General features: G+C 38.7%; 1 protein-coding gene across 2 annotated transcripts; it reads left to right on the top strand.

Moving 5' to 3' along the window:
* Positions 1-39,097: 39,097 nt before the first annotated feature.
* Positions 39,098-141,106, top strand: antxr2 (ANTXR cell adhesion molecule 2). 2 transcript variants are annotated; one of them, XM_031895921.1, is made up of 17 exons: positions 39,098-39,496; positions 45,139-45,210; positions 54,766-54,837; positions 58,568-58,649; positions 61,174-61,281; positions 61,818-61,886; positions 62,543-62,623; positions 73,402-73,462; positions 74,878-74,973; positions 77,268-77,337; positions 86,479-86,557; positions 87,095-87,190; positions 91,483-91,533; positions 93,134-93,226; positions 96,319-96,489; positions 99,545-99,625; positions 138,465-141,106. In XM_031895921.1, exons 1-17 carry the CDS (start codon positions 39,477-39,479, stop codon positions 138,501-138,503), a joined length of 1,341 nt encoding a protein of 446 aa, XP_031751781.1. In that variant the 5' UTR covers positions 39,098-39,476; the 3' UTR covers positions 138,504-141,106.
* Positions 141,107-144,179: the final 3,073 nt, after the last annotated feature.

Genomic DNA, 144,179 nt, shown 5'->3' with positions numbered 1-144,179 from the left:
CCTAGAGACAGTTACATGTCTCAGCCTGGACAAAGGCTGGAAGATACCATTGCAGCCTAGAGACAGTTACATGTCTCAGCCTGGGCAGAGGCTGGAAGATACCATTGCAGCCTAGAGAAATCCTGGGCAGAGGCTGGAAGATACCATTGCAGCCTAGAGACAGTTACATGTCTCAGCCTGGACAAAGGCTGGAAGATACCATTGCAGCCTAGAGACAGTTACATGTCTCAGCCTGGACAAAGGCTGGAAGATACCATTGCAGCCTAGAGACAGTTACATGTCTCAGCCTGGACAAGGGCTGGAAGATACCATTGCAGCCTAGAGACAGTTACATGTCTCAGCCTGGACAAAGGCTGGAAGATACCATTGCAGCCTAGAGACAGTTACATGTCTCAGCCTGGACAAAGGCTGGAAGATACCATTGCAGCCTAGAGACAGTTACATGTCTCAGCCTGGACAAGGCTGGAAGATACCATTGCAGCCTAGAGACAGTTACATGTCTCAGCCTGGACAAAGGCTGGAAGATACCATTGCAGCCTAGAGACAGTTACATGTCTCAGCCTGGGCAGAGGCTGGAAGATACCATTGCAGCCTAGAGACAGTTACATGTCTCAGCTGGGCAGAGGCTGGAAGATACCATTGCAGCCTAGAGACAGTTACATGTCTCAGCCTGGACAAAGGCTGGAAGATACCATTGCAGCCTAGAGACAGTTACATGTCTCAGCCTGGACAAAGGCTGGAAGATACCATTGCAGCCTAGAGACAGTTACATGTCTCAGCCTGGGCAAAGGCTGGAAGATACCATTGCAGCCTAGAGACAGTTACATGTCTCAGCCTGGCAGAGGCTGGAAGATACCATTGCAGCCTAGAGACAGTTACATCTCAGCTGGCAAAGGCTGGAAGATACCATTGCAGCCTAGAGACAGTTACATGTCTCAGCCTGGACAAAGGCTGGAAGATACCATTGCAGCCTAGAGACAGTTACATGTCTCAGCCTGGACAAAGGCTGGAAGATACCATTGCAGCCTAGAGACAGTTACATGTCTCAGCCTGGGCAGAGGCTGGAAGATACCATTGCAGCCTAGAGACAGTTACATGTCTCAGCCTGGCAAGAGGCTGGAAGATACCATTGCAGCCTAGAGACAGTTACATGTCTCAGCCTGGGCAGAGGCTGGAAGATACCATTGCAGCCTAGAGACAGTTACATGTCTCAGCCTGGGCAGAGGCTGGAAGATACCATTGCAGCCTAGAGACAGTTACATGTCTCAGCCTGGACAAAGGCTGGAAGATACCATTGCAGCCTAGAGACAGTTACATGTCTCAGCCTGGGCAGAGGCTGGAAGATACCATTGCAGCCTAGAGACAGTTACATGTCTGAGCCTGGACAAGGGCTGGAAGATACCATTGCAGCCTAGAGACAGTTACATGTCTCAGCCTGGACAAGGGCTGGAAGATACCATTGCAGCCTAGAGACAGTTACATGTCTCAGCCTGGACAAAGGCTGGAAGATACCATTGCAGCCTAGAGACAGTTACATGTCTCAGCCTGGACAAGGGCTGGAAGATACCATTGCAGCCTAGAGACAGTTACATGTCTCAGCCTGGACAAAGGCTGGAAGATACCATTGCAGCCTAGAGACAGTTACATGTTTCAGCCTGGACAAGGGCTGGAAGATACCATTGCAGCCTAGAGACAGTTACATGTCTCAGCCTGGACAAAGGCTGGAAGATACCATTGCAGCCTAGAGACAGTTACATGTCTCAGCCTGGACAAAGGCTGGAAGAAACCATTGCAGCCTAGAGACAGTTACATGTCTCAGCTGGGCAGAGGCTGGAAGATACCATTGCAGCCTAGAGAAGTACAGCCTGGGCAGAGGCTGGAAGATACCATTGCAGCCTAGAGACAGTTACATGTCTCAGCCTGGACAAGGGCTGGAAGATACCATTGCAGCCTAGAGACAGTTACATGTCTCAGCCTGGACAAAGGCTGGAAGATACCATTGCAGCCTAGAGACAGTTACATGTCTCAGCCTGGACAAGGGCTGGAAGATACCATTGCAGCATAGAGACAGTTACATGTCTCAGCCTGGACAAAGGCTGGAAGATACCATTGCAGCCTAGAGACAGTTACATGTCTCAGCCTGGACAAAGGATGGAAGATACCATTGCAGCCTAGAGACAGTTACATGTCTCAGCCTTGGACAGAGGCTGGAAGATACCATTGCAGCCTAGAGACAGCCTGGGCAGAGGCTGGAAGATACCATTGCAGCCTAGAGACAGTTACATGTCTCAGCCTGGACAAAGGCTGGAAGATACCATTGCAGCCTAGAGACAGTTACATGTCTCAGCCTGGACAAAGGCTGGAAGATACCATTGCAGCCTAGAGACAGTTACATGTCTCAGCCTGGACAAGGGCTGGAAGATACCATTGCAGCCTAGAGACAGTTACATGTCTCAGCCTGGACAAAGGCTGGAAGATACCATTGCAGCCTAGAGACAGTTACATGTCTCAGCCTGGACAAAGGCTGGAAGATACCATTGCAGCCTAGAGACAGTTACATGTCTAAGCCTGGACAAGGGCTGGAAGATACCATTGCAGCCTAGAGACAGTTACATGTCTCAGCCTGGACAAAGGCTGGAAGATACCATTGCAGCCTAGAGACAGTTACATGTCTCAGCCTGGGCAGAGGCTGGAAGATACCATTGCAGCCTAGAGACAGTTACATGTCTCAGCCTGGACAAAGGCTGGAAGATACCATTGCAGCCTAGAGACAATTACATGTCTGAGCCTGGACAAGGGCTGGAAGATACCATTGCAGCCTAGAGACAGTTACATGTCTCAGCCTGGACAAGGCTGGAAGATACCATTGCAGCCTAGAGACAGTTACATGTCTCAGCCTTGACAAGGGCTGGAAGATACCATTGCAGCCTAGAGACAGTTACATGTCTCAGCCTGGACAAAGGCTGGAAGATACCATTGCAGCCTAGAGACAGTTACATGTCTCAGCCTGGGAAAAGGCTGGAAGATACCATTGCAGCCTAGAGACAGTTACATGTCTCAGCCTGGGCAGAGTCTGGAAGATACCATTGCAGCCTAGAGACAGTTACATGTCTCAGCCTGGGCAGAGGCTGGAAGATACCATTGCAACCTAGAGACAGTTACATGTCTCAGCCTGGGCAGAGGCTGGAAGATACCATTGCAGCCTAGAGACAGTTACATGTCTCAGCCTGGACAAAGGCTGGAAGATACCATTGCAGCCTAGAGACAGTTACATGTCTCAGCCTGGACAAGGGCTGGAAGATACCATTGCAGCCTAGAGACAGTTACATGTCTCAGCCTGGACAAAGGCTGGAAGATACCATTGCAGCCTAGAGACAGTTAAATGTCTCAGCCTGGACAACGGCTGGAAGATACCATTGCAGCCTAGAGACAGTTACATGTCTCAGCCTGGACAAAGGATGGAAGATACCATTGCAGCCTAGAGACAGTTACATGTCTCAGCCTGGACAAAGGATGGAAGATACCATTGCAGCCTAGAGACAGTTACATGTCTCAGCCTGGGCAGAGGCTGGAAGATACCATTGCAGCCTAGAGACAGCCTGGGCAGAGGCTGGAAGATACCATTGCAGCCTAGAGACAGTTACATGTCTCAGCCTGGGCAGAGGCTGGAAGATACCATTGCAGCCTAGAGACAGCCTGGGCAGAGGCTGGAAGATACCATTGCAGCCTAGAGACAGTTACATGTCTCAGCCTGGACAAGGGCTGGAAGATACCATTGCAGCCTAGAGACAGTTACATGTCTCAGCCTAGACAAAGGCTGGAAGATACCATTGCAGCCTAGAGACAGTTACATGTCTCAGCCTGGACAAAGGCTGGAAGATACCATTGCAGCCTAGAGACAGTTACATGTCTCAGCCTGGACAAAGGCTGGAAGATACCATTGCAGCCTAGAGACAGTTACATGTCTCAGCCTGGGCAGAGGCTGGAAGATACCATTGCAGCCTAGAGACAGTTACATGTCTCAGCCTGGGCAGAGGCTGGAAGATACCATTGCAGCCTAGAGACAGTTACATGTCTCAGCCTGGACAAAGGCTGGAAGATACCATTGCAGCCTAGAGACAGTTACATGTCTCAGCCTGGACAAAGGCTGGAAGATACCATTGCAGCCTAGAGACAGTTACATGTCTCAGCCTGGACAAAGGCTGGAAGATACCATTGCAACCTAGAGACAGTTACAAGTCTCAGCCTGGGCAGAGGCTGGAAGATACCATTGCAGCCTAGAGACAGTTATATGTCTCAGCCTGGACAAAGGCTGAAAGATACCATTGCAGCCTAGAGACAGTTACATGTCTCAGCCTGGACAAAGGCTGGAAGATACCATTGCAACCTAGAGACAGTTACAAGTCTCAGCCTGGGCAGAGGCTGGAAGATACCATTGCAGCCTAGAGACAGTTACATGTCTCAGCCTGGGCAAAGGCTGGAAGATACCATTGCAGCCTAGAGACAGTTACATGTCTCAGCCTGGGCAAAGATGGGAAGATACCATTGCAGCCTAGAGACAGTTACATGTCTCAGCCTGGGCAGAGGCTGGAAGATACCATTGCAGCCTAGAGACAGTTACATGTCTCAGCCTGGGCAAAGGCTGGAAGATACCATTGCAGCCTAGAGACAGTTACATGTCTCAGCCTGGGCAGAGGCTGGAAGATACCATTGCAGCCTAGAGACAGTTACATGTCTCAGCCTGGGCAGAGGCTGGAAGATACCATTGCAGCCTAGAGACAGTTACATGTCTCAGCTTGGGCTGAGGCTGGAAGATACCATTGCAGCCTAGAGACAGTTACATGTCTCAGCTTGGGCTGAGGCTGGAAGATACCATTGCAGCCTAGAGACAGTTACATGTCTCATCTTGGGCTGAGGCTGGAAGATACAATTGCAGCCTAGAGACAGTTACATGTCTCAGCCTGGACAAAGGCCGGAAGATACCATTGCAGCCTAGAGACAGTTACATGTCTCAGCCTGGACAAAGGCCGGAAGATACCATTGCAGCCTAGAGACAGTTACATGTCTCAGCCTGGACAAAGACTGGAAGATATCATTGCAGCCTAGAGACAGTTACATGTCTCAGCCTGGACAAAGACTGGAAGATACCATTGCAGCCTAGAGACAGTTACATGTCTCAGCCTGGACAAAGGCTGGAAGATACCATTGCAGCCTAGAGACAGTTACATGTCTCAGCCTGGACAAAGGCTGGAAGATACCATTGCAGCCTAGAGACAGTTACATGTCTCAGCCTGGGCAGAGGCTGGAAGATACCATTGCAGCCTAGAGACAGTTACATGTCTGAGCCTGGGAAGAGGCTGGAAGATACCATTGCAGCCTAGAGACAGTTACATCTCTCAGCCTGGGCAGAGGCTGGAAGATACCATTGCAGCCTAGAGACAGTTACATGTCTCAGCCTGGAAAAAGGCTGGAAGATACCATTGCAGCCTAGAGACAGTTACATGTCTCAGCCTGGGCAGAGGCTGGAAGATACCATTGCAGCCTAGAGACAGTTACATGTCTGAGCCTGGACAAGGGCTGGAAGATACCATTGCAGCCTAGAGACAGTTACATGTCTCAGCCTGGACAAGGGCTGGAAGATACCATTGCAGCCTAGAGACAGTTACATGTCTCAGCCTGGACAAAGGCTGGAAGATACCATTGCAGCCTAGAGACAGTTACATGTCTCAGTCTGGACAAGGGCTGGAAGATACCATTGCAGCCTAGAGACAGTTACATGTCTCAGCCTGGAAAAAGGCTGGAAGATACCATTGCAGCCTAGAGACAGTTACATGTCTCAGCCTGGACAAAGGCTGGAAGATTCCATTGCAGCCTAGAGACAGTTACATGTCTGAGCCTTGACAAGGGCTGGAAGATACCATTGCAGCCTAGAGACAGTTACATGTCTCAGCCTTGACAAGGGCTGGAAGATACCATTGCAGCCTAGAGACAGTTACATGTCTCAGCCTGGACAAAGGCTGGAAGATACCATTGCAGCCTAGAGACAGTTACATGTCTCAGCCTGGGAAAAGGCTGGAAGATACCATTGCAGCCTAGAGACAGTTACATGTCTCAGCCTGGGAAAAGGCTGGAAGATACCATTGCAGCCTAGAGACAGTTACATGTCTCAGCCTGGGCAGAGTCTGGAAGATACCATTGCAACCTACAGACAGTTACATGTCTCAGCCTGGGCAGAGTCTGGAAGATACCATTGCAACCTACAGACAGTTACATGTCTCAGCCTGGGCAGAGGCTGGAAGATACCATTGCAGCCTAGAGACAGTTACATGTCTCAGCCTGGACAAAGGCTGGAAGATACCATTGCAGCCTAGAGACAGTTACATGTCTCAGCCTGGACAAAGGCTGGAAGATACCATTGCAGCCTAGAGACAGTTACATGTCTCAGCCTGGACAAGGGCTGGAAGATACCATTGCAGCCTAGAGACAGTTACATGTCTCAGCCTGGACAAAGGCTGGAAGATACCATTGCAGCCTAGAGACAGTTACATGTCTCAGCCTGGACAAGGGCTGGAAGATACCATTGCAGCCTAGAGACAGTTACATGTCTCAGCCTTGACAAAGCTGGAAGATACCATTGCAGCCTAGAGACAGTTACATGTCTCAGCCTGGACAAAGGCTGGAAGATACCATTGCAGCCTAGAGACAGTTACATGTCTCAGCCTGGGCAGAGGCTGGAAGATACCATTGCAGCCTAGAGAAATCCTGGGCAGAGGCTGGAAGATACCATTGCAGCCTAGAGACAGTTACATGTCTCAGCCTGGACAAAGGCTGGAAGATACCATTGCAGCCTAGAGACAGTTACATGTCTCAGCCTGGACAAAGGCTGGAAGATACCATTGCAGCCTAGAGACAGTTACATGTCTCAGCCTGGACAAGGGCTGGAAGATACCATTGCAGCCTAGAGACAGTTACATGTCTCAGCCTGGACAAAGGCTGGAAGATACCATTGCAGCCTAGAGACAGTTACATGTCTCAGCCTGCACAAAGGCTGGAAGATACCATTGCAGCCTAGAGACAGTTACATGTCTCAGCCTGGGCAGAGGCTGGAAGATACCATTGCAGCCTAGAGACAGTTACATGTCTCAGCCTGGGCAGAGGCTGGAAGATACATTTGCAGCCTAGAGACAGTTACATGTCTCAGCCTGGACAAGGGCTGGAAGATACCATTGCAGCCTAGAGACAGTTACATGTCTCAGCTTGGGCTGAGGCTGGAAGATACCATTGCAGCCTAGAGACAGTTACATGTCTCATCTTGGGCTGAGGCTGGAAGATACAATTGCAGCCTAGAGACAGTTACATGTCTCAGCCTGGACAAAGGCCGGAAGATACCATTGCAGCCTAGAGACAGTTACATGTCTCAGCCTGGACAAAGGCCGGAAGATACCATTGCAGCCTAGAGACAGTTACATGTCTCAGCCTGGACAAAGGCCGGAAGATACCATTGCAGCCTAGAGACAGTTACATGTCTCAGCCTGGACAAAGACTGGAAGATACCATTGCAGCCTAGAGACAGTTACATGTCTCAGCCTGGACAAAGACTGGAAGATACCATTGCAGCCTAGAGACAGTTACATGTCTCAGCCTGGACAAAGGCTGGAAGATACCATTGCAGCCTAGAGACAGTTACATGTCTCAGCCTGGACAAAGGCTGGAAGATACCATTGCAGCCTAGAGACAGTTACATCTCTCAGCCTGGGCAGAGGCTGGAAGATACCATTGCAGCCTAGAGACAGTTACATGTCTGAGCCTGGGAAGAGGCTGGAAGATACCATTGCAGCCTAGAGACAGTTACATCTCTCAGCCTGGGCAGAGGCTGGAAGATACCATTGCAGCCTAGAGACAGTTACATCTCTCAGCCTGGGCAGAGGCTGGAAGATACCATTGCAGTCTAGAGACAGTTACATGTCTCAGCCTGGAAAAAGGCTGGAAGATACCATTGCAGCCTAGAGACAGTTACATGTCTCAGCCTGGGCAGAGGCTGGAAGATACCATTGCAGCCTAGAGACAGTTACATGTCTGAGCCTGGACAAGGGCTGGAAGATACCATTGCAGCCTAGAGACAGTTACATGTCTCAGCCTGGACAAGGGCTGGAAGATACCATTGCAGCCTAGAGACAGTTACATGTCTCAGCCTGGAAAAAGGCTGGAAGATACCATTGCAGCCTAGAGACAGTTACATGTCTCAGCCTGGACAAAGGCTGGAAGATTCCATTGCAGCCTAGAGACAGTTACATGTCTGAGCCTTGACAAGGGCTGGAAGATACCATTGCAGCCTAGAGACAGTTACATGTCTCAGCCTTGACAAGGGCTGGAAGATACCATTGCAGCCTAGAGACAGTTACATGTCTCAGCCTGGACAAAGGCTGGAAGATACCATTGCAGCCTAGAGACAGTTACATGTCTCAGCCTGGGAAAAGGCTGGAAGATACCATTGCAGCCTAGAGACAGTTACATGTCTCAGCCTGGGAAAAGGCTGGAAGATACCATTGCAGCCTAGAGACAGTTACATGTCTCAGCCTGGGCAGAGTCTGGAAGATACCATTGCAACCTACAGACAGTTACATGTCTCAGCCTGGGCAGAGTCTGGAAGATACCATTGCAACCTACAGACAGTTACATGTCTCAGCCTGGGCAGAGGCTGGAAGATACCATTGCAGCCTAGAGACAGTTACATGTCTCAGCCTGGACAAAGGCTGGAAGATACCATTGCAGCCTAGAGACAGTTACATGTCTCAGCCTGGACAAAGGCTGGAAGATACCATTGCAGCCTAGAGACAGTTACATGTCTCAGCCTGGACAAGGGCTGGAAGATACCATTGCAGCCTAGAGACAGTTACATGTCTCAGCCTGGACAAAGGCTGGAAGATACCATTGCAGCCTAGAGACAGTTACATGTCTCAGCCTGGACAAGGGCTGGAAGATACCATTGCAGCCTAGAGACAGTTACATGTCTCAGCCTTGACAAAGCTGGAAGATACCATTGCAGCCTAGAGACAGTTACATGTCTCAGCCTGGACAAAGGCTGGAAGATACCATTGCAGCCTAGAGACAGTTACATGTCTCAGCCTGGGCAGAGGCTGGAAGATACCATTGCAGCCTAGAGAAATCCTGGGCAGAGGCTGGAAGATACCATTGCAGCCTAGAGACAGTTACATGTCTCAGCCTGGACAAAGGCTGGAAGATACCATTGCAGCCTAGAGACAGTTACATGTCTCAGCCTGGACAAAGGCTGGAAGATACCATTGCAGCCTAGAGACAGTTACATGTCTCAGCCTGGACAAGGGCTGGAAAGATACCATTGCAGCCTAGAGACAGTTACATGTCTCAGCCTGGACAAAGGCTGGAAGATACCATTGCAGCCTAGAGACAGTTACATGTCTCAGCCTGCACAAAGGCTGGAAGATACCATTGCAGCCTAGAGACAGTTACATGTCTCAGCCTGGGCAGAGGCTGGAAGATACCATTGCAGCCTAGAGACAGTTACATGTCTCAGCCTGGGCAGAGGCTGGAAGATACATTTGCAGCCTAGAGACAGTTACATGTCTCAGCCTGGACAAGGGCTGGAAGATACCATTGCAGCCTAGAGACAGTTACATGTCTCAGCTTGGGCTGAGGCTGGAAGATACCATTGCAGCCTAGAGACAGTTACATGTCTCATCTTGGGCTGAGGCTGGAAGATACAATTGCAGCCTAGAGACAGTTACATGTCTCAGCCTGGACAAAGGCCGGAAGATACCATTGCAGCCTAGAGACAGTTACATGTCTCAGCCTGGACAAAGGCCGGAAGATACCATTGCAGCCTAGAGACAGTTACATGTCTCAGCCTGGACAAAGACTGGAAGATACCATTGCAGCCTAGAGACAGTTACATGTCTCAGCCTGGACAAAGACTGGAAGATACCATTGCAGCCTAGAGACAGTTACATGTCTCAGCCTGGACAAAGGCTGGAAGATACCATTGCAGCCTAGAGACAGTTACATGTCTCAGCCTGGACAAAGGCTGGAAGATACCATTGCAGCCTAGAGACAGTTACATCTCTCAGCCTGGGCAGAGGCTGGAAGATACCATTGCAGCCTAGAGACAGTTACATGTCTGAGCCTGGGAAGAGGCTGGAAGATACCATTGCAGCCTAGAGACAGTTACATCTCTCAGCCTGGGCAGAGGCTGGAAGATACCATTGCAGCCTAGAGACAGTTACATCTCTCAGCCTGGGCAGAGGCTGGAAGATACCATTGCAGTCTAGAGACAGTTACATGTCTCAGCCTGGAAAAAGGCTGGAAGATACCATTGCAGCCTAGAGACAGTTACATGTCTCAGCCTGGGCAGAGGCTGGAAGATACCATTGCAGCCTAGAGACAGTTACATGTCTGAGCCTGGACAAGGGCTGGAAGATACCATTGCAGCCTAGAGACAGTTACATGTCTCAGCCTGGACAAGGGCTGGAAGATACCATTGCAGCCTAGAGACAGTTACATGTCTCAGCCTGGAAAAAGGCTGGAAGATACCATTGCAGCCTAGAGACAGTTACATGTCTCAGCCTGGACAAAGGCTGGAAGATTCCATTGCAGCCTAGAGACAGTTACATGTCTGAGCCTTGACAAGGGCTGGAAGATACCATTGCAGCCTAGAGACAGTTACATGTCTCAGCCTTGACAAGGGCTGGAAGATACCATTGCAGCCTAGAGACAGTTACATGTCTCAGCCTGGACAAAGGCTGGAAGATACCATTGCAGCCTAGAGACAGTTACATGTCTCAGCCTGGGAAAAGGCTGGAAGATACCATTGCAGCCTAGAGACAGTTACATGTCTCAGCCTGGGAAAAGGCTGGAAGATACCATTGCAGCCTAGAGACAGTTACATGTCTCAGCCTGGGCAGAGTCTGGAAGATACCATTGCAACCTACAGACAGTTACATGTCTCAGCCTGGGCAGAGTCTGGAAGATACCATTGCAACCTACAGACAGTTACATGTCTCAGCCTGGGCAGAGGCTGGAAGATACCATTGCAGCCTAGAGACAGTTACATGTCTCAGCCTGGACAAAGGCTGGAAGATACCATTGCAGCCTAGAGACAGTTACATGTCTCAGCCTGGACAAAGGCTGGAAGATACCATTGCAGCCTAGAGACAGTTACATGTCTCAGCCTGGACAAGGGCTGGAAGATACCATTGCAGCCTAGAGACAGTTACATGTCTCAGCCTGGACAAAGGCTGGAAGATACCATTGCAGCCTAGAGACAGTTACATGTCTCAGCCTGGACAAGGGCTGGAAGATACCATTGCAGCCTAGAGACAGTTACATGTCTCAGCCTGACAAAGCTGGAAGATACCATTGCAGCCTAGAGACAGTTACATGTCTCAGCCTGGACAAAGGCTGGAAGATACCATTGCAGCCTAGAGACAGTTACATGTCTCAGCCTGGGCAGAGGCTGGAAGATACCATTGCAGCCTAGAGAAATCCTGGGCAGAGGCTGGAAGATACCATTGCAGCCTAGAGACAGTTACATGTCTCAGCCTGGACAAAGGCTGGAAGATACCATTGCAGCCTAGAGACAGTTACATGTCTCAGCCTGGACAAAGGCTGGAAGATACCATTGCAGCCTAGAGACAGTTACATGTCTCAGCCTGGACAAGGGCTGGAAGATACCATTGCAGCCTAGAGACAGTTACATGTCTCAGCCTGGACAAAGGCTGGAAGATACCATTGCAGCCTAGAGACAGTTACATGTCTCAGCCTGCACAAAGGCTGGAAGATACCATTGCAGCCTAGAGACAGTTACATGTCTCAGCCTGGGCAGAGGCTGGAAGATACCATTGCAGCCTAGAGACAGTTACATGTCTCAGCCTGGGCAGAGGCTGGAAGATACATTTGCAGCCTAGAGACAGTTACATGTCTCAGCCTGGACAAGGGCTGGAAGATACCATTGCAGCCTAGAGACAGTTACATGTCTCAGCTTGGGCTGAGGCTGGAAGATACCATTGCAGCCTAGAGACAGTTACATGTCTCAGCCTTGACAAGGGCTGGAAGATACCATTGCAGCCTAGAGACAGTTACATGTCTCAGCCTGGACAAAGGCTGGAAGATACCATTGCAGCCTAGAGACAGTTACATGTCTCAGCCTGGACAAGGGCTGGAAGATACCATTGCAGCCTAGAGACAGTTACATGTCTCAGCCTGGGAAAAGGCTGGAAGATACCATTGCAGCCTAGAGACAGTTACATGTCTCAGCCTGGGCAGAGTCTGGAAGATACCATTGCAACCTACAGACAGTTACATGTCTCAGCCTGGGCAGAGTCTGGAAGATACCATTGCAACCTACAGACAGTTACATGTCTCAGCCTGGGCAGAGGCTGGAAGATACCATTGCAGCCTAGAGACAGTTACATGTCTCAGCCTGGACAAAGGCTGGAAGATACCATTGCAGCCTAGAGACAGTTACATGTCTCAGCCTGGACAAAGGCTGGAAGATACCATTGCAGCCTAGAGACAGTTACATGTCTCAGCCTGGACAAGGGCTGGAAGATACCATTGCAGCCTAGAGACAGTTACATGTCTCAGCCTGGACAAAGGCTGGAAGATACCATTGCAGCCTAGAGACAGTTACATGTCTCAGCCTGGACAAGGGCTGGAAGATACCATTGCAGCCTAGAGACAGTTACATGTCTCAGCCTTGACAAAGCTGGAAGATACCATTGCAGCCTAGAGACAGTTACATGTCTCAGCCTGGACAAAGGCTGGAAGATACCATTGCAGCCTAGAGACAGTTACATGTCTCAGCCTGGGCAGAGGCTGGAAGATACCATTGCAGCCTAGAGAAATCCTGGGCAGAGGCTGGAAGATACCATTGCAGCCTAGAGACAGTTACATGTCTCAGCCTGGACAAAGGCTGGAAGATACCATTGCAGCCTAGAGACAGTTACATGTCTCAGCCTGGACAAAGGCTGGAAGATACCATTGCAGCCTAGAGACAGTTACATGTCTCAGCCTGGACAAGGGCTGGAAGATACCATTGCAGCCTAGAGACAGTTACATGTCTCAGCCTGGACAAAGGCTGGAAGATACCATTGCAGCCTAGAGACAGTTACATGTCTCAGCCTGCACAAAGGCTGGAAGATACCATTGCAGCCTAGAGACAGTTACATGTCTCAGCCTGGGCAGAGGCTGGAAGATACCATTGCAGCCTAGAGACAGTTACATGTCTCAGCCTGGGCAGAGGCTGGAAGATACATTTGCAGCCTAGAGACAGTTACATGTCTCAGCCTGGACAAGGGCTGGAAGATACCATTGCAGCCTAGAGACAGTTACATGTCTCAGCTTGGGCTGAGGCTGGAAGATACCATTGCAGCCTAGAGACAGTTACATGTCTCATCTTGGGCTGAGGCTGGAAGATACAATTGCAGCCTAGAGACAGTTACATGTCTCAGCCTGGACAAAGGCCGGAAGATACCATTGCAGCCTAGAGACAGTTACATGTCTCAGCCTGGACAAAGGCCGGAAGATACCATTGCAGCCTAGAGACAGTTACATGTCTCAGCCTGGACAAAGACTGGAAGATACCATTGCAGCCTAGAGACAATTACATGTCTCAGCCTGGACAAAGACTGGAAGATACCATTGCAGCCTAGAGACAGTTACATGTCTCAGCCTGGACAAAGGCTGGAAGATACCATTGCAGCCTAGAGACAGTTACATGTCTCAGCCTGGACAAAGGCTGGAAGATACCATTGCAGCCTAGAGACAGTTACATCTCTCAGCCTGGGCAGAGGCTGGAAGATACCATTGCAGCTTAGAGACAGTTACATGTCTGAGCCTGGGAAGAGGCTGGAAGATACCATTGCAGCCTAGAGACAGTTACATCTCTCAGCCTGGGCAGAGGCTGGAAGATACCATTGCAGCCTAGAGACAGTTACATCTCTCAGCCTGGGCAGAGGCTGGAAGATACCATTGCAGTCTAGAGACAGTTACATGTCTCAGCCTGGAAAAAGGCTGGAAGATACCATTGCAGCCTAGAGACAGTTACATGTCTCAGCCTGGGCAGAGGCTGGAAGATACCATTGCAGCCTAGAGACAGTTACATGTCTGAGCCTGGACAAGGGCTGGAAGATACCATTGCAGCCTAGAGACAGTTACATGTCTCAGCCTGGACAAGGGCTGGAAGATACCATTGCAGCCTAGAGACAGTTACATGTCTCAGCCTGGACAAAGGCTGGAAGATACCATTGCAGCCTAGAGACAGTTACATGTCTCAGCCTGGACAAGGGCTGGAAGATACCATTGCAGCCTAGAGACAGTTACATGTCTCAGCCTGGACAAAGGCTGGAAGATACCATTGCAGCCTAGAGACAGTTACATGTTTCAGCCTGGACAAGGGCTGGAAGATACCATTGCAGCCTAGAGACAGTTACATGTCTCAGCCTGGACAAAGGCTGGAAGATACCATTGCAGCCTAGAGACAGTTACATGTCTCAGCCTGGACAAAGGCTGGAAGAAACCATTGCAGCCTAGAGACAGTTACATGTCTCAGCTTGGGCAGAGGCTGGAAGATACCATTGCAGCCTAGAGACAGCCTGGGCAGAGGCTGGAAGATACCATTGCAGCCTAGAGACAGTTACATGTCTCAGCCTGGACAAGGGCTGGAAGATACCATTGCAGCCTAGAGACAGTTACATGTCTCAGCCTGGACAAAGGCTGGAAGATACCATTGCAGCCTAGAGACAGTTACATGTCTCAGCCTGGACAAGGGCTGGAAGATACCATTGCAGCATAGAGACAGTTACATGTCTCAGCCTGGACAAAGGCTGGAAGATACCATTGCAGCCTAGAGACAGTTACATGTCTCAGCCTGGACAAAGGATGGAAGATACCATTGCAGCCTAGAGACAGTTACATGTCTCAGCCTTGGACAGAGGCTGGAAGATACCATTGCAGCCTAGAGACAGCCTGGGCAGAGGCTGGAAGATACCATTGCAGCCTAGAGACAGTTACATGTCTCAGCCTGGACAAAGGCTGGAAGATACCATTGCAGCCTAGAGACAGTTACATGTCTAAGCCTGGACAAGGGCTGGAAGATACCATTGCAGCCTAGAGACAGTTACATGTCTCAGCCTGGACAAAGGCTGGAAGATACCATTGCAGCCTAGAGACAGTTACATGTTTCAGCCTGGGCAGAGGCTGGAAGATACCATTGCAGCCTAGAGACAGTTACATGTCTCAGCCTGGACAAAGGCCGGAAGATACCATTGCAGCCTAGAGACAGTTACATGTCTGAGCCTGGACAAGGGCTGGAAGATACCATTGCAGCCTAGAGACAGTTACATGTCTCAGCCTGGACAAGGGCTGGAAGATACCATTGCAGCCTAGAGACAGTTACATGTCTCAGCCTTGACAAGGGCTGGAAGATACCATTGCAGCCTAGAGACAGTTACATGTCTCAGCCTGGACAAAGGCTGGAAGATACCATTGCAGCCTAGAGACAGTTACATGTCTCAGCCTGGGAAAAGGCTGGAAGATACCATTGCAGCCTAGAGACAGTTACATGTCTCAGCCTGGGCAGAGTCTGGAAGATACCATTGCAGCCTAGAGACAGTTACATGTCTCAGCCTGGGCAGAGGCTGGAAGATACCATTGCAACCTAGAGACAGTTACATGTCTCAGCCTGGGCAGAGGCTGGAAGATACCATTGCAGCCTAGAGACAGTTACATGTCTCAGCCTGGACAAAGGCTGGAAGATACCATTGCAGCCTAGAGACAGTTACATGTCTCAGCCTGGACAAGGGCTGGAAGATACCATTGCAGCCTAGAGACAGTTACATGTCTCAGCCTGGACAAAGGCTGGAAGATACCATTGCAGCCTAGAGACAGTTACATGTCTCAGCCTGGACAACGGCTGGAAGATACCATTGCAGCCTAGAGACAGTTACATGTCTCAGCCTGGACAAAGGATGGAAGATACCATTGCAGCCTAGAGACAGTTACATGTCTCAGCCTGGACAAAGGATGGAAGATACCATTGCAGCCTAGAGACAGTTACATGTCTCAGCCTGGGCAGAGGCTGGAAGATACCATTGCAGCCTAGAGACAGCCTGGGCAGAGGCTGGAAGATACCATTGCAGCCTAGAGACAGTTACATGTCTCAGCCTGGGCAGAGGCTGGAAGATACCATTGCAGCCTAGAGACAGCCTGGGCAGAGGCTGGAAGATACCATTGCAGCCTAGAGACAGTTACATGTCTCAGCCTGGACAAGGGCTGGAAGATACCATTGCAGCCTAGAGACAGTTACATGTCTCAGCCTGGACAAAGGCTGGAAGATACCATTGCAGCCTAGAGACAGTTACATGTCTCAGCCTGGACAAAGGCTGGAAGATTCCATTGCAGCCTAGAGACAGTTACATGTCTGAGCCTTGACAAGGGCTGGAAGATACCATTGCAGCCTAGAGACAGTTACATGTCTCAGCCTTGACAAGGGCTGGAAGATACCATTGCAGCCTAGAGACAGTTACATGTCTCAGCCTGGACAAAGGCTGGAAGATACCATTGCAGCCTAGAGACAGTTACATGTCTCAGCCTGGGAAAAGGCTGGAAGATACCATTGCAGCCTAGAGACAGTTACATGTCTCAGCCTGGGAAAAGGCTGGAAGATACCATTGCAGCCTAGAGACAGTTACATGTCTCAGCCTGGGCAGAGTCTGGAAGATACCATTGCAACCTACAGACAGTTACATGTCTCAGCCTGGGCAGAGTCTGGAAGATACCATTGCAACCTACAGACAGTTACATGTCTCAGCCTGGGCAGAGGCTGGAAGATACCATTGCAGCCTAGAGACAGTTACATGTCTCAGCCTGGACAAAGGCTGGAAGATACCATTGCAGCCTAGAGACAGTTACATGTTTCAGCCTGGACAAAGGCTGGAAGATACCATTGCAGCCTAGAGACAGTTACATGTCTCAGCCTGGACAAGGGCTGGAAGATACCATTGCAGCCTAGAGACAGTTACATGTCTCAGCCTGGACAAAGGCTGGAAGATACCATTGCAGCCTAGAGACAGTTACATGTCTCAGCCTGGACAAGGGCTGGAAGATACCATTGCAGCCTAGAGACAGTTACATGTCTCAGCCTTGACAAAGCTGGAAGATACCATTGCAGCCTAGAGACAGTTACATGTCTCAGCCTGGACAAAGGCTGGAAGATACCATTGCAGCCTAGAGACAGTTACATGTCTCAGCCTGGGCAGAGGCTGGAAGATACCATTGCAGCCTAGAGAAATCCTGGGCAGAGGCTGGAAGATACCATTGCAGCCTAGAGACAGTTACATGTCTCAGCCTGGACAAAGGCTGGAAGATACCATTGCAGCCTAGAGACAGTTACATGTCTCAGCCTGGACAAAGGCTGGAAGATACCATTGCAGCCTAGAGACAGTTACATGTCTCAGCCTGGACAAGGGCTGGAAGATACCATTGCAGCCTAGAGACAGTTACATGTCTCAGCCTGGACAAAGGCTGGAAGATACCATTGCAGCCTAGAGACAGTTACATGTCTCAGCCTGCACAAAGGCTGGAAGATACCATTGCAGCCTAGAGACAGTTACATGTCTCAGCCTGGGCAGAGGCTGGAAGATACCATTGCAGCCTAGAGACAGTTACATGTCTCAGCCTGGGCAGAGGCTGGAAGATACATTTGCAGCCTAGAGACAGTTACATGTCTCAGCCTGGACAAGGGCTGGAAGATACCATTGCAGCCTAGAGACAGTTACATGTCTCAGCTTGGGCTGAGGCTGGAAGATACCATTGCAGCCTAGAGACAGTTACATGTCTCATCTTGGGCTGAGGCTGGAAGATACAATTGCAGCCTAGAGACAGTTACATGTCTCAGCCTGGACAAAGGCCGGAAGATACCATTGCAGCCTAGAGACAGTTACATGTCTCAGCCTGGACAAAGGCCGGAAGATACCATTGCAGCCTAGAGACAGTTACATGTCTCAGCCTGGACAAAGACTGGAAGATACCATTGCAGCCTAGAGACAGTTACATGTCTCAGCCTGGACAAAGACTGGAAGATACCATTGCAGCCTAGAGACAGTTACATGTCTCAGCCTGGACAAAGGCTGGAAGATACCATTGCAGCCTAGAGACAGTTACATGTCTCAGCCTGGACAAAGGCTGGAAGATACCATTGCAGCCTAGAGACAGTTACATCTCTCAGCCTGGGCAGAGGCTGGAAGATACCATTGCAGCCTAGAGACAGTTACATGTCTGAGCCTGGGAAGAGGCTGGAAGATACCATTGCAGCCTAGAGACAGTTACATCTCTCAGCCTGGGCAGAGGCTGGAAGATACCATTGCAGCCTAGAGACAGTTACATCTCTCAGCCTGGGCAGAGGCTGGAAGATACCATTGCAGTCTAGAGACAGTTACATGTCTCAGCCTGGAAAAAGGCTGGAAGATACCATTGCAGCCTAGAGACAGTTACATGTCTCAGCCTGGGCAGAGGCTGGAAGATACCATTGCAGCCTAGAGACAGTTACATGTCTGAGCCTGGACAAGGGCTGGAAGATACCATTGCAGCCTAGAGACAGTTACATGTCTCAGCCTAGACAAGGGCTGGAAGATACCATTGCAGCCTAGAGACAGTTACATGTCTCAGCCTGGACAAAGGCTGGAAGATACCATTGCAGCCTAGAGACAGTTACATGTCTCAGCCTGGACAAGGGCTGGAAGATACCATTGCAGCCTAGAGACAGTTACATGTCTCAGCCTGGACAAAGGCTGGAAGATACCATTGCAGCCTAGAGACAGTTATATGTTTCAGCCTGGACAAGGGCTGGAAGATACCATTGCAGCCTAGAGACAGTTACATGTCTCAGCCTGGACAAAGGCTGGAAGATACCATTGCAGCCTAGAGACAGTTACATGTCTCAGCCTGGACAAAGGCTGGAAGAAACCATTGCAGCCTAGAGACAGTTACATGTCTCAGCTTGGGCAGAGGCTGGAAGATACCATTGCAGCCTAGAGACAGCCTGGGCAGAGGCTGGAAGATACCATTGCAGCCTAGAGACAGTTACATGTCTCAGCCTGGACAAGGGCTGGAAGATACCATTGCAGCCTAGAGACAGTTACATGTCTCAGCCTGGACAAAGGCTGGAAGATACCATTGCAGCCTAGAGACAGTTACATGTCTCAGCCTGGACAAGGGCTGGAAGATACCATTGCAGCATAGAGACAGTTACATGTCTCAGCCTGGACAAAGGCTGGAAGATACCATTGCAGCCTAGAGACAGTTACATGTCTCAGCCTGGACAAAGGATGGAAGATACCATTGCAGCCTAGAGACAGTTACATGTCTCAGCCTTGGACAGAGGCTGGAAGATACCATTGCAGCCTAGAGACAGCCTGGGCAGAGGCTGGAAGATACCATTGCAGCCTAGAGACAGTTACATGTCTCAGCCTGGACAAAGGCTGGAAGATACCATTGCAGCCTAGAGACAGTTACATGTCTAAGCCTGGACAAGGGCTGGAAGATACCATTGCAGCCTAGAGACAGTTACATGTCTCAGCCTGGACAAAGGCTGGAAGATACCATTGCAGCCTAGAGACAGTTACATGTCTCAGCCTGGGCAGAGGCTGGAAGATACCATTGCAGCCTAGAGACAGTTACATGTCTCAGCCTGGACAAAGGCTGGAAGATACCATTGCAGCCTAGAGACAGTTACATGTCTGAGCCTGGACAAGGGCTGGAAGATACCATTGCAGCCTAGAGACAGTTACATGTCTCAGCCTGGACAAGGGCTGGAAGATACCATTGCAGCCTAGAGACAGTTACATGTCTCAGCCTTGACAAGGGCTGGAAGATACCATTGCAGCCTAGAGACAGTTACATGTCTCAGCCTGGACAAAGGCTGGAAGATACCATTGCAGCCTAGAGACAGTTACATGTCTCAGCCTGGGAAAAGGCTGGAAGATACCATTGCAGCCTAGAGACAGTTACATGTCTCAGCCTGGGCAGAGTCTGGAAGATACCATTGCAGCCTAGATACAGTTACATGTCTCAGCCTGGGCAGAGGCTGGAAGATACCATTGCAACCTAGAGACAGTTACATGTCTCAGCCTGGGCAGAGGCTGGAAGATACCATTGCAGCCTAGAGACAGTTACATGTCTCAGCCTGGACAAAGGCTGGAAGATACCATTGCAGCCTAGAGACAGTTACATGTCTCAGCCTGGACAAGGGCTGGAAGATACCATTGCAGCCTAGAGACAGTTACATGTCTCAGCCTGGACAAAGGCTGGAAGATACCATTGCAGCCTAGAGACAGTTACATGTCTCAGCCTGGACAACGGCTGGAAGATACCATTGCAGCCTAGAGACAGTTACATGTCTCAGCCTGGACAAAGGATGGAAGATACCATTGCAGCCTAGAGACAGTTACATGTCTCAGCCTGGACAAAGGATGGAAGATACCATTGCAGCCTAGAGACAGTTACATGTCTCAGCCTGGGCAGAGGCTGGAAGATACCATTGCAGCCTAGAGACAGCCTGGGCAGAGGCTGGAAGATACCATTGCAGCCTAGAGACAGTTACATGTCTCAGCCTGGGCAGAGGCTGGAAGATACCATTGCAGCCTAGAGACAGCCTGGGCAGAGGCTGGAAGATACCATTGCAGCCTAGAGACAGTTACATGTCTCAGCCTGGACAAGGGCTGGAAGATACCATTGCAGCCTAGAGACAGTTACATGTCTCAGCCTAGACAAAGGCTGGAAGATACCATTGCAGCCTAGAGACAGTTACATGTCTCAGCCTGGACAAAGGCTGGAAGATACCATTGCAGCCTAGAGACAGTTACATGTCTCAGCCTGGACAAAGGCTGGAAGATACCATTGCAGCCTAGAGACAGTTACATGTCTCAGCCTGGGCAGAGGCTGGAAGATACCATTGCAGCCTAGAGACAGTTACATGTCTCAGCCTGGGCAGAGGCTGGAAGATACCATTGCAGCCTAGAGACAGTTACATGTCTCAGCCTGGACAAAGGCTGGAAGATACCATTGCAGCCTAGAGACAGTTACATGTCTCAGCCTGGACAAAGGCTGGAAGATACCATTGCAACCTAGAGACAGTTACAAGTCTCAGCCTGGGCAGAGGCTGGAAGATACCATTGCAGCCTAGAGACAGTTATATGTCTCAGCCTGGACAAAGGCTGGAAGATACCATTGCAGCCTAGAGACAGTTACATGTCTCAGCCTGGACAAAGGCTGGAAGATACCATTGCAACCTAGAGACAGTTACAAGTCTCAGCCTGGGCAGAGGCTGGAAGATACCATTGCAGCCTAGAGACAGTTACATGTCTCAGCCTGGACAAAGGCTGGAAGATACCATTGCAGCCTAGAGACAGTTACATGTCTCAGCCTGGGCAGAGGCTGGAAGATACCATTGCAGCCTAGAGACAGTTACATGTCTCAGCCTGGGCAGAGGCTGGAAGATACCATTGCAGCCTAGAGACAGTTACATGTCTCAGCCTGGACAAAGGCTGGAAGATACCATTGCAGCCTAGAGACAGTTACATGTCTCAGCCTGGACAAAGGCTGGAAGATACCATTGCAACCTAGAGACAGTTACAAGTCTCAGCCTGGGCAGAGGCTGGAAGATACCATTGCAGCCTAGAGACAGTTATATGTCTCAGCCTGGACAAAGGCTGGAAGATACCATTGCAGCCTAGAGACAGTTACATGTCTCAGCCTGGACAAAGGCTGGAAGATACCATTGCAACCTAGAGACAGTTACAAGTCTCAGCCTGGGCAGAGGCTGGAAGATACCATTGCAGCCTAGAGACAGTTACATGTCTCAGCCTGGGCAAAGGCTGGAAGATACCATTGCAGCCTAGAGACAGTTACATGTCTCAGCCTGGGCAAAGATGGGAAGATACCATTGCAGCCTAGAGACAGTTACATGTCTCAGCCTGGGCAGAGGCTGGAAGATACCATTGCAGCCTAGAGACAGTTACATGTCTCAGCCTGGGAAAAGGCTGGAAGATACCATTGCAGCCTAGAGACAGTTACATGTCTCAGCCTGGGGAAAGGCTGGAAGATACCATTGCAGCCTAGAGACAGTTACATGTCTCAGCCTGGGCAAAGGCTGGAAGATACCATTGCAGCCTAGAGACAGTTACATGTCTCAGCCTGGGCAAAGATGGGAAGATACCATTGCAGCCTAGAGACAGTTACATGTCTCAGCCTGGGCAAAGGCTGGAAGATACCATTGCAGCCTAGAGACAGTTACATGTCTCAGCCTGGGCAGAGGCTGGAAGATACCATTGCAGCCTAGAGACAGTTACTGTATATAAAAAGTTTTTACCTCAGATATGCATTGCTATGCTGGTTTTAGCCTAATCAGTGAGGCAATAATAACATTTTGTGTGAATATATTGTAACCCTTTCTTGGCACATTCACTTAATATGGGCTGTATTTTCACAGGAGATGTGTGTTTTCAAAGAATATTGATACTGGGAACTGGGAACAGCGCAGTGCCTCCACCTAGTGGACACTGAGGAACACACATCTAGGGGATTTCCACTAGGAATAATCACACATGGTTTGCAGCAATATTAAACTTTATATAACTTTTGGACATAAACAGTAGAACAGCTTTTGGGTGACTGATAATCCTTTCCTGAGGAAACTTGGGAGGGCTATCCACACTGGCACAGTCTCTGTACTTGCCCAGCTCACTTTAGATCCGGATAGACTCCCAACCCTTAAATCAGTTCAGTCCCTTCCCCAAGAGCTCTTTAGTCCCCCCAGGTAGCGCTACCTGCCCCAGAGTACCTTCCCTGTTGAAAAGGGTGGCTGCTCCCACGTAGCAGGTAATTGCAATACCTGTTCCTCAGGGGACACACACACACAGAGTACCACAGAGGACTTTATATTCCCTGGCAGTCCAGCAGACTTTTATCCTTTCCAGTCTGAACACACACTGTTTGTGCTAACTGCTCACTCTGGGTCTTCCTCTGAACTGGCAAACAACAGCAGGGGCTCCCTTTATAAACTGCTGGGCCCGCCCCTAGATTTTTGGCTCCAAAGCTTAGGCACACCTCTCCCAGACTTGCACTGGGGCAGCCAGCCAACCGGATCCCTCCCCAGGCTGTAGCTAGGCTGGATGAGATCACAGACTGAGAAACAGGGGACAGGGTTCTCTGATCCCCTACAATATTGTAAACATTTTTGTTAAAAGGAAAAGTAAAGCCTCCCAGGCAAATTTTTAGTTTTAGCAGCAGTGCCCCCTCTTTAATCACTTCACTGACATTTGCCCCAAATTATCTGTGCCCCCATAGCATGACCAGAACTACAGAGCTGCTTCACAGCATTGGCCCCCACCTGTTCCCAGCAGCCATCTTGGTGGCACATACACACTGGCACCCAAACTGGGATATTGGGGTACAGGGTTGGACTGGCCCATCAGGGCACTGGATAAAAACCCGGTGGGCCCTAGTCCTGTTGAACCTCTATTCACCGGGCATGTTGGTGTGGGGGCCGGATTGCTGCTGCCCAGTAATGAGTAGGGGCTAGAGAAGACTAAATACCTTTAGACCCTTAAATCTTGTTACAGAAGTGGAATTACACAGATATATAGAAAACATTATAAAGCCCAGATTGTCCTGAAAAAATGATGTATAGTTTCCCTGGGCAAACTAAAATTACCCCTCAGGAAATGCCCCAAACTGAAATGACAAATGGCATATGAAATGCAAAATCCTGCTGGTAAAATCCTTATCCCAAGGCTCCTGTATATTGTGGGACTGAGTTTGATGGCACCGACAGATTTACTAACAGCTAAAGGCAGATTCATAAAAAAAATGTTGGGAAAATGGCAAAATCTTAAAACTGTCTGTTTAAAAGACAAATTCACAAAAGTGGAGATAGATGTTTGTGAATTAGGTGGAAAATCCAACAAATCTATCTCCACTTTTATTTTGTCAGAATATCACCACTTTTGTGAATTCCCCCCTAAGTCTTTGGAAAAGGTTTAAAAACTGTCAAGCTACCTTATAGAAGTGTACAATAGAGTGTGACTATTTTGGTAATACTAGTTGCGGTCATGCAACTTTTTCTGCAGTAGGTACTTGCATCTAAATCTTCTGCTTGCACTTGTGTGTTTTGGTGCAGAACGCCAGTGTGCCCTGCCAGTCTGTTTGGATAAAAATGTATGCACTGCACCTATTAATGCAGGAGAACACTGAAGCTACTGCTACCTCAGTAGCTTAAATCGATATATGCACTTGCGTCCAAAGAATCATGTGCAACATCATTTTGACACAACTTTGCACACTGCACTTGCAATGTAATATGAGCCTTTTAATGTTCTACTCTATTCGTTTGTAATTTTGCTTTCCTAATTTTGTTTTTAAATGCTTGATTGTCCTCTTAGTAATTAATAAAGGTTTGAAATGCCCACTAAAACTGTCCTTAGATGAATAAATAAACTTGTTTGCTAGTGATGAGCAAATTTTTTCCCCAGGCATGGATTCGCAGTGAATTTCCGCATTTCACCATTGTCGAATTGTTTCATGAAACTTCTGCGAAAATTTGCAGCGGAAAAATTAGTTGAGCGTCCAAAACGGTTGCATCAAAATAGGCCAAAAAAAAGAAGCAGGTGACAAAAATGCTAGCGACAAAAAGACGCGGACAACAAAAAAGTTGCGCTACAAACAAGTTTCAAAGATTTTTCACTGTTTGGGAGAATTTTATGGTTGTTAAGCGAATTTTATGGCGAAGTGATATGGGACAGATTTACTCATCACTATTGTTTGCCATTTTGGCAGATTCTGACTTTTCCAATTATTTGGCCTCTGGGTCATATTATAGTTGGGATTTTTAAACCTGATCAAAAATAACTGGTCAGTTCCCAGACTGTTAATTATGAGATAAAGTAATAGTGCACATCGACTCAAAACAGACAGTTATCACACACAGAGATTAGCCTATTATTTTGGAGGTCCGAATCTGCATTAAAATTTCCTTGTGCACGCCCAGCTTTACTAGAATTTCAGTCTTAATCTTTCTACAACACCATAGAGGTTTTGCTTTGCTTTGCCTTCCTTTGCTTGTCAGGGGAATATACAGGCATTTAAGTTGCATTTTAGTGCCTTCTGTGTTCAACCCTGCTACACTGTTCAATTAATATGCATCAGGGTTTGCCTTATCCTAGGTCTTTGCCACTCATGGATACAGTTGTCTCTGCAATATATCTCAAAGGAAACAACAGAATGATTACCATGTTTGCCCACAGAAGATGAGTTCAGTAGGATATATGATTACAAGGTCCAAAAAGATGTACAGATATAGGATCTATTTTCCAGAATGCTTGGGACCTGGAGTTCTCCAGATAAGAGATTTTTCCAAAATATAGATCTCCATATCTTAAGTCTACTAAAACTCATTTAAACATTAAATAAACCCCAACGGGATTACTTTACCACCAATGAGTCATGCAGCTTAGTTTGGAGAAATTACAAGCTACTGTTTTATTTTTATTCTATGGGAGATGGCCATCCTGTAATTCTGAGCTTTCTGGATAACAAGTTGTTGAAAAATGGATCTTATACCTGTAATTCTTATTTGGTCCCTAAACTAGTTCAGAAAAAGAACTATGATTGACTATATTCGACTTGTTACCCCCATTAAGTCAATATCTAGATAACTGAAAATACCCCTAATTATAACCTGTTTGACCTGTTTGTGAAGCATTTTCTGTAATTGTTGCTGGGCTTCAATCTCCTTAACTAAACTGGGAGGATTTTAACATATTCCAGTGACAACATACTGAGAGACAAATACCTCCACTTTTTTATATCTAATGTCTCACCACAAGGTCTTAGTAATACCATAGATACACCCCCTCATTAAACACAGCATACAAGTAGGAATTTGTGTGCAGGATGTTTTTTGTTAATGGTTTACTAAACCTAGTTAGGCATTGATCGTAAACCTGCTTTTAAATAAGGGTTATTTCTCACTCATCAAATACAGAATGGCAATACTAAATGGAAATCTTAATGTATTGGGATATATATGGATATGTTAGCCTCCATCCCCCACCCAAAAAAGCAAATACATTTACAAAACATTCACAACATGGGCGTCCGCAGAAAATTTTCCAAGGGGGGGCAAGTAAGCTAGCATCATCCTGCAACAGACAAATATATATATATATATATATATATAAATATATATTTATTTATTTTTTTGCAGGATGATACTAGGGGAGGCTAAAGATGGCCCATACACAGACTGACCTACAGCTAATGTGACACTTAGTGGATTCGCTGCTGGCGTAAAAAGTCAACCTCCCAACTACCTCTTGCCGTTCCCACTGACTCCCAGGGATACTGTACAAAAGTGCGGGTGGGGGTGCTTTTTTTTTTTTACCCTAAAATGTTTAGTATGTAAAAGTATTCATACGCCCACTTCTGTTAGGGGATCTGCAAACATTTGTGTTTGTGATCAGTTAGCTTAAAGGGGTAGTTCGCATTCAAATTCACTTTTATTTTTAATGGTTATTTAGCTTTTTGTTCAGCAGTAGTGATGAGCGAATCTGTTCCGTTTCGCTTCGCCGAAAAATTCACGAATCTTTAAAAAGATCCGCGAAACGGCGAAAAATTCGCGAAACGGCGAAAATGTCGTGCGGAAAAAAAAATTTGTCGCCCGCGGCTATTATTTTGTCGCGCGGCTATTGTTTCGTCGCCCGCAGCTATTATTTTGTCGCGTGGCTATTGTTTCGTCGCCCGCGGCTATTATTTTGTCGCGCAGCTATTGTTTCGTCGCACGCGACTATTGTTTCGTCGCACGCGGCTATTATTTAATCGCGCGGCTATGACTTTGTCGCGCGGCTATTGTTTCGTCGCCCGCGGCTATTGTTTCGTCGCCCGCGGCTATTGTTTCGTCGCACGGCTATTGTTTCGTCGCACACGGCTATTGTTTCATCGCCCGCGGCTATTATTTCATCGCGCGGCTATTATTTCGTCGCGCGGCTATTCTTTTGACGCCCGCGACGATTCTTTTTTGACGCCGGCGACAATTTTTGGACGTGCGGCGAATTTTTCCGCGGCGAATTTTTTCATCCGTTTCGCGAAACAATCCGCCAATGGCGAAACGCGGAAATTCACCGCGAATCCATGCCTGGCAAAACATTTCGCCCATCACTATTCAGCAGCTCTCCATTTGGTATTTCAGCAGCTATCTGGTTGCTAGGGTCTTATTTACCCTAGCAACCAGTTAGTGGTTTAAACAAGAGATGGGAATATGAATAGTTAAGGGGCCTACTTGGAAAAATAAGTAATACAAAATTATAATAATAATAAAATTGTAGCCTCACAGAGCAATATTTTTTGGCCCCCATTTGAAATCTGTATAGAGGCAGAACAGAGGCAAATTATTAATAATTAGGAAGACCAATTGCAAAGTTGCTAGGAATAGGCCATTTTATAACATACTAAAGGTTAACTTAAAAGTGAACCACCCCTTGTCAGCTAGTGATTCTTTAGAACTGTATAGTACCTGTGTATAGTACCTGTGTATAGTACCTGTGGGATGAAAACTGCAGCAAAAGTTGAGAGTTGGTTCTTAGGTAAAGTTACAGCTGCAGATTCTTCTTTTCAGTCTTCATTTCTGTTTCCAGTTTGCAAAATATCCCGATCCCTGTGTGCATCTGTGCTCTGATTGGTCAATTTTACTGTCTGTCAAGGAAGCTGGCTCTGATTGGGGAATCCACAAGAAGAAAGATCCAATCGGAGCACAGCAAAACGGGCTTGAGGGGACAGTGCAGAAACGGAGTAAGGTTTTTTTTGTTTTTTTTGCTACTTTTCCAGGGGGGGGGCAAGTGCCCCCTCTTGCCCCCTTCTGTGGACGCCCATGATTCACAATAATTTCTAATTGTAGAAAACAATTTGTTTCACTCTCCTTTAAAAACAGAAAGAACCAACTGACTGGAGTCATTAAACAGACAATGAACTGCTAATAAACACAGCCTACAGTTTCTCTTAAGTCATACTAATGTGGCAGATAATTGCCTCTCAGACTGCATATTTCAAATACCGTGGGCTGCAGGCTATGTTCTAATTTCAGTTGTAATATGCTTGTCCTTAGCACTTTGTAATACTAATTTATAGGGCTACAATGTTGTATTATGGACTGACTGTGTTATAGACTGAAGCTCTGTGAAGTTACTAGTGATGAGCGAAATTTGCTGCGAATCCATGCTTGGCGAAAAAATTTGCTAATCACTAGAAGTTACCTAAAATTTGACATTTTTCACAAAGTAAAACATTATACTGATTTCTGAATATATTTAGCAACTGAGAGGAGGAAATGTGCATTGAACCTAATTCTGGTTGTATTTTATCAAATACAGTAAAATTATATAGTATGCATTAAAAGTCTAACCAAATACTAAATATTTTGCAAAAAAGTCTACCGAAAATCAAACTGAATGCAAATCCTTTTTTGCATATTTACTGTACAAACTGAAAACACACAGATTTGTGAAAAATAAAAATTGCATCAATTTTGAATAAAAAATTATCAGGTTCAGTTGTCCAGATCCTGAAAATCACATGGCTTTGACTTCTGTTCAGTTGAAATTTGGCCAAATCTAAATCCTGCAAAAAGTGCTAATATTTGTCTGAATACTAAATCCCTAATTTCTTCATATTAAGCCTAGTGATCAGTGACACTGGCTCATTTTGCTGAAGAGTTCAAAAAATCACAGAAAAATTTGTGAAATGGTAAAATTTTGCAGAAGTCGGTGGAAAGGTGTCAATAGTCTTTCCCAGCCCAAAAAACTATTTTTTTTTCTTTTTTGGCAAAAGACATGGAAATTTTAATAAGGACATTAGTATTTTCTCCAGCTACAAAAAAACAGTTTACCATAGCAACCAGACAGTGGTGTGAATGAGAGACTGGAGAGACTTAGAGGCCTAAGCAAAAAGAAAAAACAAATTATAAAAAGTAACAATAAAATAGTAGCCTCATAGGGCAATAGTTTTTGGCTGAGGGGTCACTGACCCTGATTTGAAAACTTTTTGAAAAGTGCTATACTTTGTCTGCCCTATGCTGCCTATGTGTCCTACTCTGCCTGCCCTATACTGCCTGTGAGAGGTCAACCTGGCAGGGGTTTGTTCTGGAAGTTTGTTAGCATTTGGAAATAGTCATTATATGGTCCCTAAGGTGTGTAATTATGTGCTGGGGTTTGCTGTGCTATCCACAGGGAAGGCATATGGATTTAAGGGTGTGTCTTAATATGACATAATATAATTCTTTCACCAACCATTTGGGTTTTTGCTGTGCTACAACCATTAATGTGGGTATGGTCTTGCGACAACATGGGTGTGGCTTGAAGTGGGTGTGGTTTAAAAAGGGGGAGTGGTCAAAACAAACTTCCCTTATTGGCCCTCCACCATGTAGGCCAGAAAAATTCCGGCCCTCAGTACCACAGAAGTTGGACAGCACTGGGCTAAAAAATAGAAATAATGAATATGCAAGCAAAGCATCTATCACACATAATTCGTGCAGTCACACTGTGGTTGAGATGTTTCCAGTGTGGCAATGCAGCAAATCATAAAAAGGATCTTGGATCCTGAAGTAAAACTTTGAATGCCAAAATAAATAAATATTGCAAACTTTTAGGATACAGTGACCAATTTTTTCAGGGATAGGCGTAGCTACAGTGAATTGCATAGCAGAGATAAATCTACTTCTTTTCATACCACAGGAATTCTCAAAAAGATGGAAAAGCTTCTAGACAATATGTTAGGCAGCCTGGTGGATCAGCCACTCCTTTGTAGATTATATGGTATAGTTGTCACTGAACAAAATGACTGAGTTGTAATGACCATAATATATTTTTAGTAAAGGAGGGGCAGACGGAACATAGCATTGGGAGTAAGGAATTCAGTTTATATTTAAACGGCTTAAACTATCTTGCTGTAAGAAATGCCAGAAGTACATTAGTAGTGTATGACATAACCCATAGTCAACAAAAGCTCACCCATATGCCAGTCACAGTGTTATTTTTAAACACATGAAAACAAATGTTTGGTTGAAGAAAAAAGAATTCTGTATGATAAGTATTATTTGAGATTTTGGGGGGATTTACTATGCTCCAGACAAAAATGCAACTGGGCTCTCCTTTTTGCTCATCTACAGAGCACTTCTGCCTGGAGGAATGGCTGCTCCCTGCACCACATGGCGGATAAAAAATCCAACAGTTTATTTAGTGCCAGTTTTACAGTGCACAAAAGAGAAAACAGGGTGGCCCTAGCAATACTGACTGTTACTGCCTATTAAAGGGGGAATTTATCGTTAGGTTGACTTTTGCTATGATAGGGGGTACTATTCTAAGACAACTTGAAATTAGTTTCATTTTTTAAAATTTGGAATTTTGGAATTATTTAGCTTTTTGGTCAGCAGCTCTCTAGTTTGGAAGGTTAGAAGCTATCTGGTTGCTAGGGTCCAATTTAGCCTAGCAACCAGGTAGTGGTTTGAAAGAGAGACTGGAATATGAATAGGATTTGGGGCTAAATAGAAAGATAAGTCATAAAATGTACTAAGTACAATAAAATTGTAGCCTCACAGAGCAACATTTTTTAGCTGCTGGGATCGGGGATTTCCCCCCCCCATATAAATGCAGGAAAGATTCAGAAGAAGAAGGCAAAAAATTCAAAAATAAATAATAAAGAAATAGGCAAATCTCTATCATGCTAAAAGTTAACCTTAAGGTGAACCACCCCTTTAATGACCAAGTCCATTTCCATATGTTGTGTTTCTTTTGGAGCTAAAGTAACAACAAAAACTTATAAGCATATATCCAATATATCCAAAAATATTTATTATAAATTTATTGCAGTGTGCAGAATATAACAAATGTATTTGGGGGCACTGCTGGGCTGCCTACCAACGTATTAGGGGGAACTGCTGGCTACTGATGTCTCATGTCTGTGTGTCCTTTGTACTGATGGGAGGGGCCATTGGGGGAGTGGCCCTGTGTAAGGAGGGCCCGAAAATTTTGTTGTGAGGGGCCCTGTGATTTCTAATGGCAGCCCTGTGGTCAGGTGATCTCTGAGGGAGCACACAGCACATCACTAAATGGTGGATCAAGGGAAAGGATGTAAAGGGGCAATATTAATTATATATACCAGTTGGCGAGATTCTTTAATAGGTCACTTAACAAAATGTAAACTATCTGTTGGTTAAGTATTCATTCTGGGTGGTATAGTTTTCCTTTAAGATTGGTCAGGTGGTCTTGGTGAAGAGGGGCCAGAAAATTTCATACATTGTTGCAGACCACATTTTCTGCTGGGAGCTGGTGAATATAAAACTATTGTACCTGATCCCGAAAGGCATCCAGGAGCTCAAACCTGGTTTGATTCCTCTTCCCCCATCAAATGAGTTAAAGCCAGGCAAATGAGTTGCAGTCTATAACTTGTTATGTGGCTAGGGCAGTGGATTTGGAGGATGAGCTCGAGAAGGCTATGTGTGTAGTGAAGCAGTCTATGATGTGGTTGATATTTACCACTTAGAGGTGCGGCTCTTCTTCATGGCTGATGTTCCTACATGTTAACAGATAGTACTTTCTGCCTGGGAAGTATCACTTTGCATTTGGCTGATGTGCAAACTAGAGAACGTGTAATATTTCACATTTTATTTACCAAACACTACAGATTTATCTCACCTTTACCAGATTTCCCTGTTTAAAACTCTTCCAATACTTCAATTGAAACACTGAATTCATTGAACATAACATGCTTAGTTCACCTTTAACAGTGAGCAAGGGGTGGACTTTTCCCTTTTTCAAATTTTGCAAGTACTTTTTTTGAAATAAAGTCAGTGAGGGAGCTGGTTGTAAAGATAACTGAAAGGGTGAGATGCTGGTAACAGTATCTTCACACAAAGCTCCTTATTAAGTAATATACAATGTAATTTGATGACAGATGTTATTAATGTACAGTTCAAGTCATTTTTTGTTATAAGAGGGGCCCCTCTGTAAAATGGTGTTGTCATTGGCTTTGCTGGCAGAATCACAGAATAAACATTGCATTTTACATATGTGTTTCATACTAATTCGCATATTACTACTTCAGGATTATGCCCTTTATTTAAGTTGCTCTATTTGTGATTGTTAAATATATGGGACACCCTAGGTGGTAACCTGCATCATTTAATATTGTATGGTAGGCTGAAAACACTAATTAAAGGGGTGGTTCACCCAGGCGACCCTGGGTGAACCACCCCTTTAATTGGTGTTTTCAGCCTGGTAGCTTGGAAATTCCAAACTGAAGAACTGCTGAACAAAAAGCTAAATAATTAAAAAACCTAAAATAATAAAAAATAAAAAAACAGTTTGCAAACTGTCTCAAAATATCCCTTTTTGCATAATATGTAAAGTTAAGTCAGAGGTAAACAACCCCTTTAAAGAAGAAGGAAAGTCATTTTGGCATTTTACTGCCAATAGATTCACCACATTAGTGCCACCTAGAAAGCTATATTCATTCAGCAGAAATCTTTACTATACCTGAGTATGGAGCCCTAGAAGGTACATCTGATAGCAGCTGCCATTTTAGCTTGGTCTTGGTAGCTTCCTGCTGCAGTTATAGCTGTTGGAAGCTCAGATCACAAATTCCTAAGGGTGGGGGAAGTGAGTTCTTATGCATTCTTATGGGAGAGGGGAGCAGCAGGGGGAGAGAGGACAGAACTGAGCAGACTCATGCCCCAAACCTGAAGGAGCCCTAAAAGAGAGGAAGTCAGATATCGAAGAACATGTTCCCAAAAAAGAAGACAAGAAAGCCTGTGTTTCTTTAGATAGAGGACTCAGTGCAGCATTTCTGTGAGTGCTTGGCTGTATTTACAGTACATACACCTTTCTGATAAAGCTTACTTAGTTTTTACCTTTCCTTCTACTGTGTGAGATTGTAGTACAGGCAGCCACTGTCTGTAGTTTCTTCTTTACCCCATGGGAAGGCACCTTCAAGTAGTCCTCCAGCACTGGCAGTAGGGACAGCAGAGGCATAGGTTGCATTAAACCAGTTCGCCACTGCCTTTGCCTGCTGTGGTCTATCAGTTTGACAAAGACAAAGTAGTGTAGCTGCAGGTACCAGGTGTTACACAATACCTGCTACTGCATATTGTACATAGAGTTCATACATGGTATACGTAAACATTTTTATCTCCTCCACAAATCAAAATGAAAATGCTGTATGTTATTATTAAAGTCAAGATACTATTGATATCAATCTCTATCTGCTTTCCACTATTACTGTTCTTGTATACTTTAATAACAACATTAAACATGTAATCTATTTATTATACACTGTACTTGAATATTTACTGCTTGACAATCCCTACAACAGGAAATGTGTACCATAACGGATACTGGCTGCACTCCAAAAATCAGAAGACGTTAAATTAAAACTGTAATGTTCCCATGTGATGTCTTAAAAGCATATTATCTCATACGACGTAGAAACTGTATTTGCATTCATTATTTATTGCATGATAGTACTTACTTGCCTTAATTGCATTTGGGATTTTTTTTAAAGCGTACCAGTTGCAAATTAAAGCTCAACAGCTTGTCACTTAAAGTACAAGTAAAGCCTATTTCACTGGTGCCAGTCAGAGAAAAGTGTATCAACCCAATAGTGCATGCACAGTAGAGTAACACATGCTAGGTTTACTACATGAAGAAGAATTTAAACTTAAGATGCCAGAAAAAGTAAAATACTGGCACAGAACAGACAGTTTTTTTTCTGAACAGGAGCACATGCCCTTGCAAAAAACTCCAGCTTTAGATGTCTGTACTAAGCTTTACTCTGCCTCCATGGGTGCCACCTGACATTATGTAACCAATAGAAAGCATAGCAGAAACCTCCATGCATACTGTAATATTTTTATAACATTTTACTTGGATAAATAAAACTTTAAAAGAAAAAAAGGTAAAAAAAAAAAAAAGAAAATCAATTGAAACACCTGAAAAAGTGTCTGAAAGGTGAACCACCCCTTTAAGTATCCACAAAGCTCTGATATACAACATTCCTATTTGCCTTAGTGACCTAACAGGTTTCTGGATAATAAATATTAGGAGTCATTTACTATTACACCAGGCAAAAATAAAAGATTGCTAATGGGTGCAGGAGTGCACCCCTTAATGCTTATGCAATGAGCACTACTACCTGCGTCGCCCTGCCTGCTGTAAAACTTTTAGGAAATATGAGAATTAACCAAATTACTTTGCAGTTAATTTTTCAACATTAAGTTAAGATTATGTAATGAGTAGGTCTTGCATGTAATTATTTATAGGTAAAGAGGAAAATGCTTTACCTAAAATGTAGTCAATAACATAATGTTTCACACAGGTGGCTTGTCTGTGCACACAGAGGTGGATTTCAGTGCAAAAATGCATAATTTTTGCATCAATATCTGTCTCATGTGTGCACTGAAAAGGAATGCCATGCCTGTCATTGCACACACAACACAGAGATAATAATAAAAAAACAACAAAACACAAATACAAGAGTATTGTAGAAATGATACCTATATTGGCTAACAATAAAAATACATTGCAAGCTTTCGGAGCTCTAAGGCCCCTTCATAAGGCAAAATACAAATGAGAACAGAAATGGCACAACATTTATACTGATAGATCAAAGAGAAGTGTTTACAAGCAATAAATTAGGAAGTTACAGAAGGGGCCTTAGAGCTCCGAAAGCTTGCAATGTATTTTTATTGTTAGCCAATATAGGTATAATTTCTACAATACTCTTGTATTTGTGTTTTGTTGTTTTTTTATTATTATTTTTGACACTGGCTAACACGGTACTACAGTTTTTGTTTTGTGACAACACAGAGACAAAGTCAGTGATTCTCCTCCTGTCTTGTTGGTGCAGTGCACCACTAGTCTAAAGGAATGTTGTGAAAAAATCCACATGGGATCTTACTGTGCACATTGTTTAATCCTCTGTTCAAAAAGTCTTACAAAGTAATTGTTTCTCAATCATTGCTAGAATTCTATTATTGGTGACTATCTGCCCCATTAACATCTGGCCAGATATTGGTCAAACAGACCATCGGAGTGTCCCAAACACTGACAGATAAGCTGCCTACTTGGTCTGAATGGGACAAATTGGCAGGCCCAGATTTGTGGTGAGGCCACAAAGGCCCGGGCCTAGAGCGGCACAAATTTAGGGGTGGCATGCCGCCCAAGACGCAGTATAACATTGCTTACATACAGAGCAATGGGGACTGGATGCGCATAATCTTCAGTGCGTCCTCTCCCCACTGCTCCGTATGCAAGCTAAGTGGGAATGCACACTGGAAAGGGGTGGGGGTGACAGTTTAAATCTGCCCTTATATTACCACCTTAACCACTGCCAGTTTGTCTCTCAGCTGGAAATTCTTGCTGTTGAGTACCTTTAAGAAAGTGGAATGTTGACAGCATGAATTAACAGTTAACAAAAAGGAAAGGGTAGGGGAGGAGGGGAAGCTGAAGCACCAAGAAGACACTCACAGTTCATTGTCAAGTGGGGGGTAATGGAGTTCTGAAGCGACTAGGAGCTTTGTGAATGTAGCAGCTAGAGATAAAAGGGCTGATTCACTAAAGTGCGATAAATTTTATTGCATGCTTTTTTGCGTTAATAAGAGTATTACCGCGTGCGTTAAGTCGCGTATCGCATGCATTATTTTTTGCACAACCGCATGCGTTAGTTTTAACGCATGCATTAAATAGCGCACTGAAAAGAATACTAACGCATGATTCACAATCACTTAGGCGCGCTAAATATCGCATTAGGCTATGCGAAAAATAACACCTACTTGAGGCAGGCGATAATTATAGAAAAGTACAGTAAATGAGCTTTTGCAATAAAATATGGACTTTGCAGTGCTATTTATTCAAGTATGTGTTGGCCCCAGAGTGACGCAGCCTCCAGTTTGCAGGGAAATGGTCATTTTTAATACAGTAATTTTACGAAAGTATTGGCATGTATGGCTAACATGGCGTGCGTTTATTCGCGCGACTATTTATATGCGGCTACAATTGATGAAATGTTTGCCAGGCATGGATTTGCGGTGAATTTTTGGACGTGCTGCGAACTTTTCCACGGCAATTTTTTTCATGCGTTTCGCAAAACAATCCGCCAATGGCAAAACGCATGAAAAAATTTGCCACGGAAAAATTTGCCGCACGTCCAAAAATTTGCCGCGAATCCATGCCTGGCGAAACATTTCAGCAATTGTAGCCGCATATAAATAGTCCAATAGGCCAATTTTTTTGCCCGCACGACATTGCGAATTTTTCACTAAAGATAAACGGAACAGATTCGCTCATCACTAGCAGTTACTATTTATAAGCAGCAACTAATTATATGCTACCATTTATATGTAGCGACAATTCATATGCGGCTACTATCTATTTGCGGCGACTATACACGGGCGTTAATTAGCACATGTACCGGCAAATACCGAACGAAAATAGTCTTCACGAGTTAACTAACGCATGCAATATCGCGGGTAAATTACCGCATTATGCTTATAGTGAATCGTGCGATAAGTCGCGAAAATTTAGACACAATAACATTTTTAACGCGCGCTATAAATAGCGCACGTTTATCACACTTTAGTAAATCAGCCCTAAAGTCTATAGTACAAACTTAACTTTGATGATGGCTACATATGACAGTGCCAACATTTAAAGAATATCAGAGCATATCTGAAAAGAAAAAAAAAAATCACACAGTGCTCCAGAGTATGGGAAAAGGTAAAGCTAACAACTGTGCAATGTATGAGAATCCCTCCAGGTCTGGACTGGTTATTTGTGGATTCTGGCAAATGCCAGACGGGCTGCTGTAAGATGCCATAGACAGTCACTATTTATTAGGCCTCTGGGGGCTGTTTAGGCCCAAGTGTACTTAAATTGTCAGGGCCTGTTTTGAGTCCCTGTCTGGTCCTGATTACCCTTTTATCTTTATCTGCCCTGGTGCAATATACATTTACCCACTACACCATGGTCGAATTTTCTCCTCATCTAACCACCAAAAGTTTGCTCAGTATATCAGGTATGTTTTCACAATGGCATTGTATATTTACTTAACTCCATTGGGAGCTTAATGTGCCAAAACTTCAAGAGCATATTTTCGCCATACTATTTAATGGGAAAAATTTGCTCCAAAGAAGAATATTAGCATGGTGGTTGCTCTGTTGTATATAATTTTTGCCAACATTTCCTCTTGATAAATTGGTTTTGGTCTTGATATTTAAAATTTTGCAATGGAGAACTTTGTGAAAAGATTTTGTAACTAATACCCCATGTCTTTAGGTGGCCGTACAAGGGCAGATTTAAGCTGCTGATTCAAGTGCTTTAAACCAATTCGGTATCTTATCTGCCCATGTATGGGGCCTTCCGACAGGCCTTCCCGACTGATATCTGGCCAAAAATTGGGCAGATGTCAATTGAACAGGCTTAATTTTTCTGTTGAATCAAGGACACACTGGCTTATTGATGCAAAAATCCTCTTCCTCTCATCTAGGAGTAAGTCAAGGCCCCTTCACTGCTAAAGTCCTTATTATAGCTTCCCATAAAATACTGAATAACTTATTATAACCTTCAAAGCCCTTCATTCTTCTGCACCCCACTACATCTTTATTTTTGTGTCTCCTTGCATTCCTGTTGCCTTCTCTTTTCTTCTCAGAGCCACCAACTGGTCACACCAACACCGTTGTTTCCCACCTTGAATTTTTCGCTCTTGCTACTCCTTACATTTGGAATGCCACCCCCAAATTCCTCCAGAGAGAGAATTTACCTCTTGGAGCACATGCACATTTATTTCTGGAGCACATGCAATTTCTGTAAACTGTTCCTTCCTCTTGTTTCTTTAACACTTTGCAATTATTCTTTAATGTAACTTTATATTTATTTGTATTTATTATTTTATTGACCCCTATTTGATAAATGTATTGTTCTGCTGTACAATGCTGTGTACATAAGTAGCCCTATATAAATAAAAATATACATACAGACACAGCGGTAATTGGTAGAGTACTTAAAGCCCAAGTACATGTTTTACAGTTAGAGGCAATAGGTACAAGCACATCAAGTACATAATCGTGGGTCCCAAACCACACTGTACAGTAAGAGGCAGTGGGTAACGGCAAGAAGTGAGAGGAAGTAGTTACACCCAAGCACAATGCACAGTGAGTGGCAGCTTGGCACTGAAATAAAGTGAATAGTGATGAGCGAATCTGTCCTGTTATGCTTAACCATAAAATTTGGGAAACAGCAAGAAAATTAGCGAAACGGCAAAAAATCATTTTGTCGCGTAACAAATTTTTTGACGGCCGCGTCTTTTTTGTTTGTGCAACTGTGCCCAATTTTAACACGATCGTGCCTAATTCTGACACGACCGTGCCCATTTTTTACGTGACCGCGCCCAATTTGATGCGACTGCAACTTTTTTTGACGTGCAGCGAATGTTTCAGCATGAATTTTCATGGAAGTTTCATGAAACAATTCACCAATGGCGAAATGCAAAAACTCGCTGCGAATCCATGCCTAGCGAAAAAATTTGTTCATCACTAAAGATGAAAACTTGGGAATACTAATCCATAACAGCTAAAGTGATTGCATTGAATTTAAATGTATCCCAGTAACTGGCAATAATTGGATGTGCCACTGATATTTCATAGGTTCTGTTAACTTTTAACTGGCACCTCAAACAAAGTATACTGTGCAAGGCAATGGGTACTGGCACCCCAAGGGCATTTTATACTGTGAAATAAAGCCCAAACGTTATGGGTGGGGCATATACTCCTGGTTACAATACCCATTGTTTCTTGAATTACGCTTACTTACGTATTTATTTTTTAGCATTATAACTATAGAGATAAAAGCTTAGCAGCGAGTTTCAGCATTTTAAAGGAGCAGCTGAGTGTTTTCCCAAAGTCTCTTTGAAACAGTTGTAGTACTGCTGGTTTCTGCATAGCTGAATCCCCTCCCTCAGGGCACACATGCACACATGCTCAGTCAGTCACAGGGTATTGCAGCCGCCAGAGAAAGACAACAATCTGCTCTTAATCACATCCTTTATCCGTCCCTTTTCTATATATGGGAGAAAGACAAGGGGTCTGTATTGCAAAAAGGGCCAAAACTGTTGGGAAACCTAAACTCATTTGTTGGATTTAAGAGAGAATTACCAGCTGCGGGACGTGCTGTTGCAAAAGAATATAATTGTGCTGTGAGGAGGAGGAGGAGGACATCTGCATAAGGAAAGAGTGAACAGACGAACGAGTAAGGAAAAAGCAGCACAAGCACAGGAAGAGAAAACAAGTAAAGCAGAAATCCATATCCACTGGAAGAAAGTGAACAAAGATCAAATGTCAGAATAAAAGTGGCATGGGGATGCACGAAATGAGGTAAAATAACAGAGAAAGCTACAAAGTGAGAAAGAAACAAAGAAACTGAAGTGAGAAGGAACAGAGCACAGATAGCCTGTACCGGCTCCCTTGTGCTGAAGCTGGCTGAATAAGCTGTTTAAAAGATATCTAAAGGCTCCCCAAATTCTGAAAATGAGGCACAGCAGGACTGGGACACTAATGATATGCCCACTCCTAGCGGCACTACTAGTGTTATGTCTGCCCATCTCCCCTCCTTACACTGGAGCTGAAGAGCCATCCTGTCAAGGAGCCTTTGACTTATACTTCATTCTGGATAAGTAAGTACTGAAGTATATTTACAGAGTGCTGAAAATGGTGCATTTTGGCAGTAAGGAGTTAAAGATAGATGGTGTGGGCTGCACCATCCTTCCTGTGTTATTAAGCAAGGACTATTCTCTGAGGTCAAACAGATGTTTGAACTAAAGCAAACAGTTCTTCCTTCCAGGCAGGTTAGAGTGCATTACAAAACATGAATAAATAGAATCTGCCCAGAAACATCATACATATGAAAAAGAGAAACAATCTTGCTGGGAAACCATGGCAAACTTGTTTGTCTTGTCTTGTGATTAAGGTATCAGAAACTGTTGTCTCTCACTGTATTTTGTTATGTGCTTGGTGTCTAGTACCCACTTCCTTTCATATGCTTGAGGTGACAGCAGTACCCACAGTCTCTCAATGTATAATGTGCTTTGGCATTATACCATGTCTTTCTCTGAATAATGTGCTTGGGATATGAGCTAATGGTACAAGTACATGCTACCTTTCACTGTCTAATATGCTTGCTGTTCATGCGCCTGCTGCCTCTCTCTCTGTATAATGTGCTTGGGGTGACACTACAAACTGCCTTACACTGTAAAATGTCCTTGCTGTGTAACCAGGGACTTACATAATACTCTTGGGGTGTCTGCACCCTCTGGATCCTGCTGTATTAAGTGCTTGGTGGCCAGTACCTGCTTTCTGTCAGTATATAATATAATTGGGATGTTGGTATGAACTATTAGCATTTTATAACATACAATTTGGTCATTTCCCTATGGGACCAAACAGTAAATTGTATCCTTATAAATGGTGCTTAGTGATGTCATCAGTTATAATCGGATGTAATTTCTGTTACATGACTCGCTAAAATTTGTATATTATAATAAATAAAGAACACTCTGTTGTAAAATATGAGGATATTAGAAGGCTATTAGAGGATATTAGAAGGCACCTTGGAGTTCCATGACCTGTATAAAAGCACTTGGCCTTCGGCCTTGTGATTTATATGATCATGTAGCTCCTCAGTTTTTAGAGTGCCAAAGCACATTACAGGTATAGGGCCCATTATTCAAAATGTTTCGGACCTGGAGTTTTCGAGGGGTCTTACCGTAATTTGGATTTCCGTACATTGTCTACTAAAAAATAATGTAAATAATAAACCCAATAGGATTTTTTGCCTCCAAAAAAGAATAATTATAATTCAGTTGGGATCAAGTACAAGGTACTGTTTTATGATTACAGAGAAAAATTAAAAACATTTTTTAAAAATCTAAATTATATTATTAAAGGACATGTCAACCCTAAAGATAATTTTTTGCCTAATAAAAGAAAACGTTATTCCAAGCAACTTTCCAAAGTGAATTAATTGTAAAAGTTTAGTACTTTAAAAGTCATTTGTAAATTTAATTGCTATTGAAAGCAGCATTTGCTGAACTCCTGGTTATGACTCCTTAAACAATGTTGCAAAGGTCAGTCTCCTCCAGCAAGACAGGTCTGTCAATCTGCTGCCTTGTATTACTTTATTTAAAATGCCAGAGCCACCAGGGCAGAAAAAAAGGACTGGCAAATACTTTTACAATACTTCTATATACAAATAAGTAAGAAACCATTGCAGATTTTTAATAAATGTATACTACAAAGTTGCTTATAATTAGGTTTTTTATTAGGCAAAAAAGTATATTTTGGGTTGACTTGTCCTTTAAAATGAAGTATATGATATACTTTATATAGCATATGATGTACTTTATATACCATAAACCATTTTTCTGTGCTTGGGGATGTTACTCCATTACTAATTGCTCTGGATTACTTATTGCCCTCATTACTTAATGTGCTATGTATCCATTCCTCTCACTGATTATATGATGTGTATGCCAGCATCCACTTTTTCCACTCTATAGGGTACTGTGATTACCCTATCATTACCTTTGATAATATTGTGTAATATTTTGCAGAATGCTAGTACCATAGAGCAGATGTTTTTTGTAGGTAAAAGAAGTATTACTTGTGGTGCAAACTAACAAAATATCCATTAGTTGTACATGTTGCCTTAAAAGATGGGCATAGTATTCAAATAGTCAATGCCAAAAACATTTCTTCAGTACACTGTGCAGAATATATTGCCCCCTCCCAACTCTAGTTTGAAATATATTCTACTGAATTAATTTTGTTACCAGGCCTTTTTTAGTAAAAACCATGAAAAATAAGTGACATTCACTCTTTGTTAAATGTGTTGCACAAACTATACATTCAGAAATGTAGTGTTTCTGTGTTAACAAAAACACTGTATTAGAAGAATGTGGGCCTAGCAGTAACTGTAATTGTTGATGAGCAAAAATTTCCAAACCTATGGCTGAGGTAGATACATGTGCAGATTTAAAACTCCCTTATTCTTAATTTTTGTTAAAGAAAGAACACTATGACAGTGTGAAAAATTGTTATAGCTGAGCTAAACAAACGTGTGAGCATGGCCTCTGTGTGTGTTTATCAGTTTATCAAATGTTTTTTTCTGCCACCAAAGGTCTGGCATAACTCAGAATAAATATTTGCATTTTACAAATATGCCATATTTAAAATGTTTTTAAGGACATTCAGACTGGGAATTAAAGTTAGCAATAATGTTTGCACAAAAAAAGCAACATTCTTGTCCAGCTTTATAAATATAACCAGGGACAGGGCAAATATGTTCACTGTGCTCAAGAGCAAGAAATGCCCCCTTGGCTAATGCCACATGTCGTGTAGGTAGCATATTCTTGGCAAGTCGAAAAAATCCTCCTACCTGTGCCTGCACCTGATAGCATTGAATACAATCAGGTGCAGGCACATGTAGCCAATATCTGCCGAAAATGCAAAGTCTTGCACTTTTTTGCGGATATGACTTGCCCAGAAGTAAAATGGAAAGAGGGACAAAAAGAAATGACCACACCCATTTTTACAACCACACCCCCTAAATACCACTCCCATTTTACTAAATTTGGCAGGTTATTTAAAGTTTGAACACATTTGTGGGGGTTTTGGGGTCGTTTAATGTGTATTCACTGTTTGCTAATGCAGGTGGAATTGCCCTCAAGAGATCTGTTTAGCTTGTTAAGATTTTTGGGCTCTCTGCCAAAAGCTACTTTTTAATTAAGTTTGTATCTTTTTTAGAGTTCAGTGCAGTAGATCAAAGGAAAATAAGAGACTTTTCAGTAAGAATCCAGGACTGCGGGTTGAGCTGTTAAAAGAGGGACTGTCCCGTGAAAATCGTGACAGTTGGGAGGCATGCCATAATTTGTTTGTGATAAAAATACAGACTTAATTTGCAAACTACATAAGACAGGCCCTATTGTGAATCTCTGCAAAGTGCTGCAGAATATGGCAGTGTTAAACAAAGGACAATAATAATTAATTGAGGAGTTGTGGCAGATCCCCTGTATGCTACACTTAACCCAGTAGAAAGTAGATAAGATAGAAAAAGCCAGATCGGTTTATTTTCTGTTAAAGCAGTTCTTAAGCTTGAGGATTTTTGAGTAAGAAATGTGGCCTGCCGCATGGTATAAACAACCACTAGCTACACCACATGTGTAAAAAAAAAAAAAAAAAAGTCTGTCCTAAAGAGACCTTTTAATAAGGTGAAAGAAAATCTTGACTTAAAGAAACATTACATCTTTGTTCAATGTTCCTTGTGTACTTGTCTTATTGTATTATTTAGAACCTAAATACTTTATTTTCCCTAGTATACAGTATATGGGGACATAACTTGTTCTGTTAGCTGTTTCTAGTCCAAGCTTCCACTGTGCACTGGTTATTTGGCCACAACTTTACTCAAAGTGATACTAACACTAAAAAACGACTCTTCAAAATATGAATGTACATAAAAAGCTGCCTATAGTTCATGTTAATTGTTTTTCGTTGATAGATCTGTTTTTATAAGTAATTGTTATTTGAAGTTCCTAAACCTGTCACTTTTCAATCTGTCAGTTATAGCTTCTAAGGCTTCTAACGGACTACTGCTGCACAAATATGGCAGCCCCATCATAGAGGAACATGAGGGATCAGATAGGTAATATAAAAGCATTGGGCAAATAATTTTATGGCAAAATTATTTAGGTCATGCAAAGACAAAGTTATGATAGATTTACAATTACAATAAAATTATAGCCTCACATAACAATCATTTTTTGGCTGCCAGTGTTAGTGAATCCTGTTTGAAAGCTGGTAAGAAGAACAAGGCAAATAACTCAAAAACTATTCAAATAAAAAATAAAGACCAGTTGAGAAGTTGCTGAGAATTGGCAATGTACAATGTCTAGGAATGCTGTCATTACAAAACTCAATTACATAAAAGGCCTCATTTATTAATGTCATCAATGGCATGCATTTATTAAATATTCAAAAAATGGATAAAGAGCAGAATTATCCACTGCCAGAGTCAGACTGAGGTACCCAGCAAGTAATCAGCCGAGTGTGAGTGGTTAGGGGTGCAGTAAGGTGCAGGCAGGTGGTAGGGCCCAACACGGTTGGGGCCCACTGGGCCTGGTGGGCCATTCCGACCCTGGTCACTTATTCTGTAAATCTTTTATTAAAATACTGTAGATGTTTAATTAAGCGTATCCTTTCTCATATTTGTGCATTTATTATAAATTTTTACTCCATATCCTAAAAACATTTAAACATAAAATAAACTCTCTATGATTGTTTTTCCTCAACATGGATTTAGGTAGTTAATTATGATCAAGTACAAGGTACCCCTTTATTATTAGAGAGAAAACAGAAATCATTTGCTTAAAATGAACCCTATGGGAGATGGCCTTTTTGTAATTTGGAGCTTTCTAGATAGTTGGTTTCTGGATAAGAGATCCTATACCTGTATTTATATCAGAACGGCAGTTATCAATTTCTTCTCACAACTGTCATTTATCCAGGCCTCTACTTGAAATATCATTACCAAGATTACAATTAGGATTATAGGTGTTTGCAGACTACTGATTGTAGCCTGTGTTCTAGCCATACCTGCTACAAAGGATTAAAATGGGAGTTCCTGGTAAAGGCAGCATTATTGAAATTGGATATTCAGCTGCCTTTATATGTTCTCAGAATGTTTTACGTTATTGCGGTTAATGTAATGTATTACAAATCCATGAGCAAATGGGGAACTTGTAGTCTGTTGAGGTAAATTCCCACTGAGTAGTTTGTTAGTCATTTTTTTAGTCACATTTTTTTCTTTTTTGGTATTAGGGAATGGTAGCATGTTAATTACCACTGGTGGGGGTAGAGTTTCATTTTTATTAATTTTAGAATCCCTCCTCTAAAATCTTTCCTGCTCCAAAGATAAATTAGATTAAATATTTGTATAATTTGTGCATATTTTGTATTCATCTCAGGTCAGGGAGTGTGGCATCTAACTGGGTTGAGATCTATGAATTTGTGGAGAAACTAACAGAAAGATTTGTAAGGTAAGTTTAAGTACCTAAGTGTAAGTTTTTTTGTTGGAATATTTCATGTACTAGTATTCTACAGTTAAAATACTGTTGTTACCAGGCCCGGATTTGTGGAGAGACCACAAAGGCCCGGGCCTAGGGCGGCAGAAGTTTAGGGGCGGCATGCCGCCCCGCCGCAACAGAATTTTTAAATTTGGCTCCCATACGGAGCAGTCGGGACCTCTCCCCACTGCTCCGTATGGGAGTTTAAATGTGCGATTGCGCATGCGCACTGGTTACGCACGATCGCGCATGTGCACTGGTTATGTATGCGCACTCGCAGGGGCGGGGGCGGCCTCGGGGCGCCCAGAAGTGATATCCGGCCCTGGTTGTTACAATGACTCTTCTGCACCTTTTAGAATTTTATTTATAACAATGTTATTATTGTAAAAAAAAAGAAACTTCAGCAAAAAACAAAGATAATAATATAAAATATTAAGTGTAAAGCTATTGTAATACCACTGTGCTATCTAACAGTGAATTTTAAATGAGAAAAAACTATGTCTTGAGTTCATAGGGCATACCAGCATATAAAATATTGAAGACTGCCTACACACTGACATAAAATATAACAAATTATGACCCAACTGTATATTTAGGAAATTTTCAATAACCAAACATTTAGAATATGCATTATTGTGTATTTTTAGTCCTGCTGTATCAGCAACCACAGCATTTCCTTTTTCAATGAAAAAAAAATGCTTGTATACAAAAAACAGAAATCACTATCAGTAAAATTATGTTCTTTTTGTTCCCTTCTTTGCTTCTTAAAAGCTTAGTAAATCATTGGACAGAAAATCCTTGTGTGAACTCTTCTGTGTGTTTAAGTTTATAAACAACATTCCTGTATGATATCACCAAATTTGGATTACAAAACTTGAAGACTGTTCTTTTGCTGAACTGTAGTTGTAATACAATTAACTATTAAACAGTTTAGCTGAAATCATGTTAGTATGAACTTGGAACTTTTTAAACCTTATCTGTTGTGAATGGTAAAGAATACTGTCATGGAAAAACATGTTTTTTCGAAAGACAGATTTTTTTAAACAGTACTTAATTTTCAAATTTCACATGGTTCTAGCCATATTCTGCATTTCTCAGGGTACCACAGCCATGTGACCTGTGTTCTGATAAACTTCAGTCACACTTAACTGTGGAGTGATCACCCCCCTCCCATTAGCTGATCAGAAGAACAATGGGAAGGTAGCAAAATAGCAGCTCCCAGATATACATGGGAGTAGGAGAAACAATAGGTTATCTGAAAGCAGTTCTAATGTGTAGCACTGGCTCTTTCTGAAAGCTCAGCCTCAGGCACATTTCACTGGGATGGCTGCTGGTTCAAGAATAATATTTTAAGTGGCAGTGAGTTATTTTCTATGTAAATAGTGTAATTTAGAGATAAAAAGTACACCATAAAAATCATGACAGTATACCTTTAAATAATGTTATTCTTTCCTTACACTTAAACCTTGCCCTAACATGAAAATCTTTTTTTCCAAGAACTTGGGAGGCAGTGTAATAAATGTGGTAAAGTTTGCATCAGGTCCAGTAACTACAGCTACTAGTCAACCAGTAGATTACTGCCTCCTGTATAAAAGCAAAAACATCTAATTAATTAAATAATTGCTATGGTTAACTAAACTTGTGCAAACATTACAATTGCTATTACATTGTGACTGTAAGTATACTTTAGCCATAGAAATCCACAGTAGCTGAATATAACAGTAAATTCAATCTGCTCATTGTCTACTATGTGGTCATAGAAAAAATATAAATTTCAAAGGTGAAACATCAACATGAAAGTGTATATTCTTAACAGTTTGATACCGAAAATGCAAAGGAGTATTTAGAGAGTCTAAAATGAAAATTGTTAAAACATATGTCACACTAGGCTGCTAATCCCATATTTTGTATGGGGGTTGGGAGAATGGGAGCTCCTGATAAAGAAAATCTTAAAAAATAAATTGATGCAAATTTGCTTAGGATTCTTCTTTGAGCACTTTTAAAATGTACATTCACTTTCAGTTTTAGTGGTTTCTAAAGTTTAGTGGTTTTTAGACTTCTAATTACAGGCTGTTGCCTCAACTGCAAATCAGCATCCCGAGGGTTAAGTGAATCCAAGAAGTGCATTCAGTTAGGGTTGGGCCTTGAAAAAGATGTGTTGAGCCAAGCAAGCCTAACAGTAAAAAACTGTCTAATAATTCTAAAACCTCAGAAACCCCATATTTTAAACCTATGTTTAATGTATAAAGAATGACAATATAGATTAAACAGTTTTCAAATGTGTATATACACTATATATATATATATATATATATATATATATTTATATATATTTATATATATATATCAAAAAAAAGACCAGCAACACTAGATTTATTGCAAAAAATTGTGGTGTATTAAAAAATGCATGAACAGCCAATGTTACGTTTCGGTCCCCGTCGGGACCTTTCTCAAGGCAACCATGCTTTTTAACCCCATGACCTGTTTATACCTATAGTGACCAAACAAACAGGAAATGACATCAGTGTAGGCATGCCATAAAGTGACTGTTGCAGTAAAGTGAACAATCCTCGCTGCAAAGTGATCCATGCAATAAATAATTGTTATTAAAATGTTAAAAGTGCATACTGAGTGCCCTAATATGATCCATGACTTTTAAAACATTGTAAATCGTCAATAAAGTGATACAGTGAAACAGGAAATCTCCTACTTTCATAATATGCTGTTTTACATCTTACAATATACAAATTATCTGTGTATATATAAAAAAAAGTGAAGAGTAATATCACATTGATACATAATTAATCCATACTGCTTTATATCTCGCAGTATCCCCATTATTTGTGTGCCCATAAAGATGTGAATAACAAAATTAAAAATTGCATAAATACATAATTAAAAACAACATACTGTACTGTTAGGGTCAAGTTTACATAAATAAGCTGCGCCAGCTGATCTAGAGGAATTATTATTCTAATTACCTACATTTTACCTTGCGCCCGGGATAAGGTTTGAAGCGGTGTGCCACCCTTGGTTCGATATATATATATAGGTATGGGACCTATTAGGGCTGATTCACTAAAGTGCGTTTTAACATGCGCTATTTTTAGTGTGCGTTAAAAATGTTATCGCGTCTAAATGTTCGCGACTTAATGCACGATTCACTATAAGCACACTTGTGCTAATTTACGCGCGATACTGCATGGGATATTTTAATTGCAAAAACTCTATGCACGCTAATTATCGCAAGTGCGATAGCTTTTGCGGGCGCGCTAATTGTCGCGACATTACGCACGCGGCAATCGGCAGCATAAAACTGGCAACATTTTGCCCTGGGAGGGCACAGAAGTGCTAGAGAGGTGCTGTATAAATGTTTTTTTGCAAAAAAAAAAAAAAACAATAAAAATATAAGTAACAAAAAAAAAAAGAAGTGCTAGAGATAATAAAATAGGGGGGGGGGGGGCATTTAAGAATATTTAGCCAAATACTTAGGGGTCTGTTTACTAAAGTGGCTTTAATTAAGTGGGATATTTTAGACACAGAATAAATGGAAAATATGTTATGGGCACTTTATTAAATGGGGACAAATATAATATTGCAATTATTCTGTCAACAAAACATTTGATTGGCAGTTATCACACTTGCCAGAAAATACGCTACGTAATAATTAACGCAAGCTTTACTATTCAGCAAAATGGCCTAAAGACACAATTGTTGGCAGAATATTTGCAAAAATTAAACCATACAGCATATTGATGCTGTTACTGATAAATGTAAGAGTGTAGGAGAAACTACATGAAAGTATAGAATACCATATCAAGGAAGGCAAAATAATTAGACATTACCCAGTTCAAAAGTAGAAAAATTACAAATTTTATTTTAACAATAAAATTTTAAAAATATATAAAAGATTTTAAAAAAAAATTAGGCCTTGCTGGCCTTGATTTCCCCCACATCTTGCTGCAGCTGGGCCATGTCCCCCCGGAGCTGGGCCAACTGGGCCTATATAGTGTTCAGGTCCTGAACACTATATAGTGTGACTGAAGTGTGGGGTCAGTCCACCCAGGTGTTGTTTGGGTCCCCACATCTTCGGTCTGTTGTGAGGGTGGAGGACCTGGTGCCCAGTGTTTGGCCTGGGGAGAGTACAGAGCTGGTGGTGTAGCCGGGGGGGCCTCTGGAGCCTCGGGGGACTCTGCAGCCTAGGGGTCCTCGGGTGCCTGGGGGTCCTCGGGGGACTGTGGGTCCTCGGGGGCCTTTGGGGCTTGTGGGGCCTCGGGGGCCTGGAGAGCCTCTGCAGCCTGGGGTCCCTGGAGTTTGGCCTTGGGATGAGGCGCTACATCCAGCTGAAGTTCTGTGAGATAGTATTGCAAGATGTTATTTTGTGTAATATATTATACACATATATATATATAAATATACATTCATACACCATCATAAATAACGGGGCCCCTCACAACAACATTTTTTGGGCCCCCCTCCTCCCATGCCCCCAATGGCCCCTCCCCCTGTGAACCCTCACATCAATACAAAGGACACAAAGACATTGTTAGCCAGGGCCCCCTAAAACATTCGTGGTCCTTCCCCAAATGACTCACACTATGGGCCGCTCCCTGCTGCTTCCCCCCTGCTTTAAACTTATTTATGCATATGTATTTGAAAATAGATATAGATATATATATATATATATATACAATACGAAGTGCTTGGAAGCTGCACACCATAAGGAACAATAATACCTGGGTGCCTGTGCAAATCAAAATCTAGACAGGCATGGGGTGACCGCACACACATGATTTTCACAAGGAGTCACGAAGATGTGAAATAATATTCAGAGGTTTATTGTGACCAACGTTTCAGTTCCTCACAGGAACTTTCATCATCCCTGACATTTCTTACATTTGTACTTTTAGTTCAAATTACTTGCTAAATCTTTTACTGAACGTATTCTGTAAAAGCATAATAAAGTACAATAATTACCTTCCGCTATTTCAGCGACCATATCTGAATTCCTGTGCTTCAGGTCCGACCATAACCGCTGGAGCAGGCGGAGGTCCACATCAAGGGCAAACCTGGCGAGCAACCCATCTTTGAGCTCGCGCAGGATCACCCTCTTCCTTTCATGGACCCCTAAGGGCGCCAGCGGCAGACTATCATATCCTGAGCGCAGGAGAAAGCTCACAATGTATCGCCTCTCCCTCGGTAGCAGATCAGAAACCCCAGGCATGATGTCTCAGTCTAATACAGCAGGCTCAATGACACAAAATGGGCGCAAGTCGCACATGTCACGAGATTACAAAGTCTCTACAAAATGACCGCAAGTCGCGAGATTACAAAATCGCGACAAATAAATCGCCAAAATATACATAGTATTGTATTTGTGCGACTAAATATTTACCGCTATAGTACTGCATATTATGGCGACTAAATATTTACCGCTATAGTACTGCATATTATGGCAACTAAATATTTACCGCTATAGTACTGCATATTATGGCAACTAAATATTTACCGCTATAGTAGCGAAATTACATACATGCCAAGACTTTAGTAAAATTTCGTAAAAAAACACATACTTGAATAAATAACACTGATAAGTCCATATTTTATTGCCAAAAACTCATTAACTGTACTTTTCTATAATTATCACCTGCCTGAAGTAGGTGTTAATTTTCGCATAGACCAATGCGATATTTAGCGCGCCTAAGTGTTTGTGAATCAAGCGTTCGTATTCATTTCTGTGCGCAAATTAACACATATGCGTTAAAACTAACGCATGCGGTAGCGCAAAATTTAACGCATGCGATACGTGACTTAACGCACGCGGTAATACTGTTGTGAATCGTGCCTATTTGTGAGTCGCGTCTTATTTAACGCAAAAAAAGTGAGATAAAATTTATCGCACTTTAGTGAATAAACCCCATTATCCGGCATGCTCGAGACCTGGGGTTTCCAGATAAGATATCTTTCAGTAATTTGGATCTCCATACCTTAAGTCTGCAAAAAATCATTTAAATATTGAATAAACCCAATAGGCTTGTTTTGCCTCCAATAATCATTAATTATATTTTATTTGGGATCAAGTGCAAGGTACTGCTTTATAATTACAGAGAAAAAGGAAATCATTTAATTATTTGCTTATAATGGAGTCTATGTGAGATGGCCTTTCCGTAATTCTGAACTTTCTGGATAACAGTTTTCTGGATAATTTGTTTAGGGTTTAATTTCGGTTAGTGAAGGTGATCGTCTGATTGGCCAAACTGTTCAGTTAACCAGGTATAGCCACATGTGAGTTGCTCAGTAACCTTTCAGTCATTCCTGGAAGGTGTCCCTGCTTAGGGAAAAGCCCTTGCACAGCCTCTGTATTTATATTTGTAAATATCGTGTGCGGTGAATGTCTCCTATTAAATTCCAGTTAATACCTCTGCTGGCTTAAATAATGATACAGTTTATTCTGTTTTAGGGTTTTGTGATAATTATCGATTTTTAGGCGTTCTCTGGGCCCATAAAGAGGGTCCAGCATTTGGGTGTGACAGGGCATTTTGTATGTCAGGTGTTTATACTACCCAAGCTCTGAGGTACTTATTTTTGAAACAACTCAGGGAGATCCAGTGTAGCCCCATCTGTGGGTAAGAGGACCTGGATGCACTGTGGCTGGTTGTGCTTGTGGCTTGTCACAGTAAGAACTGCATAACTCCCAACATTTGAAAAATGTAAAGAGAGACAAAAAGAAATGGCGTGCGTAACGCTGCGAAATGTTTTTGACCACACCCATTTTTGTAACCACACCCCTAAAATACCACTCACATTTGACAAAATTTGGCAGGTTATTTAAAGTTTGAACATATTTCTGGTGGTTTTGGGGTCTTGTTTTCTGTGTTATTACGGTTTTGCTAAAAAAGCTGAAATAGCCCTTGGCTACAAGTCTCAGTTTCCCCAAGAGACCTGTTTAGCTTATTCATTAAAATTGTATCTCAGTGCAGGTATAGCTTGTTGAGTTTCTGGGCTTTCTGCCTAAAGCCACTTATTCAGTTTGCAAAACATTGGGTTTTTTTTGTCTTTTTAGGCTAATGCCACACCATGTGTATGGCGTACCTGTATATTTTCGGCAAGCTGAAAAACAGTTGCCGAAAATACGTGCCATATGCCTCCTACCTGTGCCTGCACCCGAATGAATGGAATAAGGTCGGGTGCAGGCATATGTAGCCGAAATCCGCATAAAAATGCAAGAGAATACAAAGTCTCGCATTTTTATGCAGATTTCAGCTACATGTGCCTGTATTCCATACATTCGGGTGCAGGCACATGTAGGAGCGCATGGTGCGTATTTTCGGCAAGCAAAATGCTTGCCGAAAAATATATACGCCATACGCAGGGTGTGGCATTAGCCTTAGCATTCAGGCTCAGTGCAGGAGGTCTAAGGGGAATGAGGGGCTTTTCAGAAAAAATCCAGGACTGTGGTTTGAGCTGTCAAAATTGGGACTGCCCCCCGCAAAATTTGGGACAGTTGGGACATATGGCAACTGTATGTGTCTGTAGAATACAAGTAAAAATACTGTAAAGCTATGAAGGAAGCCAGCAATCACCTTGATCTAAATCACACACATATCAATTATAATTTGGCAGCAAAAAAGTTGTCCTTGCTTCTTTCATATGGGCCACAATATTTTCTCCTATATTGGTAATCTTCTTTCTTTGCCAAGGGAATTGAAGCATGCTTCATAGCTGCATAGTTTCTTAAGCGCCTGACAGGTGTACCAAGATGGTGGCTGTGAGATGAACTTTACATAATTTTATAGAACTTAAATGTTCTTAATGATTTGGGGGTATGTCCATGTTGTTTCAGGAGACCATAGAAAGGACTAATAGTGGCAAGAACTATATGTTTGAGATTTTCTTTGAATAATTTAAAGGTGCAGGTACAGGTAGGATATTATGTCTTCACATAAAACAAGGAAGCTATATCTAGTCACCTACAAGCAGCAGCTTCTAATCCCAGAGTATGATACCAACCTTAAGAAAACAAAGTATTAATATTAGAATTAATAAGGAAGGTAAAAGCATGGAGGTATCAGGGCAAGAAACTTTGCTTCAGAACCTGTTAGCCATCACCATCTTGGGTGAATAAAAATGAATAAAATATTCTTGTCTTACTTATACTGTAGCTCTGTTGTTTTTAGCTAAGAATAATAATGCATTATAAAATGAATGGGTCAGTGTGCGGTTCATAACTAACTGCTATGGCTGCCAAGAGCAATCAGTCTTGACAAACTACACTTTTGTGTAACTGATAATTATCTTGTATGGTTATTTTTGAAGCAAGCCCAATGCAGTCAGACTTGGTTAATCCATGCTTGGTTTATCCAGATGCCAGACTGTTTGCAAGTTTTAAAGGGTGACCTTTCATCCAGAAATTATTTCATGCTATATACTTAGACTATTAAAATCAGAATGAAAAGTAGGTCTATAAGATAACATTTAGCATACTAAAGAGCTTGGGGTGCCATGCACTCTCCTTTCTGTGGATCTGAATCGTCATTTCTCATGCATATTCATATTGTGCATCTCAAATTTTAGATAAGACAATTTAAATCACAGTAAGTACTGAGGATGCCAGACACATATGAGTCATGTAGCATTATTAAAAAAAAAATAAAAAATTAAGAAATGCTAAATTTCTGCACATTATAGTATTCTTCATAGAACAATTTTCTGCCCATAACTTATGGGAAGTGCATTCTCATACAATACATGATGACTTATCTTGCCTTTGCTAACATTGGGTGCCTGATAGCAATTACAACTTTGTAAATGCAAAGGAGAGTAGCTGGGTAGGCATTAGCAAAGTTATGCCATCTGAGAAATTACTGTCACAGCCACTCAATCATTAAATAGAACTGGAGCTCCTTGGTGGCCCCGCCTACTGATGTTGCTTGATGACTCCTCTGCTCGCAAAGATTTAGTCTTTAGGAACTACAGGCATGTTGATGTAACATATGGAGAGGTAAGATATGGGTATGGATTGGGTGTGGGTCCTACAATGGTAACCATTTGCGTGTTAATGTGAGGTGGGAGAGTTGGCTGTGGGTTGAGTATTTCCTGACCAAAGCATCACTACAGGGCAGATTTCAACTATCATTTTTTATGCATGAAATCAATCCATGCTGCCAACTGCTTTGCTGAGTTAAATTAAGTACTCCTGAAATTGCTACCACTGGCCCTATTGCACATTTTTGGCTACAAAACACTAGTGCTGCCATATTCAACTTAATGAGAGGGAGCAGGGGGCATTTTGCAGGCACTGTTCAGACCACATTTGCCTTTAGCCTAAACCTTGATACCGTGCATCTCTTGGTTAGTCAAGAGCTGAACATTTGTGGATAATGTAGTTTTTCTTCTGTATCTACATATTACCTGCAGTGATTGATTTTCTGTTGCTCTCTTTTGTGATTCTTCAGAAAACATTGACTGATAAATGTCTACCAATGTCTGCAAGTTTTCAAAATACGTTTCTTTTTTTCTTTTCTTCAGCCCCCGAATGAGACTGTCCTTCATCGTATTTTCTACGCAGGCAAAAATAATTCTCCCGCTTACAGGAGATAGGTATGTGTGTAAAGTACTTGTGACAAAATGAGATAATAATCTTTACATTACAACAACTGTCGTCTGTCATACCTTTGCTCTTGGTGGGCAGAGAAACACAGGTGACATTGATAGCTTGCCTTATGCATTTGTAGCTAGATTGGTTTGTATTTGCCTTGGAAGTTGTGTGTTTCAGCATAGGCACCAAAACATGGATGCACGTATTTCATATATCTTTGTCACTGCAGAATAATGGACATTTTTTGGAAGCATAAGAATACAGAATATTGGTGCCCCAAATAAGTTTGTCTGTTTGGGCCCCCTCCTATAAACATAATGTTTTCTCCTTAATACGGTATTAACACAATTTTGCTGCAGACTGACCTGTCAAACATTTTGCTTTCATTTACCATAACACTTCCTAAAGATTCACTACTTCTTACCAGATAGAAGAGTGCGCATTTTTTATTATATGCCTTATTGTATGTTACTTTGCATTGCTACTGTATTTGTCATTTTAGATTAGATTAGCTCTCAAATCTGGAAATAGTGACCTTTCCTTCTTACATCACTGCACTCAAATTGTAATCTGTATAGTTCTTATAGTAGATGAATTTGTGCACAATGAATACTTTCTTGTAATTGGGAGGAGGGTGAGGAATATTCCTAACAAATAAACTCAGATGTCTCTCAGATGTCTAATTGGTATGAACTGCATACTTTCTTTTTCTTCTGTGTATAAGAAACACAATGAGTTTATCCAAAATCCCTCAGCAATGGTTCAGCCTTATCTTGGAAGCATGACAGTTGTGTTTCATAGCCATAGATACTGACAGACAACATAAACACAGGAGGATCTGATTACACTCCTTTGGTACATTGTTGCACATATGCTAAAAAGAAAGGAGAAATGCATCTGTAAATGACAGCAGTCATATTTGTGTGACTTTTTCCACACAATCTGATTAAAACTTCAAGATGTTCTGAATAACCATGAAAAAGCACACACTCCAGATCTATTTTTGAAATATGAAATCTGTTTCAAGAACATTAGAAAACATTTTTAATGTCAAAGCTGTTTACATAGGGAAACAAAATGTCATCTGTTTCTGTTTAGCATTTCGGACACGGTGTGCCTGAAAATCAGTGTCTAGAAAACACTGCATTTTGTAAAGGCATTGATACTGTAGCATTTGAAGGTCCAGTGAAAGCAACCTAGAATTGCTGCAGAACTATACTATCAATTATATATGGAAATATAATTATTCATATTAAATAAAGGTTCAAAAGCAGGATAGGCATTTCGTATGATGATAAATTTTTGGTTAATCAAATGCTTCAAAGTTTTCTAAGGTAAACTTTGTCAAGAGTAAGAAATATTTAAATTAGTTTGTAGTTTTAGTGGTCACACAGCCATATGTGTTTTATTTGTTAATCCTAACTCAAGCATACTTAAACAGCAAGATATATGAACATACGTCTGTTGCAAAACATGATAATGGCTCTCACTTATCAAGTGGGGGGGGGGGGGCTGCTGCAATGCTGCCCTAACTTTAATTGCAATTCATTAATTCACTCACTGACCTACACAGCTGGTACATTTCAGCAAAGGACACCTTAGTGCATGATGTTGCTTGTCCAGGTTTGCACTTATATTTGTGATTAAGACAAAGGCACAGTAAAACACAGTGCTCTTGTATCAGCTCCCATTGACATAAATTCTATGCAAAACATATCAGAATAATCCCTGCCCCCTTCCAGGTTTTATGTTACAGAGGTCTGGAATGGGATCCAACATAGGCCCTGGCATCTCAAGTACACAAAGGCCCAAACAGCCCCCCATTAGCCTAATAAAAAGTGGCATCTTACAGCAGCCACTCTGCCATTTGCCAGAATCCACAGATTGTTAGTCCGGGCCCGATGTTAGATACTGTCCTCTTTCTCATGGCCCTTGCACAATCTGACCATAATGCATCAATCAGTGGGGAGAGTTAGTTTCTCCAATATGTAAGGTAAATCAGTTTGGGGTGAGTACTGATTTTCTAGTGTGCATGGAAATCAGTATACTTTTCTGCTTATATATTATATATTAAATCCATTTTTAGGGACTTTAGTTGTACTTTAAGATAAAAGTAGCACGGTCAAATTGCTTCGAGAGTCTGATGCAAGTTTAGTGGGGTCTGGATCGCTCCACTAGTCAAATAGTGATTAACTTTGTTCCACCAGCTGCAAGTAATACGATAAAAGCAAAAATTTCATTGGATGCCATGCATGGTTACTGCCCTGGTGCAATATAAGGGCCCTTACACACAAGTGTTTCGCCCCATATTCCCCTGTGGCAGATTTTTCCTGTGTCATACAGGAGACCTTCCTCGCACACCCTGACCCTCCAAGGCAAGAGGCTCGGTGCACAGTGCTAGAGGGATCGGCACCCTCCCAAAGATTTCTCCTGTGTTCCACCACAGCAGAACACTGGGAGAAACACAGCCCATTCTTCCAGATGGGACCACATTCAGTGGCATGCAAGCACCAAAAGCAGGTGGAATGCAACATGACGTGTTCTACCTGTGTTTGGCGCTTCCATGCACCTAAATGGGTACAGTCCAATCCAGATGGATGGGCTGCGTTCTGCTGTGGTTGATCACATGAAGGAATTGCAAGGGAACTCAGGAAGAAATGTCTATGTGTAAGGGCCCTTAGTACATTAACTCCACCATTATGTTGAATAACAAATCATTGTTAAGCTTTGTATAAATTCTTATAAAATGGAAAATTGCAGAAATGAGGCAAAATAAATACAACAAAAAATAATCTCAGCCCTCACAATCTAATAGAAATGTAGGTGTCAAAACTAAAGGGCAATTGCATAGACTTTTATGAAGTGCAAATTATGAATAACATAAGGTAAAGGAGGAAGCCCCTCAGCAGGTAAATAAACTAGCTTGACCAAGCAAATCTCCCAGCAGCTAGAGAAAATAGGTTTAGGATGGCAATATGGGGGCTGGGTATCCATATCTTGGCAAATCACAAAGAACTGTTTTCATACAGACAATAAATGATCCGTCTGTGGCCTTTTTAAGAGTATTGGAACCTAATAATATTTCCATGTAATGGTTAATAGTGATATTTTTTAATTCTTGGCTACCTCGGACAACAAATCTCCCAAAAATTCCCTTTCTCTTTACTTACCTTTAGACTGACGGAAGTAAAACACATTTTTCACTTCAATGTAGCTTAATTGTGCAAAAATATGATTAAAGTAATCAGAACCTAGATCTGGGGCACCACAGGTAATGATGTATTTAATGTTGTATGATATATTTTTCATGGGAAACGAAGGTGGTGCCCTTTGTCAAAGGTGCAAAAAAAGAAGAAACTGAAGCTCAGAGAACAGGGCTTGTGTTGGACATGCATTCTGCTTGCTGTTTTAATACAACACAAAATCTGTTTTTTTTGCACTAAACTGTGCACAAAAAACAAAACAATAAACACTCATGGGTCACCCACATGCATGTTTTTTTAGTTTGTTGTGCATAACAGCTTACAGCAAAGAGGTGAGCCAGACAGTACTAAAAACTGCAAAGGCCCATATTATTGTAAAGGCATATGTTAGGCAATTCCAAATTCCATTTTTTTCGCATTTCGCACCACCCATTAGTAAATGATACTATAATATGTTTGCACTAAATTTATAGATACATTTTATCAAGGTTTTGTGTAACAAATTAGCTATGTTTTGATATATTTATAGGTATGAAATTACAAAAGGACTGAAAGATTTGAGTAGTGTAATTCCAGCAGGTGAAACATACATGCATGAAGGCTTCAAGCTGGTAGGCAAAAAAAAAATATTTTTAATACTTCATTTTATATTTGTATCCTTCGTGCCATATTCATCTGGTCTCTATGTTTTTTACATACGCACCTTTTTAAGTCTGTCATTAAAATATTTTATTTTTAAAATAATTTCATCACAAAGGCAGTACTGGTCCAGGGATTCATAATTCTGAACCAAGTACAGTATATATATATATATGTAAATATATATGAATGTATGTATTCCTATTGTTTTGTTGAAGTAACAGAAAAAGAAGCTAGTACATAAATGAAAATAATAATAACAAGATACAGTCTTATGGTATACTAAACAGTCACATGGGAGCTTCCAGAAAGCCCATGTAAAGAGTATATAGGAATGCAATTAAACCATGTTAGTTTTATGGGCTGTCATATTTTTAAAGTAAGCTTTATCAGAAAGGTCTATGTAAATAGTCATAAACTCTTACAGTACTGCTCCTCTGAGTCCTCTGTGAGAAGAAACATAGCATTCTCTTACTTCTATTCTGTACACACGAGCTTCTGTGCCAGACATCCTTCTCTCAGCTCAAACCTTTCAGGCATGGCATGAGCCTGCTTGCTCCTCTCTCCCCCCACCTTATCACTCCACCCCCCTCTCCTCAGCAGCAAGAGACAAGCCAGCAGGAGAGATGCAGACGTCAGACCAAGCTAAAATGGCAGCTGCTATCTTAAACAGAGAGATCTTCTAGGGCTGTTTCCTTAAGTATGGTAAATTATTTTGTTCTAGCATGCACTACTGTGACACTTTTGGCAACAAACTGTCTCAGTAGCTTTCCTTTAAAGGGTTTGTTACTTTCAATCCTAGAGCAGTCCTCAGAAATAGTAGGGACTATTTATGATTTCCATAGGTTGAGCTAGTAAAAGATGTGGCTACTTGATATAGCAATGCTAATATAGATCGTATGAGGTCACATACCTCTAAAAGTTTGTTATTTTAGGGCATAGCCAAATAATGTAGTTCAGATTACCTATATCTGAGCAAGATCTCCAGCATAATGGGGAGGTATGTAGAAAAGGTTTTGCTAACCTGTCAGGTGTTATGACATCATGATTTTCTTTTTACTGTATACAGTAGCCCATTTTGGTAAAATTCCCTCCAAGGGCTGTCTCCCAGTGCAACATATACTTTATACTTCATATATTTATGTTTATGGAAAGGGTCCTCCGGTAATGCTACCATCAGTTTATACAAATGGGAGATCAGGCCATTGTATGGATGTGAGTTGCCAAGAATTCTCTTAAATGGGGTCAGAGAACTTTTCATTGATTTGCCTAGATTATAAAATGTTTGACCTGCAGGTACTCCATTGATCTTATTTCTACTTCCTTCTTCCTAATAGATAGAATGCATGTCCAACACATGTATCATTTTTTTGGTTCATGCTGTACACAAATCTCCATTTCTTATGATCTATGGCAATATGTATTTAAAAAAATATATACATACACTACACACTGTTGCCCTCTATTATCTGTGTTGCTTGATCATCAGATTTGGTGCTGTATGCATCCTAGAAGCCAGTTGCCCATGATTTCTAAATTTCCTTCCTGGTTTTAAGCATACATCAGTCAATAATTTTTATTTTAATGTCATTTAAAGGTTTCATACACCCTATGTGCTCCTTTACCCCCATCTTAGCTGTGTGTCTCCATGCTAATCCTTACCCCCTCAGGTTTCTCTCCCCCCCATACTTATGCTTGCTGTATTCAAGTATATCTTCCTTCCCTGTGATTTTTCCATTGTGTATCTGCTTGCATTCCCAGTTGGCAATGTATCTCTCAGACTCCAAAAGTGCTTTTTTCCAGTATGTTTTTCATACACCTCTTTGCCCCTTTCAAGTGTCTGCCTCCTTGTGTCTTGCTGCTCCGTACCCACCAGATTCCCTACAACAATGCTTTACTCAGTAAACTTCTGAAGTCTTACACTGACAGAAAATTCTTCACCGCCATACAGCATTAAAAAATGAACAAAACTGTACTTGTAGGTGGCAGTTCTTCCTGCATGGCAATGATGGTGCATGTCCACCAACAGATATGCAAGTGCTGTTTGACAGATTTATAATTTGTAATGGAATTGGTCAATATAAATGTTTTTCTGTTGGTTGGAGAATGGAAAGTATTCAAATAAAATTAAGCTACTTCTGATACTGTGCTCTGACAATACCAGCCACCAATACATTTGAACTATTGAACACAAAAGTTTCTTTTGTTCGTTAAGGCATAGAAGTCTGCAGAGGTTATGGCAAATATGCTACTATGAAAGTCATTGATTTTATTTAAGCCAGAAAGATTATTACTGTAGATTTAAAATTTCTGGCATTTCCATTAAAATGAGTATTCTTTATTAGTTGTTTTTACTTTTAAATGTTAGAATGCCATTGATTCACCAAGGTGGCTAAAATGCTATTTAGTCCAGTGCGTTTAAACTACATAATGAATTGTACTCAAAATGTTAGTCCTAAAGTTAAAATATGAAATACCGACCTCTTATTTTTTCAGGCAAATGAACAAATAGTGAAAGCAGGTGGGAAAAGTACTGCAAGTGTAATTATTGCACTGACAGATGGCAAGCTGGCCGATCAGATACCTGTTTTGACAGAAAAGGAGGTGGGTTATTCTGTCTTTTCAGTCTTATCATCCTTATCAGTCTTAGGGGCCGATTCACTAAAGGTCGATAAAACAAGCGCTATTTATAGCATGCGTTAAGAATTTTAGTGCTTCTTATTTTTTGCGACTTTATACACAATTCACTTAAAGGACAGGCGTCATAATTAAGACGCAATGTTCTTTGCGTTTTTTAACTCGCGATGAGCATTTTTTTTGTGTTAATTCCAGCCGCATGCGTTATTTCCCGCTGCGCGCTATATATTTCGCCCCTTGCTATATTAGCGCACAATTTTACGCACGTAACCATTACTTTTGAAAAAGTACTTTTCTGAAAATTACCATTTCCCTGAAACTGGAGGATGCATCACTCTAGGGTCAACACATACTTTGATGAATCGGTACTTATTTATCGCGTGCTTTTTAATGCAAAAAAGCATGCGATAAGCATTATCGCACTTTAGTGAATCAGCCCCTTAGTCTTTTAGCTTTACCCTGTTTTTTTTGGCATTGAAATAACATCAGTATTTTCAACTTAGGCGAACATTGCGCGAGGAAGAGGAGCCAGAGTCTACTGTGTGGGTGTTCTTGATTTTAACTTTGACCAGGTTTGTATTACAGATTATTTATGCCTATGGCCCCCACTTTTATATTTATATTGCTGCTGAATGCCCATATGGAGTAGATGGATAAGGAAAGCCATTCAGCACTGCTCTCTCTGAGCTGTGTGCTCGTGCGCAAGCACACAGTTTTTGAGACCAATGTATACAATACATTTTGGGGTGCACAAAGAATTGTGTGAAAACAAATAATTTTGTACTGCACACACCGTTTTTTTAAAAGTGTACACACAGTTTTAGAAAGTGTGCACAAAATAATTTTTTTGCACACACAGATAAGATAAAATTAGAAGGAACATTGACATCCAGATAATTTTACCATTTCATTTCATCTCCCCTTTGTTATATCTTAATGCTTCTCACCTACTATCATTTTCCAGTGGTTGTCACCCAAATGAAATGCATTTTTTTACAGTTATTAATCTTTTAATGTATATCAGTAGCTTCATTGTAGATGCTAAGTCATCTATACTAACATCTAAGGTTTAAGACTTAATCTTGAGTTATGTTAAACTGGTTCTGCAATACTCAAAACTATAAGCACTTGACAAATCTGTATATTAATTTATGGGTGACTCAGTTGATATAGAGAACTCGACTTTCAGTGTTACTTTTCTCATAAATGTTTCTTTTGTTTCGTCAAGCTTAAAAGAATTGCTGCCGCTCCAGAGAATGTTTTTCGTGTTGAAGGTGGATTTAAAGATCTGGGATTAATTATCAATTCAGTAAGTATTAAAAAAGATGTTACTGATGCTGATAGTATGCTGCTAAATCATTGTTCATTTTATTGTGGATGAAAAGTACTGTATATTTATCCTGTTTATGTATGAAAAAACCTAACCTTTAGATTGTAAGCCTATTGGGAGCAGATCAATTAATGGTTCAGCTTCACATTAATAAATGATTGAAACAGTAACCAATAAAAAGGTCTTGAATGTTATATGTTATTAACTGAAGATTCATTGATTGTTTTAATGCATTAACTCTTTCCTGGGAGGTGTCCCTTTGCTGCCTCCCATTGACTAGGCACCTATATGGAACTTTTCAGCCCCCAAAATTATCTTGTGCCAATTTCAAACTAATAAACCACCAGTAATTTTGCCATTCCCAATGAATGTAAGTAGGCCACAATTGAACAAAATACCCAGTATTTAGCAGTCTTACACATCTTAGCAGTCACAACAGTGATAAATACAGGATAGGAATGCATTAAAAAGGAAAGTTGTTGGGATCAGTCTAGGTTAATTTAACTATAACTTTCAAAAAGGAGATGTGAAACTATTTTTCTAAATAAAAAAACTACTTTTCAGGGTCACTTGCCACTATTGTAGTCTTTTTTTAATACATTTTACACACAGTTCCATAGTGTTGTGCTATTTGAGCATCGTCAAAAAAGTGAAACTAACATGGTCCCAATGCATCTCTACAGGAAAGACAAAAACCAGTGATAAACACAGGCAATTTCTCCTGCGTTTCAGTGCAGCTTCACTCTGAGAAATGAGAAGGTGTGCATATACACCCCCAAATCAACTCTGTCTGTGCACTCACAGGTTAATGCCTTGCCTGTTAGCACTGATAACACAGAGTGGATGGAAGCAGCTTGGCCTTTTCCCCACCTGCATGTCTTTGCAGCAATGAAAACACCTGTTATATATAGTTACATAGTTACATAGTTACATAGGGTTGAAAAAAGACCTGTGTCCATCAAGTTCAACCCATCCAAGTAAATCCAGCACATCTAACCCACACCTACCAATCTATACACTCACATACATAAACTATAAATACAACCACTAGTACTAACTGTAGATATTAGTATCACAATAGCCTTGGATATTCTGATTGATCAAGAACTCATCCAGGCCCCTCTTAAAGGCATTAACAGAATCTGCCATTACCACATCACTAGGAAGGGCATTCCATAACCTCACTGCCCTCACCGTGAAAAACCACCTACGCTGCTTCAAATGGAAACTCCTTTCCTCTAATCTAAAGGGGTGACCTCTGGTGCGTTGATTGTTTTTATGGGAAAAAAGAACATCCCCCAACTGCCTATAATCCCCTCTAATGTACTTGTACAGAGTAATCATGTCCCCTCGCAAGCGCCTCTTTTCCAGAGAAAACAACCCCAACCTCGACAGTCTAACCTCATAGTTTAAATCTTCCATCCCCTTAACCAGTTTAGTTGCACGTCTCTGCACTCTCTCCAGCTCATTAATATCCTTCTTAAGGACTGGAGCCCAAAACTGCACTGCATACTCAAGGTGAGGCCTTACCAGGGACCTATAAAGGGGCAAAATTATGTTCTCATCCCTTGAGTCAATGCCCTTTTTTATACAAGACAGCACTTTATTTGCTTTAGTAGCTACAGAATGACACTGCCTGGAATTAGACAACTTGTTATCAACAAAAACCCCTAGATCCTTCTCCATTAAGGATACCCCCAACACACTACCATTCAGTAGATAGTTTGTGTTTATATTATTTCTACCAAAGTGCATAACTTTGCACTTATCAACATTGAACCTCATTTTCCAGTTTGCTGCCCAGTTATCTAATTTTGTCAAATCGCTCTGCAAAGCGGCAGCATCCTGCATGGAACTTATAGTTTTGCACAATTTAGTGTCATCAGCAAAAATAGAAACAATACTGTCTATGCCCACCTCCAGGTCATTAATAAACAAGTTAAACAGCAAAGGACCAAGGACTGACCCCTGCGGTACTCCACTAACCACACTGGTCCAATTAGAAAATGTTCCATTTACAACCACTCTTTGTACTCTATCCTTCAGCCAGTTCTCTATCCAATTACAAATATTATGTTCTAGGCCAATATTCCTTAATTTGATCATTAACCTTCTGTGAGGTACTGTATCAAACGCTTTAGCAAAGTCCAAGTAGATGACATCAACTGCCATTCCAGCATCAAGGTTCCTACTCACCTCCTCATAAAAGGCAACTAAATTAGTCTGGCAAGATCTGTTACGCATAAAACCATGCTGGCACAAACTAATAGTATTGTGAACTGCAATGTATTCAAGTACCCTATCCCTTATTACCCCTTCCAAAAGTTTTCCTACTACTGATGTCAGACTAACAGGCCTATAGTTTTCAGGCTGAGAACGGGATCCCTTTTTAAATAACGGCACCACATTAGCAATCCGCCAGTCTCTTGGCACCATGCCAGACCTCAATGAATCCTGAAAAATTAAGTGAAGAGGTTTGGCAATCACAGCGCTCAGCTCATTTAATACCCTGGGATGAATCCCATCCGGCCCTGGACCTTTGTTTACCTTTACATGTTCAAGTCTCTTTTGAATTTCCTCCCGAGTGACCCACGCGTCAGTAGCTAAATTACTAGAACTGGGCATATTACAAGGGAAGCCTTCATTATCTGGCTCCTCAGATGTATAGACAGATGAAAAATAAGAGTTCAAAATTTCAGCTTTTTCCCCGTTTTCATCAACCAACGTACCCCCCCGTGATAATAAAGTTCCCACCCCTTCTTGCTTCATTTTTTTACTATTCACATAATTAAAAAATAATTTTGGATTCTTTTTACTCCTAGCTGCAATATCCCTTTCCATCTCTATTTTAGCTTGCCTGATAGCTTTTTTGCATGCTTTATTTGCTTCCTTGTACCTGATGAAAGTTTCCGCTGTCCCAGCTAACTTGAATGCCCTAAAAGCACGTTTTTTCTTACCAACCTCGACAATAACACTTTTATTCAGCCATAAAGGTTTTGCTTTGCGATGCCTCTCCTTGCTTACTAGGGGGATATACTGTTGTGTATACCTACAAAGCAATGTTTTAAAGATGTTCCATTTTCCTTCTGTGTCTAACCCCATGAAAAGCCTTTCCCAGTTGACACATTGCAGAGATGCCCTTATACTGGCAAAGTCTGCACGTCTAAAATTGAGTGTTTTAGTTACTCCCTTATAGCGCTGTCTCTGCAGCATTATCTCAAAGGAGACCATGTTGTGATCACTGTTCCCCAAATGCTCACCCACACAAATGTTAGAGATAAGTTCATTATTATTAGAAATCACCAGGTCCAAAATAGCGTCATTCCTAGTGGGTTCTTGAACTGCCTGAAATAAAAAGTTGTCATTTAGCATATTTACAAACCTACTAGCTTTTTCTGACTTAGCCACCCCATTACTCCAGTCAATGTCCGGATAATTAAAGTCCCCCATAACAACAACTTGACCCAGTTTTGAAGCCTCCTCCATTTGCAACAATAGCTGGGCCTCATCCCCCTCATCTATACGGGGTGGTTTATAACATACACCAATGATCATTTTCTTTGTGACCTTCAGCCCTACTGAAATTTCTACCCAAAGAGATTCGACGTTTTCATTGGTAATGTCTTTATTACATGGCTTTAAGTCTGACTTTACGTAAAGACAAACCCCTCCACCCTTTTTAATCTCTCTGTCCCTCCTAAAAAGTGTATAACCATTTAAATTCACAGCCCAGTCGCATTTATCATCCCACCAGGTCTCAGTGATACCTATTAAATCATAATTTTCAATACATGCAATAGCTTGCAGCTCCCCTAATTTACCCGACAAGCTACGCGCATTAGCCAGCATGCAGCGGAGATTATTACTTCTCCCTCTGATGTTTACATTAGCTAAGGGAGAATTAGAGCTAAGGCAATTATGAGACTGCTTTCCTTGTAATGGAAGCTCCTTATCTGATAAACTATATGCCCCCCTCACTCCTCCCCCACAACCCTTTGCTAGTCCCCCTACCCCGTCTACACTAATTTTCCCATGGAATTCTAGCTCACCCACCCCCCCCTTGTCTAGTTTAAACACTCCTCCAACCTCTTAACCATTCTCTCCCCTAGCACAGCAGACCCCCTTCCATTGAGGTGCAATCCGTCAGGGCTGTATAGATTGTACCCCAAGGAAAAGTCAGCCCAGTGCTCTAGGAACCCAAACCCTTCCTTCCTACACCAAGACTTTAGCCACGCATTTAGCTCCCTAAGCTCCCGCTGTCTCCCTAAACTTGCACGTGGCACCGGCAGAATTTCCGAAAAAATTACATTGGAGGACCTTTGCCTAATCTTAGAGCCTAGATCCCTGAACTCACTCTTTAAAGTCCCCCACCTACCGTTCATTTTGTCGTTAGTACCGATATGTACCAAGACAGCCGGGTCATGCCCAGCCCCTCCCAATAATGTGTCAACCCGATCAACCACATGCCGAACCCTGGCACCAGGAAGACAGCAAACTGTCCGGTTGAAGCGATCCGCTCGACAGATTACCCTGTCCACTTTCCTAATGATCGAATCCCCTATAACCACCATCTGTTTAGGCCTAGCTCTGCTCTCCTCCCCATCACTACTAGTGAAACTGGTCTCCCGGCTGTTAGAGAGATCAGCCTCACCTAGAACCGCCAATCCAGAGTTCACACTCCCATCTTCTTCACACAATCTGGCAAATCTGTTGGGATGCGCAAACCCTGGAGCAGCCTCCCTTTTCCTTTTCCCCACACTAGATTTTCTAACTGTCACCCAGCTTACTGCCCTATCATCCTTTTGCTGCTCCCCTCCCCCCCTACTATCTGACCCCACTAGTTCTTGTTCAGTTAACAAGAGACCCCTCTCAAGATTGTTGATTGAACGCAGTGTTGCGACGTGTTCCTCTAGGACTCTAACGCGAGCCTCTAAAGTGGCAATTCGCTCACATCCACAACAGAGGTATGCACTTTGGAACTGTTGTTCCACAACTGCATACATGTGGCAGGCTGTGCACTGTGTCAGACCTTCAATGTTGCTACCACTCATTCTCCCAGTTACAAGAACAGTTAAACAAAAATAGGTGTAAGGACTTGTAGTAAATACCTTGTTTTACCTTGTTTTTAACTCCCTTAGTGTTTAACTCCCTGAGTTTATAACTCCACTTACAGAGTCCCACTTAAAGAGCAAACACTTACAGAGCACCTACCACCAGAGCAAGCTCCACTGGACTGCCTGTGGTTCTATTTATGCAGTCTGTAAAGGTGAACTAATCAAACCCCACCCTCCTCAAGCTGAGGGTAATTACAAGGGAATGTAACCTGCTGTAAGCCTATGGATCCCACAAACTTTGTAAATTAGCTCCAAAAACAACAATTACTTATGAAAAAAAATAAATAAAACCCAATAGTAAAAAAACACAATGGTTTTGATAAAGTTAGTAAAGAATACTTATCCCTTTTTAGTTGAAATGAAAGCAAGTTGATTCAACCAGCCACCAGCCTGTTAGTAAGCAGCTCACTGGACTGCCTGTGGTTCTATTTATGCAGTCTGTAAAGGTGAACTAATCAAACCCCACCCTCCTCAAGCTGAGGGTAATTACAAGGGAATGTAACCTGCTGTAAGCCTATGGATCCCACAAACTTTGTAAATTAGCTCCAAAAACAACAATTACTTATGAAAAAAAATAAATAAAACCCAACAGTAAAAAAACACAATGTTTTTGATAAAGTTAGTAAAGAATACTTATCCCTTTTTAGTTGAAATGAAAGCAAGTTGATTCAACCAGCCACTAGCCTGTTAGTAAGCCACCAGCCTGTTAGTATGAAACTGACCTAAGTACAGAAATGTGAGAACATGGCAATGGATCAAGTGAAATCCAGGTCCATTCTTTCTCTTCTGCTCTTTTTACTTTGATATTAGTATGCTGTAAATATTATATATTCAGTGTAATTAACATAACATAGGTATTTATCGTGTATAAAAGGATGCCCCATTCACCAGATAGATCTGTGTGGACTTCGCTTTTGCGAAGTATGTATTTCCATCCCCTTCTGTAAGTGTGTCTGCTCCTGCTGGTGCCTTTGGTCTCTGTCAAGAGGATACTCTGCTATTACAGAATGTAACCATCACTGTGTCGTGGCATGCTGTCAGCAACAGATGTCTGGCAAGGTTTAAAAGCATATTGTACAACAATTTCTTTTTTCTAGTAGCATAAAGAGAAGCAGACAATTTGAATGCCATATTCACAATGAAAGAAAATTAATTGTAAATGAGCAAGCATAGAAATGTAAAGACTTTATTTTAAATACAGTAACTGTCATAGGTGGGAGACACAACACCTCTGCTCTTGGCTATTTAACAGAAAACTAAACCTAAGGATTAGGCTAAAATTGCTAGACCCTTATGTTCTTGGTTTACTGTGACAGCCTAGGGACACTGCAGCCTAGATGATTTTTTTTTTATTCAGCCTAGATATTTTTTTGTTGGGACACAGTGTATAGTCAGTCTACAGACAACTATTGCAAATAAGCTAAACTTAGTCACAAAAAAACAAATCAACCACCAGAATTTAAGCAGAAGAGTCATTTATATCTTTTATTTATAATGTTTAAAGTTAGTGAGGATCAGTTTTAGATATTATTAATGAAGATCAAATAATAAATCAGATAATGAATTAGTCAGGCAGGCTGCATAGATACAGACATGGCAGTAGTTGGGTGGCATGTAGGTATCTCCTGGAAAACCCTCTATCTTAAAGGAGACATATTGGATAAATGGGAAAAACTCTAATTTTGTAGGCAATTATGAGTAATGTATGGTGCTGGATTCACTTTGGGCTATACATTAATCCTGTCTGTAAGATTTGGCCCCTTTATTGGAGCTCCCTATAGATCCTATCATTCTCTGTCAGTGTTTCAAATGAGGGGTGGGCGTGTCCTAACAGTCCCTGCCAGAAGCTCAGTAAGAAGGGGGATAGCCAATCAGAGCCCTGCACTCAGACAAGTAAAGACAGGCTTCAGTTCCCTATCAGGTCAGCCCAGCTGCTGATTGGTTCCTATCTTACAGTGCCTCGTACTGAGAGCCGCCGGCCCCCCTGCACATCCAGAGAATTCAGCCTGCAGGCAGTGGAACAGATGGGCTGGTTTAGCTGGGTTTTGGTGGAATTTCTCAATCAAACAGTCCGAAACACACCTTTTTAAGTACAGGTATGGGACCTGTTATCCAGAATGCTCTGAGTTTTACTGGGGTTTTCCGGATAAGGGATCTTTCCGTAATTTGGATCTCTATAACATAAGTCTGCTAAAAATTATTTAAAGGAGAGGGAAAGGCAAAGTCACTTGGGGGGCCAAAATGTTAGGCACCCTAAAGTGACTTTAATCGCCTACCTTTTACCCCGGGGTACCTGCAGCGCTTTCTACTTCCGGGTTCTCTCGCGCGCATGCGCAGTAGAGTGAAAAGCCGAACATTAACAGAGAAGTCGGCTTTTCACTCTACTGCTCATGCGCCTGTCCTTAGTTGTTCCAAGAACAAAGCCGGAAGTAGGAAGCGCTTGCTACAGGTACCCCGGGCTGGTGCTGTTTTCTCCTAACAGGGGCACCAGCCTGGGGTACAAGGTAAGCGATTAAAGTCACTTGGGGGTGCCTAACATTTTGGCACCCCCAAGTGACTTTGCCTTTTGTTGCCCTTTAAACATTAAATAAACCCAATAGAATTGTTTTGCCTCCAATAAGGATTAATTGTAACTGTAAAAAGGAAATCATTTTTAAAAATTAGAATTGTTTGCTTATAATGGTGTCTATGGGGGATGGCCTTTCTGTAATTCGGAACCTGGATAACGGGTTTTGGGATAAGGGATCCCATACCTGTACAATCCTTCTACATTTAGAGGAGTATAATTCACTGGTACAATCTTAATTTTTATATGATATGTCTCCTTTAAGACTCCTATTAGCACCCATTTCCCAGGTACAATAAAAGTAATATAGACACCAAAAAACTACCTGTAGGTCGTGTTGATTGTTTTTAGCTGATAGAGCTGCTTTTGTAAGTAATTGGTACTTGAAGTTCCTAAACCTGCATGTATTAAAACTGTCAGTTATAGTTTCTAATGCTAACGGCCTGCTGCTGTACAAATATGGCCGCCCCCTCATAGAGGAACATAGGGTTTGGATGTGTAATGTGAACGTTTAAGGCAAAATTAAAAATAGCATGCTAAGTGTTATCGTTTCTGGTTTCTGGTGTCAGTATCTCTTCAATTCCCATGGAAAAGTGTCCCCCATAAAGAATCTCTGTCTTCAGCTATTTCCTCAAGAATATCCACTTTCATTGGCTCATCCGCTCCTTGATTGTTATGTAGTGGAGCTGCTTTTCCACTGACAACAGCAGCAATGTGACAGCAGTGATAAACAGCAGCCACAAAGTTTAACTTGTTATAATGGTGGTGTAGTCAAAGGGAATGTCAAAAGTATTAGTGGCCTAAATAAAAATGTGCATAATGTACCAAACAGTACCAAATCTGATAACCTAACCCTAGGTTGTGTGCCATTTAGATATGCAATTGAAAAAGAACTGGGGGCTTGGGTTACAAGGGGCTGGGAAATTCTAAACTTACAGTAAATGCCTATGAAAGGTGTGAAAAACAGAGCTCTAATACCTCTCACTATGGTCAATCCACCTTGAGTTGAATTTTTAATCAGGTGCAATGTACAGAGAGTTGACTGCAAAGTCCAGTGCTAGGGGTGCAATTACCTTTTACCCCTATTGTTGCTAAATGAAACCTTTGATTCTTTAAATACCTTACTAGCATTTATTAAGAGAAAATAATGCAAAATGACACAAAGTCATGCCTGGTGTTGTATATATTTATGTCTGTATGCAGTATAAAATAATTAGACACATTTTCTTAGTACTTTGGGTACCACAATGCATTTTTGCCTTCACTATGCATTGCTGGTACCATTTTTAAATCAATTTAAAATAAATAATTTGCTTTATTGTAACCAATGGGTGTGTGAAACCATCAACCATTATTTAATTACTAATGATAACTTGATTTAGTAGCTATTTCCTAATTTTAAAGAATTGAAAAAATGGCCATTACAAAAAAAAGGTAGTATTGGCCTTTAATACATCAAGTCAATAATGGGAAATAATAAATAGGCAGCTCTTATTTGTAAGCATAACTAAAAGATTACCTGGCACATTTACCAATGAAAGGAAATTATTCTTTGTGAAATCCTTTATGAAGCAGTATAAGATCTTACACCAGTATGTAAGATGTCATTATAAACATATGAATAAAACCTAATGTGGTTTGTTTTGGTTTCAGTCATTCGCAATTTCAATATTTATTTGCTGGTTAATGGCTTTCTCTTTCAAATTCATTATCCTACAAGTAGAGATAGCACAGTGGGTAGTCATTGTGGTTGTTACACTGGAGAGTGTCACATTTTTCATTCTTCTTTAGAATTGTTTCTTTTTATTTTGCTGCAATCATTTTCAGCATGAGGCAATGTTTCAGCATTCTCGCAGCGTTTGGCAAAGAGCAGGAATAAAACACTCCACGTGTTTCATTTTTATGGCATCATTTTTTCAAGTCAAATTTTAGTAGCAATATTAGTAGGAATATTAAGTCCCTTCTTCATCTGCAAACTGTTTATCTCTTTTATTACTAGACCACATATATTTTACATCTGTTGGCTTCACTTGAAAACCATTGCATTTACATAAATATATGTAGTTATTCACATGTAACAATTGAAGAGCACTAAACGGGTGACAAATGTAAATGCCACTGTTGTTTAGATACTGGCTTGTTTTAATCTGGCAAATATCTTGGAAAAGTCTCTTAGGGAAGTTTAAGGAAACCAGTTCTTAAAATGTTATTGACAATAATTAAAATTTAATATAGTGACAGGAAAAATGTGTCCTAAACTCCACTCTATAGCTGGACTAATGCTCTGGATTAGGACATCCCAGAACGACTACTACACAGATTTAGGGAATGGGGGCAAGGTCCCTCTGATCTAAACATATTTTAAATAGCCACTTTATTAGCTTTCTTTTAAGGTTTCTTCATTTGTTTTTATCCAGGGTCATACTTCACCTTCTGTATTTGCTGCATTTACATCCGTTGTGCTCAATAGTTGTGGATATAAGTAACTGGGGTAGGGAAATGGGGCTTTGCTACAGTCAATGAACTTGAAAAACAAAACTGTACAAGGGCCCCTATTTGAACTGTGGCCACAATCTATCTCCAAGTATATGAACATGCATTTATTCATGTTTATAACAACATTGCATTCACCCATATGAGCAGACAGCTTGTTGTGCAGCTATACAGGGGCCGTATACACAGGACCACCCCCAGAAAGTCACTTATCTGGTTTCCAGTTAGGGGCAAAGGGATTAAATATTTAGCCACTGATTCACCATATTTGCAGCAGGTGAAATGGACTTACAAATACCAGTGTTTAAGCTTCTTAATGCACAACATTTGTTGAACAGCTGAGCTCAAAATAGCTTCCAGCATGCTGAACATGGACACATGGCACATCTGAAGAAGGATCTTTAATTAAAAAATGATGTGTGCTGCATTTATACTGATTTCTGTGCCAGATGTAATTCATTGCATGGATACTAAATTTGAAATGTTTCCTATACTTTTGGTAATCTGTTTTGTTAACTGTGTAAAAATAAAGCCATTTAATGTATCTGTAAAATTAATAAACCACATGCCAATTTGTGTTACAGATTTTAGAGAAGTCTTGCACAGAAATACTCTATGTGGATCCATCTTCAGTCTGTGTAGGGGGTAAGATAATTTTTGCTGCTAAAGCCTATATCTTGATTGAAGAGTGCATTCGTTTTTTTTTTTCTCCTTTTTGCTGCTGGATATTACTTTGTAGTTGTACCAAATGAAATAAACCTTCTCAGCTCGGACTATTCTGCCTTATAGCCAGATAAATATTCATGGAAGAATGTTTTTATGGAAAGGATGTTGATCCGAAAAAATAAATAAAAGTGATTGAGGGTAACTACACTAAACTTATTCCATGCACAAATGTTATATATTTATTTACCTCTTACTATTTATTGGGACTCTGCTTTTAGCTATATACAAACTGCAGCCTAATATTTAATCTAGTTCATGGATACCTTTTCAGCTGGTAAAATTGTAGTCTTGAGATCAACACCAAACTACAAACTAAGAAATAGAAAGTAACATACATTATCTGTAGAGAAAAAGAAGTATTTATGCAAAATTAGTGAATATAGATGATGATTAGTAATGGGCGAAATTTTTTGCTAGGCATGGATTCACCGCAAATTTCCTAGTTTCACCATTGGCGGCAAAATTCAGCGTGCTGACAAAAAATGTCATCCATGGCAAAAAAAAAAATTATCATATGTAGTAACAATGACACCTGTCAAAAGAAATTGTTGTACACATCATTTTTGGTCACGCGCAACATTTTCGCTATTTCGAGAATCTTTTGAAAGATTCGCAAATTTTTAGGAGAAGTTAAACAGGGCAGTTTCGCTCATAACTAATGCCTGATCTTTACAATTCAGTGAGATGTGGATAGATTACTTTACTCCATATAAACCTGCCCACATTTTTTCTGTGTATCACTTTTAGGTGGGAACAAGCTGATATGGTGCAAAGGGACCACCTATAATGGCTGTATACAGTTAGTACAGCTATATATATATATACTGTATATATATATATTAACCCAAATTAGAGTTGGCATTTACTTATATACTGTATTTAGTGGAATATTTTGTGGAAAAAGATTTGTGGAAGATTTAAAATTTGTCCAAATCTAAAATATTATGGATTTGATGCATCCCTTAAAATGTTAGTGTAAATTCCGGAACAACTCTGGCATACCTTAGTATATTCCAAAGCTTTTACTTAAAGAATTTATATGGAAGAGGGATATTTGCAGTGTTTAAAAACATGCCTCTGATTCCTTTAAAAATTGCTGCAAAAAACATCATGACATTTTTTTGCATGATTTGTTTATACTGGCCCTTCTGATTGATACATTATTTGTACCTGCAACAACACTGTTTCTTTTGAGGTCAAAAAACACAAAAAGGGCAATTACAGAACTGAATATTTGAAAATGATTAAAACAAATATTAAGAACAGGGCAAGAAGGGAAATGATGTACAAAGCAAAGCTTCACTAATTTAAAATTCTCATTATTCTCTTTATAGCTGAATTTCAAGTTGTCTTGAGAGGAAATGGATTCTTATTAGGACATGATCCTAATCTCGTTACTTGTACTTATGAAGTGAACAAGACAACAATACGTAAGTATACTATATTAAAAAAAAAACGTCATTTAGCACTATACGAAGAATTTCAAATGTTACATGTTGCTTCCGCTTTTGTATGTATGTATGCATGTATGTATATTTTTATTTATATAGCACTGCTTATGTATGCAGCGCTGTACTGCAGAACAATAAATAAATAAACAAACAGGGGTCATTACAATAATAGATAAATAAATACAAAAAACAATGATGAGTGCAAATGAATACAAAGTACAACTGCACTAAGCATTCGACAGAGCTAAGTGACAAAGAGGCAAGAGGATGGAGGTCCCTGCCCCATAAAGCTTACAACTTAAGTGGGAGGGTAATTTATAGACACAAACAGGAGGCAGGTTACAGTGGGTGACACTACAATATAACTGCCAGTTCAGGTGCTATGCGAGTGCCCCAAGAGATGGTGATGAGTGAATCTGTCCCGTTTTGCTTCGCCAAAAAATTTGTGAAGCATGCATAAGATTAGCGAAATGGAGAAAAAAATTACAAAACAGTGGATATGTTGCACGCAAATTTTTCACAAAATACATGGCCAATGGTGAAATGTGGAAATTTGCAGTGAATCCATGCCCGGCAAATTATTTCACCCATAACTACCAAGAGATAGTCTTTGGGGCACATTTATCAAAATATGAGTTTAGAGCTTAATACATAAAAACTCACCCACATTCTATTCGTTCCTATGGGATTTTTAGAAGCATATTTATCAATGGGTGAAAGTTAGAACTCACCATTTGATTAATATGTTTCTAAAAATCCCATAGGAATCAATAAATTGTGGGTGAGTTTTTATGTATTAAACTCACTTAATGCACATTTTGATAAATCTGCCCCTTTGTGTTTAGTTCTGAAGAGACTGAGGGGGGATTCTATTGTTGCTGGGGGAAAGCATTTTCGGATTGGTTACTTGTCCGTGATAGTAGACATTTATTGTGGATGAGTAAGTCGCTCTGTGGGTTCTTATCCTTAATGAAGGGGTTGAAAAGTATATATATATTAAGCTTTAAACTAACATTTCGAAAAATCTGCTCCAGAGTGTAGAGGGAGAACAACAACAGACCAAGAGCAGAGCTTTGTGGTACCTCTACATCAAGTTGAATTAGAGATAAGGTTTTGTTAGCATAAGAGACATTGAGGGATTGGTCTGAAAGTTAAAAAGATCCAGAATGCAGCCTGATTATGGACACCAAGCAAATGCAGAATTTGCATTAGGAGGGAGTGGTTAACCTTTAATTGTAAATCATGCCAGAATTTTATCAATGAAAGAATAAATACACCCTATTGTTATCTTGAGGCAGCATTTTTGGACTTCCTTTTCCTTTTAACATATACATATACGTATAAATATCCAGGCATTTCAAATATAGTATACATGCTATACCAGGGCTGTGACTTTTATGGCCTTTATTGTATTCTTAAACCCAAAACAGGATTCATCTATATTACATTCAATCTCAGAATTTTTGAAGATAAAACCTTCCTGCATCTCAGGTTCTGGCAGGCAACAGTTCAGTTTTAAATCTAAATCTACATTTGCATGTATAAAAATGCATGTATTAATAACATGGTCATATATTTATTTAAAGGCAGAAGAAGATGGGAACTTGTTTGTTATTCCAAATATCAGATCCAATCTAAATGGATTTTATCAATGGACAGAATATTTTCTAAAGCTGCCTGGCGTCACTTCCAGTTCGGCATGTGAGTGACGTGTGCACTCTATTCTATCTGCACAAGTGTGCTGTAGCTTTTGAGGCAGGGCACTGAGGCTTGGTCAAGAGGTGGTAGTAGCTCTAGGGTTTCCATGCATCATTAGACACAGCAGCACCAGAAAGACTTAGCGGGGCTGAGTGTGACTATACGCAAAGAGCATATTTTGATGAAAGTTTCTTTAATGAAAGTGGTGTAAGGTTCAACTCACAGGGGAAAAGTGCAAGTTGCCCACTGCGCTTGCAGATGTAAATGAGCCCTTTTGTTTTAATTGAATTGATCAACTCAACAGGTTATTAAATTAGGAAACTTGCTGCATAGGTCAAATAGCTAGACATTTTTCAGGATTAACAATTCAGTTTTTTTTTTTACCTTTTTTCATATTGATTTTCAAGATTTTGATCTGGATATGTAAGAACCTTTTTTTATAGCCCTGTTCTATAATATCACCATGTAGTTGAAGCAGCTTAATAAAAGACTCCTGACATTGTCAGGTTTGGAAGGTAGTTATATTACGTCTTGAAAACACATTCAGTAATCTGTGATTCTTCTTGTTTTTACAGATCAGAAACCAATCACGGTTGAGGCTCAGTATATGCTTTGTCCAGTTACAGTGCTTCATGAAGTTGGACAGTGAGTACTTCTTTAACATTAAGAAAGGGGAATTTATTTGTACAGTAAAGCAGTGAGGTAATCAATAATTATGATTATTGGACAGTGGTTTAAATATTGGTTTAATTTTTATTTTATTTAATAAGGGAACAACAAACATTTCTTAAACCTAACATTTACAGTAAACAAAAAACAATAAGGTTATAATAGTTCAGCTGAACTTCACACTACTGAAACAACTACATACTGGCCTTTATTCCTACAGCAAAGAAGTATTTTTCTGACTGTTGTCTGTGAAATAGGTTATTGTAACATATTGTATTTTTTTCATTACAATTTAAATTTATTAGGAGTCGGAGTCAGTACATTTTTGCTGACTCCGACTTCACAGCTCTAGTTATGCATATTTTTTTTGTATAATACATGGCGGAACTGCTGTTCTTTGAATTTAAAGGGGCGGTTCACCCTTAAGTTAATTTTTATTATGTTATAGAACAGCTAATTCTAAGCAACTTTTTAATTGGTCTTCATTATTTCTCCTCTCCTATTTATATACCAGTCTCTCATTCAAACGTCTCTCTGGTTACCAGATAGCTGCTGAAACACCAAACTGGAGATCTGCTGAACAAAAAATAAAATGAATAAAAAAACTACAAATAATAAAAAATGAACAAATGAAGGTGTACATCCCCTTTAATAAATTCATTTGTTAATCACTTTTTCCAAGACTTCACATGTTTACTAAACATTATACATTTGGATTAATTAATGAAAGTTTGTATCAGGTCTTGTAACTCATAGCAATCAACCTTTTTCTTCTAAATATGACAAGTAAATGCTGAAAGCTGATTGGTTGATATGGTTACATTAACGCAATAATGTTCCTTCAGTTACTTTGTCTATTAAAACTGGGGGCATTGTCTATAACATACAGGGAAAATAAAGCATTTTAATGGACAAAAGATTGGCTAAAACTATCGTATCAATCTATGACATAAAAAACATACATTTTACATTACTATATATATATATCCCCTGTGCACGGGATATCACATAAATATCAAAATAAAACAGCCAGCACCAAGGGTCTTTGTATTTCAAAAAATCTCTTGTGTATTATAATTGCATGTACAACCGACGTTTCGGTCCCTTTTGGGACCTTTTTCCAAAAGGGACCGAAACGTCGGTTGTACATGCAATTATAATACACAAGAGATTTTTTGAAATACAAAGACCCTTGGTGCTGGCTGTTTTATTTTGATATATATATATATATATATATATTATTTTTTTTACTTATATTTATTGTATTCCTGATGATATCAGATTAGCTTGCCCAATTTTAAAAAAATGTCACGTAATATAACTAATGTTTAGTTGTTTGCCTAATTAACTTTTGGCTAAGGCATCAAGCACATTAAGTAGCTAGTTAGTGTATGGTGAAAATAAACACATCTGGTGCCGCAGTAAGTGAGGGTTCTCTCTGTGTGGGTGACAGATGTGGTGATCATTTACCCTGTACTCGGCTTTTAAATAATTAACAACACGCTGGAGAAACAGTGATGTGCGGGCAAGTTCTGAGCCAGCTGTGTGTCTTATCCATTACACTGTTTCTCTATTCTAAAAGATGACAATCACAAAACTGCATTTCAGTTTGTTAGTATTAAGACCCAATAAATACTTACACAAAATATACATAGGACATATTTCCTAACATTAATATAATAAATTGATATCATTTTTGAACTTTGGATGTTACATTGATATAAAACTGCTTTAATACTTTTAATTTGATGTCTAGGCCCCAAAGAACAAAGCATTTAATTACACCCACAATAACTTTTGCAGACAAACTGCTACATATATCATATATGCAATAGTTATTTATTAAATATTCCCACTGGTTTGCTTTGATTTCTGCAAGTAGGTATAATTTAATTTATGTTACATTATAAATGTGTTTCTTATGGTAGTTTGGTATAAAGTATGGTATAAATTGCTTCTGGAAGTTCCTTCATTTAAATGCTATAGATACTAAAAAATGTAAATTTTTTAGCCCATGGTTACTTGTTCTTATTAGAAGACACATATTATCCAGCTGTACAGGGTTAAAAGCTATGTTTTGAACTATCTGACTTCCAAGCTCCTTCTTTTAACCAGTTCTAAGATATACAGTAGAGTTTATTTTCAACACATGCAGAGGACATAGGCAAATGAAATAGTTGAACGATTGCATCAATAAAAAGCAGCACGGGCAACATTTGTGTCTATGTGCACTCCTACTTCCCTTTTATGTCTGTAGCAATTCACTCAGCATCACATGTTAAATGCAAAATGCTAAGATGCTAAAGATACTAAATACAAAATGCAAAAAATGAACCCTGTTCTTGAAGGGGTTGTTCACTTTTGAAATCACTTAGTATGATGTAGAGAATAATATCCTGATACAAATTTATTATTTATTGTTGTTTTTTAGTTATTTTATTTTCAGTTCTGCAGCTCTACAGTTTGAAGTTTCAGCAGCTCTTTGGTTGGTATGTTCCAAGTTACCTTAGCAACCAGTGGTTTGGATGAGAGAATCGTTAATGACTAGAAGATGGCCTGAATAGTAAAGAAAATTACAAGTCTTTGGCTGCTGGGGTCAGTGACCGCCATTTAAAAACTGCAAAGAGTTGGAAGTAGGCAAATAATTAAAAACCTATGAAAAATAAACAATGAAGACCAAATGATACGTTTTTTAGAATTTGCCATTCTAAACTTTAATTTAACAGCGACGAGACTCGCAATTAGTAAAAAGTGGAAAAATCCACAACCTTCTAAGCTTGCGGACATACTTTCAAGAGTGAGAGATATGAGGGAGATGGAGTACATAACAGCAAACATTCATGACCATGAGAAGGTCTGGTCTACATGGGACTACTATGTAGCCAATATTAGGATATAGAATAAGCTAAAAGGATTGAGGAGACCGCCTCATACGTATGCAAATAAGTCATAACAGGATTCTGGGAAGAAATTCCTTAAGGCTCCTAGAAAAGTCCCATTTACATGGGCTTTGTCCCATTTACATGGGTTTATCCTATAGGCTAAAGCTCACCCACTGGGTTTAAAGCAGAAGCCAGGATAATAGCTGATCAGATTCCCAACTATAGACCGTTTTTGCCCTTTTTGGGGCTCATCAGTGTAGCGCAGGGTTTTCTGATCAGCTTAGGTAGAGCCAGGAGTGGGGGATTCACGAACAAGCTAAAAGGATTGAGGAGACCGCCTCATACGTATGCAAATAAGTCATAACAGGATTCTGGGAAGAAATTCTTTAAGGCTCCTAGAAAAGTCCCATTTACATGGGCTTTGTCCCATTTACATGGGTTTATCCTATGGGCTAAAGCTCACCCACTGGGTTTAAAGCAGAAGCCAGGATAATAGCTGATCAGATTCCCAACTACAGACCGGTTTCGCCCTTTTTGGGGCTCATCACTGCAGCACAGGGTTTTCTGATCAGCTTAGGTAGAGCCAGGAGTGGGGATTCACGAACAAGCTAAAAGGATTGAGGAGACCGCCTCATACGTATGCAAATAAGTCATAACAGGATTCTGGGAAGAAATTCCTTAAGGCTCCTAGAAAAGTCCCATTTACTTGGGTTTATCCTATAGACCCACTGGTCTCCTCAATCCTTTTAGCTTGTTCGTGAATCCCCACTCCTGACTCTACCTAAGCTGATCAGAAAACCCTGCGCTACACTGATGAGCCCCAAAAAGGGCGAAACCAGTCCGTAGTTGGGAATCTGATCAGCTATTATCCTGGCTTCTGCTTTAAACCCAGTGGGTGAGCTGTAGCCTATAGGATAAACCCATGTAAATGGGACTTTTCTAGGAGCCTTAAGGAATTTCTTCCCAGAATCCTGTTATGACTTATTAGGATATAGAATAAATACTCTCTACACAAGACCAATTTTTTTCTTAAACTATGAAACACTACTTTGCTCCCAAGGGACTTAAATTTTCTTTTAAACTATTGCAATATTTAAGCCTAAGACTTATTGTTATTTCAAGAACATTTACTCTATTAGATTAATGATGAACATTGATAAACAGGCTTTACCTCCAAATGTGTACCTTTTACCCTGAGCTATAGTCAATCTGGTTAAATTAGCTGAGTGTACTAATATGTTTGTACCTTTGACCCTTTGAATGCCTAGGAAAAAATTGCTTAAAAATATCAATAAAAAAAAAATTGGCCTTTCTATAACATACTAAGGGGCCGATTCACGAATGTACCAATCTGAATCATGAAATCCGATCATTTCTGATGATCGCAAATGTCATGAAAATTCTTTTCGTACTTACAATCCGAAAGTTACGACATTTTCGTATTGAAACAATCGTTTGCGAATGGCGATACGATAGTCACTAAATTTTCATATCCCAACAATCGTAAACGGCGCAAAACCCCTTCTGACTTTGACACTTCAATGCATGATGTGGGAAGCTTTCCAAAGGACTCAATGGCTCCAACCTGGCCAAAAGAAAGTCACGATACTGAAGCTTGAATGAATGTCGAAACTTTTGTACTTGTTGCGGCAAATACGATTTTGTCGCACAAACTGTCATGCAAAGTATGAAAAAGACGCGCAAATGAACGAAAATATCGTGGAAAATCCGCACAGTTCTAAAACGTAGAAAAAATACAATTTTTTTGTATTCAGACTCAATCGTACATTGATGTGCCCTAAAAGTTAACTTAAAGGTGAACCATCCCTTCAAAGGGGATCTGATCTAAAAAACATAAATTGGTGAAAACTCACAGTACTTCTCTGAGCAGTTTTGCAAATTATATCCATTTCCTATTTTTAATAGTTTCTGAGATATTAGCAGTTTTAGACAGTTTTGTACTGCTAGACACACTTTATAAAGGGAAAGTGGGTCAGCAACTTTAACTGTATATATAGTATCTATGCATTTCCTGGATTCAGTTAACTCTAGGTTTTGCTGATTGGTAGCCGAGCCAAAAGCATTGTATGAGAAGTCATCAATTCATTGGGTTTAGATCCTCTTAAATGTCAGCCCTGAGCAGTTGATACATACAGAACTCCTGATGTACCTCACACCATTAGATGCCCTAGTTTGTGCAGATAGAATTTTGCACTAGTAAGGGGCATGTGCAAGGAAACCCTTGTTCTGCCCATGTGATGTATCTTATAAGGTGTGCACAATTTGCACCTTCATGCATTTCTGTGTGACTATTTGCAAATTAAAGATCAGACAGTAGAGGACACAATTGCTAAAGGATGCTGGAAAAAATGGCACATTCAGTGCAAAAATGATGGTATTTCTTTTAGGAAATGTGCCCTCTATTTCTTTTTTAACTTGTAAAATAGATTTACTACATAAAGTGATTTGCCATGTTTTTATAAAGAGGCAGAAAACAACTAATTGCCATGTTAAAAAATGGAATGGCAGTTGAAGAGCATCACCCACTGCTGCTGTAAACCCCTAAAATAAAAAGAGAAATACAATACAATTTAGAAATGTCCATAATTTTGTCTATTGGACATTAGCACATAAGAGCTATGGCAATAGTTTGATGAATCTTTAACATTATTAAAGCAACAATAGGGAACTTCAACCCAGAGTAAAAATACCTAAGTTAGAGCATAGGGGCCTGAGGAAAATTTATTTAGAGTCATATTGAGCAGGGTGAGTTTTACAACAATATTTTTGTATATATGTGTAACCTTATTGCAGGTTTAGGAGGTCTAACCTAATGGACCCAAAAGTTGTAATTACACCAAAACAATCCTGACTCCATTAAGTCATAACCTCCTACAAAAAGTTACTGTCAAATATGCACTTGTATTTTCATAGTTCAATGAAATTATTTTACTCTTATTAATTAGATTTTTGTTGAAGACATCCATTAATGCCATTTGCTTTACAAATAGTCTCCAAAATCGCTTATCAGGGTTGCCATTTTTTTTAACTTCCTATAGTAATTTATTCATTTTAATGCTGGTAGTTGATCAGAAAATATCTCCAGTCATTATAATTTTAATAACTTTTTGAACAGTTGCCAGTTTAATTTTCAGTGTGTGGAAATTAGAGGTAAATTATTTATTACTTTCAGCAAATGTCTTTCACAATTTTATTTAATATTTTTTTCATCTTCTTTTAATGGATCATAAAATGACAATCTTTTATTGTACACTCGTAAAACAAGTAGCAAATGAATACTTAGCAAATAGGTTAGCGTGGATTGAAATGTCAACCATAATTCATTTGATGTGAGAATCCTAAGCAGGAATGTGGCAAAAGCCAATATCCAAGTTTGCAATGCAGCCTTATCTACTGGGCACAAGGGGAGCAGACCTGAAGGGGTGTTACTCTATAAGATTTTACTTTTGCTTATTCAAGATAGCTTAAATATATATTATTAAAAAAATTTCTTGGATGTTGTTACTTGAGGTTAAGTTAAACTTATTACAGGACTTGAGTCATAAAAAAATATTACAAATTAGCTTTGGTGGTATGTAATAAAAGGTTGAAATTTTGCTCCAGGTCTGTAAAGCCACAGGGGGTATTGTAAAGTTTGCTACTTGTCTAGTATCCCGTAGCCACCAATCAGAGGTAGCCAAGCCTGGACTGGGAGTCAAAATAGGCCTTGGCATCCCAAGTACACAGAGGCTCAAACACCCCCAGCTAGCCCACTAGATAGTGACTTTCTATAGCATTTTACAGCAGCACTTGCCAGAACCCACAGATAGCCAGTCTAGGCGTGGTTGGCTACATTTGATTGTTGCAGTGGGTTACTAGATGTGGAGAAACTTTATACCTTTAGTGCTCTGACAAATAAGCATTCATAATACTCAAAGATTCTAGTCAAACAAAAGTCAGAAGTTGTTAAATTATCCTGTAAAATGGCATTATGCTTTGCTCAACTTAGCAACTAGTAACTTTTAAACTAAGCATCTCTCAGATAGTATTTTTGTTTTACTCACCAAGAAAAGAAACATAAAAAGTGACCACTCTTCATCATGGAGTGATGCATCTCCAAGCATCAGCAACACTCATCCCCATATTAGGGAAAGAAAATCACTCTGTATGAGTTTGAAGTTGAACCTCTCCTTTGTAAAAACAGTATATACTCAGAGATATGCAATATACAAATATACATTCACATTCATATACACATACATAAATAACATTAATGCTATTCTTTGATATTAGTGTAGCTCTGGATAGTATGCCTTCCTTGCAAGCCTCTGTTAAATGCCTTAAAGGAATCTGCTAGTACATCACCATATTTGTAAAACAGTCATAACGCCTATGCAAGCTCCATTTCTCCAGATAAAACTATTTTTTTTGCTCTCTTTTCAGCTGATTAATATTCTGCCCATGAACTAGTGCCCATTCTGCACTGCATCCTGAAGGTCAAGTCTAACCTTGAGCCAATGGCCTTCTTACACAAGAGTATTTTATTAGCCTTAGCAGAGAGTGTCTGACACTGTGTTGCTTACTAAACCCATGATTTGTCCATGATGAAGGATGCAGATAAAACTTTCCAGGCATCACTTTACATTTCTGATGTATTCTCGGCAAACGTTTTTCGCCACGTCTGACATCAGCCTTACTAGTGCAAAAGAACAACATAAACCAGCTGTGCAGATATTGTTAATGCTTTCGCAGCCAAGGCCCTTCCTTATCATGGGCATTCTGTGCTGACCAGACATGCCAGAGGTCAGCTTTAAAACTAATGCTTGCTCCAATATACATACAGCTCCAGTATCTTTTCTTTTTCAGTGTCATGCTGACAAATATTTATACAAAAAATATATCATACCTGGAATACCAGTTTGTTTACAAAACTCTCAATTAAACCCTGCACACCAGAAAAAAAAATCTTTAAGGGGGGCACTGTAGTTAAAAAAACATTTTTATTTATCAGGTCATTTATATAGCAAGAATATTGCATTTATAAAAAAACATCATAATATCCATCAATAAACAAATCAATACATTTCACCCAGTGGAAAGACTGGAAAAGGATATGAAGGCAGATACTCTGGATGAGAGAATACCCCAACGCCTTTGTCAAGGGAACTCTAGTAGGGATGTAGCGAACCTCAAAAAAAAAGTTTGCGAACTTACGCCAAAAAGTGCGAAAGTTCGCGAACTTTGCGAACCCCATAGACTTCAATGGGAAGGCGAACTTTAAAACCTAGAAAAGCCATTTCTGGCCAGAAAACTGATTTTAAAGTTGTTTAAAGTGTGACACAACCTGGACAGTGGCATGCAGAAGGGGGATCAAGGGCAAAAATTTCTCTGAAAAATACGTTGTTGACACAATGTTGCGTAAAAACGCAAGCTATACCTATGTATACGCAAAGGCAGCTGGCAGACCTAGCGGAAATACGCAGCGTTTTTTGTTATTTCGTACTATTAGCACCATGGAAACGGGATTTGCTGAAAAACGCCATGTGTGGCTTGTGCGGCGTTTTTAGGCCGAGAAAAAACGCAGCGGAAAAACGCCACGCGAACCCAAATTGCGAACATGCACGAAAAGTTTGCGACATCTCTAAACTCTAGTGCCTATAGTGTATTACACAGGTTTTAAACCTTGTATAGCGCCAAAAATCACTGCATGAGCATGTGCTCTCCCCTGCCTGGATGCTGTGCACCTCTGCATGCATCATTTTATTCATGTTATTTATATATGCAATATTCTTGCTATATAAATGACCTAATAAATGGTTTAATGGTTCTTAAAAGGGCAAGTGTATCTTAGACCTTCTAAATTCTCAATTTTAAATCAATCAAAATAAATACTTATCATTGTCCAAGCCTTCAGGGATTATTATTCCAGACTAGCCAAAAAAAAAGGACTTTCTAATGACTTTTACTAATGATCTTCATTAGCATAAAGTACAAGGTGTAAATAGACACGTTGGGAAATTGCATTGCCATATTTCAGATAGTTTTGATATTTCAGGTTCTTGAATTTCCAGATAATACCAAATTCTGAAGCCATATTATGCTTTATTGTTAAATTGCAGTTACAGCAAATGATTAAATATGTAATGGAATATTGCATGTTTTAAAATAGTGATTTCAGAATGAATTCATTCATCAATATAAAACACTGTTAATGAAAATTCTAATTTTCTTGCAGAACTATGGAAGTTTGGGTGAGCATAAACAATGGAAAAACTCCACTCACTAACCCACAAACAATCACTGCTTCCAGCTGTGTAAGTGCCAGTCATCTCCTATTCTTTCATTGTTTGTAGAGCTGGAATATAAAAAAACACAACATTAATTGTGTGTTGTTGGTCTTACACAAACTATGCATCAGACAATTTGTGGTGTTTTATTAATTCAGTGGAAAGGCACACCAACCTGGTAATGTAGCCATTCTTTCAGTGGAATCACAAACAATGTGAAAAACAGCAACAAAAAATACACCTTGAGTTAAGTTTGGTAGCATGATGTCAATGCTCAACTATTTAATTAAGGCCTAACCTTAGTATCATCTAGATAACCTTTAGTACATGTGTGTTAAACATTAACTGCATTGACAAATAATTATATACATTCCTTATATTGAAGGACACTGTGATCATTCAGATCTACAAAACCCACTGCGACCATTCAGATCTACAAATGGTTATAGAAACATACAATCCGTAATAATCATGCATTTAAAAAAAATAAGGTTAAAGTATTGTGGGGCTTAGCAAAACATCCTACATTTTTCCATGTTTATAACTATTTTCTTGCCTTCACAGACTAATGGCATTGCTGCAGGCATTGCAATTTTAGTGATATTACTCCTGATTGCCATTGCATTATTATGGTGGTTCTGGCCTCTTTGTTGCAAAGTGGTAAGTTGAAATTAATGTTTTCAGTTAGTCAGATTATGACTTGTATGTTTTTGCAAGTATGTTTTTTGTGCTTTGCTTAATTCTGACAAAGAGGGAGCGTGGTCTAGTTTTCATATGCAGCATATTGAAAGTTAACTTCTTGTAGCTTAGCACAGTGCTGTGTTACATATACAGTTGCATGAATAATTTTGGCAGAATGGCAGAAATTATCCGATAAATGTGCCATCTTGTTTTAAATAGTATGTTATTCAAAGGCCTTGTATGGTAGTGCAGACAAGGGGGAAATTAATGCAGTTGTCTGTGAGGCTGCAAACTTTCCCGACTCAATAAATGTTCTATAAAAAATAATACAGGTATTATCCCCATTATCCCCATTATCCAGAAAGTTCCGAATTACGGAATCGCCATCTCCCATAGACTCCATTATAAGCAAATAATTCTAATTTTTAAAAATGATTTCCTTTTTCCCTGTAATAATAAAACAGTACCTTGTACTTGATCCCAACTAAGATATAATTAATCCTTATTGGAGGCAGAACAGTCCTATTGGGTTTATTCAATATTTAAATGATTTTTAGCAGACTTAAGTTATGGAGATCCAAATTACGAAAAGATCCCTTATCCGGAAAAGCCCAGGTCCCGAGCATTCTGGATAATAGGTCCCATACCTGTATATCAATGCTTAATTTTGTATAGTTTCCCTTCAAGCACAGGAATTGAATTTGCAAAAAACACCCAGCACAAATATAATTGTGGGGATCTTTACCCACGTCAACTTTGTTGGGATCATCCAAAACCTACCCTTTTACCAAGTCACTTGGGCGTCTCCATTTTTCTATCCTAGCCAAAATATTGAGAAACTAGTCTTTTCGAATACTTGATTGGTTGTTAGTTGTCTTATTAACTAAGCTTAACCCTACAGTGAAAGGGTGGAACTCAGCCACCAGGTTACAGGCAGATTTACTAAAACTATAATTTTTCTGGCCTTGAAACCAGTATCAACTCGACTTGGTATGTTTTCGAATAAAACACAATCATTCTTGCATTTATTAAATGTCATGGTAATAATGGTAAGGTTGAATGAAAATATTGAGTTTTTGTTGTTTTTGGAGCCGAAAAATTCCCAAAATTTCCATGAATCCTCTTTATTTTTCCTATACAGCAATTGCTCCGGCAGCCATTTTAGGAGCATTGGCGGTCATTCTTGGAAAACAATAATGTGTTTAGGTTTCACTTGAAACTGGGTAAAATAGAAGACAATGATGGGATCAACTTCCCCTGGTAAATGTGAGAAAACAATAATTGGATTAACTTCCCCTTGAAAATGTGTGGAATAGAAAACAATGATAGGATTAGCTTCCCCTTGAAACTGGGTGAAAAATAAAACAATTATGGGATTAACTTCCTTTTGAAAATGTGTCAAGGACAGGCTATCACTAACTATTCTATTCCTCTTCTGTCCTAAACCCCCATATGACTCAATGGTTCTTGGCAGCTTAAAGGAACAGTAACATCAAAAAATTAAAGTGTTTTAAAGTAATTAAAATATAATGTGCTGTTGCTCTGCAAAAAAACGGTGTTTTTGCTACAGAAAAGCTACTATATAAATAAGCTGCTGTGTAGCCATGGGGGCAGCCATTCAAGCTAGAAAAAAGGTGAAAAGGCACAGGTTACATAGCAGATAACTAGTAGATAAGCCCCATATAATGGGGTTATCTGTTATCTGCTAAGTAACCTGTGCCTTGTGAATGGCTGCCCCCATGACTACACAGCAGCTTATTATATAAACTATAGTAGTCTTTCTGAGGCAAACACACCAGTTGTAGCAATGCAGGGCAACAGTACATTATATTGTTATTACTTTTATACACTTTCATTTTTTGGTGTTACTGTTCCTTTAAGCCTGGCATACATTTTGTCAGTCAAAAAATGGCACATAACATTTTTTTTTTAAATTTGTCAAGTAAAAAATGAAACATAGGTAAATCTCGATAAAAATATAACATAAAAAATATAACAATAAAAACTGGAATAAACTCGTTTTCACGAATTTCTGATTTTTACTAGAAAGCCAGAACTGGAAAAGTCTGTGCAGAGAAAAGTCTTTTTTGCCACACCAAATTCTCTACTTTTTCGAATTTGAGCAAAAAACTGTGTAAAAAATCTGCAAACCTGCAAAGTTTCAAAGCAAAGAAGGATCCTCATTGGAAGGGAAGGGGCATCTGCTGTTGATTTTTCAACATAATCTGGACAAGTTTTAGCTAGCGAATTGTTGTATTTAGATTTGTAGCAGTATTGTTGCATAGTAAATCACAAAAAAGTTGCAACTTTTTTCTGTGACTTTTAGTGCTAAAAAATCCGAATTGGAAATTTTTTTTTGACCATTAGTAAATGGCCTTCTTAGAAAACAATGTTTATCTATTGTTCTGCACTATATCAATAGCTCACATTAAAAGGCTATAAATGTAAACATTATTATCTGACATTCTGTTTTTTTTATTTTAACAAAATTCAAGATAATAATCACATTTGTGTTTCAAAGCATAATGAAAATTGTTTGATCTTAAATCTGCAGCTTGCTAAAAAAGAAATCTTATTTCAAGCAAATGTTTTTATATTTTCAGGACCTGCTTTGTTACTTCCTTTTTAGCAGTTTTCTGAGAAACATGATACTGTGATCTTTCTGCTTCCTTCCGTAAATCTCTATACTTTTGTTTAAATATGTGTCACTATCTCGTAGCTATGTTTGCTCATTTTAGTCTATGAGGGATGTAATGTTTGTGGTTCTCAGGGTCATGGACCAAAAACTTCAAGAAAATATCTGCAACATTAGAAGATCCCCAAGGCCCTTTTGTCGGTAGTGGGTTTGTGGCAGTGTGCCTGCATTAGAGGGAGCCTTTTCTGTTTAGACATCTGTGCTGTCTCAAAAATTCATGAACTGGGACTTTATAGAGAACCTCCAAAGGTATCATTCCTTAGTGTGTCTTCTGGAAGGAAGGTTAAAAAGTAAAATTCTGACCCTTTTTATAAGAGCAGGAAAAGCAGTAAATACTAAAGTTTTCTAATAACTAATATATTTGACCAGATTAAATTCAATGAGAAAAATGTTTATGTAAAAAATGTAACTAAATCTGGCCCATTAACTGTGATGTTTAAACATGAAAAAAGCATATTTGTGTATATATATATATATAAATAACTCAAGTTAGTCTGAGAAAGCTAACTTTCCCATACCCATACTTCAAGCAAAGATAAAATACCTTGGCAGCATTATTATTTACAGATGGGCAACCTGCCCATAGTTAATTTTGTAATATCTCGGAGCAAAGGTTTGCCCCACTAAAGCACTTCCAACATGGATAGCAAATTACCTTATAGAACAAGGCCTACAAAAACTCTCATCTCTGGGCTATACTGCTTTTCTGGTGTTGGTAGGGCAATTAAAATAATCGCCATGAGTGCACAGACTTGTTCTGTATTAATAAGAACACAGAATTAATTCACAATAGCAGCCACCTGCCCTCTTCATATTTAACGGTTTCTTGTGTCATACTGATGACAAAACAATCCTATATCTTTATAATATGAAAGTTATATTAATATCATTAGTAATATTAAGGTTATTATCTAAAGTGCCCAAATTACAGAAAGATTGCTTCTCTGGAAACCCCTGAAACCATGCATTCAGGAAAATAGAACAAACACCCTATACATTTCGGTAAAAGCTGAATGCCATTAAAGAAAACTGCTTTCAGAAGAAGAGAAGAGAATGAGAGACATAAATGAATGTCTCTTTGGGAGTAGAAACTTTGTTTTTTATGTTTTAAAGTGATACTGACACAAAAAACAACTTTTAAAAATATAAATCTACATAAAAAGTTGCCTATAGGTCGTGTTGATCATTTTTTACTGATAGGGCTGCTTTTGTAAGTAATTGTTACTTGAAATCCCAAAATCTGGCTGTTTTGCCAGCCTGACTGTCCCTTCTCAGCCTGTCAGTTACAGCTTCTAATGCTAACGGCCTCCTGCTGGACAAATATGGCCGCCCCCTCATAGAGGAACATGGGGGATCAGATAGGGAATGTAAAAGCTTGGACAAATACTTTTATGGCAAAATTATAAATGCCATGCAAAGACAATGTTAAACAGATGTAAAAATAATTTCATTTCTGGTGTCAGTATCTCTTTAAGACATGATATTCTGTATAGGAAATGCATGTTTGTATCTGTGGTCAGAAGAGAGTTGTAAATTAAAGAGAATAGTTTTACATTTTTCATTACATTTCATTTAGGTTATCAAAGATCCTCCTCCTCCTCCTCCACCTAAACCAGTTCCAGTTGAGGTCAGTATTCCTTTTTATACTGTGTTTGATTCTATATGCTGTTATTAATGACCAGTTCAGTAGAGGTCAGTTGTGTACAACATTATAACTTCCAGTTTTAGTCCCACAGAAATAGAGAAAATTACTCGACTAGTACTTATTTTAAAGGGAAGTTTGAACATGTGCAGTAACTAGGTATGCACCTAATCCACTACTTTTGGATTCAGCCAAACCCCGAATCCTTCGTAAAGTAAATAATTTACAACTTCTGTGTTTCTGTGACAAAGTCACGTGATTTTAAGGATTTGGTTCAGCCAGGAGCATGGATTTGGCTGAATCTGAATCCTGCTAAAAAAGGTAGAATCTTGTCCGAATCCCGAACTGAATACTGAATTCGGTACATCCCTAGCAGTAACCCTTAGCGGTGACCAGTAAATGGTAGCTGCTGTTTTTTTAAATAAAATTAATTATACCTGTAGCAAATTTTGCACCTTTAATTACATAACCCCTAGATAAAAAAATTAAAAAGTCTAGAGGAGTCATTCATGACCCCCGGGGATTCAAATTCAAGAGCACACCAGTGGTGCTTATTTCCTAAGCATTTGCCCCTCTGTACTAGCTGGTCTTTGCACAAAGCTCCAGATAAGAAATCTGCAGGCAGGTTTGATTTAAAACACAGTCCACATGTCTCTGTGCTCCAAAACAGAGTGCAGAGGCCTGTAGCTATTTGCAAATTGCCCCAGGCACTCTGGCCACTGGGTGGGGCATTGCAACAACTAGTACCTAGCCTGGCAGAGGAACCAGAAAGTCAGGGCGTAGGGTGCAACAGGGAGTGACAGGGGCCTTCTGCGGTGTGGCATGTGAATGTGCCCCCAAAACATTTAGATGCCTGTGCAGTGTTTGGTCTGATTGTACAGGCACTGCACAGGCATCCAAATGTTTTGTTTTCAGTGTATGAATAATTAAATAAATTGCCATATCTTTAATAAATAAAGTGGTTTGAGCTTGTACTCTTGTACAATTTCTATGTTACTTACAATTAAGGGTTCATTTATAATGCATGGATCAGTGCAAAGTGCAAATCGCTGCTGCTGAAATTCTGTTTACAGAGGTACTTGTATCAATACATACTCCTGAGTACCTTCCTACTAAAACACTGGTTTGGCCTTTTTTCTGCTTAAGGTACAAAATACAGGGGTGTAAGGAAGTACTACAATAAATACCTCTCTGGCACCTGAACAATCAACTGACTTGAATGACTGAATGAATGAATGAATCAAACAACAGTTTCCAGTCCTGGAAAATGATCTCATACCCACATTAATGCTGCAAAAAGCAACATGTGCACAGTTTATTAATGCAGATGCTAATATGTATACATATTGGTAGGTCACATGAGATTTTGTGGGTGCTCTGATGGTGCATTGTGTGTAAAAAAACAACAGGGCAGCTTGTGTGCAAATTTTACTTGGATTTGCTTTTTAAATGACCCTTTTAATCTGAATGCTTTTTCTCCAAAACTGCAAATAGAAATATTTCCATATTTTTATTTAAGATATGACAGTAGGAAATATTTTATAGAGTCAATTCTAACCTTTGCTCAGTTTTCCTTTTAATACAGGAGCCCGAAGAAGTATTACCATCAAAGAAATGGCCAACTGTAGATGCTAGCTATTATGGGGGGCGAGGAGTTGGTGGCATTAAAAGAATGGAGGTAAGTCTCAGTGTAGATACTGTAGCTTGAACTGCTTTTCTGTTTAGTCTTAATGCTTCAGGCAAAAAAGAATAAAAAATGCTGGAACTCTGGCCATATGACATCAGTTCCTAATTAAGAAGGCATAAAAGAATGCATTCTGTTTTCCTCATTTGATCTATAAATCATATGAGAAACATCTTCTCTTCCACTTATAGTATGTGTAGTGCTTTGTTTTAATGTTTTGGAGGACATTTATCTCACAGAGCTCTATCAATGGCATGTTAGTTGCTGTAAAGAAAGATTTCAGTGTTAACGCTATTTTTAACTCTTTTTTTCTTATTCAAATGAGCTAGTTCTTCATTATTTAGCTTTGGAATTTGTGTGATTTTTTTTCCATTCTGAGTAATAATCTTTCAGCTGCCACTAATAGTTGCACTGTTGTAAGTAGTCTGTCTATACTATGGAAAAGAATTAAACTTCTTAAAGGGGTGGTGCACCTTTATGTTAACTTTTAGTATGTTATAGATTGGACAATTTTAAGCAGCTTTTCAGTTGGTCTTTATTATTTGTCTTTCATAGTTCTTTAATTATTTGCCTTCTTCTTCTAACTCTTTGCAGCTTTCAAATGGGGGTCACTCACCCTTAAGCAAAATAACTTTTGCTCTGTGAAGCTACAGTTTTATTGTTATTACTTTATTTTATATTACTTTATTACCTATTTTTCTATTCAGGCTCTCTCCTATTCATATATCAGTCTTTTAAATTTGATTCCTAGCAACCAAATAGCTGCTGAAACTCCTAGTTGGAGAGCTGCCGAACAAAAACTGAAATAATTAAAAAAACTACAAATAATAAAAAATAAAGACCAATTGCAAATTGTCTCAGAATATTACTCCAAAATCATACTAAATTTTAACTCAAAGGTGGCCAACCCCTTTAATACTTTCTGAGCTTCTTTTATTGACATTATGCCCTAGAAACCAATATCTCTCCATGTTTCTGCATTGTATTAACTTTGAAATGGTGGTAACACAGAGTAAGATTGCAAAATGCTCAGAGGAGTGCTGGTATGCAGAAAATAAACAGATCAAATAACTATGGTTTATTTTGCTGTAAACATAGCCTAGAACACAAAGGCATGTTTCATTGTGTGTACTGATTATTTATTCCTTGTTTATTTCATTTAATTTCATTTATATGAGTGAGAATTACAGTTCGTACCCTGGCTAACAGATTCCTTAGAATAAAGCTATCCTATAATGATTATTATATTTTATGTTTTTTTGTTGTGTCTTTCCATTGTTTTCTCTGGTACTGCTTGTGTAACTGTCATAGCCATTTTAATTCTACCTGTACTGTATGTTAATTTTGGAATTGTGGCACCACTGGAATTTAATCTTGGGGGACCCTTAAATGATTATAACTTTAACTTTTTTAATATTTCTATTTATGTACTTTTTTTTTTTTTTCTTCTATTTTTACGTATCACTGTACTTTATGTGCTTGTTATGGCTGTGTGCTCCGTAACCTCTTCTCCTATCCAGTCAACAGTAACATAGAGTGGGATGTACATTGGTAATTTGGAGATCACTATGACCCCTTCCCTAAGGAGTTGGTCATATCACGTGTCTTCTCAAAATTTTCACAACATTTACCACAAAATTAAAGGAGATAAACCCTGCTCCCAGTCCCCTACTTATTATAATCTTCCAAGTGTATACACTTTATTTGGATCTAGCCCTCAAATACAGCAAATTGAAATACTTAAACGAGACATTATATAATGCTCATATTTAGTTATATTATTCTTCCTTCCTCATAGCATTTAAAGTTAATGTTGATTAATAATGCACAGTTTAAAGTAATATAAATGTGATAAGCCTTTTCTGTACATTAATATTCTGATGAATAAAATGCATGGCAGGCAATAAGAGAGTTGATCAGTGTGTGAAAAGTAACAATAAAGGAAATCAGAGTGGGACAGAGGGCTTATCTCAATTTTACATCATCATGATATCATGAGCACCTCCCATCTGCCCACCCACTCCTCACGCAGAGAGGATTCTTAAAGATGATATAAACAAGGGGGGTGGATCAAGAGCAGTTTTGGGGCTTTTTAATAGATATTTTAACCAAATGGAAGGACATTAAAATCTGTTCTTTCTATTTCAGCTTATGTAACTTATATTCTTGTATTTTGAAAAGTTATATTTCCCCTTACAAAAAGCAAATACATTAATAAAGACCAGATGCAAAGATGCTTAGATTACTTTTCCTTACAGGTTATAAAAACAAGTAATTATTCGTAATCATTTAGCCAGAAAGAGTCAGCAGCAGCAGTCAGACAGCTCGAAGTTTAAAGGAAAGCTAAACCCTAAAAATGAATATGACTAAAAATGCCATATTTTATATACTCATTAAACAAGCCTAAAGGTTTTAGCATCTCTATAGACTGTATATATATATTGTAATGATTCAGTACTTGAAAGTTGTCACAGGGGGTCACCATACTGAAACCTGTTAGAACTGTCCAGGACAGTGCACATGCTCAGTGTGTTCTGAGCAGCTATTGAGAAGCTGAGCTTAAGGACTGATGCAACCAAGCAGAAAATTATTTTGATCTGTCATAGAGGATGATGCTGCAGGGCTGGTTATTACTTTCTAATGCTAACTGCATTGGTTTCAGAGCTGTCATGCAATAATAATCTGTATTATTTACTAATCAGCCTTATATTGTGACATTTATATTCTATATAAGCAGTATGTTGTGAGTCACTCCCTAAGCTCAGTACATGACAGTAGCACAGACCATATGAGAAGATGGGGAGCTACTGGGGCAACTCTGGGGGCACAGATCTTCCCTGCCGTAGGGCTGTGGTTGCCATGGGATGGTACAAAACATAGTTTACAACATTTCTAGCCCAATTCTTTAGTTAAGCTTTAGTTCTCTTTTAAGGGGAACTGAATTGGTTTTGAAAAGCACTTCCTTTATAAAAAAAAAATATAAGGAAACAGATTAATTATTATACAAGTCTCAATGGGAACAATATGAAGTGAAAATCTTGCCCACACTGAGTAAACAATATTTAATCTGGTGTATATTTTTTTAGGTACGATGGGGAGATAAAGGTTCCACAGATGAAGGAGCAAGGCTGGAAAAAGCAAAAAATGCTGTAGTGACAATGCCAGAGGAGGAGGAGGAACAGCTGCCTTTACCAGCACCTAAAAAACCAAAGCCTACCTCACAAGTACACCAAACAAAATGGTACACACCTATCAAGGTAAGCGTTGTTAAAATTCAAAGTTTAAGGAACAATTTGATCCTATTTTCTGTGACAATAAACTGCCATCTTAAATGTTATTATTATTACAGGCATGGCATCCCTTATGTGGAAACTGGTTATTGAGCAACTCTGAATTATGGGAAGGCCATCTCCCATGCAGTCTATTTTAAACAAATATAAATTATTTTTTCTCTGTAAATAATTAACAGTACCTTGTACTTGATGTTATGAATCCATATGAATGGCAAACAATCTTACTGGGTTTGTTTAATGTTTTTTTGTAGAGGTATGGGATCCCTTATCTGGAAACCCGTTATCCAGAAAGCTCCAAACTACAGAAAGCCCATCTCCCATAGACTCAATTTTAATCAAATAATTCAGAATTTTAAAACTGATTTGCTTTTTCTCTGTAGTAATAAAACAGTACCTTGTAATTGATCCCAACTAAGATATAATTAATCCTTATTGGATGAAAAACAATCTTATTGGGTTTAAAAAATGCTTTATTGATTTTTTTAGTAGACTTAACCTATGGAAATCCAAATTACGGAAAGACCCCTTATCCGGAATACCCTTGGCCCCGAGCATTCTGGGTAACGGGTCCTGTACCTGTAGCACTTTAGACTTAAAGTATGATGATAGAAATTATGGAAAGATCCCTTATCTGTAAAATCCCAGGTCACAAGCATTCCTGAGAATAAACCCTGTATTATAGTTACAAATAAAGCCAATATTTTCCACAGCTCTGACCAATAAATTGGAGGAGAACAGCAACTGAACAACAAACTAAAAAATAATTCAGAACATGCATGTTGAGGTCAGAGGGACCGGTCTGTGAGAAGTTACAATTTACTGTGGGGTTAGGAGCACAAATATATTAGGAGCAGATGAAGTGCCCAGTATCCCATATGATACCTTGGGGGTATGCAAGGATAAGCTAGATTCCCACTGATGATAAAATGAAAAAGTGTATTTTAAAAACAAAGGAAAGTTGTAAACACAAGTAGAGATGTAGCGAACCTCACAAAAAAAGTTTGCGAACCCGTTCGTGAACTTCTGCCAAAAAGTGCGAACTTTTGCGAACTTTGCGAACCCCATAGACTTCAATGAGAAGGCAAACTTTAAAAACTAGAAAAGCCATTTCTGGCCAGAAAAATGATTTTAAAGTTGTTTAAAGGGTGCCACGACCTGGACAGTGGCATGCAGGAGGGGGATCAAGGGCAAAAATTTCTCTGAAAAATACGTTGTTGACACAGCGTTGCGTTTTGTGCTGTAAAGGGCAGAAATCACACTACATTTCTAAACTTGTGTAATAAACTGCTTTTACAAGGACTATTGGGTTACAGCAGATGAGATCAGCAGGACAGCTGTCCCCAGCAGCTACATACAGAGCAGTAGAAAGTAGATTACTAGTCAGCAAAGCTACTTAAACTGCCCCTCAAACCCCTGCACAGCTCTCTCCCTATGCTAACTCAACAAGCACACACAGGCAGAATGTAAAATGGCTGCTGGGCTTCGGTTTCTATATGGAAGGGAGTGGTCCGGGGGTGGTCCAGGAGGGAGAGCTGCCTGATTGGCTGCCATGTATCTGCTGGCTCTGGGGTGAGAGGTCAAAATGTGGCTCCAGCTAAGGCGAACCCAAAATTGCGAACATCGCTAAAAGTTCACGAACTTGCGAACACCCGATTTTCGTGCAAATTAGTTCGCCGGCAAACAGTTCGCTACATCTCTAAACACAAGTAGTATTGTGAAATGCTTTGAATGTAAGTAGAAATATGTTACAGGTATGGAACCTGTTATTCGGAATGCTCAGAATATGGGGTTTTCTGGATATGGAATCTTTCCATTATTTGGGTCTCTTTTTTTTTTTCTGTCTACAGAAAAATCATTTAAACATTAATCAAACCCAATAGGATTATTCTATCTCTAATAAGGATTAATTATATCATAGTTGGAAACAAGCACAATGTACTGTTTTATTTTTACAGAGAAAATGGAATTCATTTTTAAAAATGTAACTTTATTTGATTAAAAGTCTATGGGATATGGTCAATCCATAATTCAATGCTTCCTGGATAAAGGGTTTCCAGATAACATATACCATACTTGTGTACTTGATTCCAGAAGTAGAGGAGCATTTTTTTCTGGGGGGAAGCAGGCCAGAAGTTTCATGGTAGATTGAAAGGCCATATTATAGGGGATTGCAGTACTTCAGAAACAAATACATACATGAACAAGTGCCCTAGTATGATCTGTAGTGAGGTAGGGTCACATTTTTGTGAAATTGTGTAGCCTTAAAGGAACAGTAACACTAAAAAATTAAAGAGCTTTAAAGTAATAAAATATAATGCACTGTTGCCCTGCACTGGTAAAACTGGAGTGTTTGCTACAGTAACACTACTATCATTTATATAATAAGCTGCTGTGTAGCCACGGGGGCAGCCATTCAAGCTGGAAAAAAGGAGAAAAGGCACAGGTTACATAGCAGATAACAGATAAGTTCTGTAGAATACAATAGTGTTTTATCTGTTATCTGCTATGTGCCTGTGCCTTTTCCCCTTTGAATGGCTGCCTCCATGGCTACATAGCAGCTTATTTATATAAATTATAGTAGTCTTTCTGAAGTAAACACACAACTTTTACCAGTGCAGGGCAGCAGCACATTATATTTTAGTTACTTTTATACACTTTCATTTTTTGGTGTTACTGTTCCTTTAAGTAAAAAGAGTGTAGAACTTTGTGAGAGAGAAGATTTTGAGAATAATAAAGAGGGATGATTCAAATAATTCTTAGTTTAGAGGTTATGTGCAGGTAGGAAATATCAGATTCAAGCATTCAGCGCAAAGTTTAGTAGATAAGATTTATTGTACCACAGTAAGAAAGATCAAGAAGAATAATGAAACTTAGATTTTGAGAAAATCTAGAAAATCAAGAGAAACATACATGAAAATGAAATATACAGAAATATACATACATGAAATGAAATATACAGAAATATTTATTGTTACTTTTAAAACACTGTAATAACACTGTTTTTTTTTTTTTTAAAAAGGGACGACTTGATGCACTTTGGGCATTATTAAGAAGGCAGTATGACCGAGTGTCTTTGATGAGGCCTCAGCAAGGAGATGAGGTAACCCTAAGAAATTTAAGCATAGATCATTTAAAAATGAAAAATGATTAGCATTGTTATAAACAAAACAGGACCATTTTTTATTTAATATAATGTTTTTTAGTTGGACTTCTTTGTGTATAGCTCCTAATAAAGTGCTGCTTTACCTGCTAGCATTATAAATGATGATGTTGATGATAGCTCCAAAGAACACCAAACAATGAAGTATTATTCATGCAGTAGAACATAAATATGTATTAATATGTATTAAACTATGTGTTTACATAAATATGTATTAATATGTATTAAACTATGCACACATGGCTACATTATGGTAGTCACCTATTTTGCCAAATATTCCTTGCCTATTAATAACATGAGCACCAAACTGTGTGTTAACTAATATTGAGATAAATATAACCAGTGATGCTGCCTATACCAACCAATTAGAATTTTGCTATTGTTTTCTAACTTCTAAGTTAATGTAATAGCTTGTTGGTTGCTATAAGAAACACCACCAGAGATATTTATCTCTAGTGTTAGTAAATATGACCCCAATAATCATAATGGTCAGGTGGCAACCTGAGGCCATGTACAACTTTACATGGAAAGCAAAAAAACTAATCTGTCTGATCAACCCAGATTCTGATTTTTTGGATCAATACCTGAAAGTAAACCCACAGGTTTGATGATGGTCCCAAGAGTAACAGAGTCATTGGTCAGTCTAGTTTTTTAGTTAACTGATCATTACTGGCAAAAAGGTAAGTGGCGACTTTAAATGCACCAACATAAAAAATAAAATATAAATGCTTTAAAACGTCTGGTTAAAAGCCTGTTTTTTCCTCGAACAATTAAAGAATTTAACACCTTTCAGAAGCATGAACTTGTCACATTCAAAGTCCTCCAATTTACTGAATTGATTAAGCTGCCCTTGAATTGGTGATGGGCTTACTATAAACAATAACTGTAAATATTACCTTAACAATGTACTTTTTTATCCTTATCTACTTAGTCTATTAGGATATGTTCCATAAGTAAGATATATATTATTGTTGGATACTAACATCTATACTATACTTATAGGACAAAAAGAAACAAATGTCACAAAGTTTGCACCAAGTCTAGTAATACACAGTAACCAATTAGAGGTGACTAGAGTGTAAATGCTACCTACTAATCTATTGTTATGTGTTACTAGATCTGTTGCACGTTTTGTCACTGTTACTACAATACTCTTGGGTGTTAACTAAAGATACTGCTATATGTGATGCTAAAATATGTTGGTACTGCTGTACTGTGGCACTTGTCAGATCTATATAGATTCATTGGGTAACTGTGGGGCCATTTCATCCTGCAGTTATGTGTTTGGCTGCATGAAATGTGGGCAAGCCAAAACATTCTGCTTTATCAACATTTAAGTTTGATTTTTCTAAACAATTTAAGGTTTTTTTGCACTAAAAAAACTCCAGATTATGGTTCAAAAACTTAAATTGTCCTAGGCAAAGTCAAGTCATATTTTTAATTCAGGATATTCAAATTTTCGATCCTTATTCGAAAATTGAAAATCCAAGGTTTTTTTATTCGAACGAGTTTTCCTTATTAACATAAACAAACTCAAATTCGCAAACTCGTAAATTGAAAAGTAAGCCCATAAGTGGGGTTTTTGTGATGTATAAATGCCTTGAAAAAATTATCCATCTGGCTTTGGTCTGCAAAGATGGTGAATTTGGTTTGAACTAATGAGTACATACAAATATAATTTCTTTTTGGCACAACTTTCAATTTAACCAAGGTAAAAACTTACAATATATCTGGTTCCACTTACCACACATACATGCTTACAGTCAATTGTACACAAAACCATTTGCATCAAAAATGTGCTCCTTGCACTTCCATTTAGTTGTGCTTAGTGCTGCTCAGTCCTTCCTGCCTTCAAGTCCAAATTGAGTGTTGTTATTGACATAGGAGAACCCTGGAGCTACTACCACCACCTGACCAGGTGGTGGTAGGTGGTGGTGAGGGGTTCCCTTCATGCCAGGTGCAGCACACTTGCACTTAACAAGTCACTCACACGCCGAAGACCAGTCGCAACTGTGTCTGATTTGCATTGAATGTGCATGCAGTTGCAGTAATTTTACAAAGTTGAATGCAATTGCAGTAGATGCATTGCAATTGAGTCAAGAGCATTGGCCCTTTGTGACTGCAATGACATTGAAAGCACTATATTGTGGGGAAAAACTTGTGTTTGAAATTTCAATTTGCCCACTGCACTTGTAGATGTCAATGAGCCCTTCTATCTTTTGGATTATGTTTGTTGGTACCTACAGAACTAATATTGCATACTGACCTTACTGCACCAGCCTAATGTTTTAAATCTCAGTAATAGTAATGATTCAGGTCTTGAATGTTGTGCATAGGGGGTGACAATCTTTCATTTTGTTACGAGTGGTAATGACATGCATATGCTCAAAAAATGAAATTTGCGTATCATAAAAGCTGATGCTAATTATTAAACTCAGATGCACAATGCACTGGTTTCTAAGCAGCCATATAATACAAATCTGAATTAATTATCAGCTTTGTATCTTGACTTTTATATTCTATATATAGTATATTGTGAGCTGGCCCAAAAGCTCAGTGCATGCTGTACTGCTTATGTCTCTACACAACCTACGGGAGGTCACTGGTTAGTTAAGTTGTACATTTTGTTCAGTTGTATGTTGAGGGACCTTCACATGGTTTGATGATTACATTGTTCATTAAAAAATGTTATTCTGCATACAGCTAATAATTCAGTAAAGGTATGGAATCTCTTGTCCAGAACCCCATTATCCAGAAAGCTTTGAATAAGTAAAAGGCCATCTCCTAATAAGTCCATTGTAAACAAATATTTTTATTACTTCTTTTTTTCTCTGTAATAATAAAACAGTATTTTGTACTTGATCCCAACTAAGCTGTATGAATTCATATTGATGGTAAAACAATCCTCTTGGATTTATTTAAAGTTTCAGATTTTTTTTAGTAGACATTGGATACAGAAATCCAAATCACCAGAAAACATTTTTTTGGAAAGTAAAATTAAAGCAAGATGAGAGGAATTTAGGATTAGGAATCGCTTCCTAAACTAACCATTGCCTCCTGGACTCAACCGCCCCGCCACCAACACTTCAGTACCAACACCTGTGTAGGGAGGGAGGGTGAGCATTTAACTGTGGTGCCTAAAATGGAGTGGGAAGTGGGAAAATCCTCTCACTATTTATACCCCTACTGATGCTTTTGCCTGCAATTTCCAAAACCACCAATCCCCACCAACTGGTAGTGGCTTCACAAAACCTATGGCTTTGCCATGCCCCTGCTTCCTTACCAGTCATCGGGTTACTTTCTTAATTAATTAGTGCATTAACTGTGTAATAAAGCATAGTGCACTAAATGTATTACATTTCCCCCTATTTGTGTTTTAAGAGTAATCATAATGATATCTGCAACAAAAGGCAGAATGCATGTGCAGTGTATGTACTGAAGACCGATATAAAATGTCAGAACTATTTATTCTTTTCAGCTTAGAGGATCTGCAGGTTATTCAGACTTTTAGGCCAAATTCTTAATAGAAAAACAAAAGGTGCAATTCTAAATGATCAGTGCTCTTGAAGGAGACACTCTGCTCGCTGTAGTATTTTAGCTAGCTGCCATATTTTATCTTTTAGAGAACAAATATTTGGCAAGGTTTCAACTGCCCTGACAAAATGTACTGCTTAATATAGATGGATACAACATAAACATAAAATCATTATCTTCAGAGTGTCACCTGCATGATAGGGCAATTGTATCTTCTGCTTATTTGACAGAAGGTTTAACACTGCCAAAAAACACTGCCAAAATAAACTGCTCTTGCTAAATAGATTATCAGAACCAATTTTTCTCTTTCACAAAAATACACTGTCTAAAAATTCTCTCATATTAGTATATTTTGTTCAGGTTTCTGTTTTATCTTTTTTTAATTTACACCAAAATTCAACTGAAGCGAAACCTTTGCAGGGCTTATCAAAGTCTGTCATGGTTTATTTGTGCTTGCTTTGTCCTGTCTCCTTTCAGCCCCCTCCTTGTCTCTGTTTTCTCCCTCTGCTGCATGCTTGTTTTGAGTGTGGCCCGGTGTTTGAGAAGGCCGCACACAGTTATGTCGGTAATCAGGGTAGAGCTTTGATTGTCGCTGGAATTCCTCTGAGTCATAAATGTTTCAGCTGGCAGACCACAAGGTTATGGAAGCTGATACAGGTGCGAGCTAGCAGTTGTCTCTGACATCTGTTCAGAGCAGAGGCGTGGGTCTTTACCAGCCTGCAGCAAGGCTGCTGGATTGTCAGCAGATGTAGTTAAGAGTGGCAGAACAGTTTTGGTCTCACACTTGCTGCCTGGGGGGCTTAAACACCAAAGGTAAAGAGATGGTGGACACAGCTGTGCTCCCAAACTTGCCTGCGGCACAAATAAAGAGATCTGATGTAGTCTGACTCTGTTGTGGTGAGGAGACTAGGATAGAAATCTACTTCAGAGGCAACTTAACGCAACAACATCTGCCGCCAAGTTTCCAGGGAGTGACAGGGGACAGCAGGTACAGATCGAAGTCCCCACGTAAACAGCCTCCATTAAGCCATGGACTCTTTTGATGGACTTCCATCAAACATGCTGGAGTCCACAGCAGGAGTTTATATTATTTTCAAAGCAGTATTTTGTTTTATCTGCTAACAAGGTAATTTATAAATGATGCATTACCAGAAACTTTTGCCCATGCAAAAGTGATTGAGAGAGAACAGAGCTGAAAAAAATGTAAGAAAGTAATTCAACACTGCTGTCATTATTAGTCTCTCAAGAGCCATTATGCTCAGTTTGAGGTCACATTAACCTTCAGGTTATATTATGCCAATGAACTAGTCACTGACTAAATACTGATGCATCAAACATTAAACTAGTCAACTAATTTATCTGTTTAAGATGTGTCATTAGTATTATTTTCCTAGATCTCCAGAAATTAGCACAGGGATGGGATCTATTATCTGAAAGACCTACAATATGGTGTTTTTCATGTAAGGGGTCTTTAAAAGTTTAAAAAAAAAAATAGCTTTTCCATATTTTGAGATGAAAAAAAAATAGCCAAGGGCAAAATGCAGAATTTTGCAGTGAATCCTTGGCTGTCGAAAAATTTAGTTGATCACTAATTGAATTTTAATGAGTTTAATTTACATTTTACATAAAATTTTATACAAACTACTTGAAATTTTTGAATGAGTGTACTGAGGTAGATAAACTATAAAAAAAAAAGTAACAGTATCAGGTATACCTAATGATCAATACCTGAGGCTAAGGAGCATTTGTTCTTTGAAACTCAGAGTCACTTTAGGAGAAGATCTGAGGAAATGTGCTGCAATAATCTAGACAGTTTCCAATGTTGTACATGTGAAAAGTGGGCGTGGATTAACCTTTCTAAACAGTTTGGCAAAGACGAGGCTCAATTTAAAATTCTCCATCATATTAATTGTACAACTACTTATGTTATCTATCTTTTTACTTGACTGTGCAGTTATGTAAAACTAAAAGACAATTCAAACAGAGGATTTATGAACATACAGTATACTTGATGTACAAACTTGTAATTTAACATCTTCCATTGCCAAACATACTTTTATCATAATGGTAGTTCATCATTCCAAGGCATTGATAGATTACATAGTGATGTAAGTGGAGGAGAGTTAGATGATCAAAAACTCCTCCATCATGTTTTTTTTAATTGAAACACCTACAAATCCAATTTTGGCCTTAATGCACAGTTGAATTTTCAGTCATTTTTGTAAGATTAATTTTTCAAAAAAAGTTTTTCCCTTATTTGTGATAATTATTTGAACATTATTTTGAGATTAATCTATGATATACTTCTCCCAGTACCTGTGGTAATCTTGGTTGTTCTTGATGTCTATTATGTTCATTTTTACTGTGTATATTAAAGTTAATGTAATTTTTCATGCATGGTAGGATAGTATATGCTAACTATTATTATTAACATTTATTTATAAAGCGCCAACATATTCCACAGCGCTGTACAATAAGTGGGTTTGATACACTGGGCATACAGAGTAACATATAAAGCAACCAATAACTGATACAAGAGGTGAAGAGGGCTTTACTATAAACAGGTTTCTTAGGCAAGTGGCTAAAAGATAAATATAGAATTTAGTCCCATTTTTGATCATTTTTTTTGGCCTTATGACTAGTGTGCTGATTATGCTAATACCTTTTGATGCAAGCACATTTTTCTTCTTTTAAAAATGTCTTATTTATCCTTAATGTCAATATGCCTTTGGAAGCGAGTGGGTTACTATGGAAATTAAACTGATGTCCCTGTAAAATGACGCATTTTTTTGCGCACAGCCTCTTGAGAAAGTGAAGCGAAGCGGTGTGCTGGTGTCAATGAAAGGGGCTCCCTATATTGAAGCTTTAACCTGTTTGCGGCTGATCACAGTGAATGAGATTAATACTTGGCATAAACACTGCATGCTATCAGACTAGTGTCAAAGTATTGGCAATTTTGCAATAGTGCTGTCATTTTACTGTGCCCTTACAGTCTTAATATTTGCAGCTAAGACACTCTGTCTAATATATTTGGATAAAGCTCTGTGAGTGAATTTGCAGCCTTTTTGATATTTGGCAAGACTCAAAAAATACTGTACATATACATACTGCTGCTGCTACATCACTACGTCTCTTTGGCCAGAACTTTGAACTATATCTGATTTGGATTGCTTGTGCTATGTGATTACAATTTCTATTTTAATGGCGGGACTAAAATCCTTATCTGCAATCCTTAATATATATATATATATATATATATATATATATATATATATATATATATATATATATATATATATATATATATATATATATATATATATATATATATATATATATATATATATATATATATAAATATTCATAGATTGGGTCTTACTACTAAGAGGAGCCCCTCACACATTGGCACTGTGTTTGATTTTATGGGATTGGTATTTTAATATAATAATATAATTAATATAATATATAAAGGATCATTACTTATGGGTCCCCAGTGTGCAAAGTGCAATTACAGATACAATCGGCATGTTTTTTTACCCAGGTGTGCCTGATGTACTTGCAGCCAACGCATTAAGATAAGCACAGTTGCATCAAAATGAGGACTGTGCCCAATACTTTAGGCACAAGTTTGCTGCAGTAATTAACTTAGAACACTGGGAACCTTTGTCAGTAGAGGCACTTGTGCATGATTTTGAAAGCAGACTAACTACTGCTATGTGAAAATTAATATATGCACTTAACATAAAATTCCTTTATGTTACATTGTTACAAAGACACAGCTTTATATCTCATAAAGTATTTCCATTGACATAGATTACAGTGCAGAATGAAGCAGGGTGACGAGTCTAGTGTATGTGTGTACTTTTCTGGGAACATAAAAGTATGTCAATAGTTAACAGTTGCTCTGTTTTGAAGAAACCATTCCATCAGTCCTCCTATGGTCTTTCACATATGGCTTTACTTAATCACCCAGGAACATTTGCATGCAATTGAAGATGTGCAAATCACAAAAATATGACTGATAAATAGGGCCATATGTCATGCTACAGGCTGACTTACCACTTACCGATACAGAACAACAACAAAACTAGCAGTAACATAATACATAGTCATTAATATTTAAACATGCTCTGTTCTGGATCTGAGCATATTATCTGTAATGCATGTAATATATGGGTTCTATTATCTTCACACAGTAATGTACGCCGTTCAGGGAACAAGTATATCGGTAGGGTTATTTGCATGTTTTAGACTTATAAATGATTTGAAACTTATTTTTGCTTGGCATTCTTAAATGATGCATTTCCCATGTGTCACTGACACTGGTTATTAGTAACAAAATAAATTGTACAGCCCATAGGATGATGATTTTTAACTGCTGGGGTCTCCACAGACCCTTCAAACTTGAATGTTTTCTTTTAAAGCGGGTCCTCCAACCAAAAAAAAAATTTTAAATAAAAGAAAATGTAATTTTAAGCAGTTTTCCAATATACATTCATAACACTTTTTAATGGTTTTTAATGTATTTGTAAATGCAATTGGAGCTGAAAGGAGTAGTTGTTTATCTTTTTCTGTTCTATTGGTCTTTATAACAAACTAACAGAAGTCAGGTCTTTTCTAGGTATTTTACATTTACAATTACATTTACAAATAACTTTAAAACCATTAAGAATAATTACTGAATGTAAAGGTATGGGATCCATTATCCAAAAACACGTTATAAAGATAGCTCCAAATTATAGGAAGGCCATCTCCCATAGACTCCATTTTAATCAAATAATTCACATGTTTCCTTTCCTTTTCCAGTACCTTGTACTTGGTCCTAACTAAAATATAATTAATCTTTATAAAAGGCAAAACAATCCTATTGGGTTTAATTAGAACTAGAATACTCTGCTAATTGTAGATTGTAAGCTCTTTTGGGCAGGGCCCTCTTCACCTCTTGTATCAGTTACTGATTGCTTTATATGTTACTCTGTATGTCCAATCTATGTAACCCACATATTGTACAGCGCTGCGGAATATGTTGGCGCTTTATAAATAAATGTTAATGTAATGTAATTACTGCTAATATAGAATACGGCAGCCCAGATAAGTAGCAATTAAACAAGCAGGCTTTAAGTAGGTGGAGCCTTTTTATAATTCAACAGAAAATCCATACAAAAGACAGAGAAATACCTGTATTGAGGGCTCACCCAGGTATATTCATATGAACAGATACACCTTATTAATTAATACATATTCATTAAAGCATTGTAATTAGAGTAAAGGTTAGAGCTGTTACCAAAATAAAAACCTGTTTACCCAATACCAGAAGAATCAATGATTATCCTATATTATTGGCAATGAAAGAAATCCCATGGAATAAATAGTATGACAGATAGATATCTATCAAAAAATATTACAATAAATAGTACTCAGTCAGATGATAATATTTAAAATATATGCAGGTATAGGACCTGTTTTCCAGAATGCTCAGGACATGAAGTTTTCCCGAGGTCTTTCTGTAATTCGGATCGTCATGCCTTAGGTCTACTAAAAAATCATTTAAACAATATTTAACCTTATAGGGTTGCTTTTCCTCCAATAAGGATTGCTTATATCTTATATCTAAAAGGATATCATTTTTTAAAATTAGAATTATTTTTTTATAATGAAGACTATGAGGACTGGCCTTCCCATAATTTGGAATTTTCTGAATAACAGGTTTCCAGATAACAGATCCCATACCTGTAATTTTTATTAGAACTTTAAGGTGCATCAATATCGCATTTTTTTAAAGTCCTCATCTACCAGGGACCAAATCCCAATGTGCATTTCACCCTTAAGGAAGCCAGATGGGCAAAATGCGCATAAGGATTTTTTTTATCTGGGGTGCCAGTTCTTTAATTCTATGCCTATGAAGTTTAAGTTACTGGTGAATGTCAAATATTTGTAGATGTGATTTAGGGTGATGTTCATTATTATCGGAGGTATCCACAACATAACTGGACAGGGCTGGAATGGCACAGATTAGTATAATGCAGGCACAACTAATGCTTGAAAGATAATTAGGATGACAGTCTTGCAGTTGTGGATCACTTCTTCTGCTGTGGCATATATAAAAGTGAAGACTGACATTCATTGGTTCCTGTCACATGACACTGAAAGTATTCTAAATGCTGCCAGTTGTGGTACATAATGCACCTAACAGTAAATTGCTCAAACAGTGTCTATTTCCATGCTGATTTTTAGATCAATGCTTTGCCTGTACAAAATAACATAATAAGTATACTTAATATTAAAATTAATTTATGCTATTTTTATAGGCTATACATAACACTGAGCTATGATTTTTCTTCCCTAACATTATAAGTTAGTAGAACATTGTCATTCAGTATTTCAAAAATAAAATAAAGTATTTTATCACATACAATAAATACATATTGCTCAATTAATATTTGTTATCCAGCAGCATAATACATTTCCTTTCTTGTCTAATTAGGAATCAGTAATAAGCTGCACATTTCAAGATATTTACAATGAATAGCTTGGAAATAAAACATTTGTCTTTTACATATATCTTTTTAAAATTAGCTATGTTTAATACCAGCATATCGTATTGTTTCTTGGAAATTATTTCTGTACTGGTACACACTGATTTGTTGAATAGAATTTCTACACCTCAGGCAATGAAAATGGTTAAGCAGACTAACAATGCGTATGAAGAGATTCCCAGCACAATCTATTATTATATGCATAATGACCACTCCTCCATATAGCCCTAAACAGCCTGTCAGCTTGACGTTGCTCATGTTAGGGCTCAGTACCTCATTAATCCATTTTTTGGATAGGCTGGCTTCCCTCAAGAAATGCGCAGTCTGACAGTTTAATTCATGCCTGCTTTGCTTGGGAGACATGACAGCTTTAACTATCTCCTGTGCCAAGATTTATGAACTAGTCCTACAGCTCTTAACCAGATTAGTCCCCTTTCCATTAACTGCTTGAAAGTAGGGCAGATGTCCGAACGGCTGGTTGTAAATTCGATAATGTCTGCTGTGTTAATCTGTAGGCTTTGCTGATGGAGAAGGCTGTAGATAACAGGATTAAAGTTTCACGACCCTGGTTTTCATGGCACAGGAGAGAGAGCTCAAGTGGTGGGGAATGACTTCTGTTGTTAATCTTAATTGATTGTCAAGAGATTTTAATCTGTCTTATTAATTAGGTAGTATCCACAAATGTGCATCTGATGCACTTCATAAATACAAGGAAAACAAAATGTTATCTTGCCTCTTTGATATAGTCTTCTTACGTGATTTTGTAACTGATCACTGATTGTGATTTTATCTGAATGCATTGTCATTATTTTACAAATAATTATTAGTGTAATGATTTTACAAATACAAATGAAAATAATACTGCATTTATTAGTTATTTTATTTGCAAATTATATACATAAAATCCAGGCAACATAAAAGGAACAAATACCCCTTTATATTTTGTAGGTAAGCCTTAAGTTTTTAACTGTATATAGTTGGCAATGATTAAATGCAATCAAGCACAAGATGTATTAGGCCTTCTTTTTGTGTTTGAAAGGATTTTCTTACATATAGATTTTTTTAATCCACACCAATGAACTCTGTATCTAGTGAATATACTCCATATACTTTGGGGAAACTTTTAAATTTTTGCCTAACTGTAAAACATTTGACATTTAACCCAAAAAATTTTTGTGTGGTCGCTGTGGTTAATTTATGGCATCCTGACCTTAGGATATATTACATTATATTTTATGCAATCACATTATGGCATAATACACTCTCAAACTGTATGACTATTGATATACTTGCCACAACTAGTGCACAACATTGCTAGTATTGTTATTTGTAGAAATAAGTATCTCTTAATAGTGGAGAACAACTGCAAAGATTTTAACACAGCAAGTAATGTATTTCTTAAATAAAACTACAAATATAGATTTCTCAAAAAAATACAAATATATATATTTAATAGATTTTTGGAATTGATTTTATTTCTGTTACTCATTTCTAATTATAATTCTATTATTGAATACAACCTCTCTATGGAAAGTTGCATACTCCTTGTGTTTTCCTTGTGGGAGACAAGCTTTAGACTACTAGCTGTCTCTGAGACACTTGCTTTGAATGTAGGCATTTTTACTGTGGCCTCACCTTCGTTTGCCTTTATATTAATTTAAATTCTCCCTGAAAACATATGCTACATTTATGATAGTGTATAAATACATATACAGGTATGGAACCCAATATCCAGAATGCTCAGGACCTGGGGTTTTCCATAATTTGGATCTCCATACCTTAAGTCTACTAAAAGATTATTTAAACATTAAATAAACCAATAGGCTTGTTTTGCTTCCAATAAGGATTCATTTTATCTTAGTTAGAATCAAGTACAAGTTACTTTTTTATTATTACAGGGAAAAAGGAAATCATTTTTAAAAATTAGAATTATTTGCTTGTAATGGAATCAATGTAATAGTAATTTGGAACTTTCTGGATAATGGGTTTCCGGATAATGGATCCCATACCTGTACAGTTGTGTCTCTAAGTAAGTCCCTTTTTATAAAGCAGTTTTAACAAATGGCATTGAAATACACCAAACATCAGCACATAAGGGCTGATTTTTTGATGAAATAATTGCATTTCCCTCTGCAAATTGAGATTTTTGTTTTTTGGATATTTATCATTTTCACCAAAAAGAATAAAAAGTTACAAGCTGGAAATTTCCATTTAAGCTAATGGCAGCATCAGCTTTTGTTTGAATTTGTTTGAGCCACTTACTCAAAAATTCCAGTTCTCAAATCGTTTTACATTAAATATATTTGGGAACCTTGTGCAAGTCTTTAAATAAAGACTTAAAATACTGTGTCCTCTGCTACAGAGTAGTGTGATATTTGTCTTACTGATGCATCTAGTTTTGATGAAAATATTAATATGCAATAATCCTAATTAGAAATATATAGAAATGTACTGTATGTGATGATCAACACTTTTATAATGATTGTACTTCTCTTAGTGTATAAGGGATACTTTTCTATGTTTTAATAGAGATTAAAGTATTTTATGTGAATAAATTATTGCAATTTTCCAAATAGACTTCAAAAACATTGTACATACAACACAAAAATAGCCACCGCTGGACTTTTTAATGTCATTTTTTATGGCAGAGGCAGAAAAATGCCAGAAAATTGGTCTATAAATATGTCGGCACAACTATCACATTTTTACGACATTTTTCTTTACTGACATTTCTGTGAATTCCCTCCATTTGTGTTTTTATTCTATTATTGTTGATAAAGGTACACAAGTCCTAAATATAAGTCTTCTAAGTTTACATTGAACTGCAAAAGTTTCAGACATCCTAGGTGGATTGTTCTTATGAACTCTCAGATGCTAGCTTCATGTACTCTTCATATCAAAACCTATTCCAGTATTCTTTCACTTTTTTGTGAGATAAACAAAGCATGTTTTTTTTTAAGTCAGGGAAAACATTGTGATCTAAATCTTTGCAATAATATATGTTTTTCTGGTTGTCACCAGTTTTATGATGAGAAAGATTGAAACAAAAGCTGGTATTTTATTTTATAATCATGATCCATATGCTTTAATATCTTTTGAGTCCTAGTTGTGTAAAAGGAAATTCACATTGCAGGTTTGCTTAATGTTGCCCGTCTTTACATATTTACAGAAAACTGGTCACTAAGAAACAAAGGCAGTAATTAAGATACGCAGGAACAGGGGCAGCAGGTTTCTAAGGGTTACTGTGTCTATCCAGGAGAAAGTGATGGGTAATGAAAGGAGGAATAGCATCTGACATTTCTGTGGCTATGATGTAAACACAAACTAATGAAGGCTTGATAGCTGAGTTTGCGAAAATTGTGACCACTTACATTGATTGTGTCAAAGATGCTCATTTTAACACAGATTTTAAAGTTGTTTTAAAGGAAAATAGACCAAATCTGTAACAAGGGCTTTTATCCATGCTCATTTGTTCTGTAACTGTTTTGTAAATGGCACAAAATAATTTAATCTGCATGGGGCATTTTACTTATTTGAATATTTGTGTTTACTTATATGAATGGAGGCAGCCATAGTTGCTCTCATGAATTATTCCCATCCTATGACTGTAAGATACAGCCCTACATATTGACAAAATTCCCAGAAAAAATCAGGGCATTATAGAAATCTCACCCAAGAAATAAACTTTGAACAAAGTATCACTCATGCATTGGAGTCCCATTTTTTGCTCAGCAATAACATACATGCAAAATATCAGTTATATTCCTACACTTGATGAATATTCTATTATTTTAAGATTGTCTAACATGTTCCAAATTCTAGCATACAGTTTAGTCTCTGACTTGTGATTGTGGATAAAACTGCCACTACACTGCATTTTATATTACAGTCCCCAGGACTCACACAGATCCATTCAGGTTCACCAATTACTTTTGTTTAAAGGATTCATTCTAAACTAAATGTATTAAAGAAGATAATGTATTTGAATTGAGGACATCTTCAGTCTCTGTAAATACTATATAATACAATCAGTATTTGTTATGTTGGGCTTAAATAGCCTCTCTTTTTCATTTTTTACTTTTCCCATGCCCAATACATAAATACATTAGCACATTACATTGTTGTTTTGGCCTACAAATGATATCCTACCAGGGACTTTAACAAACATTTGTCAGGATTTTGCCTGTGACTTTTTATCTCCATGCTCATTATGTTGTCTCAAGACATAAAGGATTATTGCTTGCATAGCTCATAAGAACAGTTATTAGTATTCATGGAGACTGTACCTGCTGCCCGAGCCTAGTGCAATGTCCAGTCATACTTCCTAGGAGACTAGATGGTGGCAGGTGGGGTCAGCCCACCCGGGAAGAGGACAGCTGTTGGAGCCGTTTCCAGCTTTTGTCAGCATTAACGACCTGCATCTGACACCTCATTGTAGACATTCTTGTTGAATTGAATCTGAATAATTACTTCCTGTCAGCCTCTATTTACAGTAGCAGACTTCCCAAAACCCATCTCAGTAGCAAATGTGACAGAGAGTGAAGATGTTGTTTGTTTTCTGCTCTGGGTTTATTTAATATAATAACAATACTACCACACATAGTCTCACATGTATTAAGCATATATTTACAGAGAAAATAGATTGTGCATCATGCAAATATTGGTAATTAGATTAAGGGAAATCTATTGTGTCAAACATACTGATTATCATTACTACTTACTAACTGATGTTAATAACCCATTCCTGCAGGACATGACCAGCTCATTCTATATACTGCTAAGATACACTATTAACTTCTAAAGTAGCAAAAGTAATTTAAAAAAAAAAAGCAAAAAAAGTAGGTGGAAAAGAATAGCTTCTTTTTGATTAAGTTATCTACATTCATTATTCCTTGGTGTCTTTAGCAAATATCTCAGAATCTACACATTAGACATTTAGGAGGAACAGCTGGCCTAAAGGTCAAGTACCTTCTGAAGTTGGATACTTGGTGCATACTTACTGCACCTATAACTGCACATGAGAAAGTGCTAAAAAAGTATTTTTCTTCCCTTTTTTTTTTCCCCTTCTCTCCATCTGTATGCCCAGCACTTGGATTGTCAGTGTTTTTACCTTATCCTGTTTTTCTTGGATCTGGGTATTTTTTCCAACATGGGTTTTTTGACTACATATTGCTTGACTTTTTGATTTGTTTATCACAGTTGATATCATCCTTTCTGCTGATAGGATTAACTGGTAAATAAAGTATCAGAATATATTATTATATATATATTATATGGATTTAGAATATATATAATATCATATATATTATATGGACCCATTATATGTTTGTACATAGTTGTGTATGCTCCAGCATACACAACCCCAAATTTGTCAGCCTTTCTTTATAACTAAGATCTTTTATACCCGTTACAAGCTTAGTCACTCTTCATTGGACATAAGAACCGAAGACCAAAAGTGGACTGTATATTCAAGATGAGATATTGTTTTGTAAAGGGGAAGAATTACTTTCTCCATGCCTTAATCTATACTCCCTTTAATACAGCCCAAAAGCTTGCTGGCCCTTGCTGCTGCTGACTGGCATTGCTTACTACAGCTGCTCCATTATCCACATGTACCCGTATATTCTTCTCCATAATCGGTTTGCATAAGTTCCATTAAGTACCATTAAGGGTAAAAAGGTCTTGCATATTTCTAAATCCCAATTGTACAACCTTATATTAATCAACAGCAAATCTTAGCTCTCACACACTTACGGCAACCCACTGTCCAAGTTCCTACTAACTTCATCATAAGAGGAAATTAAACATTTACCTGATTTGTTATTCATAAATCCATGCTGATTACAAATTATAATGGCATTCTCTAGAATATAATATTAAAGTGTGCCTTGTTAATTTTAATAAACATTAGTTTAAATGTTTGAGTACCATATCCTGTGTCAGCCACTACCTTAATTGAGCTAAGCTATTTGTACTCCTATAGGAACTCTGACTCTTTCACAGTCCCTGCCCTGGTGGAGCTTCAAACTTATGATCAATTTGATTAGGAACATATTAAATTGATAACTGATTATCTGGGCATGCATGCTGTATTTTTTCCCCAAAATGCCCTTTTTCTGAGGTATCATCATCCCCCAAACTTCTATGCCTGTTTCACTAAGGAGGCTGGAAGCTAGGTTGTTATCATCTTTCCTGTATTGAAAATTGTTCTTCTGATGATTCCCAATGGCTTCTAAAATGTGCTGTTATTCCAAAACCAAATTAATCAATCTGTTTGCATTTGGAGTGGGTAGGAAACCCATTCAGGCTACACACAGATTGTGTCTTGTTTAAAATCAAACTTGGGATCCCTCAACACATAGGGGCAGATTTACTAAGACACGAACGCTCAGAGCATTCATTCGAATGCTCCGAGTGTATTTTCTTGTACTTGTTCTTGTGCGAAAAAATCGGAAAGGTTTTCCCGCTGTTTACAATCGTTCAGTACAAAATTTTCATGACTTTCGGATCGCCAATATGATATTATCGTGACTAATACGATTTTTTCATGAGCATTTTCATGATATTTGCGATCTTCAGAAATTTTCGTATCCAATCCGAATTTATCCCATTCAGGATTCAAACTCATGATTTCATGAATCTGCCCCATAGTGTTGAGTGTGCTAACCACTGTGCCACCATGTTTATAACTGTAACAATTGTAATTGTTTTTGCATTTTTCTTTTATCTACAATTAAGTACAATACTAATTAATTTTTTGTGGTCTTGTGCCATGTACACTTTTTACCAATACTAATTCACCAATCTCCCATGGTGGCTTAATTTCCCTGGATGGCTGTCAAGGAGTAACATATCAAGATTTGAAAGATAGGAACTATACTCACCTGGATTCACAAAAAAGGAATGTTTTTTTGCCCCAACACATTAAAGAGATACTGACACCAGAAATTAAACCTTTTTTTACATCTATCATAACATTGTCTTTGCATGACCTTCATTTTTGCCATAAAAGTATTTGCCCAATGCTTTTATATTACCTGTCTGATCCCCTATGTTCTCCTATAAGGGGGCTGCCATATTTGTCCAGCAGAAGGCCGTTAGCATTAGAAGCTATAACTGACAGGCTGGGAAGGGACAGTCAGGTCGGCAAAACAGTCAAGTTTAGGAACTTCAAGTAACAATTATTTACAAAAGCAAATCTCTCAGCGAAAATCAATCAACATGACCTATAGGCAACTTTTTATGTACATTCATATTTTGAGGAGTAATGTTTTAGTGTCAGTATCACTTTATTGCTGCCACACTGGTTACACTGTGGTGCAATAAACTGGGCAAGTGCCTAAATCTAAGTGAGTGTGGTACCTATATTTGCAAAAAAAAAATTACGATAAGCTCTTTTGGGTCAGAGCCTGTTTACCTTTTGTATTTTTTTTTTGTATGTTTAATGTATACACCCATTTATTGTAGAATGCTGAATATGTTGGTGTTTTATAAATATGTTATTATTAGTAGTAGTAGCAGTAGTATTATTATTCATAATAATAATAATCACAACCTACAATCAATTTGCTGTCACAAATATCACTATAAGCTAAATGAAACATCTTTACTGATAAGTACTGTAAATATAATTATCTATTTTTAAATGTATCTATATATATATCAAACCATATTAAATATCTTTAGTAACAGCACTTCAAGAAGGCATGTTTCTTGCACATGGGCTATTTTATCATCAAAGTATATAACTTTCTAACTATGCATGATGGGTTAATCTAAATAGATACAGACTTAAACAGTAATACACGCAAGCTTCTAAAAAATGACCTTGTTAAGTGATGGAGAGAAGCATACAGAGACAAAGCGTGCCTCTTGAGATGAAATAGATTGATGCGTATCAAGTGAAGACACTAAAGATTTATTGTGTGTGGCAAAAGAAACACAGATCTTCACTTGTGCAGTAAGTGCTTTTGACAACGTACACAGTCGAGGTTGATTGCTTATTATAGGACTGAAAGTATTTAGCTGTTAAAAAGAAAATAAACCTTTCTTCCTTACTCTTTAGAGGGATGAAACTGAAACAGAATTGTGCTGCTGGTATCTGCTATGGCACAGCTGGACAGCTAGAGGCCCAGGGGCTGCATACAGCATACCAGTAGGCATTTTATGGTCCAAGCCTACATGAACATTGCATAGATTACAAATGTACTTGATCAGTAATTGAAAAGGATCTGGTCTAGGGCATAAGGGTTATTTAACCCTCCATGTAGAAAGGGTCGGACATGAATGTGTTAAGTTATTGTGCAACCGCTATACTAACGTATACGTTACTAGATATTTGTTGTTGGATAAACAACTATTAAACTGACCCCTTGAACTAATAAAAAATTAGTACTGGAAATTACATATAAAAACTTTATCTGGAGCTGATCCCAGTGTTGGACTGGGATGCCAGGGGTCCACTTAAAAACTTTAGACTATAGGCCCACTCTTTTTAACCCTCTCCTCACTCAAAAACTTTTATTACCTAATCTCTTTTCTTTACATATTATAATTTATCCTTCCATTTTTGTTCCATAAAGAATAGATAATGAGCATAATACAGGTCAAAAGGTTAGTAGAATGAGGGTCCACTGACACCTGGGCCCACAGGGAGTTTTCCTGGTATCCTAGTGGGTTAGTCTGACACTGGCTGATCCTCATGGAAGACATGGGAATGGTGCAAAATCATGACAAGGGGACTCCTCAATTGACCCTTCACCTTGAAGCACCCCCCTGAACCCCCTTGTTACATATCTCAATGAAACACCAGGAGACAGAGGTGGAGAAAATGGCCACAGCATTTATTCACATTTTATCAAATAAATAGGACCTTGCCAGCCTAACCCAAGGCAATATTCTAAAGCCATAATTCCATAAGAGGTCGCTACTATGCTCTGCCGTTCCTCGCTGAAGACTTGAATGAGTATTAGACTGCCTCTACCTACAGAGAGGATGGCCCCAAACTCTGCTACCAGCAGGAGCTGCATTACCAACCATGAGAGAAGTTCAGCAGCCCTGCTGCCGGTCCTGGATCTGCAGTGTCTCGATGATAGGAAATCCAAGCAGGCTGTCACCTAGCACAAGCAGTAGTAGCGTCTGTATCTATCAATCCACCGTGCAGTCACAGGAGAGAACCTCCTTTCTCCCTCTGCTAAAATGACCTGTGCAGTACTCTGGCAAGGTCCTACCGCTGCTGTGACAAATAAAACTTAAAATATATTATCATATATTCACTATTTTGATCCAGAGGAAGGCAAAAAACCCAACCTGAAGCTAGTGCCAATTATGCCTCAAAAGGGAAAAAATTCCTTCCTGACCCCCTGGGCGATCGGAAACATTCCCTGGATCAAGAAATCGTTGTTAACATGAATTAAACACAAAGCTGACTCTCAAGTTTATACCATATAAAGATACAGAAAGCACAATATAAAAATGCATTCAGGTAAAATTCCACATTCAGTTATTAATAGATAATATGAAAACCAAAAGAAGAGAAACTCCTGACATTTCTCAAAATATGCAAAAAGAGGGAGGGTGGGTGGGATGTTTCTACCTGCTCAGAAGATAAGGAAGTGAGTGCTTTTCTGACATCACATCCCTCTCTTTCTCCGCCCCTCCCCAGGCCAGCCTTCTCCTGCCTTAACTCTTTCCTTCTCACCTAATCACAGTTGCACCTGGTTCTGCCAGTCTCTAAACATAAACCAGTGTAATCTGGCTGCTGGTTATTCGGATCCCTTGTCATGCAGCCCCTACGCTTATATCTCCAGGGCTTTCCTATACTGTAACTTTATTGATATACATTAAAAAAAAAACACAGTTGCAAACAAACATATAAGGGTGGCGTGTTCTGTCCATGCCTTTTGTGGCCAAAATCACTTCCTCAGAAGTAGTATCATAAATAGTATTGTGTGCTCTTTTGTGCCATTATAAACCATGAATAGAGTGCTTGCACATATACCCAGTTCCTTTGGTCATTATATGGAAGGATATATATTAAGACATATGAAAGATCCTTGAAAGTGAAAAATATTATAAGGCAGAATCTCTTCTCAAAATCATTTAGAAATAAAAACAATTGTAATCAAATGTTTGGAATTACAAAGTATTTTTATGTTTCTTACAATGCCATGTCATACCATGTGGTCAGCATTTAATTAGTGCTGTTTTCATTATACAACAGAGATACAAAGCTATTTTTTCAAAACAAACAAGAAGCCGGATAGTTGTGTAAGCAAATGTCTAAAAAAAGAATTTTGACTGAATAGTACTTCAACTATGTATGCTCACAGTGTTTAGAAGCATACGGTTGCAGGCACGCAAGATTAGTTGTGTGGAAACTTTGGGAACGTGGGAAAATGAAGCACTGTGTATGTTTTTCCACTGGCACTTTTTTTAAAAATGTTATTGCTAGTGGGAAAACGTACAGGAGATCGCCTGCAATAGAGATGATTTTTCATGGACGACTAATCTCCTTGTGTGCAAGGAGTTTACTCCCTTTGATAACTATGTTAGTGTAAAGACATCCTTAAATGGAACTTTAAAAAATCATTATGCATTGTTTACTTTACATGCAGTTTTTGCTTCCTTACTTTTTCAACTTATTTACTTTTTACAAATAGAATCTAACAAAGTTACTTGTCTATTGTTTAACTAAACTACACATGCTACTTGTGGTCGAGAAATAAATTGCTGTAGCAAAATTTGCTGTAGCGCTTGGCTACTTCTTTACTTAGAGCAATTACTGTTGCAACATCTTTATTGGTTTTTGCAAATATGATAGTAAACTCATCTAAGTTCAGTTCATAAAACTACTCACCTTGTTTATTTTCTATACATATTAATTCTAAAACAAATTGCTGTCATTGTAAAATAAATAGCTGTAGTGATAATCATATTGAGTTAAATATAGTAGGAGTTTGGAAATCTATTATTGTTTTTGCCAATGTAGATGTAGGGGCACATTCATCAAAGTACGAGTTCGAATCCCGAAATGGGTAAAAGTTGCAGAAAATATGCACAGTATAAACAAATACAAATTTTTTGTATTTCGGACCTGTCATATTTTGATAAGTCAGCCCCGTTATGTCATCCTAAACTTTGCTTAATTGCTAAGGTATCAGTTAGTTCAGGGATCCCCAACCTTTTATACCCATTTAAATGAAAAAGGTGTTGGAAAGCAACACAAGCATGAAAAAGGTTCCAGGGGTGCCAAGAAGAGCTATAATTGGCTACCTAATAGCCCCTGTGTGGACTGGCAGCCTACAGAAAACTCTGTTTGGCATTATACTTGGTTACTTACCAGAAATTCAGAAATAAGCACCTTCTTTGAGGCCACGGGGAGCAACATCCAAGGGGTTGGGGTGCAACATGTTTCTCACTAGCCACTGGTTAGGGGAACACTGAGTTAGTTTAAAGGGTTTTTTAATTTTGCTTTCAGAAAAGTTAAGTCATTAGATTATTAAGGCCAGCATCTAAAAACAGCAATAAGGTGGCCAAATTTTGGATTAATTTCAAAAACTCAAATTAAAAACATCTCAAATTTTAAAAATACAACTTCCATTGACATATAAACACACTAGATTTGTAGGTTTGTTGAAGTTTTTGAGTTTTTTTGTGCTTATTAAATGTTGTAAGTTCTTAGTTTTGGCAAACATGAATTGCAGGAAAAATTTAGAATTGAATCTTGATAAATCTCCCCATGAATGTGTGAAGAGAATAATGTGGGTAACAAATCCATACAATTTAAGCATGTATCGTATCAAATTTAATTTAACAAAAGGAAGGGCAACTTAGCTTAAGTAAGTAGGAAGAGAAGTTTCAGGAAAAGCTTTAATGAACTGTTACCCATTAAAGTGTGCCACAACAGTTGTGATTGCATTTAGATTTCTTTGTATATGATGTAGATAGTAAACAATGTAAAAAATCTTCTACAGCTTTTGGTTCTACTCCCAACATGGTGGCAGATATCAGGGCTCATTTACAATACATCCCGCAGTGTACAAAATGCAAGAAAAAAAAAGCATTTCTTATTTCTTAAGTCTAATTTCTTTATCTTAGTGCTACATTATGAAATTGTTGTGTGAAGCTAAGGGTTAAGTAAACAATTCTGGAATGGAAAGCAACTTGCCCATTGCCATTTAATGATGACTTTGCTTCCATAAAAAAAAACACCAAAAGATGTTATTTTTTTCTGAACAGCTGATGCAGTTATGACCAGTAAATGTTTCCTTGTACATTAGCTTCATCATTTAACTTTAATTTGTACCACCCTTTGGGACAGTTGGAGTAAAGCCCTGTGACGACTGCCTTGTCCAAATTGCAGAATATCAAATAAAAAAGCACATCTTAGCCCTTTAGCCCTGACATCTTATTCCAGTTATTGCTATACTGCTGACTACATAGCCTTTTCAGTTTTCAGTTCCTGAATCTTTTACTTTTTCTGTGGATTCCTAATAGAAATGAGGTTATTAGAGTGTGATACTTTCATAACATAAGGTTGTGTGTGTGTGTGTATATATATATATATATATATATATATATATATATATATATATATATATATATATATATATATATATATATATATATATATATATATATATATACATATACAGCAGGGAAAATAAGTATTGAACACATCAATATTTTTCTCAGTAAATATATTTCTAATGGGGCTATTGACATGCAATTTACACCAAATGTTGGTAACAACCCAAGTAATCCACTCATATGAAGAAATCAAAACAAATAAGTCCATAAATTAAGTTATGTGTATTAAAGTGGAATGACACAGGGAATAAGTATAATTCAAAAAGGCATGGAAAGCCAAGAAACCCGCTGAAACCTGTTGAGTGTTAACTTTTTGGTTTTGCATTAAGACTTTTGAGTGTGGGATTTATTTAATCCATTATAACATTAGCATTTTCCCGAAAATGTGCACCTGGTTGAACATTTTATATATTGTGGCACAGTGTCTGGAAAAACACTAGAGGGAATATTACACATATAATACATATAATACATATTTCCCAGAGTGTTCTATGAGACCCAGCATATGAGGAGGATAACAGAAGCAGAGTGCAATCCGCATGCAAGTGGTACAGGTGCTGTGAGTGGTGACTCACCAACTGGGGGAGGAGGGGCTCTGCAAAGGGGAAGCATGAAGTGTGTGTGGTGGTGGCTGAGGGAGTTTTGGTGGGAAAAAACCCTGAGATCGGGAAGGGGGACTTTGCTGCAGGAAGCAAGACCTGTGTAGTCTGCCAGTTGACCAGGCTGTTGTGCTTAAAGTACAGTAAAAAAAAAAATGAGCTGCTGCTATGCACTGTTATCATTTACTTCTCTCTTGAAAATCTCTGTTGTGAATAAACCAGATCAATATCGGTTTAATGTTACCCTCAATGTCACAGTTTTCTTTTTGCCAAGGCTACCATTTGGGTAAATTCCCACAAAATACAATTTTTTACATCCTGCCCTATCTTGCTATAACCGAGTCAAAATAGTAAGTCATGGAAATAAGACTGAGCCAGCTCAAATGGCAAAGTTTCAACCGCACAGAGTCGCAAGGTATATTGTATTGCTTTATTGTAACCTGACCAGGCATCTGAAAACATAAAAGTTCACAAAATCTGAATACATCAGCAGGGATAACAACTCACTATGATAATAACAAGTAGACCTTACAACTAAGATTAAAGAAGTTAAAGTTGTACCACTAAGAGCTTATACACAAATAATTTGAGAAAGAGATATTAAAGATAAAACCAGAATCTCCGTAATGGAAGACACATGTAACCCAATAGGAAATAGAATGTAAATGCTAAACAAATACAGCAACAAAGAGTGCCTAGATGACTAAGAGAACAGAAGATGCAGAAAGAACTTGTGCATCATAGAACTCCATGAGCAAGCTGAAGCTACTGATCCCCCTACCTATATTAAGAATTTCCATAGTAATTTACATAGTAACTTAAATAAAAGTGGATCCAATTCAAAACCCGTTAGGACCCCACTTAGAACCGTACTCCAAGTAGATAATTTACCATTGACATCCACCCTTTGTACACAATCCATTAGCCTGTTTTCTTAGCCATGTGGAAACAACATTACTAATATCAAAAGACCTTAGTTAGGGGTACTGTATCAAACACTTAATAAACTCTAAATAGATCGCTTCTACTGCAACCCCTTGTTATTTCAAGGACCATACATCTCATTTTACCCTGATTATTCAGAAGCACTTCAGTGAAATTACAGGAAAGCTGAAACTCCACTAGCCCCAGTACATGTGGACTTTAACAGGCAGTGTGTAATATTAGTGGGAACCAGAAGTTACATTACATTACATTAACATTTATTTATAAAGCGCCAACATATTCCGCAGCGCTGTACAATAAGTGGGTTACATACATTGGACATACAGAGTAACATATAAAGCAATCAATAACCGATACAAGAGGTGAAGAGGGCCCTGCCCAAAAGAGCTTACAATCTACAAGGAGAAAGGGTTGAGACACAAGGTGTGGGAGTTCATAATTGTTGCAGTCTTTACCAAATTTGGTGACTCCTTACTTGCAGCAATCTTAATGATGAAGAATTTTAATAAAACATTTTAAAAAAGACACATGCCCATCAAGTTTAACCTTTTATGTCAATTTTAAAACTGCCTAACTACTAGTTGGTCCAGAAGAAGGCAAAAAGCCAGGATACAGGAAAATCCTAAATTAAGAATGAAAACACCAACCAGTTAGAAGCTCAATACCTCCTTGACCCATCCCAAGGTAACATGACAAGGTGACTAGATGACCAGGCAATAGCTACATTTTGAAAAAGCTGAAGCCACAGGTATGAAGTTGTGACAAGTAACTGATGAAGTATAGAGAGAGGCTGAGCCAAAACAAAGAAAATAAGAAGTATAATTAAACAGATCAGAGCAGGTACAGCACAATGGACCCAAAGAAGTCAAGACTGGTGCCAGGCAAACAAAGGTCACAGCAGATGATAGTTAGGAACATCACCAGGGTCTCAAGGAAAGTACTTTATAACCAAGCACTGAAGTCAAAGTCTTATACAGGAATTCGGCAGGCATTCTAGGTTGATAGTGAACTGTCAGTCCTCTTCCTCTTAGAACTACCTCGGCTAGACAAGATCTCCAAATTGGGGACTTTTATAAATGCCTGTGTCTTATTTATGAATTTAAGGGCAAGCACAAAGTGCACATTGACCCACAAAACTGCAAAAATGTAAATGCAAAAAGGTATTTAAGCCATAGACCTTGCCCTTGCATCTTTCCGCTAGCACCAATGCACCAGGTCAGCTTGATTTGCAAAATAAATTGGTCGGTGGGCTTTTATTCACTGTTTTTTCTAAGCAATGGGGATCTTTCTTAAGTTTTTTCTCACTCCAAAACCATTGGTGAATTATACAAATTAATGTATATGCTGTATTTTGGGTGGTGCTCTGCTCTGCTCTCTGCTGCTTTTATAGGTAGTTTACATTGACTATACAGGTCATAGAGTACCATACCTGTTATAAAATGTCAAACTTAAGCAGGAAGTGCAATACAGGTATTGGATCTGTTTTTTAAAACTCATCCAGAAAGCTCTGAAATATTGCAAATGTCTTTTCTCATAGATCATTATTTAAAAGGATAGTTCTTGATTGTTGGTTAATTTGTGTTTTCTCTGCTGTTCCATATTACAAGTATTTAAGACATGCTGCAACCACCAGATCCACAGCTTTGGATAACAGATCACATACCTGTATGATTTACAGATTAAACACTTTTATAAAGTGGCTCAATTTACCACATACCTGCTGCATGTTTTAATGCCATATCTTTTTACACATGAAGAGGAAAACTAAATAAATAAAATATGCTCATTTGTTTTAGAATTTCCATTGGTAACTTGGGAATGTAAAACACTCACAAATCTCAGCTTTAACCTTGCCAATTGCTGTATGCCTGTAAGTGCGCTGCAGTTATTTGGAACATTTTCTAGGTTGGCGCTGGCATCCTTTTGCTAGATTACATTTATGCATTAGTACCATCTGTGCTTGCTGCTCCTTCTGCGAAATAGCCCTGGCCAAATGACTGGCATATATCTGAAAGTGCATTCAGAAAAAAAATAACAAAAAAATAGAAAGTAAACTGACTTTACATTTTAAGCAAAATGATCTAGCAACCATGAAATAGAGCACAAATATTAAAAAAAAGATTATAAGTTGTCTGCAGCTGTTATTTTTACTTTTCAATTATCTTTTTGCAATATGCTAATCATTCCATGAAAAATAACTGCTTATGATCATTTTTTAATTCTCCAGAATTGTGCTGCCTGTGACTTACATCTAGTTATAGGAAACTGAGAAGTCAACAATTTATCATTTTCAGACCTGGTTCACTTGAGAGCCTTGTGTCCTGTGCAGATGTGCACCACAAAGCTGAGATGTACTGTACTGTTTTTTGTAAGCACTCATTGGGAGTGGAGGAGTGGCATTTACCAGGAATAAGGTCTTGTGGGCAGGTTCACCATAGTTGTACAGTGGAGTGGTTACAAATTATTTACTATGAAACGTAATCTATATCTAGGTACATGACCCTGCTAATATCAAGTAAATTAAATGCAGAATTTTATAATATACTTTTTTGACTGGCAGTGAGAGCCCTTAATGAGCTGGTGATGAATGGCTTTTGCTTTGGGTTTATTTATGAATGCAGATATGTAATGTAACAGATTCAGTTTGCACTAAATTTCATAACTTTACAGAGCAACACTATATTAGTTCATAGATAGAGATGAGTGACTTTTTTTGCTAGGCACAAATTTGCTGCAAAATTCTGTGTTTTGCCAGCGTCAAATTTTCTTGTGAAACTGAAATTTGCTGTGAAAATTTTTTCAACAAAAAATGCTGTAAAAAGAGAGAAAGCACCTGTTGACCTTAATGCACCTTAATGCGTTTTGCATGAAAAAACTCCCCATTTGAATTTTTAGCTGTTTTGCACATTTTTCCACAGTTTTACAAATTTTTGGCTGCCAGTCCACAGAGAGGCTACCAAAAAGCCAATCACAGCCTTTATTGGGCACCCTCAGGAACTTTTTACATGCTTGCGTTGCCCCCCAAATCTTCTTACAATTGAATGTAGCTCACAGGTAAAAAGGTTGGGGGACCCCAGCCTTAAACAGTATCAAATGTTAACCAGTTTACTTTTATGTTTTTATTTTTGCTGCTACTACTATTTAGAACCTATTGAGGCATATTTAGAGTAGGCTTACTGATACTGATAACTTAACAAGCTTATTAGCTGGTCATCATTCTATGTCCTTCTCTTTTATCGTACTACTGGGAATAATTTGAATGTCTGCTTAAACTTGGAATGCTGTTTTATTGTTCGCTGGTAATTAATAATTCCGATAGTGTTTTAACCAAATTATTTATATAAATGACACAGACAAACAAAGCTTGCACTTATATGCCCTAAACTCCACTTACTATTGTGGGAAAAATATAGCAGATAATGGCCCAGATTTAATTTGATGAGCAAAAATGTATCATGTGAAAGCTATATCAAAGTCTATAGTGTAATCTAAAACTGGATTAGGTCCTGAAAGTTTTCTAACCTAATTGACTCTTGCCCAACATGTTGGAGATGAACCTTCCAACATTTAAAGGAGAAGGAAAGGCATTTTGGCATTTTACTTCCAATAGATTAGCCACATTAGTGCCTAGAACGCTATATTTATTATGCAGAAAGCTTTACCATACCTGAGTAAACAGCCCTTGAAGCTCCCTCAGTTTGCTTAAGATAGCAACTGCCATTTTAGCTTGGTCTCAGTAGCTTTTTGCTGCAGCTCTAGCCATTGGTAGCTCAGATCACGCATTCTTATGGAAGGGGGGGTGAATTCTCGTGAGTTCTTATGGGAGAGGGAGCAAAAAGAGGGAGGGGGAGAGGTAGCGAGAAAAGAGTTGCATAGATTCGTGCCCAGAAGACAAGATATCCTGTGTTTCTTTTAATAGAGTGCAGCATTTCTATGAGTGCTTATGGCTGTATTTACATAGCCCTTTCTGATAAGCTTACTTAGTTTTTACCTTTACTTCTCATAGTAACATAGTAACATAGTAACATAGTAAGTTGGGTTGAAAAAAGACATACGTCCATCAAGTTCAACCATAATGCCTATATATAACCTGCCTAACTACAAGTTGATCCAGAGGAAGGCAAAAAACCCCATCTGAAACCTCTCTAATTTGCCTCAGAGGGGAAAAAATTCCTTCCTGACTCCAAGATGGCAATCGGACCAGTCCCTGTATCAACTTGTACTAAGAGCTATCTCCCATAACCGTGTATTCCCTCACTTGCTAAGAATCCATCCAGCCCCTTCTTAAAGCTATATAATGTATCAGCCAGCACGACTGATTCGGGGAGGGAATTCCACAACTTCACAGCTCTCACTGTAAAAAATCCTTTCCGAATATTTAAATGGAACCTCCCTTCTTCTAAACGGAGTGGGTGCCCTCGTGTCCGTTGGAAGGACCTACTGGTAAATAAAACATTAGAGAGGTTATTATATGATCCCCTTATATATTTATACATAGTTATCATGTCACCTCTTAAGCGCCTCTTCTCCAGTGTAAACAGACCCAACTTGGCCAGTCTTTCTTCATAACTGAGACTTTCCATACCCTTTACCAGCTTAGTTGCCCTTCTCTGGACCCTCTCTAGCTCAATAATGTCCCGTTTGAGCACTGGAGACCAAAACTGAACAGCATATTCTAGATGGGGCCTTACCAGTGCTCTGTAAAGGGGAAGAATAACCCCCTCCTCCCGTGAATCTATACCCCTTTTAATACAGCTCAGAACCTTGTTTGCCCTTGCAGCTGCTGCCTGGCATTGCTTGCTACAGCCAAGTTTATTATCTACAAGGACTCCAAGATCCTTCTCCATTATGGATTTACCTAGTGCAGTCCCATTAAGGTTATACGGGGCTTGCATATTTTTACATCCCAGGTGCATGACCTTACATTTATCCACATTAAATCTCATCTGCCACTTAGCTGCCCAGATTGCCAGTTGGTCAAGATCCTGCTGCAGGGATGTCACATCCTGGATAGAATTGACTGGTCTGCAGAGCTTTGTGTCATCTGCAAACACTGATACATTACTCATAATACCCTCCCCTAAGTCATTTATGAACAAATTAAACAAAAGTGGACCCAGTACAGAACCCTGAGGGACCCCACTGAGAACCTTACTCCAAGTAGAGAATGTACCATTAACAACCACCCTCTGTACCCGATCCTGTAGCCAGTTTTCTATCCATGTGCAAACGACTTCACTAAGACCAATAGACCTTAGCTTAGAAAGCAGTCGTTTGTGGGGAACGGTATCAAATGCTTTGGCAAAATCCAAATAGATTATATCTACTGCATCCCCACTGTCCAGCTTCTTACTTACCTCATCATAAAAAGCAATTAAATTGGTCTGACATGACCTGTCCTTCTCCTTTTAAATGAGGAAAAAATGATGTTTTTGTAATTAGCATGGGACTAGAAGCAAGTTGCATGCCTTCAAAATAGTAGAATGTGCCCCATGCAAAGCTTTGTTATACCCCTGTTTGTTTGGTCCTTTGCTCAGGGTAATAAGACAAACAGACAGCTGTTTTGGGGCCAGGGTAGCTAGAAGGGTATATGTATGGCACAGAGGACCAGAATAAAAAAAAAAAAAGTGGACCAGTATTAAATGTATGTTTACTAATGTAAAAGGTTTGCTTGGTTCAGGAAGTGTGTACTGAAGGAGCTGTTGGAAAAATGACAGTTTAAAAGAGGTAGTGGTCAAAGAAAAGGGAGAAATCATTTTATAATTCATAAAAGAGAGCAAGAGAGAAGCAGATAAGTGTTCTAGCCAAGTAAAGAGGGTGGGAGAAACCTAAAAGAGTTTATTATTAGTGATGAGCAAATTTTTTTTGGCAGGCATGAATTCGCAGCGAATTTACGCATTTCGCCATTAAATTGGTCTTGGTTGCGTCAAATTGGGCTCGGTCGCGTCAAAAAAAGGCGTGGTTGCAGAAAAAAAGATGCGGTCGCATCAAAAAGCGCGGGTGACAAAAAGTAGACACGGGCGACAAAAAAGACGTTTTGCTAATTTTATGCCGAAGCAAAACGGGACAGATTTGCTCATCACTACTTATTACAACATCCATTGCAACCACTGTATAAAATTGTAGCTAACCTGGAGAAAGAGAAAGAGGAACTGCAGCACTTAACCCTAGTTAAACATAGTGGTATCTCAAATTGGATAAAAAAAAATTTTAATTTTTGCTAAATTAACCTCTTGATTTTGTAAATGCTTCACTCATTTGTTTCTTAAAATAAATGGTTTAACTGTGTTTGCTGTGTTTCATAAAAAGAAACAATACAAAGCATTCATAGAACATTGCCTCATCTGAATTTCTGACTTCAACACACCCTTGGCACACAACAAATATAGAGGGCTGTTGCTTGCTTCAGATGGATAGACAAAGTAGAAAAGTATGTCTGTATGTTAAGCATGATTTTAATCCCTGTGTTTAGAGTAGAGTTGGGAGAACAGTAAGATGATGAAGCATAGTGAATTTAACTTTTACGATTGTAAGGCAGAAGGCAAGTTGATTGTATGGTACTAAAAAATGCCTTTCATGAAACCATTGCTCAGCTATGAAAACTAATATGAAAGCTATAAACCTATATATAGTTCAGCTTGTGTAATTACACAGATATTCATTGGTGCAATAATACTGCTAGCACATTTACTGAAAACAAGTTTATAAATATGTTGTACGACAATTTCATGTCACAGATTTTTAAGAACCCAAGCAGGACTGATGCTATATTGGATCTAGACACATTAGGGACAATATGTGTCTCAGCTCAGACATAAAGAAGATTAAATAAAAATAAAGAAATAAAGAAAAAAATCTTTTAAAATTTACAAGTCAAAGGGAACAGACCTTAAGGACCTATACTACAATAATTGTTCCAAACGTAATCAAGGCAAAAACAGAAAATGAAAAACTGTCACAAGCAAAAAACTAATACCTAAATAATAAATAGATGAGGACTAAAGGCGGCCATATACTATAAGGTCTTCTCATTTTGTGAGGTCGCAAAAGAGTAGATCTTTCCACTAATATGTCCTCCTAAGGTGGGAGATATCGGAGTAATCTGATCATTCGGGCCGAATGGCGCACTTTTGACTTACAACAACAGGAATAGGAATCATCAGAGCGAGGACCACATCAATGAGCTGATACAGTCCCTGATCCAATGGGAAAATCAAACATACCTGATCAACATCTAGCCAATTTTAGGCCAGATATCAGCCTCAGGTAGGTCCATTGGTGGTCCCCATACATGGGCTGATAAGCTGCTGAATCAGTCTGGAGGACCAGAATTGGCATCTTAAATCTACCCGTGTATGGCCAAACGAGTGTTGCTCCATGAAAACATGGAGACATTTTGGTTAAAGTGGACTTTGAAAAGCAAATGTACTTTTGAACAATGGCTCAGGCTTCAAGTACTTAAAGTCATACTGACACTAAAAAAAATCTTCAAAATATTAATGTACATTTAAAGTTACCTGTAGGTCATGTTGTTCATTTTTCGCTGATGTCTGCTTTTGTAAGTAATTGTTGCTTGAAAATTTTTTATATCCTGACTGTCCCTTCTCCACTAGTCAGTTAGAATTTCTAACACTAATGGACTACTGCAGCACAAATATACAAGTATGGCAGCCCCTTCCCCCACAGAGGAAAATTGGGATTGGATAGGTAATGTAAAAGCATCAGGTAAAATTCTAAAGCTCATTTAATGTTGCAATGTTATGATATTTCAGTTCAGTTTTAGCAAGGCCACTTTTCTTATTTTCTGTAATATAGTACAGCTGGATTGACTAATATAAAATCAATATTTAAAACAAGATTACAATTTCCAGCTGGGAATTTTAGGCCTGTAGGTTTGACATCTGTTGTGGGTAAGTTATTTTAAGGTTTGTTCTGAAAAATGGCATTTTAAGTAAGAATCATTAAGGCTATATTAAGATCAGATGATAGACAGTGGACTATGTGATCAACTTGGATTTTGCCAAAACTTTTCATACAGTGCCACATCAACTATTACTTTTAAACTAAGTTCCATTGGTCCTAGTAATGCTGTTTGTACATGGATAAGAAACTTGATAAAAGATCATATAGATAGGGTAGTTGCCACATTCTAGAGAGCGCTGAAATAAATAATGAAAGCGCGGAGGGACTGTGGAGCCAGCTGTGGCCCAGTTCCCTCCGTGCTTGTAAGGGGTTAACTCACCAGTTAGTGCAGTCAGGAAAGGGCAGCCCCCCCTTGCTCGCTCCTCCTCCCTCCTCTGTGCCTGCATTCCCGCACTGCTGCTGCCACTCTGCTTCCGGATTCCACCGAGCGGCATCCCCCTCCCACCCTCCCTGTTTAAGCACACTTTGTTTAAAAAATAAAAAAAAAATTGTCATAGCAATAAAAATTTGTGGTTTGTCACAGCAAATGGCGGGGGGTAGTCCTTGACCATTTAAGTTCTGATGTTGTCTTATGGCTTCTACATGCCCACTGGGTTCGCAGTGGCCGGCATTCGTTAACAAAATGGTTTAAGAGGTTTGGAAAAGTTCAATATACATGGCAAGGACTAATTTTGGTTTATAATAAAGCTGTGGCAGAACTCCACCCACACAACGGTGTCTTTGTGTCTTTTGTCAGCTAGGTGCAACGGGTAGAGTGATAATGGGAGGGAACAAGTCTCCACAGTCTCCACTAGATGTAGCGTTCTTAGTGGGGTTCTCTTTTGGGACCACTTAAATTTTAAAGTAATGACTTGAAGAAGGACCATATCACACAAAGCATTTTCTCTGCTGCTATAAGCAATAAAGCAATAAATTTGTGTTTACAGAAAACCCACAACTATGCAAACCAATTAATTCCATCCAGGATGTGGCATCCTTGCATGGGTGCCTTGTAATATGGGCAGATGAGAATCAGTGTCAGTGATGAGAAAATCTGTCCTGTTTTGCTTTGCCGAAAAATCTGCGAAACTGATGAGAAATTTGCATAACCATGAAATATGTATGAAATGCAGCTACTGCTCGACTTTTTTGTGTGTGCAACTAATTTGACGCAACCGCAACATTTTCCTCACTCCCTGAATTTTTGTTGCAGCGAATCTTGCCAATGGCAAAATGCTGAATTTTGCACAAATCCATGGCTGCCAAAAAAATTCACTCATCGACATTCAGTAGCGATGAGTGAATCTGTCCCATTTCACTTTTTTCACTTATTAATGCCGGCGACAATTTTTTGTCACGCAGCGAATGTGCTGGATTGTATCGCCCGTTTCGCAAAGTAATCCGCCAATGGTGAAATGCGGAATTTAGCAGCTAATCCATGTCTGCCGAATTATTCCACCCATCACTACCATTCAGTGTTGCTAAATGTAACGTTACATATTTAGGATCTAAAGATATGCAAGTTAGACATATCATTGATAGAGAAGGACCTTTGGGTATTTGTGGATAATACGCCTAAATGTAGCAAGCAATGCCAGTTAGCAGCCGAATGGACCTATTCATGAACCCTTCATTTTTTTCTTTGCTGAGAAAAACACTGGTCTCCCCATAAGAGATTCATTGTTCATGTTTATTTTGGGGAACCTATTAGTTTTTGCTCTTCCATTTGCATAGCAAATTCTTGCCTGCCAGTTCTACATAATTTACAGCCTTCCTGGATTCTCCTACTAATCTGTGGCAATACTTTTTTTGTAATTTCCCTCACCCAAACCCATATTAAACAGGCTTTTAACCTATTAATTTGCATTCAAAATGTACATTTTATATTTTCTCCAAAAAAATGTCAAACTTATCATGCACTGTGCCATTTTATTACCAGAAATTTGTTGCAGCCATTTGTCAGAGTTGCATTGTCTTCTGTCACTGAGGGGACAATGGAAATCAAATGTATCCTGGCATGTAGATTCTTTAGAGGACCCGGTGGTCAATGTCATTAACTGTATATTCATTATGACTGCGATGGATCCATCTATCAGGTTTTACTGTGAAGGCTTCAGCTGATGAAGCTGACAGCTGGATCACAGTGGCATCTAGAGGGCTGTTTTGAGCAGTATCCTGGCATACCAAGATCTTCTTGCTGCTAGTGTAGTTCTACAGTTTTATGTCCCTTAAAAAATAAATTATTGAAACATTTCCTCCATGTCAGAATATAATTATTTTGGTTCTTTATCAGATATGCTTAAAAGTATCCCCTTAAAAATACAGAGGCTAGCATGCTAGTACTAATATTTGTTTGCAAGTAATATCTTGAATGGACTAAAGGCTTTTACTATATTAACCTGTGAATGTGTTAGCTTTTGTGTGCCTAAGAACTTAGAAATGCAAATCACATTTATTAAGACTTATTAACATAAAATATTTATTACATATATGAGGGTAAATTCTGTGTGTGTTACATTTTCTTAAAGTCAAAAATCATTTTAAGCAGAGTTTCAATACACTGGGCATGTTTCTATTATTCATTTACACCATACTAATTTTAGTAGACCAGGTGCTGATCTGCTTCAAAATAAAAACATCTGATGGGTGATACAGTAATAATACAAGATAGATATCTTTCCAGTCAAAATAACACAACCACAAAGATATTCAAGAATATTCTTAAGAACCACGAATAGTCAGTATTGATTAAAGAAAAAATTCTCAAAGACCTGGCAAGTTAAAGCTGGTGAGGTTCAATAGAAGTCAGTGAGAAATGTCTCTAACAGCTTTGTCTGTTTATTTTCCTAGTTTATTTAAACATTCTAGGTTTTAGCCTTTAGCATTTAAAATGAATGGAACAATGTAATTCTCACCAGTGTGCAAGTTTTTTTCAAAACTCATGTGGGAATATTCTGTAGTGTTCTGTAGTAAGCTAGCTTCCGAGAAGAAAAGCTGCACGAGTTTTGCTGTGGTAATTTTTTTTGCATCTGCCCTTTTTTTACACATTCAAATTTTTACAAATCAACCCATGTTTTCTGCAAAAATACCAGGTTTTTTTTCTATTTCAAAAAATAAGAAGTTTGCTGCCTAAAACCTGTAGTGAATTCAGGCAGGGTGACTACTGCCATGAGGCAAGGTGAGAAACATACCTCAGGTGGCAGGTAGCAGCCAGTTACCAGGGGGGAAAAAAAAGCCGCCTCTGGTAACTTTAGGGAAAACTTTAAGGAAAACTATACTCTCTGAATAAATGCCAACAGATAGTTTATATTATGTTAAGTGACCTATTAAAAATTAAAGAATAAAGTGGAATATATATATATATATATATATATATATATATATATATATATATATATATATATATATATATCGGTAAATATTGCCCTCTTACATCCTTTCCCTTAATCCACCATTTTGTGATGGGCTATATGCTGCCTCAGAGATCCCATAACCAGAAATAATGCAGCTCTAACTGTAACAGGATGAAGTGTGAAAGCAAAAGATAGAGCTCCATTAATTGGCTGATGTGGCCTAGCATGCATATGTGCCTTGGCTTGTTTGTGCACATTTTGAATCCTGTGATCCCAGGTGGTGGCCCTTAATTCTTAGAATGCCAGTTTTCATTTTAGGATTACCCAGTAGCACATACTACTAAAAAACTATATTTTTATGTAAATAGTTTATTTAGATCAAGCAGGGTTTTACACATGAGCTTGTTTGTGCAATATATTTTTACAGACCCAACATTGTTTGGGGGTATAGATTTCCTTTAATACAGCTCTGACTGCATTAGTCAGAGCTATATTGGTAAAGAGCAGAGCTGTACTGGTGATGGGCAGGAAGCAGGAGGCTGAAATTTGCCCCCCCCCCCCCCTCCTGCTCTCTAGTCATCTCATAACTTGCATTATTCAGACTCACAAGTTAGGCAGCAACAGGAGGTGCAGGCTACAACAGGGCCCTATCTTTACCACCTGCTCTAAGGCAGGCACTAAGTACAGGTACTTGGTGCAGAGAGCACTTTTTACTCCCCTTAGCGCACTTTTACTTGTGGCTTAAGGGAATAGGAAATTATCACATTTGTCAGTTATTGCTATCTTCTCTATGTGCATTGCCAACTCTAATGATCATACTGTGTCATTGCTGGCAATTAAAATATATACAGTAATAATAACAAGTAAAAGGGTGCTCAGGCAACAGTGACTGAAGTTTTGTTTTCCTTGCACTATGTACAATAGACAGATGATAGATAGATAGATAGATAGATAGATAGATAGATAGATAGATAGATAGATAGATAGATAGATAGATAGATAGATTTCTTATTATTTTTTATGATTTGCTACAGGGATCCCATTGAAAGAACAGAGTGACTAACCCATCCTTAGCTTTTATGCAAGTTATGGTCAGGTTCAGTTATTGCATTACTCCCATTCTGTATTTCACAGGTGAAAGATATCTAACAGAAGTAGTTATAACAAATGATCCTATCAAGTGATCTTAATAAAAAAGGAAAAGTGAATTATCTGCAGAGTTCCAATATGTACCAACCCTGGCCAGTGCAGTTTTACCTTATAGGAGCTTTGCAATTGGATTAGCTAGGGATACATATTATGTTGTAACCCCAAACCTTTTTTTTGGAATAGGTCAAAACAGGTTTGGGTCTTTCATTGGAAGCAAAATGTAATTTGAAGGCTATGAGGAGTGCTAGCTACACCTTAATGACTTGAATTGTAAAGGGATGTCAATATGCAACCAACGACAACATTTAGCAACAGACAAAATATACACAGTGGCATATTTTATGTAGCATTCTACAAAAAAAAATTTTTTTCAGTGACCTTTTTAGTGGGTATGTTGTAAAACAGAAAGGCATGCATAAATTGAATTGTATACTATTAGAGCTTCAGCTGCCGCTAAATGATTTGCTTTAGACTTATGTTGCTCTCATTTAATGATAAACTATTCACTAATGAAAAATATATAAATATTTTACAAGTTTTTATTTTTAATGACATGTATGTGACTTTTTGGGGCCCATTTATCAACGTACGATTGGTTACGATTAGAAAAAAATCATATTTTTTCTAACTTTTAGAACTGTGCATACTTTCTGCGATTTTTTTTCGTTAATTTACAATACTTTTTCGTGATTTGCGACAATTTGTGCAACAAAATCGTATTTGTCGCAACAAGTATGAAAGGTTCGGAATTCATTCAAGCTTCGGTATTTTGACTTTCTTTTGGCCAGGTTGGAGTTGCCATTGAGCCCTATGGAAAGCTTCCCAAATCATGCATTGAAGTTCAAAGTCAGAAAGGGTTTCGCACTGTTTACGATCGTTGGGATACGAAAATGTTGTGACTTTTGGATCACCAATACGTTTACAATCGTTTCAATCCGAAAGTTCAGAAATGCTCGTATTGAAACATAAGAATTTTCATGACATTTTTGATCATCAGAAATGATCGTATTTCGGGATTCGGATTTGTACATTGATGAATGGGCCCCTTTATGCTAAAATATAATCAGTTTCTGGGGCTAAGATATGTAGGAAACTTTCTACTTTTCTAATTCTAATCCACAGCTATGTTTATGCACAGACTCCCTTCTTGGCTCACCTAGAAGTTCCAGTAGCTATACCGTGGTCCTTTATGCTTGCTGATCTTCCATCTTTCTTGTTAAGGTCATCTTCTGTATGATTGATATTGATTTTTAAGAGGGACTCATGTTAGCTGGCTAGCTACAAGAACGACTGGATGAAAATTTGAATTGGGAAAAATTGCATCCACCGCTATTCAATAACTTCTTAATTAGAAACAACACTCTAACTTTTCTAACTTTAAAGTACTTATCAAAACGTTAAAATTTACCTTTGTTTTTCTGTCACTTCTAGGCTGAATGGCCTTACCAACGTCATTTGAGTCCAGAGCCCTCAATTCCCCTTAATAATTTATCATATTACTAAAGCACATGTTTGGAACTATACAACTACCTTCTTAATTATAGAGTGACTATCACATTGAAGTAAAGCCTCATCTAGTCAGTCTGTTAATAACTGTAATGCTGTACTGTCATTTAGGACAGGGGATTTTTTTAGAAGACAGTGAGACTCTAATATGCTTTAAGAGTGCCTTAGGAGTTTTCCTGTTAATACAGAATATGTTTATACAGTTATTTCAGATTGAACCTGGTATATAGCAATATCTCTTATGCCATAATGGGAATTTTTCAGAGTTAAGGTAGCTTACTTACACATTTGACTCTTTCCTTGTGGGAAATGATTCAATACTCAAATTACAACTGCATTGCTGTTTAAGATATATTGTGCTTAGCATGTGGAGAAATAACCTCTATCCGTAAAGAAATCATATCACCTGTACATTTTTCAGAAACAATAAATTAATAATAGTATCCATCTGACCACTGTGCTCTAAGCAGATATTTATAGTTTTATAGCTTTTTACATGGTAACAAATGTATATAAATAGAGAGAGAGACACAAGTAAATGACACAAGTACTTTTTTTTCACCCTGTTAATGATTTGGAGTAGTATTCACTTTACTACATAAAGTAAAAAAATGTTGGGTCTCAAACCTGTCTAACCAATATGCTTTATTGTTATTTTTTTCAGGGTCGCTGTATAAATTTCTCAAGAGTCCCATCTAATTAAAGCAGAAAATACCGCCTTGCTTTGTTTGTTGACAATCAACATGAACATGCCTCTGAATATCACTGAAGATTTCTTGCCTTCCTCTGGAACACCTTGCATTCTGCTAAATATAAAATATGGTTCTGCACATCTAGCCTTTGTTATATTTAACTTTTTTGCTGACTCACAGTTTGTAAGCATTAAATTGCAGTTTGATATAAATCAAAAGATGCAAAATACTCATAAGTGACAGGAGATAAACCAGCCAGAAGTCAACCAAACAGTAATGGCCAATAGACATTTTTTTGCCATAACATATCTTTCTATGGAGAAAATAGGCTGCTGGCATGCAGAACCACTCTTTCGATTAAAATAGGCACTTCAGGCCAAAAGCAGAGTAGATAGTTTCCACCAGGCCAAGCAAATACAAAAGTTCACTGGCTTAAGGCAATCTCACATAACAAACCCTTTCCAAAATCTCTCATCACCCTGTGCCTCACGGGTAAACTTCTGGCTAAAATTTTGCTATTGAAAAACTGCAAAGTGCACACGCTTGACAAAATTTAGGCTGACCGTCTGAAGGTATTAGTAGGCTGTAAGATTTTGCCTTTTCCATTTTAGAAGACTCCTTTTATTTGTTATGCACTTTGGACTGATAGGAAATTATCAGGACATTATTTTGCATGCAAGCTTTATCTAGAAATCTTGAGTTAAGTTTGCGGCATTGCAACGTCAAGACCTTGACACAATGTCTGTAGGTTCATTTCCCCTTGCCTACAAAGTCTACATGTGCATAAAGTATCTTTCTTTACACATAACATGTAGCTCTGCTCTGAATTCTACTATATATATATATATATATATATTTTTTAGAAACTAAAAAAATCCAAAAAGCTGACATTGTAGAGGATTCAGTCACCCCCCCCCAAATCTCCAAAGGCTCTTCAGCGTCACAATTCAGCAACTCTCTTTGCATGAGAATTTCAAAGTTTAATTAATATAATTAAAGGCAACAGCAAGCAGCAGCCTGTGAAGATTTTGCTCATCTTTTTTATGCCTTTTGACATTGAATGACCTACCACTGTATGCGCATTACTCACATTTGGAAGAGATTGTGCATTGGCTATGATTCAGCAGTGAAAAGACCTCCTTTCCTCAATTGATAATAGGCACACAGAAGAGTGCCACCCATCACATACAAACTGTATACATTATAATATTTTGTGAGGAAAAACAGCGTTGTGTCACGTTGACGATCCTAAATTATGTTAGCGTGAGCGGAAACACTGTGGGGGAGGAAGGAGACAGCAGCTGAAGAAAAAGGCTCAAATGATCTAGTCACTTTCGATACTGTACTTCAGATGCAAAATGGATATTCGAGTCGAAACCTGACAAAGCGCGCCTGCTTTGATGTGAACTGGTATAGACAATGACCAGTGGCTGGGTCAGTGGGATGTCTCTGTGCGAGCAGGGAGTCTTATCAAATGACACTAAAAATAAGTTCAGCAACCATCACATTTGAGGGGAAAAGGCGAGCATTTCACATTTGGTGGGCATGCATGTGCACAAGATGGAAGAGCAAATAAGAGACGTCCCGAGCTAAAATCTTCTATGTGCTCTTCATCAGAGTTCCAAGGGAAATAAATTATTCCACTGGTCAATGTCCAAATATGGCACTATCCAAAGAGAGCATCCTTAGGATTTGCTTTACGCTTGGGTTAAGAATACTGGTGATATTTAATTCAAAGTGAGTGAAAATGCCATCTAAATGGTTAATGCACATATAAATGAATGCGCTTACATATATACATAAACATACATATTCATTACAATACCCTAGTTCCCTGTTGAGCCTATCTGCAGTGAATATGTTTATGCTTCCAAAGCCATCATAGCTTTTTTTTCCAGATTTCTAAGCTTCACATGAAAAATACAGTCGATTTTAGAAGTATTTTATATTTTTTATTTATACAGTGCACCGTTCAACTCTTACAGCGAGATGAAATTTGCTAAATTATTTGCTGTGTAGGTGGCACAATTACTTTTAACAAGAGAATATTTTCTGTGAAATGTTAAATAGTATTGCAGTGCTACTACAGAGCATTGCCAACTCACGTCTGTTACCAAAAATGTTGTTACCAAATACATTTGTTACTTAAAATGTTTTTTAATGTTTAGACTTTTTTTTAAACAGAAAAACAATGCCTAGTTAATTTGGTAACAGTTATCTTCCAAATACATTAAAATATAATTTGTGCCTTAAATTATTTGGAATAACATGGGTTTGGGTTTATTTCATTTTGTTGCCAAACAATTTGAAAGTGTTAAATGAAAAAATGTGTATCGATTGTTTACAATATCCCAAGGGGGATTTTATAATGTTTTATCATTTTAGTAGTGAAACTATATTTATTAAATGTGCAGTGCCTTTGTTTGTAAATTTTTTTTTATTGAATATGAATTAAATAACACATTTGAAAAAATCACCAAATTCTTTATCAGTTGCTATATATATATTTTCTAGCGTCAACTTTTGCATGTCACTAACCATAAGATTGTATGTATATTGTTTTTTTAATTTGTAATAAAAGACTATTGAAATAAATAAAATTGATTAAAAGGTATACGTTGATAAATGTATTTACTCTGAGCTGTTTTATTTTACACAAAGAATAGCATTAATTAAGACCAATTTTATTCAGTTGGTATATACTTAAAAAGATCCATGGATAACAGGTAAAATATATTGTTGTAGTTGTTGCTTAGTAATGCCATTAGTTATAATTTGTGCTTAATGATGTCATTAGTTATAAGTGATGTCACTTGCTACATGAGTCATTAAAACGTATGTATTCCAAACATGAATGCACTTACTCTCTTAGATTGCCGCCTTGTGCCTTTATGCTGTCATGGAACTCCTTGATGGCTCATAATATCCTTGTTTTTTAAACAGGGGTATATTATTATCCTTTTTTCTAAATAAAGCAAACCCAGCTTCATCTATAAAACATATATTAAATGATTAAATAATTCTCTGAATGTTTGGAAATAGCTATGCATTTTTAATTGACATTATCTAGAAAAAAAGTTTAAAAAACCTTAGTGCCCTCTTCATTAAAATGACCTAATGAACATACTTTTCTATAATACAGAGTGCATTAGAACTCATTTATTTTGTTACAGAAAAGAAGTTTTATATTGTAAAATAACAGCTACCCATGACAGACCTTTGCTAGGCAACTTGTTTCCCCCATTCATTTAAACCAACCCCAGAAACATAGAATCTACATCACTTGGACTTTCTTGCTCTCAAAGAAGATTTTATGCCCTTGCCAGGAAAAGGCTTAAACATGTGTTTGACCTGCAAAGACATATCGATAGCAGAATAAAAATGAAGGATATACACTGTAAGTATAATAAATGTGGAATATTTGTGTGCTTAGATTTAGAAACACATCGGGTTAAACCTTCATGCATTTTTTATTTGATTTATGGCTAAAAACACACACCATGTAATTTTGTTAAAAGTATGGTGGATTTAGCAAGCTTCAAAGTGTGACACCAGAATTAGGAGATACTGTAATTACCACCAGCTTCTTCATAACCAGTATGCTTCTTGAACAGATGGGGACACATGGTATACCATGTTTTTTTCTAAAAAAAAAAAAAAAAGATATGCAATTTAACTTATAATATCCTCGCAACAGGAAGAAGTGGCATATTAAAGAGCCACTTGGAAATACTTAATATGCATTTACCAATTATATACCTCTCTAGCAATTATTTATCAGCAGTAGCTCTAACATTTTGTATATAAATACATACAGAAGGGCAGATCCAAATCCATTGTATTTTAAACAGTGAACCTTCTGTAGAGTGTGGGGCCTAGCTCTCAGAATACTGCATGACTGCTGGTTTAGCTACAATGTCTTACTGGCTGTCTAAATCATTTTTATAAAGTAAACATCCTTACACAAACATTGATTTTGTTTTACTAACAGTTTTAAATAAGTTAATTCATTTGTGTGGTAAATGTTAAATTATTATTTGTGTACAAAGAGTTTTATATTATAGATGTGATCCATTCTGCAAAAGTAATTCATATTTTAAAAAAAATGATTTCCTTTTTCTTTATAATTATAAAATACTACCTTGTACCTGATCCCCACTAAACTGCATGAATCCATATTGGTGGCAAAACATTTCTATTGTGTTTATTTAACTTTTAATCAATTATTTAATAAACTTAAAGTATTGTGATTAAGGAAAAACCTCTTACCCAGAAAACCCCAGGTACAAAGCATTCTGGATAACAGGTCCCATACATTTATATAAAAATACTATATTAAAATATATTGGGCCACATTCAATTTAGTGAGAAAAAGTTATTTCATGGTTTATCACGTATAGACTTTAGAGTTTTCACATAATAAACAGTGATATATATGTTGTTCTGAATTGAATTACATCTCTAATTGAATTGTCCATAAGTTTTCACATGGTAAACCGTAAGGTAACTTTTTCTCACTGAATTGAATATGCCCCATTATGTGTTTAGTCTTAGGAAGGGCTGTGCACCTAGAAGGTGAAAATTAAATAGGTACAAGCCTATGGATAGGCCATGAAATTGTATTACACTAACCATGATAATTCACCCTTTGTCAGTTCTTTGCATTGCAAATGCGAGCAAATATACCATTTCTCTGTTACCAATGGGCATATATATTATAGTATGTAAGCCAACATCACCTGTGATGTTGCCCATAGCAACCGATCAGCAATTATATTTTAACAGTCACCTGCAAGCTAGATAACAAAGTCAAAGATCTGATTGGTTGTTAAGGCAATATCACCGGTAATGTTGGCTTACACACTATAAAAAATATGCCCCCAAGTCTACTTAAAGGGGTTGTTCACCTTTAATGTCCAAATTAAACCACCAACAATGCTCTTGGAATGTTAGAAAATATTTTTACCCTTACTTATTTCCTGTTGCTTGTGTTATGTTAGATTTACAACACTCTGTCACAGGCACAGGAAGCAGTGTCAGACTGACAGGAGACACAACCAATAGGAGTTAAGTCTGCTGCCAGTACTATGAGTGACATCATATAAGAAAGTAAAAAAGCAACTGTAGTGTTTATAGGGGTCACTGACCCCCCCCCCCCCCCAAGGTCTGTGCAGAAGTGAAGAATCAGCAGAGTTGTGATTCTGAGGTGACTATCTCTCCAGCTTCACATTTTGTGAACAACCCATTTAATCATGACAATCTCTCTTATCAGCCTGCAGGGCAATGGGCAATAAGTCCTGTGTTCAACAAGAGCCAGATGTAATAGGGCTTGTACTGAAATGTTTATTGAATATTAATTTCATTATAAATCTATATTTTCATTATTTAATTTATTTTAAAGTACTAATTGATCATTCTTTTGTTTTTACCCTTAAAGGCTTATTTACCATTTTTTTTTTCAATTCAAATAAAATTAAAATTTTACTAAATTACCAGAATCAGTTTTATAGGATATGTATTATATCAACCATTGTTAATGTGTTTACAAGCATAAAAAAAAATGTAAAAACTCAAGTTGAAAAACTGCATAAATTTTGCCTAGGACAACTTGTGCATAAGCTCACAAGCTTTTAGATGGCAAAGTTTTAAATATGAGCCTTTTGAATTTTTTTGCGCTTAAAGGACCC

Source organism: Xenopus tropicalis, chromosome 1 (genome assembly GCF_000004195.4).
Source record: "Xenopus tropicalis strain Nigerian chromosome 1, UCB_Xtro_10.0, whole genome shotgun sequence".
Taxonomy (NCBI): Eukaryota; Metazoa; Chordata; class Amphibia; order Anura; family Pipidae; genus Xenopus; species Xenopus tropicalis.
Note: the sequence above shows the minus strand (reverse complement) of the source record. Positions and strands in the feature narration are given on the sequence as shown.

Bases quoted from the DNA above. Each gene is read 5' to 3' on its own strand.
- antxr2 (XM_031895921.1), top strand. From the start codon at position 39,477: ATGGGGATGCACGAAATGAG. The intron at 86,558-87,094 runs GTAAGTGCCAGT...TTGCCTTCACAG, and splicing joins CAATCACTGCTTCCAGCTGT to ACTAATGGCATTGCTGCAGG. The intron at 93,227-96,318 runs GTAAGTCTCAGT...ATATTTTTTTAG, and splicing joins GTGGCATTAAAAGAATGGAG to GTACGATGGGGAGATAAAGG.